The following is a 144179-nucleotide window of genomic DNA, read 5'->3' on the forward strand; positions in this document are numbered from 1 at the left end:
TGAGTTTGAACATGTCCTCTACAGATGGGCATTCCACTCAGTGGTAACCAAGGGCTCTCCCTCAGCCTGGATTTCATTCCTCTAAGGATTTCATGAGAAGCTGATAAAATACATGCCCCTTCTTGACTTGGCCGGTGAGAAGTACCTGACAGAAATCTCCTCAAGAGATGTCTTCTAGTGGGGACGGAGGCACCTGGCAGATAACCGCTAAAACCAGAAGAGATGTTAACTACTGATGGTGTATTGACTTTTTTTTTTTTTAATTGTTGGGCAGAATTTCAACACGAAGCGGAATGTGTGGACAATAAGCTGTTAAATCTTCTCTTTGAGATGCTGGAAAATTCCTTTTTATATGTGCCGAGGCCGAGATAAGTACAGATTTGGAAGATAGGAAACTGGTGACCGGGCTTATGGAGGAAAAGACAGGGGCGGGAGACCACGTCAACGTCTTCTTTCTAGTCAACAGCAGCAGAGCTGGGAGCCTGGCATCTTCCTCGTCTCTAGGTCTGGGTTTGGGACCCGGGTCCAGCCTCCACGCATGCGCAGCTCAAGGAGCGAGTCAGAGAGGGACTGGGTTACTTCCACGACTACCTTCTCAGGCTCCGCCCCTTCCTCAGAATCAGAGGGAGGAGCGTCGTGCGCGCTCGCGTCGGTGCGCGCCCTGAAGCCCGCCCCCAACCCCTGCCTCTGGCACACCTCTGCTCCGGACCCATTTCGGACGCGCGGCCGACGCGGCGCGCAGTCAGAGCCACGGGCACGAGCGCGTGCCTACGACAGCGCGGGCCAGCCCCGTCGCGAGGAGGCCCCGCCTTCCCGCCCCGCCCCCGCCGGCCTCAGGTCCTCTGGCTTCGCTCACGGCGCTGAGAATCCCGGCACCCGCGCGCTCTCTGTAAGCCATGGAGGTCCCCGGTAGCCTGTGCAAGAAAGTCAAACTGAGCAATAACGCGCAGAACTGGGTGAGTCGAAGCAGATGTGTGGAGGAGGCTCTGAGAGGCTCCTGCTGCAGATCCATTCGGAGCCGCTGCCCACTCCTGCATGCATCCTGCTTGGAGAATCGGGGATGGTACCCGAGGCCGCGGCGCCTTCCAGCAGGGACGGTGGGTGGTGCCGGGTGGCGTGGCGTGGCGTGGCGGGGGCGGGGGTCTCTGGCTGGGCTCTGCAGGCAGTCGGATCCACGGTCCGTGGGAAGAACGCCTGCTTCTTCAGCTCCACGGCTCGGATGAGACCTCGAGGACTATCTTTCGGGAGTGAGCTGGCGGCTGCTGAAACCTCCCGCGAGGGGAAGCTGCCCGCATCCCTTCCAGTGGCTTGAAGGTCTGCAGAGGAAGCGGAGGCAGGCGCCTTTGGTGCATTCCTGCTTTTTCTTGGCTCTGCCAGTGCAGTTAGCCCAGGTTTGGGTCCGTCTCCATGTCTTTCCATTTCTGACTTAAAACATGAAGGGAGAGTACCCAACAATGTGGCCATTCATGAGTTGAGACTGCCCTGAACTGAGGTTCTTTGTGACTCGGTGTTAAATTGGACTGTTTAACAAATAACATGGAAACTAAAATGTAGGGGGAAACTAATGGTTTATAACGTTTAGCAAGGACTGCCAGTTGGCTTTGATGGTGAGGTGTTCTGTCCTCAAAAGCTTGCTTCCTTCCTTAATTATTCTTGCTAAGAAACTGCCTTAAGCTAAGCTTTTGTAAGCGAGGTGGGAGTGGGGTGGGGGAAGTGGTGTCCAACTCTGGAGGCCGGAAAGGCCTTGGTTTTAAGTCTGGATGGAAAATTTTTTTCACAGTACAGCAAGATCATGAGGTTTAAATGCAGCCTTGTAAGTCATCATTACCCTTGGTGAATCGAAGAAGAAAAAAACCATTTCAGACAAGTGTTCATTTTAAGTCATTAATTTACCATTTCTGAGGTTACCAAGGATTCTCACCCAATTCCTTTCTCATTTTAAGTAACTTCACTGTTCCTTTAGGTGATGAGGAGGGAGAGGAGATAAAAGGTGAATTAGAACATTGAGAAGGAGCCCTGGACTACCAGTCTGGTCTCTGGTTCCAACTTTGCCATTTAGTAGTTGTTGATCCTGAGTGAAAACACTCGACTTCTTTAAACCTCAGCTGACTTAAAGATATAATAGCCTGTACTTCTTTAGACAGTTTTGAGGAGTAAAGAAGGTAATGATTTGGAAAGGTCAGTGATACCACTTCTATGCAATTGTTGATATTGCTCCTGTTACTCTGAGGTATTACCTGGTTAGGGACCTAGGGTTGGTTAAATTAAGAGTATTTACAGGTCATTTCAACTGCACCGTCTGTAACTCATTTACTGTTCCACTTGCCAAAAAGTGCATGTGCTTTGTAGAAGCCCTCAGAGACGATGAGAAATGAGGGAATCGGTGCTTGCCTTCCAGCTGGTCATGGCCTGGTTGGGTTGTAATTGGCGTTTGCTGGGTGATGAATATATCATTACAGGCCCAGTTATTTTATCACAATTTAGAGGAGAGATTAGTTTAGTCTGGATGTTTTGGAGAGGATTTATGGAAGAGAGGCCTTCCCTGGTGGCTCAGACGGTAATCCGCCTGCAATGAGAGAGACCTGGGTTGGGAAGATCTCTGGAGAAGGGAACAACTACCCTCTCCAGTATTCTGGCATCGAGAATTTCATGGACACAGGAGCCTGGCAGACTACAGTCCATGGGGTTGCAAAGAGTTGGACATGACTGAGCAACTTTCACTTTTGTGGAGAAGTGTGCTTAGGTTTTTGAGGTAGAGGGAAGTTGTATGAATAAGGCCTAGGAACAAAAATAATTTATATTATTTATTGTAATATTATGACTACTATAAATGATAATAATAATTGTTAGTTACTCCAGAAACAGTGAAGAGACCTGTTTATCTGTTCTGGAGGGCTTTTGTTAACTGAAGTTAAGATTGAATAAGCAGTCTGGGGCTAGGGTATATAGTTGTTAATGTTTGGCTGCTGAGTTGAGACTAGATCCTGTGGGAGATTTTTGATGAAGCTAGATTTTTTAATTTTAAGGGCCTTGTAAATCTTTTTTGCCCCAATAGGGAACACCCATCATCTTTGCCTCTCATATACATCAGCTGATAGCCACATGTATAGAGAATGCACACACCTTTCAAGTTCCCAACACGTGATGAAACTGGTATTCCAGAGGGACTGGTCTGCTGAAGAAAGTAGACGCTCTTAGAGCCCACATGTAGAAGTCCTGGCGAACAGACAGGGTTAGAGTGAGGTTTAAATGAATTAATAGATTTAAAGCATGCCTGTGCATCGGTTCAGGTATTTTTCTTGTTATTGCTTTTAAGTCATCCAGTCTTGAGGGTGCAACTGTAACTGGTCTAACGTGGTAGTGGGAAAGAATAGCTGCATTAACAGCTCTCTAGGAGGAGTTACGAGGGACCTGACTAGAGTTAGGGAATGAGAGGGAGAGGTGTTCAAAGATGCTTTAGCCCTGGGAGTTGGGGAGAGTAGTTGTGGCATGCAGGGAATTTGGAAAATAGATTGAGGATTGGAGTGACGGTGATGATAAACACTAAGGAAAGTTTACTGTTCGCTGGAGACAGTTTGACATTATTTGGTAAATTAACTTACTGATTTTTTGTAACATTTTTGAGGTGAGTATCATGAGAGACAGTGGTTTGAAGCAAGGATCCTGGAACTGACCGCCTGGGCTTGATCCTGGGTTTCACTGTTTACTCACTGTGTAACCTGTGGCTAGGCACTTACTTTCTGTGCCTCCACTTTGCTCATCTATAAAGTGGGAGTGATAGTCTCACAGGGATGTTGCGAAAATTAAAGGAGTTAATGTATGAAAAGTGCTTAGGACAGTGTCTGGCATATAGTGTTATGTGTCTGTCAGCCCTTATTGTTGCAGTTATCCTCTTTGCTCCAGTTGTTGTTCAGTCACTCAGTCGTGTCTGACTCTTTGCGACCCCATGGACTGCGGCACTCCACGCTTCCCTGTCCGTCACCATCTCCTGGAGTTTGCTCAGACTCATTGGTGTCCATTGACTCAGTGAAGCCATTCAACCATCTTATCCTCTGCCACCACCTTCTCCTTTTGCCTTCAATCGTTCCCAGCATCAGGGTCTTTTCCAATGAGTGGGCTCTTCGCATCAGGTGGCCAAAGTATTGGGGCTTCAGCATCAGTCCTTCCCATTAATATTCAGTGTTGATTTCCTTTAGGATTGACTGGTTTGATCTCCTTGCTGTGTCCAAAGGACCCTCAAGAGTTTTCTCCAACACCATAGTTCAAAAGCATCAATTCTTCAGTGCTCAGCCTTCTTTATGGTCCAACTCTCACATCTGTACATGACTCCTGGAAAAACCATAGCTTTGACCGTATGGACCTTTGTTGGCAAAGTCTCGTCTCTGCTTTTTATTTATTTATTTTTTTAGGGGGGTACTTATTACCAACGTTACTTTTATTTATTTATTTTTTCAGTTATTTCTTTTTTTTTCATTTATTTTTATTAGTTGGAGGCTAATTACTTTACAACATTGCAGTGGTTTTTGTCATACATTGAAATGAATTAGCCATGGATTTACATGTATTCCCCATCCCTGTCCCCCCTCCCACCTCCCTCTCTACCCAATCCCTCTGGGTCTTCCCAGTGCACCAGGCCCGAGCACTTGTCTCATGCATCCAACCTGGGCTGGTGATCTGTTTCACTCTAGATAATATACATGTTTCGATGCTGTTCTCTTGAAATATCCCACCCTCGCCTTCTCCCACAGAGTCCACAAGTCTGTTCTATACATCCGAGTCTCTTTTTCTGTTTTGCATATGGGGTTATCATTACCATCTTTCTAAATTCCATATATATGTGTTAGTATACTGTAATGGTCTTTATCTTTCTGGCTTACTTCACTCTGTATAATGGGCTCCAGTTTCATCCATCTCATGCTGTCTAGCTTTGTTATAGCTTTTCTTCCAAGAAGCAGATGTCTTTTAATTTCATGGCTGCAGTCACCATCTGCAGTGATTTTGGAGCCCAAGAAAATACCAGTTAGTGTCTCCATTTTATTGATGAAGAAGCTGAGGCACAGAGCTATCATAGAGGTTGTAAGAGGTGGGCCCAGTATTAAGCATGCTGCATGTAAGGGACAGACATTCTTAGTAGAGATAGTTTGTAGAACAAAGCTATGTGTGTGCTCAGTTGCTCCGTCTTGTCCAATTCTTTGTGACCCTGTGGACTGTAACCCTCCAAGCCCCTCTGTCCATGGGATTTTCCCGGAAAGAATACTGGAGCAGGTTGTCATTTCCTTCTCCAGGGGTCTTTCTGACCCAGGGATCGAACCTACATCTCCTGTGTCTCTTGCATTGCATGTGAATTCTTAATCACCCACTGGAGAAGCCTGTAGAACAAGGCTGTCTAATAGAAATAAAATGTGAGCCATATAACGTAATTTAAAATTTTCCAGAAGTCAAATTTTAAAAAAAAGTAAGAAGGAACAGATTGAAAAAAAATTTAATATTTATTTAACTCAGTATAGTTAAAATTGTTGTTGTTTAGTCTATTAGTCATGTCTGTCTCTTTTGCAGCCACATGGACTGTAACCTGCCAGGTTCCTCTGTCCATGGGATTTTCCTGGCAAGAATACTGGAGTGGGTTGACATTTCTTTCTCCAGGGAATCTTCCTGACCCAGGGATTGAATGTGCTTCTCCTTCATTGGCAGACAGGTTCTTTACCACTGAGCCATCGGGGAAGCCTATAGCTAAAGTACTGTCATCTCAGTATAAAAATGATTCAGTACTGTCATAGTCAATATAAAATTATTAAGAAATATGCATAAGTGTATATTTTACACTTAGCACACATCTCAGTTCAGACTAACCACATTTTAAAACCTCCATAGGAACATGTAGATAGCCGATAGGAAATAAAGATTTGCTGGTTAAATTTGAGTTAGAGAATTTAGAAAGAATTGCAGTATTTTCATGTACCTGCAAGAATAATAAAGAAAATCAAGAATGCAGAGGGCCCTGTTAGCCTCCTCTTATCTCAGTCTGACAAAACATTGGAGGTAATGAATATCATTCTCCATCTGTTTGAACCTTTCTCCGTTGGGACTGGTTTTCAGCCGCCTTTGGAAAATACTTCAAAGTGTGTGTGTGTTGGCCCTTGGTTCAGACCCAGATGTCACTCACCCATTTTGTAGACTCATGTTGGCCCAGATCCTTTGTTTGAGCCCGCTTTATGGTGGGGTTGGACACTTGCTACCCGCAGATTAATCTGAGATCTAGCACACTGTTCAGAAACACATTCAGTCCATTCTAGTTTGCCGTTCCAGTCCCCTTTCTCCTCCATATGTCCAGCGTCAGTTTTCTTTCTATACCTTACATTCTCAGGGTTTTACACAAGCTTTTCCTTCTGCCCTGATGCCTGTTGACCTTTATCACTTGTGGAAATCTTCAGAGCCTCAGACGCCTTTGCCACAACAGTGTGGCCCTCCCGTGTCCACACACTCTAGTGTGTAGGATGAATTGTTTCTGCACCTCCGTGTTACGTCGCACTCTGCTGTTACCATGTAATCATATTTCGTTACAGAGGTTTTGTGTGTACATTGAGCTGCTGCTGCTGTAACAGGATGGGGATAAAGGTTAGGGTGCAGAGTTAGCTAGGGTACTTCTGATATTAAAAAGCTTAGGTAATTTACTAGTAATTTAGCACAGCTTCAATAAGAGAGTAAGCTCCGTATGGGGTAGGATTAAAATTACAGTTTTGTCACTTACTACCTGTGTAATCTTGGGCATGCTACCTAACTCCTCTGTGTCTCAATGTCTTCAAATGTAACAATGTGGATGATAAAACATACCTTGTAGTGGAGCTAACAGTGCATACCTTGTAGGGTCGTAGCAAGGTTTAAATCAGTTAATATATTTAAAGCACTATAGCTGGTGCTTTAAATAGGCGTTCTTATTTATTTAAGGTGTTAAATTTAAGGCATTCTTATTTATTAAGTCATCAAATATTTAACACCTGGTTTGTATGTGCCTTTGTCCTAGGTGCTGGAGATGCAGTCATAAAAAGACAGAAAGGGCCCGGCTCTCATGGATATTGCATTCTACCTGGGAGAGAGTTAATAATGAAAAAGCAAATAAATGAATGAGATACTTTTCCCCTTTATCAGTTCTCCTTCTCTGAACAGTATGTCCCTCATACTGTTCAAAGCCTTTCATAGAAGGCTAACAGCTCATTCTGGATTTGAAGGAAGACTGAGGTGATACAAAAGTGAAACAAGCATGCAGAGGTGGAACAACATGGCATCTGACAAACCATATATTCCTCCTTCAGAGCGTGGACCTGGCTGAGGGCAGGGGCGGGTATTGAGCCGGAAGTTAGGGAGCCGCTGCTAGAAAAGTTGCCTAAAGGAGAAGGAAAGATAGACTTCTGCCACGAGTGTGCTCCATTGTTGACTGACCACAAGAACAGGAAGAATGGCAGGATCTAGATCTGCATTGTCCAATACGGTAGCCACTACTCACCTGTGGCAACTTGAATTTAGTTAAAATGAAAAATTCTGTGTTTCAAGTGCTATATTTCCATAGGAAGCTCATGGCCACTGTTTTGGACCATGCAGTATAGAACATTTTTATCATCTCAGAAAGTTCTGTTGGATAGGGCAGGTCTAGATAATGACTCTGGGATGGCTCTTGACATTTTTTTCCCTACTTATTTGTGTGTTTATGTATTTGTTTTTACTTTCTTCCTTGGGGAAGGAAATTTTGAGAGATGGTGGCAACTTTGGAATGATGGATTTGGGCAATTCTGTTCTTCTGGCTTAGCAGGCTACCCAGCTGTCAGTTAGCCTCCCCGAAACACCGTGACTTCTCTAAAGTTGGAATGTGAAATGAGCTTCCCCAGCTTAGCTCTGTTATATTGACCTTTAAGGAGTAGTTTTCTTCAGTGATTCTCAACCAGGTAAAGATTCGCCACCCCCTGGGGGTGTTTGGTAATATCTGGAGACATTTTTTGTTACATTTATGTGTCTGTGTGGTCAGGGTTGCTTCTGATGTGTTGGGCAGAGGCCAGAGATGCTGCTAAGAAAATCTTACAGTGCACAGAATAGCCCCCACAACAAAGAATTATCACTGGTGCCGTGGTCCAAAAGTCGTTAATGCTGAAGTTGAGAAACCCTATTCTGTGCTCTGAGTAAGAAACTTATATAACTCCGAAATGCAAAACTAGTCATTTAAAACAAAGTCCAGTTGATACCAGCATTTTTTTCATCCACCTGCCTGGATGTTACTGTCTTTTGCTCTGAGATGAGTCAGTTACCTGTAGCATAATGACAGCAAAACCGTAAAATCCACCACTGAATTGTTTTGAAACACATTACTGAGTAATTAGTTTACATGAAGAGGCTGTATCTTTTGTTTTTGTTTCTGCTTTTGGCAGTCACCTAAGTGGTAATTTTTTCTCTGAAATTTCCTTTCCCAAGGACACAGTTCTCTACTAAGTATCTTTTAACTGGATAAAAGTAGTGGAAATATCGGACACTATATAGAAATCCGGAGAAGGCAATGGCAACCCACTCCAGTACTCTTGCCTGGAAAATCCAATGGATGGAGGAGCCTGGTAGGCTGCAGTCCATGGGGTCGTGAAGAGTCAGACACGACTGAGCGACTTCACTTTCACTTTCATGCATTGGGAAGGAAATGGCAACCCACTCCAGTGTTCTTGCCTGGAGAATCCCAGGGATGGCGGAGCCTGGTGGGCTGCGGTCTATGGGGTCGCACAGAGTCGGACACAACTGAGCGACTTCACTTTCACTTTTCACTTTCATGCATTGGGAAGGAAATGGCAACCCACTCCAGTATTCTTGCCTGGAGAATCCCAGGGATGGCGGAGCCTGGTGGGCTGCGGTCTATGGGGTCGCACAGAGTCAGACACGACTGAAGTGACTTAGCAGCAGCAGCAAGGGCCATTGCATTAAAAAAATATCCATTAAGTCAATATTTAAATGTTCTTTAATCTGTAAAACAGAATAGTTGGCGAGCCGTAATGTACATGCAGAGTGCGTGCATGACAGTGATCAAATCAGCGTGCCAGTTTCTTAGCTCTGATTCAGGAGATCTGGGATATGACCAGAGATTCACTTTCTGACAAGCAGCCAGCTCACTGCCAGTTTTGCTGTGCACCATGCTTTGAGGCAGCAAGGTTTAAAGTGTAGTCTTTACAAGTTGTTTTCTTAACCTCCAGGAACGTCTGAGCTTCACTTTTGCTGTTTGTGTTTGGCTTGTTAATGTTCAAAAGATTAATTTCAGTCGTCAGTAACTGTGAACTAGAGCTTTTTCCTCATGGTACTCTTCAGTTTGCCCACGTGGTACTCTACCATCTCTCCAGTTTACTCACTGTAAATTTGGATGTAAAACAAACGTGCCTGTGACCATTTGAGGTGTTCCCTATTGAGGAATACACAGTTTGGCAGTCAGTTTAAGGTGGATGGTGGGATGTGTGATGGATGTTGAAGTCTAGAATTACTCTTGTTATTTGGTATATGCTTTGTGTCTTTGCAAATTCGACTTAAAAATGTAGAGATCTTCATAAAATCAGAATAAACTCACAGACCTTGAAATTCTCTAAATATCATCATGGGAGAAGTTAGTTTGTTCCTTCGGGAAGTAGATAGAATAACAAAGCATCCCATGTGGAAGTTGCTGCTTTGTTTTTGTTTTACTTGCTAAAATTCTTCTCCTGTGTCGTGGACTGTAGCTCTGCCAGGCCTCTCTGTCCATGGCAAATTAAGGGTCAACAAAGGGGCACAGGGCCACTTGTGTGGATGTTGAGGACAGCAGCAGCAGGTGTAGAAAATGTATGCCGCAAATATGGGAGGCCACCTGACTTTAGCCTGGTAATAGGACTGGTAATCATTTAGTTCTAGTCGAGTCGTTTAGTCCCAATCAGAGAAAGAGAAGGAGTTCTCTGGAAATGAATTGTCCCAGTTCTGCTGTTCTTAAAATTTGTGAATGTCAGTTGTCAGTTTATTTACAAGTTATACAGAGAACACAAATCACACTTTAAATGCCTTATATCTGACTTCTACTGAGCACAGACTAGGCTCAAGAAAAGAGGTTGGAGGCTGTGAAAAACACAAAGAATCTAACTCATAGTGCTTGACCAACTCTCCCAAGAAAGTAAAAACTATATTCAAAGAGACTCCTGAAAGTATAAAACAACAAATGAATCCTATGGGCAGTAAATGTTACAGTGACTCTCTGGCTGTACATGCGCCAAGCCAAATATTACTTCAAACCACCCATACTATTAGGAAAGAATAAGCCTGACTTTGCTGCTCTGTGGCTAGAAACTAGGCCATTGAAGACTCTGAGAACAGGAGTGGAGAGTTGGAAGGAAATAACTCACTCATGGCCCTTAGTCACTAATGTCAAGTTTTCCCAGCAGAATTATAGGCAGGATTTGGCTAGAGTGGGATGGAAAGGGAAGAGGCCCTAGGTTACATACAGAAATGGCCTTTAAAATTTTAGTGAAATTTAGGCATATAGCTACCGTCTTGCCATTGTAATAGATTTTAAAAATGTTCTTTGGTTTATTCTGAAAAACTTGGAATTATGAGATTGTGGCAAATGTTTTTGAAAGTTTCTTTTTTAATATGGAAAATATCAAACACCCATAAACAGTAAGCCTCCTTGTACCCAGACTGCCATTTTGGCTGCTAGAATTTTTTTAAACGTAGGTGGCAAGAGGCCTGGAGGGAGCATACTTTCCTAGTGATTAAAACAGTCTTATCCTATATCTTCTGTCAACCACATCCTCTGCAGTTTATAGCTTCTCAGTTTTTGTGTTTTTTTTTTTAACATTCTACTCAATTTAGAAAGGAAAGCAGAAGGTATTTTATGGTGCCAAAATGAAGTAAAATTCATTAGATACATGTTTCTTCTTGCCCTAAAGCAAAGTAACTTGGAAAAACATTCCCAAACCAAATGACCAAGTGGAACAGGTTTTGCAAGTATAGACAGTTAGCGTGTGTAGCACCCTCCTGGTCCCCCCATTCCTGTTGTGTCCCCTTTCAGCAGACTCAGCTTCTGTCTTCTCCCAGGCTGCCTGGCTGGGAGCTGAAACTGGACACTTCAGGAAAGAGGTGACATTGCTTGTCAAGAGATGCAGATGTCTGTGTCTGATACCCCGTGTTTTGTTTAAAATCCTGGAAATGCAGAACCGGAAAGTTATATCTGCCGCATCAGTTTAATGGAAATGAAATGGGAGACCCCTATTAGCATTCTTCGTGATTATCGGAAGTATATCCGTTAATGAAATGGTTAGTGGGGAAGGGGTCCTTTTGGCTCCTGAGAATCCCCCCAACTCCCAAAGGTAATGAGCAATAGACAGTAAGAGGCAGATGGACAGAGATACTTTCTCCTGCATACCCCGGCGATTGTGCAGGGAGAGGAGGAAAGATTCTGAACCTCAGGCACTTCTTTAGGCTAGCCAGTTTGAGATAAGAATACATCTGGAAGTTGAAGATCTCGATGGAAAAATAGTCCCTTTTCAAAGTCCATATGTGTATACCTGTGAGGGTGTTTGTTCCCCGTTTTGATGGCCTCTGGGTCAAGGTTGAATCCATCTCTGACTTTCATGCATCAGCCTGAGCCACTCATGTGGCTGTGGAAGCACACAGTCACAGCCACCGCTCTGGCTTTAAATGAATGATTGGTGCCTTCAGATGCCTTGTTCCAGCCGCCCAGCAGTCATTCTGGATCTCCCGTTACTTCTCTGCGCTTGCTGTTCCCAGTCTGGAAGGGGCTTCCCTCAGAGGTCCTCAGAGACCTTCAGTGCCTTATTCTGGCTGAAGCCTTCCCTGGCCACCCTGTCTAAACATCACCCTTCCTCTGATGCTTCTTCTCATTTTTGGCTTTATTTACATTCCCCTTCTGTTTGATGCTTATTTCTAACTTACAGAATTTCCAAAGTATTTATCTTGGTGTATTTTCTCTCCTCTGTTTTCCCAATGGGTTCTCAAACTTAAATTGGCATTGGAGTCACTTGAAGCCTTTAAAATGCAGATTGTTGGGCTTCATCCCAAAGTTTCTGACTTAGTTTGCCTGGGATCGGTTCTGATAATTTGCATTTCTGGCATTTCCCACACGTGCTTGCTCAGTCACTCAGTGGGGTCCGACTCTGTGATCCCATGGACTGTAGCCTGTCAGACTCCACTGTCCATGGAATTTTCCAGGCTAGAAGACTGGAGTGAGTTGCCATTTCCTCCTCCAGGGGATATTCCAGACCTTAGGATTGAACTTGTGTCTCCTGCCTTGGCAGTGGATTCTTTACCAGCATTTCCCAGGAGATGCCAAAGCTCCTGGTTAGGGACCAGGCTTTGAGAACTCCTGCCTTGGCAGGGAGGATTAGAAAGGCCTCAGGAGGACAGTGATTTTATTGGCATTTTCATCAGAACCTAGAAGAATATCAAGCATGTAGTGTGCATTCAGTAAATATCTTTGAATGAATGGTGAATAAAATTGTGTTGAAAAAGAAGAGCTATATGAAGAATCAGATGCAAACACCCAATTAAAAGACTGCTGACACTTATTTTATAAAGGCATAACTCGTTGGAAAGGCCCTATAATTATGTTTTTGCTCCATGGGAGGGCAAAATAGAACCTACATGATTCATATTTTCAATTTTAGAAAACAACTTTATTGAGATAAATTTGCCTACCATTCAGTTTACCCATTTAAAATATACGATTTGTAAATACACATTGTTTATTTAGTATATTTACAGAGTTGTGCAACCATCAGCACAGTCAATTTTAGAGCATTTTAATCACCCTGGAAAAGAATCCCGTTCCCATTAGAAGGCACTTAACATCCAGTTTGAGGCAGTCACTAATCTACTTTCTATCCCTCTAAATTTTCCTGTTCTGGATGGTTCACATATTAACAAATGGAATTGTGCAATATGTGGCTTTTGTTACCAGCGTCTTTCATTTAGTATAATGTTTTTGAGGTTTGTCCATATTATAGAATGTATTGGTACTTTATTCCTTTTTATTACCAAATAGTATTTCCTCATATGGATATGCCATACAATTTTTTAAAAAAGCATTTTGTTTAATTATTGTGGTGCACAGTTGGGTTGTTTGACCCATTGGCTTTTGTGAATCAACTGTTAGAGCATATGTGTACAAGTTTCGTGTGGACTTGTTTTCACTTCTTGCGAGTGTAAATCTAGGAGTGGGGGTCACTTGGTAATTATATTTAATGTTCTGTGGACCTGCTCTTTTCCAAAGTGGCTGTACGTTTCCATCAGCAAACATGTGGATTTCAGTTTGCCCGTATCTTCACTACCACTTGTTTTTGCCTGTCTTTTTAAAAATAATTTTATTTTACTCAGTTATTTTTGATTGTGCTGCATCTTCGCTGCTGTTTGGGCTTTTTCCTAGCTGTGGCGAACTGGGGCTGTTCTTCACTGCAGGGCGTGGGCTTCTCGTTGCAGTGATTTCTCTTGTTGCCGAGCACAGGCTCTAAGGCACACAGGCTGCAGTATTTGTGGCGCACAGGCTTCGTTCCTCTGCAGCATGTGGGATCTTCCTGGACCAGGGATCGAACATGTGACTCCTGCATTGGCAGGTGGATTCTTTACCACTGAGTCACCAGGGAAGCCCCCTTGCCTGTCTTTTTGATTATAACCATCCTACTGGGTGTGCAGTGGTATCTCATTGTGGTTTTGATTTTCATTTCTTGGATGGCTAATGTAGTCGAGCATCTTTTAATGTGCTTATTTGCCATTTGTATTTGTTCTTTGGAGAAATGTCTGTTTAGATCCTTTGAAGCCTATGTCATTTTATACCCTTTTTGTTTAAGAAGAAAAAAATTTCGGAGAACAACAGTTGCATTCCTTTTTTTTTTCGTTACCCATTTTGTGATACCTGCAGACATCCCTTCCATACCTCATTCAGGAATCTGCTCAGATGCCACCTACTCAAGAGGCTTTTCCTGATCATCCTGTTTAAAGAGGCACTCATCCCCTATCTCTCTTTCCAGTTTTACCCTGTTTTATTTTCAGAGAGCACTTGTCACTCTCTGATTTAATAATTAAGTTTTATTAGTCTGTCTCCCAGTGGAATGTTAGCTCAATGAGGGTAGGGGACCTGTTTTGTTCACTTGGTTTACAAGTATGGCCCCAGGAATCACTGGCTGAATGAATGATTAAATGAATGAATGAATGAGAAGACGGGGCTCTGGAGTCCACCATTCACAAGTTATGGGAACTGGGGCAGGTTTAACTTTTCTCAGGTTTAACACCTTAATCTGGAAAACCATAGTAGTAGGACTTTGTGCATCTTTGGGGAGCTGTGCAGACTAAATCAGTTGGTGTATGTAAAGAACTGGACACTATGCCAGGGTCTCTAAAGAAAGGAAAAGCTGTTAGTATTCATCTTTCTTCCTTGCTTTTGTCATGTTAAATAGGGCAGTTACTGTATGTTTGCAAGGAATATATGTTTACCTTTTAAGAGACTCAGGTAGACCAAAATTCTTTCTTTTTTCCCCCCTTTTTCCCAGGGGATGCAGAGAGCAACTAATGTCACCTATCAAGCCCACCATGTCAGCAGAAACAAGAGAGGACAAGTGGTGGGGACCAGAGGCGGCTTTCGTGGTTGTACAGTTTGGCTGACAGGTACGGTCCAGAGTTAACCAGTTTTTCTAAAGCAGTGTTTATTATAGACAGCCTTGACCTGGGAATAAGCATATTTCAATTTTGAGTCCTGTTGTATCTGGAGCATCATGCTAGAGCTACTCAATAATAACATGTTTTCTTTTGGTAATTCCTCTTGTTCTTTATAAAATTGCTGTTAAAGGGGAAAAATCAGAATGCATCTTAAAATCACTTTACATTCTGTTAACTTCTGCATGCAAATACAAACTGGATTCTGCCTTCAAGATGCTAATAATGTAGACCACATGAGGAGAAAGAATGAGTGGTGAAGAATTTCACATTTTCTATCACTCTTCTTTTGCTTTGGCCTCTGATTGATTTTTGTGTTGATTTTTCCAGAGTCTGTCTTGGAGACAGTAAATTGATCCAGGTTTTGGAGGTAGTTTTAAAAATGATGGATTTTTTCACTTCCAGGAGTTTGATTTAAAATTTTGATGCATCTTGCCAGTTTACCCATATTGGAGGACAGAGAGAATGAAGAGTGCTTACTGAATTGAGAAGGTATCTTGAGACTGAGTAACAAGGCAGGCAGTTCCATATAATCAATGGATCAGTTTATTATAGGGTAACCTACTCACTGGGTGGGATCTGGAAGCATTCGCAGCTGCACTCTGCACTGCCAAGGGCCCCCTGGGACAATTTGATAGTTAACATAGGGCATGGGAGTATGTGCGTGGACATAGGAAGTGCATTCTTAAGTCAATATTTATGAATGGGTAACTAGTCTTCTGGGTACCAGGAGTATGTTAGCTAAGGTCCTCATCATTGTTGGGGATTAACAGAACACAGATGCCTCCTGGACCTAATAATCTTTAAACAGTATCTATTAACTGCAAATTCTTGATGACAGAGAAGTGAAGTACAGGCCTGGGTAGGGTCAGTGGAAGGACAGGAGGAACTGTACTGGCCCAAGATGGCATCACTTATGCTAACAGCCACACAACCCGCTAAAATTTGGACCTGTTTATTTTCCTAATGTGGACAAGGGTCCATCTTCCAGTGTCTTGTCAACACAGATATTACTCATCCTTAAAATTTTTGCTGATTGCCAAAAAGCAGCATTCCCATTTTTTGTTTTTATAGATTAAAAGTTTCAGTTGTAGATAGGTGATATGTTTCTGTATGTGGCACTTTTGTGTTCTTCCCATTTCCTCATTCTTAACTTGAGATTGATGTTAAATTGTTATGTTTACATTGTCTAGACTTGTAATGGGCTTTCTAGGTGGTGCAGTGGTAAAGAATCTGGCTATCAGTGCAGGAGATGCAAGAGATGTGGGTTTGATCCCTGGGTTGGGAAGATCACCTGGAGAAGGAAATGGCTACCCACTCCAGTGTTCTTTCCTGGAGAATCCTATGGGCAGAGGGGCCTGGAGGGCTATAGTCTGTGCGGTCACAAAGAGTCAGACTCGACTGAGCATGCTTGTAACGTATTCTGTTCCAAATCTTAAATATACATAGTTGTTTGTATTTGAGTTCTGTAAGTAAATTAATTCACCCATACCACCTAATCATCAGTTCTTTTATTACAGCATGTCTGCTCATGAGCTGTTTCTTTGAGTCACGTTTCTATGGTCTATATTTTTGAAGTGGTTTTTGTAAGATGGTTTTCTGTTAGATCCTGCATTCCCTGAGTTGTTATGTTTGAGAATGTCTACCTGTCTTTTATGACCACTTGGTTGGGTAAAATATGTATTTGGTTCCTACTTTCTTTGTCTTAGAATTCTTAAAACATTACTCCATTTTCTTCTATTAAGTGTTGTGACTTTTTTCTGCTCCTTATGAGCTTTTCTTTTAACCTGCATTCATGAGGAATTATTACTTTTCCTATAATTTCTTTGAGAAGTTTTGCTTTTCTCATTTAGGCTCTTTGTTGTTGTTCAGTCGTTCAGTCATGTCTGACTGCGACCCCATGGACTGCAGCACAACAGGCTTCCCTGTCCTTCACTATCTCCTGGAGTTTGCTCAGACTCATCTCCATTGAGTCAGTGATGCCATCCAACCATCTCATCTTCTGTCGCCCCTTCTCCTCCTGCCCTCAGTCTTTCCCAGCATCATGGTCTTTTCCAATGAGTCAGTTCTTTGCATCAGGTGGCCGAAGTATTGGAGCTTCAGCTTCAGCATCAGGCCTTCCAGTGAATATTCAGGACTGATTTCCTTTAGGATGGGCTGGTTGGATCTCCTTACAGTTCAAGGGACCCTAAGAGTCTTCTCCAGCAGCACAGTTCAAAAGCATCAGTTCTTCGGGGCTCAGCCTTCTTTATTGTCCAGCTCTCACATCCGTACATGACTACTGGAAAAACCACAGCCTTGACTAGAGGACCTTTGCCAGCAAAGTCCTGTATCTGCCTTTTTAGGCTCTTTATCTTCCTGCAATTGGTTTTTGTATGTAGTGTGGGGGAGGGATCCATTTTCTTTTTTTTCCATGTAGATAATCAGTTTTCCCAAGATAATATATTGATGAGGGTATCCTTTTTCTCTCTGATCTGCTCTGCCAGCTGTCATAGATCAGGTTTCTACTTATGTGTGGGTTTCTGGGAACTTGCATGGATTCCACTGGTATACTTTACTTGTCTATTCCTCTCTTATTACCACGCTGTTTTAATTACTATATGTTTGTAAAAAAGCCCTGAAATTCAGTGGAGTAAGTCTTCTTACCTTCTTCATTGGAAATATCTTGAGGTTTTTTTTTTTTTTTGGCTCTTTGTAGTGTATGAATTTTGTAATCCGTTTAATCAATTCCCCCAAAATCTTGTTGAGATTTGGTCTGGGGTTACGTTGTATCTAAAGATCAATTTGGGGTGGATTGATCTTTAAAAAATTGAGTACTTCTTTTCTTGAACCTAGTATGTTCCCTTTATTTTACCACTAATGATGTTTATAAATTCTGTTTATCAGATTTTTTTTTTTGGTACTTACCTTCATTCAGGTCTAGGATGTAATCAATTTCAGAATTGTCTCTTTGAAAAGAAAATGTATTCCCCTGATGTGGGCAATATTCTATATACATTCACCAAACCAGGCTTGTTAATTGTGTGTTTTGGGTTTTTTTTGACAATATTGTTGGAGACAGAATTCATGACTTCTTTCTTTTTCTTTCATTTCGGTAGCTTAACCAGATCTGTCCAGATTTATACACCATTTTCTTGAAACACTTCTCAGATTATATTTCAGATCAGCTTTCTTTGTATCTTTATGTTGATTTGCATATTATTTTACCAGGGCCACTGTAACAAATTGCTGCAAACTGAGTGGCTTCAGACAACCAAAGTTTCCTCTCTCACAAGTTTTAGGAAGCGGCCAGAAGCCTGAAATCAGGGTGGCTTCCTTCTGTCAGCTCTGAGGGACAGTCTATTCCATCCCCTCTCCTGGTGTCTGGTGCATCTGGCGGTCCTCAGCATTCCTGGCTTGTAGGCGTGCCACTCCAGTGTCTGCTTTCGCCTTCACATGGCCTCATTGTAAAAACACCAGTCCCTGGATTTAGTGCCCATCCTCGTCCTGTGTGACCTCATTTTAGTTTAGGTCATTACATGCACAGAGACCCTGTTTAAAACAACAATAAGCAAAAGACAGAAAAACCCAGTCTCCCCAGCCTGTGTTCAATCATTGTTGATACGTAACAAGTTACCCAAAACCTAGTGGTGCAGAACAGCCGTTTTAATTCGCTCACCATTGTGTGGGTAAGGAGGTCAGGAGGACTCTGCTGGGCAGTTTGCCTCTGGATCTTGCTTGGTTGCAGTCTTGCTGGCTTGGGCTCCACTCGCGTAAAGCCACAGCTGGTCGGGTGGCCGCAGGAGCTCCACAGTAGGTGCTGCATGTCAGCCGGGATCTTAGCTGGCTAGGGTTGTCAGCTACAACACCTACTTCTCGTTTCTCCAGGATGTGGTCTCAGAGTATTTAACAGCTGATGCGTAGTTGCTAAGTCGAGTCTGACTCTTTCCGACCCTGTGGACTGTAGCCTGGCAGGCTCCTCTGTCCAGGGGATTCTCCAGATAAGAATACTGGAGTGGATGGCCATTTTTTTCTCCAGGGGAGCTTCTTGACCGAGGGATCAAACTGGAGCCTTCTGCAATGGCAGGTGGATTCTTTATAGCTGAGCCACCGGGGAAGCCCTGTGTAACAGCTGGCTTCTCTCCAATTAAATATCCAAAGAGAAGCTGAACAGCTTTTTCAGACCTGGTGTTGGAAGTCATGCATCATCATTTTCACTGTATTCTTTTGGTTATAGGTGAGTCTTAAGTCCAGCCCAGATTCAAGGGCTGGGAAATATAGTATACTCTGCCTGTGAATGGGACAGTGGCAATGTCCTGTTGTAAAAAAGCTTTTAGGCCATTGTTGGAAAATATACTACCTGCTGTGCTTCTTAATATACATTTTTAATGTAGAAAGCATCTAATGCTATATTGATCCTTTTAACATATCATTCATTTTAAAATTTATTTTTCAGTTTGCCTTCTATACTGACACGTCGAGAGTTTCAGTACATGAGGTTTCCGTATTTTATCTCGTCTCTCATAATTGTCTTAGTTGTGAATTCTGTAATAACATACTCCCTAAGATAGCACATGTTAGTGCATAAATATACTTTTTTCTTTTCCTTCACTTCTCATCATTTAGTGACTAAACATCATTAGTAGAGGAAGGTGAAATGAAGATATTCTTTTCTTTCTAGATTAATTATGTTATAAATTAGATTCTCAGTTACTTTTATCATGAGAGCCTTTGGGAAGTGTTGATCCTGGGATCTAGAGGTAACTTTCTAATATTTATTTCACTGACTTTTGTCTTTTCTTTTTCTCCCCTCACCAGAAGTAATTTGGGCATATAACTTTGTTTTAGAGTTGGCATGCAGTTTTAGAATAGTGGTAACAAGAGGACATGGTGAATATCTATACTCAACCAAATATAATATTCAGATTGGTTAAGCATTTCTGGCTCAGTGATTTCTGGGATGCCTTTGGATTTAGACAGGAATTACTAAAACATAAATGCTTATTATATTTAAATTATAGATGTTTTTCTAGCTAAGACATAGTAAAATCTTACAGAGAAATATTGGATAAGAATGTTACTAAGAGATTGCTTTGCATAATGAATATAATTAAGCCTGTGATTGTCTTTATTACTAAGTAATTATCCTCTCAATTTTCTATCTGAAATCTATGGACTGTTCACTTTTAGGCTTATCTGGAGCAGGAAAGACCACAGTAAGCATGGCTTTGGAGGAATACTTGGTTTGCCATGGTATTCCTTGCTACACTTTGGATGGTGACAACATTCGTCAAGGTCTCAATAAAAATCTTGGCTTTAGTCCTGAAGACAGGGAAGAGAACGTTCGACGCATCGCAGAAGTAGCTAAGCTGTTTGCAGATGCTGGCTTAGTATGCATCACAAGTTTTATATCACCTTATACTCAGGTATGTGGCTTTTGCACCATTGTGGTTCTGATTACGTATATTGAGAACATGGTGTCAGAAAAAGCAAATAATCGAAACATTGACATGTACTTTGAGGCTAAATCCAAATTAAAACAGTTAACCTACAGCATTTCTGTGCTGCAACTTTCTAAGTAAATTCATTTTTGAAAAGCATTGCTGTGACCCACTCATCCCCTGGCCCCTGTTATAACCAAAGTTGTTGACCAAGTCAATGGCCAAATTATTTCAAGTTTGACTTTTCAGTTCACAAAACCTATAATAAAGACTCAACATGCATTAAACACCAGGGAAAATGTTAGATTTCTTAACATGTGTCCTGTTGGGATTCTTTTGCTCACAATACCTGAGGCTCATCTTTCATCACATTTTTTCAGAGACCATAGCAGCACTGATTCACTTTTTTGTATTGCTTTGAGAAAAGTCATGTTGCTTTTCCTCACGAGAATTCCATTTCCCTCTGCCTAGAAGGCGTTCATCTCCTTCCTCCTAGCCTCACCTCAGCATCAGTTGACCCCTGTTCATGCTCTGAGTCTCAGATTGGGTATCTCCTCCTCTCAGACTTTGCTGGGTATCTGTCTTGATTGTCCTTGGTAGTGTGCCATGACACATTTTAAAGAAAGTTAATTAATCTTTGGCTGTGCTGGCTCTTCGTTGCTTTGTGCGGGCTTTCTCTGGTTGCAGTGAGCAGGGACTCCTTCATTGTGGGATGCAGGTTTCTCTTGTGGTGGCTTCTGTAGTCGGGGAGCTCAGGCTCTAGGTGGATGATGGGCTTCAGCAGTGCAGCACGTGGGCTCAGAAGTAGTGGCGAATGGGTTTTGGGGTGCATGCGTTTCACTAGGTGCGGCTTGTGGGCCCTAGAGCGTGGTCTTAGTAGTTTTGGCATACAGGCTTAGTTGCTTCTTGCCATGTGGATTCTTTCCGGACCAGGTATCAAACCTGTGTCTCCTACATTGGTAGATGGATTCTTATCCACGGTACCACCAGGGAGGTCACATTGTTTTATTATAAATACCAGTTTTTTGGTTGATGATGCTAGTAGCAGCCACAGCAGTAATAATAACAGTGATAATGGTAATAATGGCAGCTAGCACTACTGAACACTGACTGTGTACTGATAACAGTTGTAAAGTGCTGTCATATGAACTAGCTCCCTTAGTTTTCATCACTCAATAAGGAGGGTGGAGGTGAGGAAACAGAGATGTAAATCACCCAGGCTCACACGCTGCATGGAGAAGCAAGGATTTGCTCCCAAACTGTGCCACTGGGATCCATGCTCTTGCCCACTGTGCTTTGCTGCCTCTAAACCCTACTGGCTCCTTGAGGCTGGGGTTCCGTCTGATTTGTCTTTCTAATCTTGACGCTAAGCCCAGATCCGGGAGCACAGTAGATATTTAGAACACAGTAGATATTTGTTAAATGATAGCATAGCCTCTTAGGGAGCCCAGATATGTAAAAATAGGCGAGATATCTTAGTGGTTAAAGATAGCAGCTTTGAAGCCAGAAATAAGAGACTGAAATCTCGGCTTTCCCAGTTACTGTTAGGACCTTGGCCAATTTACTTAACCTTCGAAGCTCAGGTAATGCCTGCCTTGTAGGGTTGCTCCGTGTGTGTGTGTGCGTACATGTGTGTGTGTGTGTATGCGTGTGCCTGTGGGTGCTCAGTCGATCAGCTGTGTCTCTTTGTGGCCCCACCAGGCTCCTCTGCCCATGGAATTTTCCAGGCTAGAGTTGCTCTGAGGATTAGGTAAATCATGCATTGACTGCTCTCAGCACAGCCTGATGTGTAGTAAGTATTCAGTAGGTGTAATAAGTAATAGCACAATTCTATTATTGTGACATAAATCTGGAAAGGTTACTTAGACTTTTAAAAAAATTTGAGCTGTAAAGATTATAGATTAAGTGTGAGATTGAGTGTTAATCACAGAGATTCACTTAGTTGAACTGTGGCAGGAGTCGTAAAAGGTTCTTTGAGGACTAGCTACTTTTCATTTTCCTGAAGCATTGGGATCAGTGTCAATACATCAGCTTAAAGTATCGTAGATAATGAAATGTGTAAGAGAATGAGAGTTGTTAGATTTCCTCAATTCTTGGATAGAAATAGTTTTCACAGTGATATAATAATGGTGATATTCTTGCACCTTCTGGGAATCTTTGCAGTTCTTAGAAAAAGAAAAAGTCAGTGATACCTTTGGAGAGCTAGCAACTGAGACCTGGGTATCTAAAAGTATATGCTAATATGCTTTTTTTGGCTCTGTTGTTTCCATAGCATGTAACAAAACTTTTGTTGATCTCATGCCTAAAAGCACTGAGAATGGAAATGAGGTTTAGGTTATGCTTAGAGCATGTCAAAATCCGCAGTAATATTTGTACCAAGTCATATAGGATATGTGTATTCTTCTGTCACCCCTGAACTTGGGCATCTTGGTTGTAAAAATAAGCCTGATGATTCTTGTCCTTAAGGAGTTGGTAGGTGATCTGGTGGGAGCATAGAGATGTGATCTTAAGGCAAGCGATCGGGTACGTATATGAAAACTGCTGTGGAAGATCCAAAGAGGTGGTGCTGCTTGAGATGAGTCATGAAGGGTGACTCAGTGTACCAGTTCGACCGGAGGGAGGAAGCTATTTCAGACAGCAGAGATACTGCAGTAGTTACAACAGCATGGAAATGTGAGGGAATTACACCTGGGGGACTGCAGGTAGTTTGTTTTGGCTGTTCTGCAGGATAAACATGAGGAAAGATGAAGCTCGAGCCATTTGCAGCAGTCTCATGGCAAACTCCAGACTGCTGAAGACTTTGCCCCAGGGGTGGTGGAGAGCTGAGATTGTGCTGGGGAATGGTGTCTCTGGGTGTGTATTTTAGTGAGGTCACTGTAAAGCCTGGAATGAGAATGGTCTGGAGGTAGGAGACTAGTTAGGAGGCTTTTGGGGGTGAATTCAGGCACCGGCTGTGGGAATAGAAAAGATGGGGCATATATGAGAGCTCTTGAGCATGTAGCATCAATGGGATGTCGTGCCTGGATTGATTGCTGAATTTGGGGTGAACATGAAGGAGGGTGCTTTCTGAGGAGAAGATGGTCTGATTGAGTTAGAAGATGTAGAGTAGGAAGGGAGGAGAAGACTGTGTCATTTTAGATGGGTTAGGTTTGAAGTGTCAGTGGCGTGTCTAGGTGAAGATGACCACTGGGTTATTTGGAAATGTGTTCTGGAGCTCAGGAATGTTGTATAGAATTGAGATATTGTTTTGGAGGTCATTAACTCAATTAGTTGAAACCTTGATGAAGCTGAGAAATCAAAAGAGTATAGAGAATGAGAAGAGAGTGACAGGTGGGAACTTGGGAACACCTTCATTTGAAAGGACAGTTGTAATAGTAGGATCACCACTGAACTGCTATGCCAGAAACTAAGGTTATAAAGCTAGTGAAATTATTTCAGTACATTAGGATCTGTGACAGAGGTACATGGTGGGTACTTTCCCAGATGGCACAGTGGTAAAGAATCGACCTGCCAGTACAGGAGACGCAAGAGACGCGGGTTTGATCCCTGGGTCCGGAAGATCCCCTGGAGTTGGAAATGGCAACCTACTCCAGTTTTCTTGCCTGGAAGATCCCATGGACAGAGGAGCCTGGTGGGCTGCAGTCCATGGAGTCACAAAGAGTCAGACATGACTGAGTGACCGAGCGCTGAGAACTCAGAGGAAGCGAGGCCCTCAGCCAGCCTGGACATGTGGGGCAGGGTTCCTGAGGACTGAGCTTGGAGCTTATTCTGAGGGAGCACACTGCTCTAGCCGCAGGAGAGGGGTGAGTGTGTTTGCAGGGGATATGTCAAAGGCATAAGATCCAAGCAGCCTGGTAGAAAGATTGGTGTTAGTTATCGATAGAACGTCGGATGCAAGACTTGAGAATGTTGGCCCAGGTGAAGACCTGTCATGTCATTCTGAGATGCTTCGGTTTTACCCTGATGACTATGGGGGCGGTCTCTGAAGAGTTTAGTGACGTGGTTGAATTTGCAACATCTTATTTGCATCATCTTATCATCCTGGGTACAGTGTAGAGTGTGCCTTTGAGAAGATCAAAGCTGGAAGCCAACAGACTGATTAAAAGGGTGACTCACTTGTCGACAAGAGAAATAAGCTGGAACCAGGAGTTAGGCAAGAAGTGGGTTAGTGTAATGTCTGGAGGTAAAATCTGAAGGACTTTGTGACAAAATGCACAAGATGGAACGGCAAAGGAACCAGGAAAACTCTGGGGATTCCAGGTGAATAGTGTTATTATCCCTTGATTTGGGCAGGATGGGTGGGAAGGAGAGCCTGGGAGAAAAGAGAAGGAGTTTGGTTTTTGGACATGTTCAAGGTACATGGGGGATGTCCAGGAGGGTGTATTTAGGAGGAAGTTAGAAAAGGGTGTTTAATTTCAGAAACGGACAGAGTTCACGCTGGAGAGTTGGTGTGTATGTTGTAGTTTCCTCTGTGAAAGCAGTTGAGAAGAGTGCTCCAGGACTGTGTGGGGTGAGCAGTGGGCTCCTGATCAGGCGTGCGCAATACCAGTGCTGCAGTGAGGGGTGAAGTCGAAGGAGCAGCCTGCGTGGGATCCCCCAGGGAGTAGCATTATTGGGATATGTATGCTCAGTAGTGTGAAATGTGGGCAGAATGGCCTGGCAAGTGCCCACGATGATGGGGATTTTTGTATGATTTGTTTGTTCACCGGTTTTTAATAGAAAGTAGTGACTTTTACTTGTTTGTTGCCAGTGAAGAAAGAGACGGTTGAAGATTCCGGATGAAGCAGGACTCGTGGACTGAGCAAGTTTCATTAGAAGGAAGGGATTTTTTTTTTAAAAAAAACTTTTTATTTTGCATTGGGATATAGCCAATTAACAATGTTGTGACAGTTTCAGGGGAACAGCAGAGGGACTCAGCCATGCATACACATGTATCCATTCTCCCTCCAACTCCCCTCCCATCCAGGCCACCACACAACATTGAGCAGAATTCTATGTGCTATACAGTGGATCCTTGTCCGCTATCCGTTTTAATCATAGCAATGTGTCCATGTCCATCCCAAATCCCCCGACTATCCAGAAGGAGATTTTGTTTTTAAATGTATAACTTTAAAGGTTACTTTCCATTTACAGTTATTACAAAATATTGGCTCCATTCCCTGTGTTGTACAATGCATCCTTGAGCCTATCTTGTATCCAGTAGTTTGTATATCTCTCTCCCCAACCCCTGTGTTACCCCTTCCCTCCTCTCCCCATTGGGAATCACTGATTTTTTTTTTTCTCCGTGAGGTTGCTTCCTTTTTGTTATATTCACCAGTTTGTTGTATTTTTTAAGATTCCACGTGTAAGTGATACCATACCATATTAGTCTTTCTCTGTCAAGCTTGTTTCATCAGCATAATGCCCTCCAGGCCCATCCATGTTGTACCAGATGGCAAAACCTCATTCTTTTATATGGCTGAGTAGTATTCCATTGTAGAGTAGGGCATTTTGAATCTGTGAAAGCAGGAGTGGCAGGAGGGAATGAGGTCAAGGTGGGGGATGTAGGCATATTTATATGGCAGAGGGGAGATGGAGAACATTCATGTCTGGGGATTTTCTTTTTAAAGTTAGAGGTGTGGCCATTGGTAAGAGTGGAAGTAGGCTTGAGTGGAGGGACCGTGAGAATGATGGTAAATGACAACAAAAATGGTGGCGCCACCTTGAATATATAGAGTGAATGTGGAGCCTGACTTTGAGAACACACAGGGGCGTGAAGCCGTCAGGGAGGACTTGGTTTTAGTGAAGACCAGAAAGGAGAAGTAGTTCACTTAAAAGGGCGGAGTATTCCCGAAGACAGGGTGGAGAGATTTTAGGCTGGGCGCTGAAGTAGTTATCAGAGTTGGGGGTTAGGAGCCATGCAGAAAAATGAAGTTTGGGGCATGTTAGACATATGCAGTGGCTGCAGGGGTTTGTATGTGGTAAGAGAATAAACTAGCCTTGGTTCTGAATGGATTTCTGGTGAAGTTACTTTCAGGCCAGCACAGGCTCAGGTTGAGGGAGTTGTTGAGAGAGGCCTGATGGCATTTGCATTCGAGCCGAGCTTTGGCTCAAGTTCCTCATAAAGTTTAGGCGAAAGCATTTGTGGGGCATTTATTGTTCTCCCTCCTGGAACTTCCCAGTATATCCGATTTTCAGAATAGCAACTCTTTTAAAATTCTTAATGCAGAATGGGCTTGTTAACCTAATTTCTTGGGTTTTTATTTTCAGTTTATATTTTTAAAATACAAATTAAACCTTGACTAATACATTTTGCTCTAACTCAACCGAAAAGCTCTTTTCCTTGTCCTTGTTATTAATACAGTACCCTTGGTTCCTATGAGCATTTTTTGTTACGTTTCTGCGTGTGTCTTTTTTCTAAGGATCGAAACAATGCAAGGCAGATTCATGAGGGTGCAAGTTTACCTTTCTTCGAAGTATTTGTTGATGCTCCCCTGCATGTTTGTGAGCAGAGGGATGTCAAAGGACTCTACAAAAAAGCCCGGGCTGGAGAAATTAAAGGTAAGTAATATGCTTTTTTCCCAGTTTGTCTTTCCTTCAATATTTCATCTTAACCGTATCTGAGACTGATAATCTTTTCTAAGAGATGAAAGCATTCGAACAACCTGAAGCTCCTTGAGAAGAGTCAGTGGGTCTTACTACACAGTTGTATCTCTCAGGCCTAACCAGTAGTACCTGTTGGTAATAGTACTGTTTACACTCAGTATCACCCATCAGCTTGAAATCCTACCCACAAGACAAATTTTAGAAGACTTGGACTTTGGGGGCTGGTGGAAACCTATTTGGTGTAATTTGGTGCCTAGCACTTCTGTGGTCTTTGTTCTAGTGAAAATGTAAGAAATCCCGTAGTGAATGGGGAAAATGCCTAAATCATAAGCATCTTGAGAGCAAGGAAAATGTCTCATTCTTATGTATATCATGTATACATGTTGCTTAGAGTGATCTGGAATTCATTCTATGTATGATTGTTGTATTAGATTGAATTAACATATCAAAGTACACACAGCTTGTATTTTCAGTTTTATAGTCTTCTCCCCGACTTTCAACTCTGATGAAAATTTGGCATAGAGACATTTAGAACTTGTTCCTCTGTGGCCTTTGATACCAGTCATTCAGTTTATCTTTTAGACATCCTTTGACATTAGTCCTGGTCTGTTATTATTATTAACAGTAAGAGAGAGCATGCCAACATGAAAAAAGCATCAAAGATAGATATTTAGTTTACATTGTTTGGAATCAATTCATGCTGGTAACTTTTATTTGCCTTCCCAGCAGGGAATGTGATAACCTGGGGCTATCAGAAGCTCCCAGGAGCTCTATGAAGTATAGATTTTGGCACCAGCTTCTGACCCTGAAAAGGAAAGGGTGGAAGAGGAAGGAAAATGCTTGTTATGCTGGGCTCTTTTGTCTGGACCTGGGAACGCATGAGCAGTTGGGGCGGGTTCCACTGAATCTGGTGGTGAATTTGGTTCCCTGGGCAGGCTCGTGTCTAGTCTTGCCACCTTGGAAGCTCAGTTTCTTGACTCAAGGAGAACAGTCCTGGTGTGACTTTCTTGACTCAAGGAGAACAGTCCTGAATATGATGACAACAGGAAGGGAACCAGTTTATCCATTTAATTTCTCAGTCACTCTCTGGCTTACCTGGTAGCTCAGCTGGTAAAGAATCCATCTACAATGCAGGAGACCCCGATTCAATTCCTGGGTTGGGAAGATCCCCTGGAGAAGGGATAGGCCACCCACTCCAGTATTCATGGACTTCCCTGGTGGCTCAGATGGTAAAGAATCTGCCTGCAATGAAGGAGACCTGGGTTCGATCCCTGGGTTGGGAAGATACCTGGAGGAGGGCATGGCAACCCACTCCAGTATTCTTGCCTGGAAAATTCCATTGACAGAGGAGCCTGGAGGGCTACAGCCCATGGGGTTGCAAAGAGTCGGACACGACTGAGTGAATAGCACACAGCTCTCTCTGTTGACGATCAGTGTTCACTTCTGTTTGTTCGTCGTAGAGATTTGCAAAGAGAAGCTGAAGGATGTGTCCAGGATCCCGACGTCTGAATCTTTTACTTATTTTAACTATAGTTGGTTTTGTTGTTTTTGCAAGGATGGATTGGTGAGGGATTTGTCTGCCCACCTGGAATAAGCACCCTCTTTACCATTTTTTGTGTTATTAGAATTTAGCACAAAGCATGGCCTAAAAGTAGGAAGTTAAGAGATACCTGGAGTAGCAGCAGGCTTGGCCTTGGAGTACAAAATGAAGCAGGGCAAAGTCTAACAGAATTTTGCTAAGAGAACACAGTAGTCATAGCAAACACCTTCTTCCAGCAACACGAGATGACTGTACACATTAATACCACCACATGGTCAATATGAAAATCAGATTGATTATATTGATTATATTCTTTGTAGCTGAAGATGGAAAAGATCTATACAGACAGTAAAAATAAGACAGGGAGCTGACTGTGACTCAGATCATGAACTCCTTATTGCAAAATTCAGACTTAAATTGAAGAAAGTAGGGAAAACCACTGGACCATTCAGTGGAAGTGACAAATAGATTCAAGGGATTAGATCCGATAGACAGAGTTCCTGAAGAACTATGGACGGAGGTTCATGACATTATACAGGAAGCAGTGATCAAAACCATCCTAAAGAAAAAGAAATGCAGAAAGGCAAAATGGTTGTCTGAGGAGGCCTTACAAATAGCTGAGAAAAGAAGAGAAACGAAAGGCAGAGGAGGAAAGGAAAGATATACCCATCTGAATGTAAAGTTCCAGAGAACAGCAAGGAGAGATAAGAAAGCCTTTATAAGTGATCAGTGCAGAGAAATAGAGGAAAGCAATAGAAAGGGAAAGACTAGAGATCTCTTCCAGAAAATTAGAGATACCAAGGGAACATTTCATGCAGAGATGGGCACAGTAAAGGACAGAAACGGTATGGACCTAATAGAAGCAGAAGATATTAAGAAGAGGTGGCAAGAATAAACAGAAATGTACAAAAAAGATCATAATGACCTGGATAACCACGATGGTGTGATCACTCACCTAGAGCCAGACATCCTGTCGTGTGTAGTCAAGTGGGCCTTAGGAAGCATCACTATGAACAAAGCTAGTGGAAGTGATGGAATTCCAACTAAGCTATTTCAGATCCTAAAAGATGATGCTGTGAAAGTGCTACACTCAATATGCCAGCAAATATGGAAAACTGAGCAGTGACCACAAGACTGGAAAAGGTCAGTTTTCATTCCTATCCCAAAGAAGGGCGATGCCAAAGAATGTTCAAACTACTGCACAGTTGTCCTCATTTCACATGCTGGCAAAGTAATGCTCAAAGTTCTCCAAGCGAAGGTGGGAGAGCAGTTCAGGATGGGGAACACATATATACCCACGGCTGATTCATATCAATGTATGGCAGAAACCACTGTAATATAGTAAAGTAATTAGTCTCCAATTAAAAAATTAATTACTTTAAAAAAATCCTCCAAGTGAGGCTTCAATAGTATGTGAACCGAGAACTTCCAGATGTACAAGCTGGATTTAGAAAAGGCAGAGGAACCAGAGATCAAATTGCCAGCATCCATTGGATCATAGAAAAAGCTAGAGAATCCCAGAAAAAACATCTACTTCTGCTTCATTGACTATGCTAAAGCCTTGGACTGTGTGGATCACAGCAACCTGTGGAAAATTCTTCAAGAGATGGTAATACCAGACCACCTTACCTGCCTCCTGAGAAATCTGTATGCAGGTCAAGAAGCAACAGGTAGAACTGGACATGAAACAATGGTCTGGTTCCAGATTGGGAAAGGAGTACATCGAATGCTATATTGTCACCTTGCTTATTTAACTTATATACAGAGTGCATCATGCAAAATGCCGGGCTGGATGAAACACAAGCTAGAATTAAGAGTGCAGGGAGAAATATCAATAACCTCAGATATGCAGATGACACCATTCTTATGGAAGAAGGCAAAGAGGAATTAAAGAGCCTCTTGATGAACGTGAAAGAGGCGAGTGAAAAAGCTGGCTTAAAACTCAACATTCAGAAAACAAAGATCGTAGCATCCGGTCCCATTACTTCATGGCAAATAGATGGGGAAACAATGGAAACAGTGACAGACTTAGGTTTCTTGGGCTCCAGAATCACTGCAGACAGTGACTGCAGCCATGAAATTGAAAGACACTTGCTCCTTGGAAGAAAAGCAATGACAAACCTAGACAGCATAGTAAAAAGCAGAGATGTTACTTTGCCAACAAAAGTCTGTATAGTCAAAGCTATGGTTTTTCTACTAGTGGTGTGTGGATGTGAGAGCTGGACAGTAAAAAAGGCTGAGTGCCGAAGAATTGATTCGTTTGAACTGTGGGCTGGTGAACACTCTTGAGAGTCTCTTGGACCGCAAGGAGGTCAAACCAGTCATAAACTAAAGGAAATCAGCCCTGAATATACATTGGAAGAACTGAGGCTGAAGCTGAAGCTCCAGTCCTTTGGCTGCCTAATGTGCCTACTGATTGGAGAAGGTCCTGCTACTGGGAAAGGTTGAAGGCAGGAGAAGGGGACAACAGAGGATGAGATGGTTTGATGGCATCACCAACTTAATGGACATGAGTTTGAGCAAATACTGGGAGATGGTGAATGACAGGAAAGCCTAGTGTGCTGTAGTCCATGGGGTCACAAAAAGTCGGACATGACTGAGCGACTGAACAGCAACAAATGGCCCAAAGCATAATACTTAGTACATACACAGTAAATGCTTGTTGGATGGTATGGAAGGTGGAGTAGAAATCATGTGTTCAGCACATTGGTCTCCACTGTCTATTTGCAAAGTTTGTATTTGGTGATAGGGATGTAAAGTTGAATAATAAGACCAAAGCCAAAATACCTTAAGTCACTTGCAGTTTGCATTCTGTATCTGGGAGTATGTTTGTATTCAGTTTTCTACATGTTGCTTGTTTGCCAAGTATTTCTTAATTCCTCTGATTAGGCATTGATAAAACGTTCCTTAGATTAATGTATACCTGTGTGCATAAGTGTACCCACAGTTATTTATTTTAGGTTAGCCATGATACTAGAGTTCCTGACTGGGTAGTTTTTAGAAATCATTTATTCATTGTTAGAATGGTGCTTAGAGAGTTTCCTAGCAATGAGCCTTGATGGTAAACATTCAAGGACAGGTGGTATTACATCCATTCAGTGTACCTCAGGCTTTTATATGGCACTACTAAACTGTAAGTGTATGCCTATGTCAGATACTTTAATACCTAGATTATTTTCACGATTAATGCTTAAGTAGTTATAACCTACTTATATAAATGTTTTCCTCACAATGTACATTTATTATAATCACTGATGGGATAAATTAATTAGGAAGAAACTTCCTGGACTTTTAAAATGTTAAACCAAACCTCCTGACACAGTGATCTTCAAGCTTTGCTACACAGAAGAATCACGTAGGAGAACTTAAAAAATCTAGTGCCAAGGCTGAACCGCAGAATGATGAAATTCGAATCTCTTGAGGGTAAGACCTGGTGATTCCAAGTTGTAGCTACATTTGAGAATTAGAACTTATGAACTAGAGATTTAAATAACCAGATTTGTTTGTTCCCTACCTATGTTACTATGACTCACTAGTAATACTGTTGGAAGTATCAGTAATGCAAAAATTTCTTCTTAGGTGTAGGACTTAATGTGATATTTAGGAATATGAGATAGAAAAAGAATGAAATAGGTGGGTTGTAGACTTGTAGTGTTCATCTTAAGGCTCCTTTGATACCTATGCCTCTTTTTAAGAAAAAAAAAACTTTGAATTTTATATTGGAATATAGTCAGTGAACAATGTTGTGATAGTTTCAGGTGAATAGCAAAGGGCCTCAGCCATACATAATACATGTATCCATTCTTCCCCAAGCTCCCTTCCCATCGAGGCTGCCACATAACTTTGAGCAGAGTTCCCTGTGCTATACAGTAGGTCCTTTTGGTTATCCATTTTATTTATTTATTTTTTCCATTTATTTTTATTAGTTGGAGGCTAATTACTTTACATCATTGCAGTGGTTTTTGTCATACATTGAAATGAATTAGCCGTGGATTTACATGTATTCCCCATCCCGGTCCCCCCTCTGGTTATCCATTTTAAATACAGCATAGTGTACACGTCCATCCCAAACCCCCTAATTGTCCCTTCCCCTTATCCTTCTCTTGCAGTCATTAAGTTCGTTCTCTAATTCTGTGAGTCTCTTTCTGTTTTATAAGTTGGTTCATTTGATGCCTATGCCTCTTAATAGTAGTGATTTTAATTTCATATTTACCATTCTAACCCAGGAATTGATGTTTCAGGACAAACAGGCCCTGAATGACTTAGGTATGGAATAATGTGAAAGACAGGAATAGCGTACTTTAACTCAGCCAGCCCATTCTGTGGTAGCAACATGTATTCTTTCTCTTCTAGCAGTTACACAGTAGTGCATATATGATAGGGAAAATCTAAATAGTGGTTAATACCTAAATTGATTGCATTTGATTGTGGAACGCATTTGATGATATAACAGGATTCCTTACCTACGTTTTGCTTGAGCTAATAGTAGTTAGTCGATCTTGATTAACTTAATATGATCTTGACACTTAATGTGATTGCAGAAGAAGCCTGCAGGGCTTTAATTTGGCTGCAGATAATCCTGGTGAATATAATGGACAGATTGACTTGGCATCAGTTTTTGCACTGAGAGGAAAAAAAAAACCTCGATGAGGTTGGTTTTATGCCCAGGGCTTAGGCACTATCTCCTGTGTCCCTGTGGAGAAATTGGATGCTCTGAGTCACTTGGTATTTATTCCTGTTTTTTCATACAAGGTGCTTACTTAACAGAGAAAAGGAAAGGTGGTAGAAGTATTGTCTACCCTCATTATCTGACGATTCCAGATCTGCACATGTGCCTACTCACTCCCGTTTATTTGTAACCCCCACATCAGTGTACCCACAGTGCTTTGGCTTGTAAACACACACAGAGCAGCCACACTTCCGTCACCCAGAGCGCACACTCCCAGCTCAAGTTTGAACAAGGCCTTTGTGTGTCAGCTCTCATGCTGTGAGCGAGTGTCCTTTACGTGGCCTGTTTAGTGCCATGTCTTTTATTTTTTAGCTTTTTGTTTGTTAGCTTTTAATTTTTGTTGTTTGCTTTTTAAAATTGCACTCCTCTTCCCTGGCATAGTGCTGAAGTGTTATCTAGTTGTTTGAACTGCAGGAAGACTGACCTGCCTTGTGGAGATAACACGTGTTAGATAAGATTTGTTCAGACGTGAATTCTAGTGCTCCTAGCCATTATTTTGGTGTTAATGAATCAACTATATATACATATAAAGAAATACTCATAAAAAGTTATATATTAATTGGTTGATAAAAATTTGGTGACAAGAGGCTCACAGGAGCCCACCTGCATGTTTCTCCGTGGAGGCGTGGTTTAGTATTCACTACTTCCATGTTTCTCCATGGAGGCGTGGTTTAGTATTCACTACTTCCATATTTGTGGATTTATTGAACGTGATCACTGTGAATAACGAGGACCAACTGTTTATGTTCAGAGAAGGAACAAAAGTTTAATTAGAAATCTCCCCAGAAAGAAGTTTCAATGATATAACCCTGTAATCTAAAAGGGGGAGGGTAAAAATGAACTTCAGCATAGCAGAGACTTGCGCTGAAGAAAGAAACCTATTTTAATTTCCACCCTCTTTATCATCTGTTGCCTTTCATAGGTTTCACTGGGATTGACTCTGAGTATGAAAAACCAGAGGCCCCTGAATTAGTGCTGAAGACAGACTCTTGTGATGTAAATGACTGTGTACAGCAGGTGGTGGAGCTTCTACAGGAACGGGTAAGAGAATGTCAAAGAGCGAATTCCCAGAGAATGACTATGTCCATTTTATAACATTCCCTCTCCAAATAAAGGATGGTGGTAATATGGAGTAACATGTATATTTTAAGTTCTTTTTTCCTTCCAATTTTATTGAGACATAATTGATATACAGCATTGTATGTTTATAATGCACAGCATAATGATTTGACTTACATCATGAAGTGATTGTCACAGTAAGTTTAGTGAACATCCATCATCTCATATAGACACAAAATTAAAGAAATAGAAATACTTGTGTGAGTCAGTGTGTGTGTGTGTGTGATAACTCTTAGGATTTATTCTCTTAGGAACTTTAGTATATAACATACAGCAGGGCTAATGACTTAGGATTTGCTCTCTTAGGAACCTTAGTATATAGCATACAGCGGTGCTAATGGCACTTGTAATGTTGGACATGACATCCCCAGGACTCACTCACCCATCACAGGAGACTGTGCCTCTTGACTGCTTTCCTCCGGGTCCCTCTCCTCCCCACCCCTTCCTCTGGTAACTGCAAGTCTGATCTCTTTTTTGTGAGTTTGTTTGTATGTTTGTGTTTTTAAAGTATAATTGACCTAGAACCCTGGGTTGGTTTCTGTCACACAACAGAATGGTGTTTTTATACATTTCAAAATGATCACCCCAATAAATCTAGTTATTACATGTCACCACAAAAATATTACTTAGTTATTAGCTATGTTCCCCACATTGTATATTTCTCTTGGAGCTGTAAGTTTGTCCCTCTGAATCAACCTCACCTATTTCTTTCCTTCTCCCCAGTTCCCGTAAACACCTTTTTGTTCTCTGTGTCAATAACTCTGTCTCTGTTTTGTTAAGCTTGTTCATTTGTTTTTTTAGATTCCACATACAAGTGAAATCATACAGTGTTTATTTTTCTCTGTCTAACTTAATCATATCCTCTGGGTCATCCATACTGTCATAAGTGGCAAGATTCCATTCTCTTTTATGGCTCATATTTCACTGTATACATCTACCACAACTTTATCCATTCATCTATTAATGGGTACTTGGGGTGCATCCATATCTTGGATGTGTAAGTAATGTTACATAGGGGTGTGTATATTTTTTTAGTGTTTTTATTTTCTTTGGACAAATACCTAGGAGAGTTATTGCTGGATCATACAGTAGTCCTATTTTTAACTTTCTGAGGACTGTCCGTACTGTTTTCCATAGTGGCTACACTAATAGATATTCCACCAGTAGAGTATGAGGTTTCCCTTTTCTACACATTCTTGACAATACTTGTTACAACTTGTTGTGTTTTTGATAATAGCCATTCTGACAGGTGTGAGGTGATATCTCGTTAAGGTTTTGATTTGTATCTCCCTGATGGTCAGTGATGTTGAGCATTTTCTCATGTACCTGTTTATCAGTTGCCTGTCTTCTTTGTGAAAATGTCTGTTCAGCTTCTCAGAGCCTCTGCCCATTTTTTAATCTTTTTTTTTTTAATGTTATATGAGTTCTTTGTATATTTTGGATATTAACCTTATCAGATGTATCATTTGAAAAATATCTTCTCCCATTCAGTAGGTGACCTTTTTGTTTTGTTGTTAATTTCCTTTGCTGTGCAAATGCTTTTAGTTGTAGTCCCATATGTTTATTTTTGATGGTGTTTCCATTGCTGAGGAGACATAGCTAAAAAAAAATGTTATTAAGGCCAGAGAGCATACTGTGTGTGTGTTTTCTTGTAGAAGTTTTATGGTTTCAGGCCTTACATTTAAGACTTTAATCCATTTTGAATTTATTTTTTTATATGGTGTGAGAAAGTGGGCCAGTTTGATTCTTTTGCATGTAGCCATCCAGTTTTCCTAAAATTGTTTATTGAAGAGGCTCTCTTTTTCCTATTGTGTATTCTTGGCCCCCTTGTTGTAGATTAATTGCCCATATAAGTGTGGGTTCATTTCTGGGCTCTTTATTCTGTTTGTTTGATCTATGTGTCTGTTTTTGTACCTTAATTTTTTTTTATGACTAGCTTTATAGTGTAGTTTGAAATTTTTAGGGAGCATGATACCTTCAGCTTTGTTCTTCGTTCTCAAGATTATTTTGGCTGTTTTGAGTCATGTGTTTCCATACAAAATTTAAGATTATTTGTTCCACTATTGTAAAAAATGCCATTAGTAATTTGTTAGGGATTGTATTGAAGTTGTAGATTGCCTTGAGTAATGTGCTCATTTTAACTGTATTAATTCTTCCAGTCCATGGCCAAGGTATATCTTTCCATGTGTCATCTTCATTTTCTTTCATTAGTGTCTTATAGTTTTCTGATAACAAGTCTTTTACTTGCTTAGCTAGATGTATTCCTATCTTATTCTTTTTGATGTGATTGTAAATGGAATTGTCTTCTTAAGAGCTCTTTCTGATAGCTCATTGTTAGTGTATAGAAATCCAACAGATTTCTGTGTATTAATTTTGTAACCTGCGACTTTACTGAATTCGTTGATTAACTCTAGTAGTTTTTGGTTGTCTCTTGCAGATTCTCTATGATTTTCTGTGTTGAGTTTCCGTATTCTGTGGTTAGTCTTAACGTACTACCAGGTTTCTCCAGTGGTGAGCTGTTCCACCTTGTCCTTAGTGTGGGATCTGGCCTGCAGAGAGCTTTTCCCTGGTGTTTCTCCTTTACCTGCAGCTTTTAACATTCACCTGATGCCTGTACTAGTCTTCTTGCTCCTCTCTCAGCAGTAAACTACTGTGGCTTATTACCACACTTATTGCCACTCATTACCTACTGCTAGCTGGGCTCATCAGAGAAGGCAGTGGCACCCCGCTCCAGTACTCTTGCCTGGAAAATCCCATGGACGGAGGAGCCTGGTAGACTGCAGTCCATGGGGTCGCTACGAGTCGGACACGACTGAGTGACTTCACTTTCACTTTTCACTTTCATGCATTGGGGGATGAAATGGCAACCCACTCCAGTATTCCTGCCTGAAGAATCCCAAGGATGGGGGAGCCTGGTGTAGGGTTCCGTCTATGGGGTTGCAGAGAGCTGGACATGACTGAAGCGACGCAGCAGCAGCAGCTGGGCTCATGATGGGGAAGTGGTGATGGTTCCAGTTCTACTGAAGTTCCAGCTTCAGTCTTTTTCTTTTTTAATAAAGGAGGGGCAATATTTTTTAAATTAACTAACTTCTTTCTTTTAATTTTTTTGGCTTCGCTGGGTCTTCATTGCTTTGCATGGGCTCTCTTTAGTTGTGGCGAGCAGGGGCTGCTCTTCATTATGGTGCACGGGCTTCTCACTGCGGTTGCTTCTTTTGCTGCGGAGCGCAGGCTGTTGGCATACGGGCTCAGCAGCTCTGGCACACAGGCTTAGTTGCTCTGTGGCATGTGGAATCTTCCTAGAGCAGGGATGAAACATGTATCCGCTGCCTTGGCAGGCAGGTTCTTATCCACTCTCCCACCAGGGGAGTCCCAGCTTAGTCTTAAGCAGGACCTATGTCCTTAGGGCCTGCGGGGGTTCTTTCTCAATGTCTCTTCCTCTCCCTACATGGTTGCTAGCCTCTCTTTGAACCCGGGAGGTCTTGGAGGATGAGTCTTGTGCTCCTCACCTGTAGATCCCCGGTTTGCATCTTGGGCCAAGACAGTTTCTTCTGCCTCCTTTCGGTGGACGATACTTGGTTCTGTTGTTGCTATTGTTCAGTCGAGAAATTGTGTTCCAATCTTTGTGACCCCATGGACTAAAGCATGCCAGCCTCCTCCCAGAGTCTGCTCAAATTCATACCCATTGAATCAGTGATGCTATCTAACCATATCATCCTCTGCTGGCCCCTTCTCCTTTTGCCTTTAATCTTTCCCAGCATGAGGGTCTTTTCAGGTGAGTTGACTCTTTGCATCAGCTGACCAAAGTATTGGAGCTTCAGCTTCATTCAGCTTTAGTCCTTCCAGTGAATATTCAGGGTTGATCTCCTTTAAGATTGACTGGTTTGATCTCCTCACAGTCAAAGGGACTCTCAAGAGTCTTCTTTAGCACCGCAATTCAAAAGCATCAGTTCTTCAGTGCTCAGCTTTCTTTATGATCCAACTGTCATGTCTGTACATGACTACTTGCTTCTACAGGCCTCCCCCCAAATAGTGGACCCTGGGTGGAGTGAGAGGTCCTTGCCATCCCCCATCAGCTTAAGGCTTTTGTGTTGGATGCGACAGTGTTGCAGGGGGCAGGCAGAGCCTTGTTCCTGCACCACTGAGGGAGCTCACTCTCTGGTCCCCAGACCTGCTCCTCATCTTCCTTCTGCAAACCTGTTAAACGTCCGCTTAGGGTGAGTGCAGAACTCCTAGTATCTGGGTTCCCAGTGATAACAGCCTGCCACACAAGTCCACACTCAGCCATTAGAGTTTAAAAATTTTTAAAGCTGTTTTCTTCTTTCTGTCTTTACTACAGCCATCGCTTCTTCCAGCCTCTACTATAGGGAGATAATTCATGTGTTTTGACTCTTTTTGGTGGGTTTGGAAGCAGTTCATGTTACTGCGTTAGGACCTCAGCTCTGTGATGGGCTCGGGAAGGTTTGATTTTATAGATTAGCTGGTCTTTCTCCTTGTTAGATGGTGGTCCGTTGTGAAATCTGTTCTGTTTTCAGTGTACTGTCTATCCTTACTCTACTTTATGGGGTTGTTTATAGTTTTGTTATAAATTTGTATGAAATTAGTAAGGTGGAACTAGTGGTAAAAAACTTGCCTGTCAATTAAGAGATGCAGGTTCAGTCCCTGGGTGGGGGAAGATCCCCTGGAGATGGAAATGGCCACCCACTCCAGTATCCTTGTCTGGAGAATCCCATGGACAGAGGAACCGAGAGGGCTACAGATCGTGGGGTTGCAAAGAGTCGGACACGACTGAAGCAGCTTAGCGCACACGCACAATAAGTATTCTGTGTCATTTTCGTTGAGCTGTGTTTTCAATATTTTTTCTTTCTTTCTTTCTTTTTAAATTTACTTTTGGCTGTGCTGTGTCTTTATTGCTGTATGCAGGCTTTCTCTAGTTGCAGCAAGCTGGGGCTAGTCCTCATCACAGTGCATGATCTTCTCACTGCCTTGACTTCTCTTGGGGCGGTGTGCGGTCTTCAGCAGTTGGGGTCATGAGCTCAGTAGGCAAGGTGTGTGGGCTGCGTAGCTGTGGCACGGGGTCTTAGTTGCTCTGTGGCATGTGGGATCTTCCTGAACCAGGGATCGAACCCATGTCTCCTGTGTTGACAGGTGGACTCTTAACCACTGGAGCACCAGGGAAGTTCCTTCCTTTGTATTTTGATATAATTTTGTTTGTATGTTTTGTGTATTGAACCTGTATTTTCTTTTTTAACTTAAGACTTGTCATATCAATGTTAGAAAGTTACGTATGGTTCTATTTTCTGTTAGTTTGAATTATCTATTTTTTACATCTCATTAGTGATTCTTATGTGTTTTATGAAACTTCAGAAAAATGCACATAGATACTGTCGTAAAATTTTGGTTCATGACTTTCTGAGACCATTTTATGGGCTTTAGATAATTCCAGATAGTTCAGACACTTAAAAGGGATTAGTTACTTAATATGTGATGGCTACCCTCCTTCCTTTCTTTCTTTCCTTCAATTCCTAAACTCTTCTTGAAGGCCCTGCTCAGAATAGCATCATTTAGTATATAGAGGCTATTTTTTTGGTAGTAGTGGTCAGATGATTTTTTTTAAATTTATCTTGATAAAATTTCGTGACTCTTCTGTGAGTCTAAAAGTAGGACAGTTTTCTCATATAGCCTTCGTTAACTTCCTCTTAGGTTAATAACTTGCATAATCATAGATCGTTTCTCAGAACTGAAAAATTAACCTTGGTACTAAAGCACAAGCTTATTTGGATTTCATGTTTTTCTACTAATGTCCTTTCCTGTTCTTTGATTTTCAATCCAAGATTCTTCAGTGTACTGACTTATTTTTAACCATGGTTCTGTAAAGTGAAACTACAGGCTCACATGATGTCTGTTACACCCAGGATTTTGCTTCCCCCGCAACCCAGTGGTAAAAAATGCAGGATTGACTGTCACTATAATTTTAGGCTCACGCTACTCACTATTCCCTCAAGTGGTCACCGCACCTCCGGTTCTATATGCCTTTTATTCCATTTTATGTTGTTGGCAGAATCATCTTTCTAAAATGTAGTCTAATCCTTTCTGTCATTTACTCTAAAATGTGTATTGATTTTTCCCAGTGTTTATACGATTAAGGTGATTTGTGTTCAAGGTTCTCCATGGTTTGGTTTGAAGCTGCATTTTTTTCTTATGTCTTTCACTACAGTGTTTACCTATTTTTTCCCCCCTTTTATTGCTGCTGTTACTTGCCTTAGTCTCTGTGGCTGTAATTATTGCCTTGCTCCTAATTTGTTTGTTCCTAATTAATGATTGTACCTATTATTCTTCCTTTTATATGGTCTATGTTATGGTCTATTCTTCCTTTTATTAGTCTATATTATGCTTGCTAGACAGTCTCATAATTGGACGGTTTCATTTAAGGTTTTGAAAAAAGGAATAGATAAGGAACTAATGTCTAATAAATGCTTGTTGTAAGGGACATGTTTGTGGGGCTTTGTTTTTTAAAATATTTGCTTTGGTTGTTAGAACTGGGGGAAAGTGGTCTTTCTTCTGCTTTAGCTTCTAACCAGTTCTACCTTGAATTACTATAGTGGTTTCCCACTTGGTCTTTGCACTGAGTGTATATGTTGTCTAATTGTATTCACACAGTTAACCTATGAGTATTTCAGAGATCTGTGCTAACTTGCTCATGAATATATTGGATTCTGTATCTAGGACTCCAGGTGCATGAATTCCTAGAACTCATTTCCACGTGCCTCTGGCTTTTACTTTCAAGTGTCCTCATTACACCTCAAGTACAACATAAATAATTTTACAGCAGAAGGATATTCTGACAATATTCTAGTTTAAGACAGAAATTTTCTTTTGAAAAATTACTCATTTGGGTGTTGACAAAAGAAATGTAAACGCTTCCTTAATGCAGTTGCTTTTTCAGGTACCACCCTCTTTTGGGGAAAGATTTCAATTATGTGCTTTCCTCAGGAAATTATTTCACTTCACATTGAAAGTATGTATTTCTGCTTATATTGATTGATCCTGTAAATTAATTTAGCAAATACTTGGTGCTGTACATTCTAGGCACTGTTGCAAACCACTGTGGATGTGGCAGTGAATTGAACAGTACAGATTCCTGCCTCAGGAACCTTAATTTTTGGTCGTTTGTTGTTCAGTTGCTCAGTCATGTCTGATTCTTTGAGACCCCCATGGACTGCAGCACGCCAGGCTCCCCTGTCCTTCACCATCTCCCGGAGCTCGCTCAAACTCATGTCCATTAGTTGGTGATGCCACCTAGCGATCTTGTTTTCTGTCGTCCCCTTCTCCTCCTGCCTTTAATCTTTCTCATCATCAGGGTCGTTTCTAGTTAGTTGGCTCTTCACATCAGGTGGCCAAAGTATTGGAATATCAGCTTCAACATGAATTCTTCCAGTGAATGTTCAGGATTGATTTCCTTTAGGTTTGATCTCCTTGCAGTCCAAGGGATTCTCAAGAGTCTTCTCCAACACCACAGCTCAAAAGCACCAATTCTTCGATGTTCAGCATTTTTTATGGTCCAACTCTCACATCCAGCTGCTGGAAAAACCATAGCTTTGACTGTTGTTGGCAAAGTAATGTCTCTGGTTTTTAATATACTGTCTAGGTTTGTCTTTCTTCCGGGGAGCAAGCGTCTTTTAATTTCATGGGTGCAATCACTGTCCACAGTGATTTTGGAGCCCAAGAAAATAAAATCTGTCACTGTTTCCATTTTTTTCCCCATCTATTTGCCATGAAGTGATGGGACAGGATGCCATGATCTTCATTTTCTGAATGTTGGGTTTTAAGCCAGCTTTTTCACTCTCCTCTTTCACCTTCATCTACAGGCTCTTTAATTCCTCTTCACTTTCTGCCGTAAGGGTGGTGTCATCTGCATATCTGAAGTTATTGATATTTCTCCTTGCAGTCTTGATTCCAGCTTGTGCTTCTTCCAGCCCAGCGTTTCTCATGAGGTACTCTGCATATAAGTTAAATAAGCAGGGTGACAATACACAGCCTTGACGTACTCCTTTCCCAATTTGGAACCAGCCCATTGTTTCATGTCTAGTTCTACCTGTTGCTTCTTGGACTGCATACAGGTTTTTCAGGAGACAGGTAAGATGGTCCGTTATTCCCATCTCTTGAAGAATTTTCTACAGTTTGTTGTGATCCACACAGTCCAAGGAAATGGCTACCCACTCCAATATTCTTGCCTGGAGAATCCCGTGGACAGAGGAGCCTGTCAGGCTACAGTCTATGGGGTCTTAAGAGTTGGACATGATTTAGCTTATAAACCACCACCACACAGTCAAAGGCTTTAGCGTAGGCAATGGAGCAGAAGTAGATGTTTTTCTGGAATTCTCTAGCTTTATCTGTGATCCAAGGGATGTTGGCGATTTGCTCTCTGGTTCGTCTGGGTTTTCTAAATCCAGCTTGAACATCTAGAAGTTCTTGGTTTAGGTACTGTTGAAACCTAACTTGGAGAATTTTGAGTGTTACCTTGCTAGTATGTGAAATGAGTACAATTGTGTGGTAGTTTGAGCATTCTTTGGCATTGCCCTTCTTTGGGATTGGAATGAAAACGGACCTTTTCCAATCTTGTGGCCACTGCCGAGTTTTCCATATTTGCCGGCATACAGAGTATAGCACTTTAACAGCATCATCTTTTAGGATTTGAAATAGCTCAGCTAGAATTCCATCACCTCCACTAGCTTTGTTCCTTACAACCTTTACTTTTGGATATTTGGTTCTTACAGCTGTTATTTATAATTAGAAGCTAGAATGACTGTATAAATTCTTTTCTTTTATAAGATGAGATAGAATTTTTTAAAAAATTCAAGAAAGAAATTCACACATAGACATAACTACTTCTATTCTGATGTTTATTCTCTTTTGACTGACTTTCTCACAAAGTTGAATCTCAAATGAGCATTAGGGCACATGGGGGTATTCACCCCCTTGTGAATACCTGACATTCAGCTCAAAGTTGATGGTGATACAGGGAGTTTGCTTGCCTGCAGTACCCTGATCATGAGGTGACTTGCTATAATGTGCACTCTTTCTAACAAACTTTCTACATGGTGATCCAGGAGTAGCCAGTGCAGTTGAACTTCGTTGTCATCACAAAGACATTTCTTAGGGTTTCCAAAGGTGGGTTGTTGCTCAGTCGCTCAGTTGTGTTTGACTCTTTGTGACCCTATGTACTGTAGCACTCCAGGCTTCCCTGTCCCTTCACCATCTCCTGGAGCTTTCTCAAACTCATGTTCATTGAGTCTGTGATGCACTCCAACCATCTCATCCTCTGTCATCCCCTTCTCTTCCTGCCCTCAGTCTTTCTCAGCATCAGGACCTTTTCCAGTGAGTTAACTCTTTGCATCAGGTGACCAAATGTCACAAATATAGATTGGGAGTGGAAAACATGAATGTGTTGAATACAGTGGTATTTTAAAGCAGAGAATAGTAACCAAACCTCATAGGTTTATAGTGTGTGTGAGTGGGGATGTGAAGATTCATTAGTGGGTCTGTGTTGCCCAGCATTATGTGTAAGAATGTAATTGTGAGTGGAAGGGGATGGTGTGGATGGAGGTGGAAACCTGCAACAAGAGCCCCTGTGAGCTGGACTCTTACCGTGTGCAGAAGCCTTTGGTAGTCACTTCAGTAGCATTATTGCATTGAATTTGTAAAACTCTGAGAAGTAGTTGTAATTTTCCTCATTTTACTGATGAGAAAACAAATTCAGGAAGGTGAAGTTATTTGTCCCAAGATTGAGAAGTGCTGCCTCCCCTGGTGATGGGTGGACTTTTTTTCTATCTGCTGCTTGGTATTGGAGAGATTTAACAAAATGAATTCTACTAGGTATTGTTTCTGTAGCATTCTCTACTACCAACAAAAAATTAATCAGTCCATCTAAGAAAGAAATGGAAAATTTTTATTGGAGTTGAATGTGTGAAGTCACTTCAGTTGTGTTGACTCTTTGTGACCTCACGGACCGTAGCCTGTCAGGCTTTTCTGTCCATGGGATTTTCCAGGCAGGAATACTGGAGTAAGTTGCCATGCCCTTCTCCAGAGGATCTTCCCAACCCAGGGATCAAACCCAGGTCTCCTGTGTTGCAGGTGGATGCTTTATAATACAGACTTTTATTTTATCATTGCTAATATATGGAATTGATTTTCACTGAGAAAAAAAGTATTTTTAGGGTGCTCTACAATGGGTATTTTAGGATTAAGAGTATTTTGGTTCTGGCATCTCTGGATTGCCTTATTTCTCTTTTGATCTGCCTTATGTAGTAAAATTGGAATAGACAGTGTAGGCATTTATATATTTAATTTTTCAGTATTTTGTCAGAGCATCTTTATTTTCCCAATGTCCTTTGGTGCACACATTTTTATTTAAGAAGATAGAAGACACTGGACAATATTGAAGGTTTTTAAATTCATTGAAGTTTTTTCCTAACCCTTGGATGGTCACTAGATGGCCTGCTGGTATTGCATTTTCACTTGACGGGTTATGACTTAAGGAAGTAGGCTTCTTGCTGATGGTTTTAATCTAATGTGATATTTTAAATACTGTTTTTAAATCTACTAGGAACTCTAGATTTAGTAGTGCTATAAATTATTTAAAGGTTTGTCTTTTTATGAAATGGTGGTTTAGTGCTCTAAATGGATTTTATACTGTACATAAAACCAGACTTTGCAGCTCCGTTTTCAAGTGATGCCAGAATGTCATTTGGTGTTCATGCTTGGGATGCATGTAGTTTAGATAATAGAAATTTAATAGTTACATAAAAAAATGATTGAGCTCTAGTGTTCAAATCTGTTGAGCAGACTTGGCTTAAGAAAAAGTTCAGAATATACTTAAAGGAAAAATTTTAAATGTGAAGTCACTCTGTTTATTAACTTGTTCACAGTTAGGAAGATTAAAAAGAGAAGGGAAGGACTACTATTTCCAGATAGTGAATGTTCTACCAGTCAGTTTCCAGGAAAAAAACGAGCAATTGTCTCTGAACAAAGATGTGAATACAACACGTTAGGTCTTAGATTGTATTTAGTCAGTCAAATAACCAAAAAAGTTTTGTGTACCTATGTTACATATTAAATTTAAATTAATATTTGAATATTTTTAGACCTACCTCACTAATGGTAGCATGTAAATCGTTAGTCAGCCAGTTAGTCTCCAGTGGTGTCTGACTCTTTGCAACCCCATGGATTGTAACCTGCCAGGTTCCTCTGTCCATGGAATTTTCCAGGCAAGAATACTGGAGTGGGTTGCCATTTGCTTCTCCAGGGGATCTTCCCAACCCAGGGATCGAACCCAGGTCTCCTGTGTTGCAGGTGGATGCTTTACCACTGAGCCACTCGGGAGGCCCCTAGCAAATTGTTAACTAACCTCCTGTTCACGAGAACTCCTCGGAGCACCCCGTTTCCTCTTTACCCTTAAATGGTGACTGTGGAGCTATTAAGATCAGTTGTAAGGGTTTAGGTGTATAAACACCTGTTCCTGACCTGGCTTGTGATCTATTTTTGTTTTAAAGGACGCTTCCTGATATAAAGGGCTTTATATGTACAGGTTGCAGAAGAACACATTATTTTCTGATAGCTGTATCTCTGGGAATCCTAATGAATCCAAAATAAAATGACTAACTCATGTGGCAGAGACTTCATGTTCTGTTATCCAGATATCTTGTCTCACTTTGAGGTGGTTTTGATCTTTTTTGATGTTTAATCGTGGTTTTGGGAACTAAAAACATTTCGGTAGAATATGATAGAAACTGGCTGTGTTTTAAAACATTTTAAAAACATTTAAAAATGTTTTAAAACATTTTAAAAACAGTTTGTCTTCCTGATAGTTCTCTTCTCTCTACATGTTCAGGCTACAGAGAACTTGCTTCCTCCAAACATGTGTTCCATGTTCCTGTTGATCCCTGCTGTGTTTGTGTTAATTCCCAAAATACTTGCTTTATGTACCTTTTTGAAGAGAAAAACAGTGGCAACTTCTCAGACCTTTATTTTGCCATTGGTTAGTCATCAGAAGAATTTTATGTTTAAGTTATGAGGCTAAAATTCATCTTAAAATATTGCTGAGTGTGAATTTTGAAAAAGAATTTTGTGACATGCTTGTAATGAAAAAATTAATACTTAAATTTTAATAAAGTTTTAATGATAAACATTAAAATTTTATATAATTTAAAATTATTTTCTTGATAAAAGGAAAAAAAAATTGCCTTCTCTCTTGGAGTCTTAACCACTGGACCACCAGAGAAGTTCTAAATTCCCTCTTGAAAAGAAAGTGATTATAGGGGAATTCCCTGGCAATCCAGTGGTTAGGACTCAGAGCTTCCACTGCAGGGGTCCCAGGTTCCATCCCTGGTTGGGGAACTAAGATCCTGTAAGCCATGTGACGTGGCTGATAAAAAAAAAAAAAAAAAAGATCATAGCCTCTATGTTCATGCAGATAAAATGGCTTGTTACTAAAAATGCAATCATCCTAAAGCTATATGGCATTATTAGTATACAAAACACTAAAAAAATAATTTGGCCAGGCTTATAATATAGATACACTTTTTCATGTTCAAACAAGTTCTCTTGTATTTGCTCACCAACTGTACCTTTTGGTTTTTCACTTAGGGTGTGGTTGGCAGGAAATGGACATGATGTATAGAAACATGTGTTGATTCTCAGCTCTTACTTAGAACAAACTGTCCTTGGAGGAGGCAGATTCACATACTGGAGTGGATAGTCCAGTGTGGTATGTGATATAGAAGGGGATTCCAGGTCTGAGGCAAGGCACAGACAGACCCTGTGCTGGGGGCATCGCAGTGGGCAGTGGGCACTGCTGCTCCTCATTACTGTGTGTGGGCTGATGCTAATGATGTTGGCTGAGGAAGCCAGCTCAAAATGCCCTGTTGTATCCAACAGAGATCAAAAGATTTAGTCTGTTGCATGCACTCCTTTGACCCTCCAGGACTGTTGACAACCGTTAGTGGTAAAGCGGGGGTGAGGGTGGAGGAGAGTCGTCAATACCCATCATGAAAGAGGCATCCCATCCTTGCAAAGTAGTATAGGCTTCAGAGATGCCAAAGAAAGCTTTATGTAGAGTTGTTTGTATCAGTGAAACCCTTCTCTTCCCTGGAGTTGCTGTGTCATTTGTTTCCAGACTGTGGATTCTGTTTTTTAAACTTTTAAGGGATCCAGAGTGGTGAGAATGGAGGTGTTCGATTTATTTACAGTGATGGGGCTTGAGAAAGTTTGTTGAAAATCATTCACTTGTTATTAGTAGAAATGTTTAGGTGTAACTGAAATGTTGAATACTTTTTGTCTAGATCTTTATTAACACAGAAAGATCACATACTGAAACCCTGGGAATTGTAAATGTTTAATAAAATCATGAAAATAAACTCAGAACACTTTGTGTGACAACATGTTTCATAACTTAGTTTTATGGGAAAAACAGTAAAGGTTTTACTTTTATTAAAAAAATTCTTTAATTTATTTTTTTATTTGGAAGAGAACAGTGTTGGGACCTGAGTTGGAATCCCAGTTCCAACACTTATCAATTAACTATATGACCTTGGAAAAAATAACCTAATTTCTTTGGCTTCGATCCTCTCATCTGTGAAATGGGAAATAAAAATAGTACCTGTCTCAGAATTGTTTTGAGAATTCTATTAATAAATGTAGAGTGCTTAGAACAGTTCCTGGCATGTAGCAAACACACTGTAATTATTATTTATTGAGTATTTATCATGTGTTAAGCACACTGGAAGACAGTGTAGCAGGGATTTGGGGTAAGTTATTAACCTCTTCTGAGCCTCACTTTCCTCATCTGTAAAAGAAGGATAGCAACAGTTTCTTTTACTTTCACAGGTAGGATTGCATGAAAATTAAATGAATTAATGCATGTGACGCCCTTAAGGCATTGCTGTTTTTGTTGTTAGCATCCAGTAAATGTGAGCCCCCACAGATTACATACTTTAAGTCATTTTTCACACAGCCATGTAACTATATATATGTATATACATATACTCACACATACATGTATTATATACACACACACACACTCATACCCTTGTTGTTGTTAAACAGTTGAGAAAGAAACAAGTTGAGAAATGTAGATAACCTGTTCAAGATTGCAGAGTTAGAATTTGATCTCAGGTCTTAAGTAGCCAAATCAGAAATAAGTGACCTATAGACCTCTGTTGCTTTATTGGGTCTTATTGGTTTTGAAGATGATGTTCCTCTGATGGTTTTGCGATTCATATAAATATTTAATTTCAAGTGTGCTTTGTGAAGTTTTATCATATTCTTTCTCTCAAAAGCCTTAGTGAATGCCTGACTGTGTAACTTTTAATTTGAGGATTTGTTGTGGAAGACTTGAATTCTTTATTGTGCAAAAATGTGTTTCTCAAGGCACCTTTGCGAGCTTTACACATACTCAAGAAGTTAATTGAACATACAGGGTGCATGTGCAGTTCCCTTAATGCACGTTATATTGTTCTGGGAGATATGGATTCTGAATTTTTATTTTCTCGTTGATGGAGTAATAGACTTTGTGCAAACTGCTCAAAATACCAGTTGTTCTACAATACACTTATGGGTAAAGAACACTTGGAGGGAAATATACAAAAATGATGTTGATAATCATATATAAGGGTGATGGGTTTTTCTCATTTCCACATCTTCTTTACTACTATTTATTTAATTATTTATAAAATTATTATAATTTATTCTTTATAAAAATAAATAATTAACTTATTATTTCAAACAAATGTGTTAAAAATAACTCCTGGAGTTAGAAGTACAGAATGGACTACCTTAAGCTGTTTCTCTTGCTAGATTTTAAAAAGAGACTTTACCTTGTACTGTATTAATATCTATAAAGAGAAAATGGAAGCAGCTGGTGGAACCTGTCTCTCTTCCTTCACCATTATTCTTTGAGGCCCTCATGTAATGTTTACTGTTAGTAAACACAGTAAGTAGTCTTCTGTTGTGGGTACCTGCTGCAGGCTTAATTGCAGAAGGAGGTGTGGAAGGTTTAGGAAGCTCTCTGTGCTGTGCCAAGTTTGTGTTTAACACACACTTTCTGCTTTCCCCTGAGCAGTGGGATGCCCGAAGGACAAAGGGCCCCCAGAGAGCTGGCTGAACATGGTATGGTAGCAAGCAGTGCTCCTTTATTTATGTCTTCTAATTTTATTATTTCTTTTTTTTCTTTCTTCATATTTACTCTTCTCATTCATTCTTGAGTTTCTCTCGAGAAAGATCAGAGGCCTTGAATTTACTGGTAGGAGGAACTTGGTTTTGGTACATGACTTAGCCAGTGCTATTCCATCTTTATGGGCTTCCAAGGTGGCGCTAGTGGTAAGGAATCCGCCTGCCAGTGCAGGAGATGTGGATATGACCCCTGGGTCGGGAAGATCCCCTGGAGGAGGACATGGCAACCCACTCCAGTATTCTTGTCCAGAGAATCACTAGGACAGAGGAGCCTGGTGGGCTGCAGTCCATGGAGTCACAAAGAGTTGGATACAAATGAAGTGACTTAGCACACGTGTTCCATCTTTGAAGGAACAGAATATCAGAGAAATGGAGCAGAATAACTCTATAGATTCACAGGACCCATATGGGCCGCTTGAGTGGTAGCATTCAGGCTTTCATGAGGTCATCCAGCTTTGAGAAACATGTCTGACTCTGCTTTTTCCCTCTGCTGAAGATATTAATATAAGTTGAAGTTTCTTCCCAAACTTTTTCCTCAGGAAAAGTAGTAGGTAGTGTCTTTAAACACTTAGTTTTTCCATTAATATTTATTTTGAATTACCTTTTTTTGTTGTTATACATTTTAAAAAATAGACTTTATTTTTTAGAGGAGTTTCAGGTTCACAGCAAAACTTGAGTGGGAATTATAGAGAGTGAACTCCTAGGATTCCCCTCCCTGCCACATGTGGGTTATCCGGCTGTCCGCATCTCTCACCAGAGTGGTAGCTGAGCGACTGAACAACAACGTTGATGCATTGTTATCATCCATAGTTCATAGTTTACCTTAGGGCTGAACATTCTGTGGGTTATAACCACTGTGTAATGACATTTACACACCATTGTAGTATTACACAGAATAGCTTTACTGTCCTAGAAAGTCCCCTGTGTTCTTCCTATTCTTCCCTTCTCCCCTCCCCTCTAACCCTGGGCAGCCACTGATGTTTTTACTGTGTGCATAGTTTTGCCTTTTCAGGATGTCCTATAGTTGGAGCCATGCAGTATGTAACATTTTCCAATGGGTTTCTTTGATTTAATAACCTGCCTGTAAGTTTCCCTCATGTCTTTTCATGGTTTGATAGCTCATTTCTTCTTAGGGCTGAATAACTAATATTCCATCGTCTGGATGTGCTGCCATTTATTTGTTCATCTATTGAAGGACTTCTTGGTTGTTTTCATGGGCAGTCTTGAGCAAGGCTGCTGTGAAATCTGTGTGCAGGTGTTTGTGTGGACATAAGTTTTCAGCTCATTTGGGTAAATACCAGGGAGCACGACGACCCGGTTGCATGGCGAGAGCATGGTTCAGTTCAGTTCAGTTCACTTGTTCAGTCGTGCCTGACTCTTTGTGACCCCATGGACCGCAGCACGCCAGGCTTCCTTGTCCATCACCAACTCTCAGAGCTTGCTCAAAACAGATTGTCTTCTAAAGCACAGTATGCCATTGTGCATTCCCACCAGCAGTGAGTGAGAGTTCCTGTTGCTCTGCCTCCTTGTCAACATGTGCTCCGTGTTTGGGGTTTGGACCATTCTGATAAGTATATTCTAACAGGGTTATCTCACTGTGGTTTTGAATTCCATTTTTCTGATGATATATCATGTAGAGTATTGTTTCATATACTTATTTGTCATCTGTATAACTTCTTTGGTGAGGTGTCTGTTCAGGCCTCTGGCCCATTTTCTAATAGGGTTCTTTTCCTACTGTTGAGTTTTAAGAGCTCTCTCTCTGTTTTGGATAACAGTCCTTTTTCAGATACGCCTTTTGCAGAGATTTTTTCTCAGTCTATGGCTTGTCTTACCATTCTCTTGAGAATTAATGTATTTTAAATGAGACATTGCTTAGACATATATGAAAAACTTATCAGTGCCAGTTTTATATGCTTATGGAGATCACTTGATCGATTTGACTTTAAAAATTTAGAGTGATTAAACACATTTGATAATTATTCCTAGGAGTATGGCAGGTGTGAACAGGCCTCCTGAAGGTCACTTGATGAGCAGTGTCTGAGAGCAGTGTGTATGTTTGTGGTCATCACAAATAGATATTGTGGGATAAATGAGGAAAAGCTTTGTCCCAGTATGATATAAATGAGTGCTTGGAGTTTGAATAAAATTTCCAGCATGCACTGCATAAGATGTCAGAGAGTGCTCTTTTTCAAACTGCAGTGGTGGGAATAGAGCTGATGTGCTCTGGAGTACTGTGTTACATGACTAATAAGGTGGTGTTAGTCACACTGGTGATAAAGATCTATACGGAAGCTGGAATAAAATGGTTTCATAATATGTTACAGATAATGGTAATTATGTTTACGTGCTTTTTTTGTTTGCGTGTTTCTAAATGCTTTTAATCATCATTCCTTACTTGAGGTCACCTCTTTGCAGTTGCCTGATTTTGACATACATGGTACGCTGTGGGAATTTCTTTCGCACTCAGTAGTGGGAAATTACGTGTAATGATTTCGTGCATGTGGGATGTTATTTGCTTGGGAGTAGACCAACCGTCGTTAGGAAAATTGATTAAATCCCTCTCATATGTTTTTTTAAAGTCTCTTTTTGAAGCATTAATTTTCTTCATTAACATACCCTTTGGAGAACTCTAAATTGTTGGGTCAAACAGTTAATTTTGCTTTTGTTAATGTGTAGGATATTGTACCTGTGGATGCCTCTTATGAAGTGAAAGAGTTGTATGTGCCAGAAAATAAACTTCATTTGGCAAAAACAGATGCAGAAACACTGCCAGCGTTGAAAATTAATAAAGTAAGTGCTCTGTCCTTTTCTCATATCAAGTGCTTTAATCCTTTAGATAGTTGTTGGTCTGTAGAATTTGTGATTTTATTGATGTGTTTGAGGGCATGAGTGTTGCTGGTGGTGGTGGTCATAGTTGTATATATCACCATTTCCAGGGGTGGGAAATATGTTTAACTTATAAAACCATATTCCCAAATTGCCATGGCTTTTGATTTTGTTTTACTCAAAATATTTATTTTGAAATACCAAAGAATAGAGGTTATATAGGATTTTAGGTTTATCAGAAGAAATGGTTTCTAAAAAGTAAAAAACCTTTAATAATTTAATAATTAAAATGAACTTTTTTTTTCCTTAAACATGTTTCCTAATCCCTTGCCAAGACCCTTTTCTTCTATTGTGAGGAATAATTCTGTTGTGTATTGTAGCTCTAATAATATCATTAAGTGTTTTTCCCAATAAGAAACTGCTTAAACTAGATATGACAGTGGAGACTGTAATTTATCACTTTCAAATCTTAGAGAATTTTAAATTGTATCATTCAGATATACTTTAAAAATAGGTTAGAAATAAGAACTTAAACTACGAATAGAATTTCCCAGCCTTTCTTCTAGTGTAGTAAAAGTCCCAGACACCCAGGGAGATGCCACATCTGAGAGTAAGGAGAAAGAGAAAAGGAGGCTGAGGCTGGAGAAAGACTGCAAAGACTTACTCAAATTCCTGATAGGAGTACATTGTCTAGGTGGTTTGTGTGATTGGGTTTTTAACCAGAAGCTAAGACATGTTGCAGGGAGCAAGGAGAAGGATGAGTTGGGGAGCAGAGTCACTCAAAGCTGACTTTACTGAGGAGCAACAGATTTTGTCCTAACAGACTTTGTGTCAATTGAATACACACACACACACACACACACACACACACACACACACACGGAGAGAGAGAAGAAAGAAACTGAGAATGAATGAATCTGAATCGTCAGACTCTGTAACCCAAAAAGATGGTAGCTTTTTCAAATGTGAGCCTTTTTTTCAATACAGTGGTTTGTTCTTTGCGTAGCAGTATGAAAAATCATTAATTAAAAAAACATAGGCTACATCATGTAATGTTTTAGCTCAGGTTGCCACAACAGAAACCGTAGCCTGGATGGCATAAACAACAGACATTTCTTTTCTCACGGGTCTATAAGAAAGAAAGGCCAAGACCTCGGTGCTGGCTGACTTGGTCCCAGACAAGGCCCCCTTCCTGACCTGCTGTCAGACGCCTTCTCACCGTGTGCTCAGGGTGAGAGTCGAGCTCTGGTGTCTCTTTCTTCCCTTATGAGGGCACCAGACTATTAGATTAGGACCCAGCCTTATGACCTCATTTAAGCTTTATCACCTCCTTAGGGCCCTACCTCCAGTTCACATTGGGGGCTTCAGCATATTTGGGGGAATATAAACATTCAGTTTATAGTAGATACCATCTAGAATTAGATTCCAGTAGAGACAAATAGGGGTCATGTCAGAGGTTTAGGAAAAATGAATAAGAGGAGAATTTGAAAATGAAACAGTTTGGTGCATGAATATCATTTTTCTCCTGTGAATTGAAGGAGGGGTATACTTTGCCCATATTTGATTTTTCAGTGGAACATGCTGGCCAGCATACTTTGGGAATACATGGTAAGCCACATCTTACTACACACCTCTTGGTCAGGTGCTTTATCTTTTCTCTTTTGAGAATCATGGCTATATATATACATATATATACCAAATTAAAAGTGAGCACATACAGCTTACGTTGTTGTTGTTTTGTCACTAAGTCGTGTCTGACTGTTTTGCGACCCCATGGACTGTAGCCCTCCAAGCTCCTCTGTCCATGGGATTTCCCAGGCAAGAATACTAGAGTGGGTTGCCGTTTTCTTCTCCAGGGGATCTTCCCAACCCAAGGATTGAACTCGCATCTCCTGAAATGCAGGTGGATTCTTTACCACTGAGCCACCGGGGAAGCCCCCCCCCCCCCCCCACCAGTTTACATTAATTCATCATTAATTTATCAATTCTTTAATATTCTGATTGGATACACTAGAAATCTTAAAGTTCAAGAAATAATACAGTGTTTGTAAAATGAATGCCATTGGTGAGGGACACTTTTGGTAAGTATTTTTATCTAAAGTTTGTTTTAGCTTGGAACACTGGTTGTCAGAGTGTAGTTGCTAGAACATTATTGTTAACATTTTCTGGGTACCTGTTAAAAATAGTGCTCAGGCCTGGTGCACTGGGAAGACCCAGAGGAATCGGGTGGAGAGAGAGGTGGGAGGGGGGATCGGGATGGGGAATATTGTAAATCCATGGCTGATTCATGTCAATGTATGACAAAAACCACTACAATATTGTAAAGTAATTAGCCTCCAACTAATAAAAATAAATGAAAAAAAATACAAATCTTTGTCCCCCATAACAAACCAGCTAAATTAGAAACTGGTGTGGAGCCGTCTTCACTTAACAAGTCTTCCAGAGGTTTCTTACATGTATTAAAGTTTGAGGAGTGCTGGTTTAGGAGATGCTATTCTTATTAGAAATGTTATTTAAATTTATTAAGGAAAATGTGTATTTTCTTAGTGCCCTTGTTGTTTATTAGATTTGTATAACCTTATTCATTCTTGAGAAGTTTGTTACCGTTACTTTCAAAATGAAACTGCAGAAAACCATTGCTGCTTCTGTTCGTGAGTGCGTGAGACAGAACACTGTTCTTTACTGTCTCCTTCACAGGTGGATATGCAGTGGGTGCAGGTTTTGGCAGAAGGCTGGGCAACCCCACTGAATGGCTTTATGAGAGAGAGGGAATACTTGCAGTGTCTTCATTTCGATTGCCTTCTGGATGGTAAGACTTTGGACATTTAGGTGCATTGAGTGTGGAAAAGAAGGCCCGTACTTGCAGGGATTGGTCAGTGTTTAGAGAAAGTACTGGTAACGTCTTAATTGGAGATAGCACTTTAAGACTAAATTATATCAGTACTGAATATTTTAAGTATATCCTGAGATCGTCTTTCCAGTTTTATTTTTTCTGATTGTGATTTATTATGAGGGGGAAGGACAACCTGGGGGTCAGGGCTGAAAATGGATTTAAAAAATGAATGTAGTTTTCCCTATTCCGTATCTACCTGATCACGGTAGAAAGCCTTTTCCGAAAGTGTTCAGTTCAGTTCAGTCGCTCAGTCTTGTCCGACTCCTTGCGACCCCATGAATTGCAGCATGCCAGGCCTCCCTGTCCATCATCAGCTCCCGGAGTTCACACAAACACATGTCCATCGAGTCAGTGATGCCATCCAGCCATCTCATCCTCTGTTGTCCCCTTCTCCTGCCCCCAATCCCTCCCAGCATCAGGGTCTTTTCCAGTGAGTCAACTCTTCGCGTGAGGTGGCCAAAGTACTGGAGTTTCAGCTTCAGCATCAGTCCTTCCAGTGAACACCCAGGACTGATCTCCTTTAGGATGGACTGGCTGGATCTCCTTGCAGTCCAAGGGACTCTCAAGAGTCTTCTCCAACACCACAGTTCAAAAGCATTAATTCTTCGGCGCTCAGCTTTCTTTATAGTCCACTCTCACATCCATACTTGACCACTGGAAAAACCATAGCCTTGACTAGACGGACCTTTGTTGGCAAAGTAATGTCTCTGCTTTTTAATATGCTGTCTAGATTGGTCATAACTTTCCTTCCAAGGAGTAAGCATCTTTTAATTTCATGGCTGCAGTCACCATCTGCCATGATTTTGGAGCCCCCAAAAATAAAGTCAGCCACTATTTCCACTGTTTCTGCGTCTTAATTGCCATGAAGTGATGGGACCAGATGCCATGATCTTAGTTTTCTGAATGTTTAGCTTTAAGCCAACTTTTTCACTCTCCTTCTTTCACTTTCATCAAGAGGCTCTTTAATTCTTCTTCACTTTCTGCCATAAGGGTGGTATCATCTGCATATCTGAGGTTATTGATATTTCTCCCAACAATCTTGATTCCAGCTTGTGCTTCCTCCAGCCCAGTGTTTCTCATGATGTACTCTGCATATAAGTTTAATAAGCAGGGTGACAATATACAGCCTTGACGTACTCCTTTTCTTATTTGGAACCAGTCTATTGTTCCATGTCCAGTTCTAATTGTTGCTTCCTGACCTGCATATAGGTTTCTCAAGAGGCAGGTCAGGTAGTCTGGTATTCCCATCTCTTTCAGAATTTTCCACAGTTTATTATGATTCACACAGTCAAAGGCTTTGGCATAGTCAATAAAGCGGAAATAGATGTTTTTCTGGAACTCTTTGATCTCTGGTTCCTCTGCCTTTTCTAAAACCAGCTTGAACATCTGGAAGTTCATGGTTCACATATTGCTGAAGCCTGGCTTGGAGTATTTTGAGCATTACTTTTCTAGCATGTGAGATGAGTGCAATTGTGTAATAGTTTGAGCATTCTTTGGCATTGCCTTTCTTAGGGATTGGAAATGAAAACTGACCTTTTCCAGTCCTGTGGCCATTGCCGAGTTTTCCGTATTTGCTGGCATATTGAATGCAGCACTTTCACAGCATCATCTTTCAAGATTTGAAATGTGTACATAGTCACTGAATTGTGCTGTACTGAAGCCCATGCTCGCTTATAGCCAGGTGTTCTAACAAGGAATCAGGGTGTCCAAGTTTAGAAATCTTGAAATAGGTGGTTGAAAGGATGGTTCTTCTTATTTTAAAACACTGAAGCAATTGCCAAAGAAATCTATATTTAGGATATTGTCATTACATTCTAGCTACCTTAAACTTTGTGTACTGTTGGTAGCATTAATTTACTACAGTAAAGGAGATATTACTAAATTGTAAAGAACTCTAGTGCCATATGATCTGGCAATTCCACTTCTGGTTATTTATCTGAAGAAAACAAAAACACTAACCACCAAAGATATATGTACCCATATGTTCACGGCAGCATTATTGATGATCAATGAGACGTGGAATCAACCCAAATACCCATCAGTCGGTGAATGGATAAAGAAGATACACACGCACACACACACACACACACACACACACACACACACACACACAGAGGAATATTACTCAGCTGTAAAAAAAGAAAGAACTTTGCCATTTGTTGCAACATGGATGGACCTGGAGGTTATTATGTTGAAGTGAAATAACTTGAACTGAGAAAGACAAATTTCCAAGTGATTTCACTCATGTGAAATTTAAAATACAAAAGAACAAACAAAACAGAAATAGACTCATAGATACAGAGAAGAAACTCATGGTTGCTAGAAGGGAAGGGGGTGGGAGTAGGCTAAGGTGAAGGGGATTAAGGGTTGTTAACTTCCAGCTATAAAATAAATAAGTCACAGGCATATACTAATTAGCATAAATATAATACTGTAATAACTTTATATGGTAACAAATGATTACTAGACTTATGGTGATCATTTCATAATGATTTAAATATTGAATTTAAATATTTAAATGTTGTATTTAAATGTTGGATCACAGTGTTGTACATATGAAGCTAACATAATATTGTATGTCAGCTACAATACTTCCATTTAAAAAGAAGTCATAGAACCCTACAAAATTGCAACCATATTCTTCTGTGTTATGACTTCTTTTGACTGAGGAAGTAAAATAGATACCAGAAAATGTAATTCCTAATCCTTGTTCTCAAGAAACTTTATCACAAGAACATAAGGATTGAATTTTATTTTTTTATTTTCTTCTTTGGAAATAATGGTAAAAGTTACTGTGGACTGTCTCCTTAGTAATGATTCAGTCTTGGATGTTGTAAAAATCTGTCTATTAATTTTCCATTTTGAACTCTACCTTGTGGTGGTAATTTTAAAATAGTTAAGCAGTTATCACTGATTTTGTTAACATCTTTTGCCCCAAGAAGGCATGCCATGATTTTTTTTTTAAAAAAAGGTTTCTCTTTGATATGTAAATAATACCCACATACGAATCTGAGAATGCATTTTATTTTCCTAACCTGTACATGATCAGTGGTAAAGGAAGAAAACATTTCTAGCGCTTGAACGGTTGGGAACCGAGAATGGCCTTCAGTCTCACCAGCAGCGTATTACGGTGTAAATGGAGACACTGATTAGTTACTGCCTTTGTTTCTTCACCAGCGACAGATGACAGGAGTTCCATTCTGATCAAAAACTAAAAAAGCATTTTGAACGTTTTTGTCTTCCTTTCTCAAGGATCTAGACTGAGGTCTAGCAAGTGTCTTCAAGTAACTTGCCACTCAAAATGTAGTTATCAACAAGGGTTCGTATTTGTCCTGAAAGGGCCCTGAAGCACAATTCCTAATCTTACTCGTACATTTTTGGTGATTTAGGTTTAACCAGCTGCTCTTCCTTGTTATATCTGTGATTCTTCCCCCTAAAGACAGTTTCATGAGTGGTTATGAAGAGTATTGCTACAAACAATTGATGTTCTTAATTTTTGCTTTTTTTTTTTTTTTTTAAATTCTGGATTTGTTGCTTGTTCTCTCCGATTTTCTGTGCCAGGTGCCAATACAACATTTCACTGGAGTAGTAAGCCTTTTATTGTTTGGAGAGTGTGTGCTGAAGTGTGAAAGGTAGATACGAGACCTGTTGAGTAACGTAAGCTGTGCGCTTTATCTTCTTTTGTGCCCTGCAGGGGGTGTCATTAACCTGTCAGTACCTATAGTCCTGACGGCTACTCAGGAAGACAAAGAGAGGCTGGATGGCTGCACGGCATTTGCTCTGATGTATGAGGGCCGCCGGGTGGCCATTCTTCGCAATCCAGAGTTTTTTGAGCACAGGAAGGAGGAGCGCTGTGCCCGGCAGTGGGGAACAACATGCAAGAACCACCCCTATATCAAGGTCCTGAGTAAACCTTGCCGCGTTTTGTCTTGATTTACCAATAATGCTTGTGCTGAAATGTGAGGCATTACCTGTATAGGAACCATTCTGCCATAGGAACCATTAATATTTTGAGGAATCAAGGCTCGAACTTATATTCGTGTGATAAGCATGCAGGCTTGTCATTTTGGTGCAGACAAATTCCAGCAAATATTGTTTAAACACCTCCTGTACACCAGCCCTGAGCTAGGTGCCAGAGCTGGGAACATAGGGCTGAGGTGCATGGCAGGCACAGTCCTTCTGTGCTTGGTATGTGCTATCTGGTGGTAGAGCAGATACTGATCTTGTATTTACAGGTCGGATGTGAGGGCAGGATGCTATGGGAGCCCACAGCAGGGTGATTTTATCTAAGCTAGACTTTTAATTGAACATTGTGTTTCTGGTATGCAAACAGTGAAATTATAGTCTCCTCAAAGGGCCTCATATTATTTCATGTATTGTATGTGAAATATTATCACTGAAGTCACATTTCTGCCCTTTGTTTTAAAGTAGACTTTGAACTGTAAAAGGAGCTAAGTGAGGGAGTTCCCCGGCAGTCCCATGGTTTGGACTCGGCGCTTTCACTGCTGGGCCTGGGTTCCATCCCTGATCAGGGAACAAAGATCCTACAAGCTTTATGGTGCAGCCAAAAAAAAAAAAAAGGCCTAAGTGAAATTTTTAGCTCTGTATATCTAGAAAATTTATATAGTGTCTGTTTAAATCATGGGAGTGTGCTAAATTTTATTTCATTATCTTCTGTAGGACAAAAAAGAGCAATTAAGTTTTAAAAATGGGCAGATGTGGGACTTTGCTGGCAGTCCAGTGTTTAAGGTGCCACACTTCCACTCCAGGGGGCGCAGGTTCAGTCTGATCGTTGGTAGGGGAGCTAAGTCGTTGGTAGGGGACCTGAGGTATGTTATACTGACTCCTTTGTCCTTAAATGCTATTCACTCTACTCCCTGGACAAGCCCTGTTTGTTTTCTCTGTAACATTTATCACTGGCTGGTATTCCTCTGGTTTCTCCTGTCTTTTCTCATCATCATTACTTTAATTGCTCAAAAGTTTAGGATTGGAAAACACCAAGAGGGCAGAGTGACCCATTTTTCTGTTAATCCACATGCAGCAACAATTAAAAGAATGTTTTTGTTACTTAAAAAGTTACAATTATTCATTTAGAGTTTGTCTGCATTTCATATGCAGATATGATAGCTGTATCACAAATCCTTTGTGAATTATAAAATGTATTCTAATTCTACAGCATCTCTCATTCCCAGTTCAATTGATGAGCCAAACAGATTTACCGTTAACCTTAAAGCAAGTGATGTCACTCAGTCGTGTCCGACTCTTTGTGACCCCATGGACTGTAGCCTACCAGGTTCCTTCATCCATGGGATTTTTCAGGCAAGAATACTGGAGTGGGTTGCCATTTCCTTCTCCAACCATTAACCTTAAGATGAGCATAATTTATAGGTATATATAACTTGTGTGAGAGAAATGTTCTTACTTACTTCGATCTTGATTCCTGTTTAAAAAGTTATTTTCTTTCTCTTGCCATTAGATGGTTATGGAACAAGGAGATTGGCTGATTGGAGGAGATCTTCAGGTCTTGGACCGAATTTATTGGAATGATGGTCTTGATCAGTATCGTTTTACTCCTACTGAGCTAAAGCAGAAGTTTAAAGATATGAATGCAGGTAAGACATGGATCCGATTATCTCACATGGGACTACTTGGAGTCTCTGCTTGATGGGGAAGTTCATAAGGATTTTTTCCAATACTTACTAAAATGTAAGACAGATTGAGGAGTAAAGATAAGGGTAGTTAGCAATGGAATATGTAAGGAAAGTTATTATAATCAGTCTGAATCCCATTCACTCCCATTCTGCAGAAAACAATAGAACAGCAATAACATATTCACTGTTCATTCATCAAGTGTTCGTTGTTCACATGTTGTATGTGCTGGAGTGCCAAGTGCTGAGCATTCATAAGTAAACAGGAGTTTATGGTGTATTAGAGAGAGACAGTCAAAAAATAATAGAAAAAGTTAATTGAAGAGTAGGTTAATAGTGATTTCAGATTTCTGAATAAGGATGAGGTGGAGCTATGGAGGTAGAGAGTCTGTAGGAACTCTTCTTTATAATGCTGCCTTGGAAAGTATCCCAGGACAGGGATTTTTATATTAGACATCTGTGATTAGCAGGTCTTTTACACAAAGGTAGGTAAATGATGTGTTTATACTGGTGCACCCACAGGTGCCACAGCGTTTGCTATAGATTTTGGGAAGCTTTTTTAAGGTCTGAAGAATTTGGAGCCTCTTATAATCATACTACTTATGAATTCTCACTCCAGAAATGGTTAAACCCTAAGCTGGGGGACTGCTTTTTTAACTTTTAACTTCTGTGTAGAAATTGAGGAGATAGCTCTATTTTAGTTTGCTGATATTTGATATGACATGAAATGGATCAGGAACTGGAGATGTGATCTGGGCACGTCCCTTCAGATCTCCACGGGCCTCAGCAGCCTGCCTCATTCATTCACATTTCCTGCTTAGACACCTCAGGGTATTTGATAGTGTAGGATCACATGTCTGCTTCTGAATTTTATTCCTCACCTCTGAATTTGAAGCGCATGTTTGGCCTAAGCCTCTTGTGCAGGGATTTCTCTGTGACACTCGCTGCTTGCTCGTATAGCAGCTTGTTTTCTTCTTGTTTGCTGACATGTTTTGGGCACAGTCGTAGGGACTGCATCATGATTGCTCTAAGTCAGTGATGCTGCCTCATTCCCTTTTGTCAGCGTGTGACTTAAAGGTCCATGGGTAAGTCTGTTTTGGCCTTTGAAGTGTAAGGAAGAGGGGCTTCTGGGAAAGGTTTTCCTTTCTAAAGAGAATCAGGCTTAGGACAGAAAGTTACCTTTTTCCATCCTTCCTTTTCCTCTTGCTTCGGATGTGGTCATGTAAGGGTTCAGTGTTTGGAGCTCTGGCAGCCATTTTGTAACTATGAGAATGCATGAGAATCGTATACTGTTTGAGTTTCTGATCAACCCTCGAGTCCTCTATCTCCACATTTCTTACTCAAAGACCTAATGCATGTTTGAGTTATAGAAGACACTTCTAGTTGAGTCTTATCTTGTTTGCGACCAGAAGCATCTGATAATTTAACATGTATAGACCTCTTTTTTTTCTGATAAACAGGAACATGTTTAACTGAGGACTTGCTGAGACCTGCTCATTAATTTTTTTTTCCAAAATAATTTATATCAGGAGCTCATGTTAATAAATAATTTTTGGCACTGTTGAAGGGTCTTATCATGAAATTATCATTCATAATCAGAGACTTTATGTTACATCTGTTTTGCATTCTTCCTTGTGGGGCCAAACATTTTAAATCATTTAGATAATTTGTTGCATAATGAGAGATTGCAACTTTTGTTTAAAGTAGCTGGGAGCCAATTATTAGCCTTAAATCAAGCAAAAAGGATGGTGGGGTGTTATTTTGTTTACTTTTCCATTTTAGACTAAAGCAAATAAACAACAGATTGAGTCCCTTCCTTTATAGTTCTTATTCACTCTTTCTGGAAGCCAGTAACAAGTCATCTACTTGTGTGTACAAACCATAATTCAAGGGAGAGAAAAGAGGAAATTCTTTTTTTTTCTTTTACTTGGATTCCTTTTTAACCTCCTCCTCCTCCTCCCCCCTTCATCGTAGTAGAAGAACTCTGATTACCCTGTTGTGGGCTATTGTCTTGTGCACATTGATATGGTCAGTTTTGGTGTTTCTAAACCATTCTGTAGCTGGAGGGATTGGGAAATCACTGATACCCACATCAGTGACTGCAGGGTGTCATGGTTCCAGGTGGCAGGTTCTTTGAACCACTGATGATTGACCAGTATCCTGGAAAGAATGAATTTCACGTAAGCCAATGAAGAACCAAGTTAGCGTTTGTTATACACAGTGGAGTCCTGCTAGGTTACAAAGGGAAACATTGACATAATTTCTTTCAAGCTAGTGTGTGCTAGCACAGTGCTGAATAAATCTGAAAAAGCCTTGTAGAGCTTGTTGAACCAGACCATGTTTTATTTTTATTTATTTATTTTTTTTGAACCAGGCCATATTTTAAATAAATTGATAGAAACAGAAATATATCTTAGGCAAAGTTGGGAATGACAGATACATGAGGAAGCTGAGGCGGAGGCAGATCGTCTGCCTCTGAAGGTGCTGCCACGAGGCAAGGAGCAGGAGATGCTACGATCTGAGGTTGGGTGGCGGAGCCTCTGTCAGCCGGGTCAGGGGACGCTCAGATGACGCTGTGAGCATTGTCTGACAAAGTGAGTATTTAAAGATGGGTGGTCAAGGTTGGGGAGCTGCCAGGAAATGACGAGGCATCTGGGGACTAGCAATTTGGGGTAGTATTACCGTTCCTGACATTGTTTCTTAAGTGGGGTAAGAGAAGGCTGGTGCTGCGGGGAGGGGCGGCGGGCAGGAGATGGTTGTCGGGGGTGTGGGCACGGCTGTGGTCACCATGCTGGGGCAGGATGCTACTGGGCACGTGTTTTCTCCTCCGTCCTCTGCTCGCCTGTTGGTGTCTGCCTTGGGGAGGTAGGAGGTAGGAGTACAGCCCTCCCCCTGCCCCTGGACACACGTGTACACGCACACACGTGCACACGCACACACGTGCACACGCACACACATGTGCACACACGTGTACACACACGTGCACACACACAGGAGGCATGGCCTAGAGGGGAAGGTGAATGCAGAGTAGACAGTGCAGAGTCTGTTTGGCAAAAAGCTTTATATTCGTTACTTTTCACGTTAATTTGAAAGCACTTTTAGTCTTAAGAGAGAAAACAACTTGTGGCCATGTTTTGTGTATGGGAGTCCCTGTTTGTGAAAAATTCTAGTCTATTCATATTTACTCAAGTGGCCTATCTTTGTCTTGTGGATTTTTTTTATTCCCTCATGAGCAGTTTAAGTAAAAGAAAAACTGGTGATTTATGACTGGCCTGAGGGAGGAGGGGGATCAAACTCGTTTTTTTGTTGTTGTTTCCAACTCTCTTAAAAAATCTCCCACAAAAATAAACATAGTGTGCCCTCACCTTTCCACCCTCCCCCTCCAGCTGTGGCACTATTGTCAGGACTCTCTTGTTCAGCTGCTACATTAATTTGAGGAAACTCAGAAATGCCTGTACTTACAGTTTTGGGGTAAAATGGCAGATAATAGAGCTTGCCTAGGACTGGAAGAGAAGACTGATTTAATTAGTGCTGTATGTAGGACAGTTTTCAGAGAAGTTGAAAGGAAGGAAGCAGGAAGATGTTGTAATTCGGGGTTTAGTGGTTGGGATGCAGTCCAGGACTCTGCCTGTGGGCTGGGCAGCGAAGCGCAGTTCTGAGAAATCTGGGGGAAAGAGTTCGTTGCACTCCCCTGCTGACCAGTCCATTCGCTGCTCACAGCGGCTCTGCTGGGAACCTGCTGCCATCCCTGGGCCCTTTTGCTGAGAAACTGTAGTGCAGGGGCCCAGCCTAGGTGTTTTCAACATGCCGCCTTGTGTTCCAGGGCTGTGATGCTCGGTCAGGCAGCCTGTGTCCTGCCTGTATCCAGGGGGTCGGGGTCCGCCCTCCTTCCACCACCAGAAAGCACTCCTGGTGCCACCCTTCCCCATCACATGTCCGTGCATCCTCAGAAGAACCTTCCCCACTGTCTTCTTCCCCTTCCACCTGCTGCAGGGAAGGGATCAGACTACTTAACATGATGTGTTGGCTCTTGGATGGTATTGAATGCAGAGGAGAGGGAGAGAAGCTGTACTGTGGGATTCTTCCTTACTTAGGCATGAAATATAGAAGCCTGGGGAGCTCGGCCCGCTTTTGGTTTGAAATATGCGGGTTATGGTGAAGGTGGAGGAACTGAGGGGGTGGGAGCAGTAATGAGCAATATCTATTGAAATGTTTTGAGTAATAAGTCTCTGTAACTGATGAGTTGGAGGGTCAGGACTTAGAGATGCAGCTAACAGAAGCCATCTGTATGCACATGGTAATTGAATCCAGGCAGAGGGGTAAGTTTCCTGAATGAGTCTGTAAAGAAAGAATGTCATAGGACCCAGAAGTGAACCTTATGGTTCTGAGAGGACTACAAGATGTCAGAAACAGGTGATTAGACTAAAATGGGCCAAGCAGAGTCTAAAATGTCATACTCATTTGATCACATCTGTGTAAAAATGTATGCATAAGGAGAAAAACTAGGAGACTCTGCAAAAAACCAAAAGCAATTATATTAAGATCATGCATTTCGGTTGTTTTTTTTCTCTCCAAATTTTCTTCAGTATTTCATTTGTATGTATGTGTTAGTCATTTGTGTCTGACTCTTTGTGACCCCATGGACTGTAGCCTGCCAGGCTCCTCTGTTCATGAAATTCTCCAGGCAAGAATACTGGAGTGGGTAACCATTCCCTCTTCTAGGGGATCTTTCTGACCCAGGGATTGAACCCAGGTCTCCCATGTTGTGAAGGTAGCACCTGTCTTCACTGTTGCCACGTTGTTAGGATATGTGACCCCCTCTCACAGTGTGTAGGCTGTGATCAGTCACAGGAGCCTGACTGTATGCTGGGGGAGGAATAGATTGAGTGAGCAGAGGCGATGGAAGGCTGGAGGATGGTTTATTTTATATGGAAAATGTGGGGCACATGTTTCTCTGCAGCAGCCTTCTGGTTTTGCTGTCTCCCACTCCACCCCCTGACTCTCACCCACATCAGCCCTGCACAGTCTACTAGGCCAGTTCTCTGTGAAATATGGCTGATAAATGCACAGCCTCTGTTTGGAGTGCAGTATCCTTCCTAACCTCTGTTTCAGAATGCTACATGATATCATGTGCTAGGCTTCCTGTCCATCTTTGACAAAATGGATGATTCATGTCCTCAGACACATCTGCCTTCTTGCTTCCACACTTTTGATCTCACCAGGTGGCTTGGCTACAGTGCTTTTACTTCTGTCACCCAAATTTCATTTGTCTTTGAGAGGTCAGTAAATTACAGCCTGCAGGCCAGATCTGGCCTCGTGCTGGTTCTTGTAAATAAAGTTTTATTGGGAAATATCCACACTCACTTGTTTATGCATCATCTGTGACTGTTTCTGCACTATTTGTGCAGGGGTGAGTAGTTGCAGCAGAAACCCTATAGCCTGAAAAGCATAAAATGATTCATTCCAGCTCTTGAAGGAAAAAGTTTGCTTTTCCTCGGCAGCTTCACAGTGTACTTTCTATACGTCAAAATAATAGAATTCCTGGTCCTTTCCCAGAAATGAAGGCAGAGGACTAGAAAGAGATGGAAATCATAGTATTCTTGCCTGGAGAATACCAGGAACAGAGGATCCTGGCAGGCTACAGTCTATGGGGTCACAGAGAGTTGGACGTGACTCAGCAACTAACACATGCATGCACAGGCATCCCAGGAATGAGGACAGAGGGCTAGAAAGAAGTGGAAATCATAAAGTGTTAATAGTAAGTTTCAGTCATTTTGTAGGTAATGTCCCATTTTCAAACACAGTTGAAACTCTGATCTTTGGTAAAGCATTCAGTCTTAAACTAAGCCCTAAGGAGTTATAAGTGAAAAGATAAATATTTTATACCAGTTATGGTGTGACAATAGGGAATGCATTGTCCTTTAGGAAATGGGGATGAGAATGTGAAAAATTATTGAAAGTTGCTATAAGTATCAGTGGGCTGAGGTCCATAGTAGCCCATTATTCTTTTTCCATCCTTGATGGAAAATTGATGGAGGAAAATTTAATAGTGATGCATGTTGGGTTATGTTAGTTGGGACAATACCTTGGGAGTGTAAGCTTCCAATGGATCAGTTACTCCTGTTACATTGTTCATCCATGTAAGTTCTCTAGTGGAGAAACCAGATGGTAGGGATGAAAATGCAGTCTGCAGCTACAGACAGTAAAGCCATTTGGATAATTCATTGATAAATAGTTATAAGGGATTGAAAAGACTGGAAGTTTAGGAAAAGCCTGGTAATACTGGGAAGGAAAAAATGGGCAGACCAAATGATCACTGCATTTCTGAATGAACCTGATAATAAGGAAATAATTCTACCCGGAAGAAATTTTGGCAGTAAAATCCTTTATATGCTGCTAATGTAAACTTTTAAGAAGTCATTCATCTTAACTTTATCTGTTAAATGTCCATGTGGAGCTAGATTAATTCTTTTTGGAAAGGAAGCCTAGGTAGGTGAATTATTAGAACCTGTGAAATATGTGTATTTGAGACAGAATTTATTTTTTATATTTCCTTTTGCACATCCTGTCATATAAATAATCTTGCTAAATGGCGCTCTTACAGAATGAGATTTGCCCTGCCTGAAGTCTAGGAATGTGGTCATCACACACCTGAGATGTATTACCCAGGGGTCCTGTTCATGGTTAGGCACCTGTTCTTCATTAAGGACATCGAAGGCTGCGTGTCCCAGCGCAGAGCTAATGCACCTTGGTCTTTAACACTCACTGAAGTGTTCGTCCTGGAGTAGACCTGGAGCCACCAGTAGAACAGTGGGTTCAGTTTTCCTGCCAGGAACTTTTAGATGTGGTGCTTTTCTGTTTGCTTTTTAAAGAATGAATTGTCTTAAGGAACTTAGATTTATTAAGTGACTGCAGTGTGCATCTCACCGTGCTGGGTACTGTATATTATCTTCATAACAGTAACTTTAGTATCACCCCACTAGGAAGATATCAGAAGTGAAATTAAGACCTTAAAGACCACAGTCCATGGTTAAAAACTAGTAGACTTGTGATTTGAAACTAAATATCCTGTTCCAAAACAATGCTTCTTCTGTGTGTATCTTTACTCCTAAAAATTTTCAAATATATGCTACTTATATTTGTAAGTAGATACATTAGGCTTCCTTGGTGGCTCAGATGGTAAGAATCTGAAGTAACGCTTTAAAGCAACACTTTACTTTAAAGTAAACACTTTTTTTTTAACACTTTGATTAGACAAGTGTTCAGGGCTGGTGGCTGGGAAGACCCAGAGGGATGGGGTGGAAAGGGAGTGGGGAGGGGGGATCAGGATGGGGAACACATGTAAATCCATGGTTGATTCATGTCAATGTATGGCAAAAACCACTACAATATTGTAAAGTAATTAGCCTCCAACTAATAAAAATAAATGAAAAAAAAATAATAAAGAAAAAACTGAAAAAAAAGTAAACACTTTAACACTTTAAAGTAACACTTTGCTTTACTTTTGTAACAGTATGAATGAGTCCCCATTTACCTCCAGGCCAAATTCACTTCTACCAACTCTTACTAATCTTGTTTCACTTGTGCTGCTGCCTACCCCACTGTATTCCTGCATGTTATTCTGAAGCACATCTCGGACCTCATGTCATTTCCATCTAAATATTTCAGAAAGTATTTAAGAGTTAGGACTTTAAAAATATAGCCATGATATCACTATTGCACCTAAATAATAATAGTTTATTAATACTATCAAATAGACTTCCCCAGCGGCTCAGCAGTAAAGAATCTGCCTGCAATGCAGGAGGTGCAGGAGACTCAGGTTTGATCCCTGGGTCGGTTAGATCTCCTGGAGGAGGGCATGGCAACCCGCTCCAGTATTCTTGCCTGGAAAATCCCATGGACAGAGGAGCCTGGTGGGCTAAAGCCTGTGGGGTCACACAGAGTCGGACACAACTGGGTGAATGAGCACACACACAATACTATCAAATATCTAGTCAGTGATCATATTTCTGATAATTTCATAGTAGTCACATTTCTTGTTTTTATAGTTTGAATTAGGATCTAAGTAAAATTCACACATTGTAATCAGTTCATATGTTTCCCATCATAATTTTTTACTTGGTTTTTTTAACCTTTTGTTTTGAAATAATTTTTAAAATCTACAGAAAAATTATAATAGTACCAAGAGCTCCTATATATTGTACCCAGATCCCATAATTGACATTATGTTTATTTGCCTTTTCATTCTCACTTTCTTTGAAAGTTGCAGACACAATGCCCCATTACTCCTTAGTTATTTCCACATGTATTTCCTGAAAGTAAGGACAGTCTCCTGCCTAACCTCTGTGCTCATCAAACACAGAAAAATACACTGATATGAGACAGTGTAATCTGTGTCCTGCCCTCACATCACGCCATCGTTCTGGTTAGTTCTTTATCAGAGAACCGACAATGACAGCGGAAATCTTCTCTTTGCCACCTTTCATTCCGCTTCAGGATACCAGTCGTGTCTTTAGTCTGCCTCATTAAGAGCAGTCACTTACTCTGTCGTGTCTTTCACAGACTCGGCATCTCTGAAGAGTACCTGCTCTTTACTTTCTCGACTGTCTCTCAGTTTTGGTTTATCTGCTGTTTCCTCATGATTAGGTTCTGGTTACACCTTTTCTCAGGAATCCCATAGGAAGCAAGGCCGAATCATTGGCACATCGTATTTTGTGGCTCACAATTTTGATTTGTCCTCTTACAGATGAGTTCAACTTTTTAAAAGTTAACTTTTTGCATTAAAGGTCATCTTTACCAGGTTTTTCCCACTGTAAAGTTAACAAGTTATTTTGTACATACTAACAAGTATTTTGGGGGAGAGATTTTGAGACTCAGTGAATATCCCATTGTTATCAAATTTTTATCTGTTAGTTTTAGCATGCTGCAAATACGGTGATTTTTCTGATTCTGTCATTCTGGTTACTTTTATTAGTTGACTTTCTATACTGTGAGTTAGAGTTTCCACTTCTTCACTGGTTTTTCATTTATTTTATTCTGTCTGGGCTCATAGGCTGCTCTCTTACTCAGTGGTTTTCAAACCATTAGTTATGATTTACTTTGCTGTTTAGCTTGTCCTTCGTTGGCTTCTGGGGCTGTGTCCCTTGACATGTCCTGCTTGCTGTATCCTTTGACGTGTCCTCATCCTCTCTGAGCACTTCCTTCTTTATGGTACAAAAGACGATCCGTCTCATGTTATACTTTCCATGCCTGCCCCAGAATTGGTTGTTTCTGCCGAGGAACCCTGGTTTATTTAAATAGGGGGTAGTATTTAGGTTACAAAACTTGGGCTTTAGTTTTTGCTCTTTGCCACTGGGTAGTCACTGCTTGTAGGACCTTTCAGTGGTCAGAATCATGTGTACTCACACAAATTCATATCTATCCCTGAATACGTCTATCCATACAGCTGAAAACCATGAGGCAGGTCATCCTGATATTTTCAACCCTAATCCAATACCATGTGGTCTTTCCTAGCCTTTCTTCTTTTGGGTATTTCTGCCTTTCCGCTCCTGCAGTCAGAGTCCTGGCGTCCATTATCATCAATGAATTTACTTACTCGCTGTCCTTCCATGTGTATATGCAGTCTCCCGGTCAGACGAGCCGGCTCCTCAGCCCTGGCCCCTCGACCCCACTCAGGCAGGCATCTCCTTGGCCCGGGTGCTGCAGGCTTGTGCTGGCCCAGACTGCTCTTGGTCTCTTTCCTCCCTGTGGTCCAAGCCACAGCTACTTGCCCCCAGCCTCCCCATCAGTGCAGTAATGTATCTGCCCAGGAGTAGGATTCCTGAGTGCTTAGTAAGTGTCTCTGTTATTCTTCAAGGCTGTTTACAGAGAATGGGTAAAGGGAAGGGGAGAGAGGGGAGAGAACTAAATCTACTGATGAGATCGAGGCCAGAATCAGAGTTCAGGTTAAATGGAACAGTGATAGTGCGTGCGTTCAGGAGACATTCTTTGTTGTTTTTTGGAAAGACTGGAGTATGATAATTAGGAAGTAAGATTCATTCTTGGTCTTGGACAAGGGGAGTTCAATATAATGGCAATGGGATGTTTTGAAATCTTTTGATATCTATAATTTGGAGTGTTTTCAGAAGGACAGAAAAACTGTGATATCACCTCTCCTCCTGTTTCCTTAAAGCAGGATAATTTTAGATAAGTAGGTAAGTAGAGTCGTCCAGTTGTGTCTGACTCTTTGCGATCCCATGGACAGTAGCCTACCATGCCCCTCTGTCCATGGGATTCTCCAGGCAAGAGTACTGGAGTGGATTGCCATTTCCTTCTCCAGGGGATCTTCCCGACCCAGGGATCAAACCCGGGTCTCCAGCATTGCAGGCAGATGCTTTACCATCTGAGCCACCAGGGAAGCCCATTAACTTTAGATACTCACATATTTGTATCAAGACTTCTTTTTTGTACCTTATGTCCTGCTATTTCTTTGGTGTAAACCCACCTTGTTCATTTATAAAAGGTAACTTGAGAACTTTATAGCATAGTGATGATGCTCTCAATCTTGGAATGTCACAGAATGTGTCCCCAAAAATCTCCTGGTCAAGTAGGTGCCATCGTTTTCTTTCTGTGCCTTTTGTTGCTGTGATAGAAGAGGGTTAGAATTGAGAATAGACTGGGGATATTCTACAATTCAGCTTAAAATTGTTAGGGAAGGGGAAGATGTTCTTCTCTGAGTCTAGATTAGGTTGACATTGCATGATGATTTATCAGATACTATAAGGGCAGCAAACACAGAGCTCCTCTTACTGGGTTGTTACTGTGTTCTGTAAAATTACTCTATGACCCCAAGGAGCCATGCCTTCTGAGAAAGGTCTCCTGATAGCAAGAGCCCCATGTAGGAGTGAAGCCAGGGTTGTAAGCAGAAGATACGTAGTTAACCACTTTAATTTATTCAGCACTTTTCAACATTTAAGTAATAGCAATGGTCCTTGTAAGGGATATTGTTGTTGCATGGCTCAGATGATAAAGAATCTACCTGTATTCCGGAAGACCTGGGTTCGGTCCCTGGGTTGGGAAGATCCCCTGGAGGAGGGCATAGCAACCCACTCCTGGGGGTGGAGAATCCCATGGACAGAGGAGCCTGGCGGGCTACAGTTCACAGGGTCATGAAGAGTCAGACATGACTGAGTGACTTAGCACACAAACTATAATCCAAAATCTAGACCTGGCATCACAAAACAACTGGATAGCGTTCCAATCAATTAGAGTAATCGGTATAAATGAGCTTATTTAGATTGTAAGTAAATTTTCTAACCCCCTACATTTCTCTGTCTTTCTTTAATAAAGGACTATCTTAGATCTGATGACGGGATTGACCTGATGGGTTATTAAGGCATAGACCGAGAATTTATATGCATTGCAGACTGTTGAATTGAGATGGGTTCGAGCCAGACAGTCTTGATTTTCATCCTCAGATTGCCCGTGAATGCAGGAAGTAATTGTTATAAGTCCATTACTATTATGTGACACAGCCTCAGGCTTGTAAGATTTGTGAAGTAATAATTACTGTATCAGCTTGCCTTGAAGTAAGTGGTCAGAGCAGTACCTGCTTTCCCCCAGTTTCTGATTCTGTGCATGCAGGTTTGCTTAATCCTGAGCATCAGGCTTCAAGAAGAATTGCTTATCTTTTGGAAGGCAGCATTAGAAATGTGCTGTTCTTAACGCTGAAATTCTCTTTCAGATGCTGTCTTTGCCTTTCAACTACGCAACCCAGTGCACAATGGCCACGCTCTATTGATGCAGGACACCCACAGGCAGCTTCTGGAGAGGGGCTACCGGCGCCCCGTCCTGCTCCTTCACCCCCTTGGTGGCTGGACAAAGGATGACGATGTCCCTCTGATGTGGCGGATGAAGCAGCACGCTGCAGTGCTGGAGGAAGGAGTCCTGAATCCTGAGACCACGGTGGTGGCCATCTTCCCGTCTCCCATGATGTATGCTGGACCGACTGAGGTAGATAGCTTTTAAGATTTGCTCTGCAGCAGTGTTGAAACCACTCTTACTAATGCAGCAGGTAGCCAGAGCAGGCTTATCTTAGGATGTTTCCCCTGATCACAGATCTGTTCTGAGCATGAGGCTGGAGTACTCACCTGCCCTGTTGGGGATGCGCTCTAGAGGTGGCCCCCAGGAGGCAGTCTTGTTAGGACTAGGAAGGCAGGGAGGGGTTCTCTTGCTCTTATTGTGGTTTGTGGTCCCAGTTGTGAAGGAGGGAAAATTTCCTGCAGACGAAGGGCTGGGTAGCCTTGAGCCTGTGTGACACAGGCTCTTGTCTGGCCCTCGCTACACAGGTCTGACAGCATGCATCTTATTCCTTTGACAAAGTTCTAAGTCACTCTTCCCAGGGGATAGAATCAGTCTGATTTTTGCTTCTGGTATTTGAGTGGGAAGGAAAGGATGGTATCTTTAAAGAAAACATTCTTCATCTGTTCTCTATTGAAGGACTAATAGAGTCAGGAAATAAAATTGCTTCTTGATTTTGGGTGGAGTAGAGTTCTAGAGTTCTACTTAGCAGTCAAAAGGAAAGTTTTGAGATCTTTTTATAACCATATATAAGGGAGAAGACTTAGGTTTTTGCTTCAAGGTAGAGATGGGTTTCAAAAAAAATATTTGAATAAATGGATAAATCAGTGAATGTCCTGAAAAACAGTGTGTGAAAAATTCCTAGCCAGCTTCTTGTTGAGAGTTTAAGATAAAGAATGGAATGCACATTATTTTTGCACTCTTTTTTGTTCCCACCTTGAAGGGAGATGAATTTACTTACTAGATATATTTGGGAGGCAAACCCTTTTAGAAGGAAAAGAACAATTTAGTTGTAGATACTCTGTGATAGTTTCCTTAAAAAAATGTTTTTTAAAGGAAATAAAAGATGTTTGGCTGTTCCTTGGGATCAAGCCTAAAAATTTTTTATTGGAGCTTAGGTGTGGGGTTGTATATTCTTTATCTAAGATATACTGACAGAAAATTACAGTAACAGCAGGCTAAAAGTTTACAGGGTATTTGATTCTTCTCTTGGATCAGCCTGAATAATATATTAGAAGACATGAGGTAGAATTCCTCATAATCTTCTCTCTTTGTTGGTATGAAATATTCATAAGAATTGGGTGCTGAAAGCCATTTTATTTTCCCAGAGACCACCGTGTCTTAAGTTCTTACATCTTTTTTTCTCTATTTGTTAATATTTTATTTATGTTTTTTGCATCCATATTTTTTAAGATATTATTTATTTTTATAGTTTATTTTCAACTGGAGGATAATTGCCTTACAATACTGTGTTGGTTTCTGCTATACATCAACATGTATCAGTCGCGGTACATGCACTTCCCCCCCCTCCTGAGTTATTTTGGAAATGAAGTCACAGTTTTGTCCCAGTAGTTTCTCAACTTCTTTTTTGGTGCTCTCTTCATCACCATCATTTTAAGGGAATCATTTGGAATGAAGTTCTTCAGAATTAACCAGGTGAGCGGCTTTCAATGTGGGAATGATGCAGATGAATTTAGGGGTCAGGGCTGAGTTTATCAGTAACTTCATTCAAGAGCCAGTGAGGAAGATGAAAGAATTTATCTTGGCCTATGAGGACATATTTTGTCCCATTTGTGTTTCTGATTCCTGTCTGAAAGGGAAGGTATGACATTTTATTACCTAAATAAACTAAAAACTGCTTTCGAGAAGGCGGCAGCGAGGGGATAGACAAATAATAAAAACAGAAGAGAGACCACCACACAAGGTCAAACATGCTGTCGTGTCTGCATTTAAGGGGTTTTTAAGGCCTGTCATTTCAGAGCCAGGTGTGTCTCTTGAGGAAAATTCAGAGATCAAGGGCCTAAAGGTGCCCTTGGGTGCCTGCATTTTGGCTTTCCTCAGAGTCTTCCTTCTTCCAAGGCAAAGCTGACGAGCTGCGCTGGCTGCTGCAAGCCCTCCCCCAGCCTCCGGTTTGACTCCTGTTGTTACACCCAAGAGCATGGTCTGGTTAAAACAGTGTAGGTTCTTGGACCATCCTTGGCCTGGTTTGCCACCTAATCTTAGGTTCGACTTCTCTGAGCTATGATTTTAGTGCACAGAAAAGGGTCATTTAAGGCACGCACGGGGAGGTGGGACTAAATACTCTTTAAGGTTCTGTCTCATTCTCCTTATTTTCTTACTTATTTGCTTTTAACTTCATATCGAACTATAATATACATCGGAGAAAGTATACATTTCCCAGGTATACAATTAAATGAATTTTTCCCATTTGAATGGTTGTGTGACCAGCACCCAGACAGGTGAAGAGACTGTTACCAGCACCCTTGCCGATCTGCATCCTGCCCTCTCCTATCCACCCCGTCCTCCCTGCAGTAGTCATCACCGTCCTCGCTTCTCACAGCGTAGATGCGATGAGCTGGTTGGAAACTCTGGGAAGCAGACCGAGATGAGCATTCTGGAGGGGTGTGAGGGACAGCTCTTGGAAGCAGCACTTGTGGAAGAAGGAGAAAGGCAGCGAGCAGAGTTGGGCTGGAGGAGAAGCTGAGCTGCAGTTCGGTCTTAGTGGAAGCCTGAGCTGATCCTGTGTGGGCTTCTGGAAAGGCCCTTCAAAGATGCTTTCAGTTGCACAAAAAATAGTCACTTAAACCTCTGTGTTGACCGCTGTGTTAAACCGCTGGGTTGGCTGCCCAGGGAGGGGGCCTGCCTTTGACCGCTGCTGCTGCTTTCTGCGGGGGCAGTTTCTAAAGAGGGCTGACGGCCTGCTGGCTATGTGCTGGCAGCACTCCTCAAAGTGGGGAGGCAACCCTGCTTCCCCTGGGGAACCTGGGCATTGCATCTTGGCACCGAGTCCAGCCTTTCCTCTTGCTTTTGTAGCTGAGATCATACTGTGCATACTCTGGCATTTGGCTGCTTTTCCCTTTGCGTACATTGGTGAGACTCGCCTTCCTGTGGTGTGTAGTTTGTTGTACTTGGTCACTCTGTACCGTGGAGTATCCTAGCCTGTGACTGCACCCAGTACTGCTGATGGGCGTCCCAGTTTCCAGTTGTTTGCTATGAAGAATAGCACTGGCATGAAGATTTTAGTGCATGACTTTTCATGGGCATTTCTGTTGGTTGAATACCTAGAATTCCAGATATTCTAGGGGTGAGCCTTTGTTCAGCTGTAGTAGATGTTGCCAACCAATTTTCTAATGTGGTTGTACCATTTTATTGATACATTCTCATCCACAGTGTATTTCTTCAGCTAAACTTGGTTACTTTTTTCATTTGAGCCCTTTTGGTCCTCTGGCTCTATGTAACCAAGTGTCCTGTATATACTTTTATTATTTCTTAACCAACCTCTAAAATGTTTTCATCGAACCAGTTTCACTGAAGAGGAAATGGAGAAGTAAATGGATTGTATGTATATACCATGATTGAGAATATAAGAATAGCCTATTTTTATTGAGCTCTTCCGGCAGACAAATGTTCCAAGTGCTTTACATGTATCAGCTAACTTCATCCTTAGAACGACACTAAGAGCAGGTAGATTATTATTATTCTCAGTTCAGAGATGAGGAAACTGAGGTGGAGGGGTTAACATTACTTGTTCCAGATCATTCCAGAGCCATGGGCTCTAACTGCCACAGAATGTTTTTCTTTTATCTTACCAGGTAAAATTAAAATACGTGGCCACAGATTTTTAGAAAACAGACTGGAAATAAATTCTTAAAATATCCTGTAGGAGTTCCAAAACAGTGAATTAGGATGGCCTTGGCTGACATTTATTAGAGGTAGAATCTTTAGTACAGAGCCTTTCAAACTTATCTTTCATTTGTCACAAACCAGAATTGTGTGTTGTGATCATCTTTGTTTAATCTGTGCATGCATGCTCATTCGCTTCAATTGTGTCTGACTCTTTGACCCATGGGCTGGAGCTGTCCAGGCTCCTCTGTCCGTGGGATTCTCTAGGCAAGAATACTGGAGTGGGTTGCCATGCCCCCCTCCAGGGGATCTTCCTGACTCAGGGCGCAAACCCACCTCTCTTTTGTCTCCTGCCTTGACAGGCGGGTTCTTTACCACTAGTGCTACTTGCGAAGCCCTTGTTTAATCTATATTCTTAACTCTTTTTTTTTTTTTGGACACACCGCGTAACATGCTGGATCTTAGCTCCCAACCAGTGATCAAACCTGTGCCCCTTGCATTGGAAGTGTGGAGCCTAACCACTGGGCCGCCAGGAAATTCCCTTACTCTGTGTTCTTCTGATAACCTGCCTCATTGTTGTTCAGTCGCTGAGTTGTGTCAGACTCGTCTCAGCTCCATGCACTGCAGCCGTCCAGGTTTCCCTGTCCTTCACTGTCACCTGGAGTTTAATCAAACTCATGTCCATTGGGTCGGTGGTGCCATCCAGTCATCTCGTCCTGCCTCATGGTCGTCGTCACATCTGCCTATTTTTTTTAACTGTTGTTGTGAGAAGTAAATAGAATAAATATAAATCAGTAACACATTGCCTAGCTTGTGACAATACATGGTAATTAATATCAACTGCCTTAAAAAATAGTAACAAACTGTTGCTGCAAGTTCTTAACATCCCTGGGATTCTGTCCCTGCATCAGGGGAGCTGCATACATCTCAAGGCTGCTCATCCATCTGTGTCAAGTTGTAGAGTTTTGATTATGGCAGAGAGCCTGGGATGACCAACTTCCTAGCAGACTCCACGTCAGAGCATGGATCCTCTGATTTGGAATATCGTTTGCTGTTTGATAGTATAATATAAAGCTCAAATAAAGAATATGAAGGCAAATGAAAATAACCATTTCTTGAATGTCTATATATGTGTCTATCATATAAACAGATTCTTTGTGCATGTTGTATAACCTCATCCCCACAACAGCTCAGTGAGATAGCTGTTACTTCCATTTTACAGCTGAGGTTACTGAAGCTCAGAGAGACCAAGTAATGTAACTGTGGTCTGTACAAGAAAACTGAAGCTGGACAGTAATTAAAGCAGTAAAAACAGATTTTTACTCAGGAACTATTGCAACATGGGGAAAAGAGAACTAATGGGCTCAGTTGAATACATCATGGTCAAGTGGGGATTTATAGCCAAGGAGCAGAGTGGTGGTCAGTGGCTGGAAAATTACTAGGAGGAAACATCAGAAACAACGGGCGTGGGATGGTTCTGGTTAAATTGACCTAACGGGCTCCTTGCTAAAGGCAGGACAGCCTGTTTACATATCACTTGGAGGTGGTAGGGATGAAGAATTTGATCATGTATGGAGGATGGAGGGACGGCAGTGTGACTTAGCAAGATTTTTGCCACAATTGGTAGTGCAAGTCCTACAAGATGGATTCTGAAGGTCGGGGCATAGAGAACTTGGAGGAACCTGATGAAAGTTAGGTCAAGGAGCGAATCTTGGTCATATCTTACAACCAGCAAGACTCGCAACTGGACCTGAAGCTTGAGCTTTTCTGACTCCAAAGCCTGTGTCTTCTTTTCATTAGGCTCCTTGCTGCCTGGATCCCTGTGAGGGGCCGTGGCAGTTGGTAGGAGGGCAAAGAGGTTAAAGATGTCCTGTGCCTACACAGAGCTCCCAGGTTTCCTAAAGGGAACAAAGGCATATTAGAGCAGTTTCTGCCTGTAAATCTCTGGAGTGTCAGTTTCATGCTAAGAGCTGTGGCTCTTGTCAGAGAGCCCCTCATCTGGTACCCAAGCAATTTTTAACTTCTGAACTTTTACAGAATGAACTTAAGAAATTCTGATAAACACCTCCATATTTTAAACTATTAAATATTTTAATGTTTATGACCTGGCAGGATTTAAACCGTTATATTGAGTGGCTTTTGAAAACTATCCATTTCTTTTTCTCAAGTGCCTCACTTGTGTGCTTGACTTATTTGGCTTATTCACAGCCTCAAATGAAGAATTTTTTTATAGTTAAAAAAAAACACAACACTCATTTTTGTAGCTTTTCCAGTGACATCAGGACAAAGTCTGCCAGTGATGCTCATTTGCCAACTAATAATAATAAAATAAAAACAATGACTCTTCCTTTAATCATTTTCTGTAGGTCATTTAGAAGGCATTGGTACCAGATTTGTTTCTCCAGCACAAATGCTTCTCAGAATGATGAGCAGCTGTTAGCCTATTTGGTTATCAACAGGATGTCCCTGATTTTCCAGTCTGTAGAAGAGTTGATTGCTTGATTCCTAAATTCCATTTTAGGAGTTGGGTAGGTGGGGGCAGGGCAGCATGTGGTGGGAGAGCTTCTTCTCTAATGTTAAAAAGTTGTCCCATCTTACTAAATGCTGTAATCCATTTATATAAAGGACAAATAATGCTTTTTAAGACGTGTTACATTAACGTGCTGAAAGTAAGATATATCTTGAAATGTAGATGTGTGTAGTAAGTTTTCTCCCGGTCTTTAAGGCATTTGAATGAAAGTTACCGGTTGAATTCCGGAGAAAATGCATCATCATAAGCTGCCATGAAAGTTATCGGTGCAGTTAGTAAATGTCTCGTTAGTAGCAACTGATTGTATTTAATTGAGCAAATGCTCTTAATCAGGGACAGTAGGAACATACTGCCACATGATGCAGTATGTTTGTTTAATTAGTCCATGCTTTACACTGATATCTGGAGCAGTAAATAGGATGTCTATTAGGGTTTAAACCCTGTTCCTCCCCATAAACACTTGCAAGCCTTTAACAACTAAAGGGACAGCTCTTAGGATCTGAGCCTAATTTTAGGAGCCATAAACCCCCAAGTTTTATTTATAACCTTTGACTGTCTTTGAGCTCTGATCATTTTGTCTTCTGGTCATTTATCTTATTAATGTTTCTGGAATAGTGCAACACAAATTCACAATCTCTTATCTGAAGTACTTGGGGTCATGTATTACTTAATCCTGCTTATGGGCCTGGGGCATAAAACACATTAGTATTTCTTAACAAAGTGAACGTTTTTTTCACATTAATTGGGATCAGCAAAGGCTACAGATAAACTTTGTCAGTTTTGATCAGGTTTTGCTAATGTTAGTTTAAAAAAATGGTTTTTGGATTTCAGATGGTTACCATGAGATTACTTAATGACATCCATTTGGTAGTATGTATGTGTATTACATCATCATGTTGAATACTTTAAACTTACATAATGTTGTATGTCAATTACATCTTGTTAAAGCTGGAAAACAATGAGCTTCAGATTTTTGGGTAGGCACTTGTGGATCTTTATCACAAAAACATTTAGAGTCTGTTGATTTATTTTAAAAATAATTTTGGGCTTCCCTGGTGGCACAATGGTAAGGAATCCACCTGCCAATGCAGGAGTCACGGGTTCCATCCCTGGAGAAGGAAATGGCAACCCACTCCAGTATTCTTGCCTGGAAAATCCCATGGACAGGGGAGCCTGGCAGGCTACAGCCCATGAGATCTCTGAGTCAGGCACGACTGACTGACTGAGCAGCAGCATCTGTTTTATATGTTTTTAGCTTATATGTATCTTGAAAAGTGAAATCACTAATTTAATTCGGAGACATTAGATTTTATAGGTGTGTTAGATGCTTTTCACAGGGAAGGAGGAATATACCCTGTTTTCCTCCTTACTTTTCCTTAGACTTCCAGCTCAGAATCTGTTTTTGTCTGTTTCTTACTCTGGCAACATGAAGATCAAATATTGTCTTTTAGTGTGGCCTTTCACTTTCCCCTGCAGTTGTAATCTATGCTGTTTCTTCCCTAAATGTAGTAGTAGCTTGTATTTTCTTTCCTGCTCTGAGTCCTATCTTGGAGGGCATGACACAGTTTAAGTAGCTGCATGTGAATAGGTATGCATGGACTTTGGCATTGGAGAGACCCAATTTCAAATACTCCTCTTAGTTGTTCATTTTGCAACTTTGAATGTGTATTGAAAGTTTTCTTATTTGTAAAACAGAAACATTGACTATCTTATTGATTTACTCTAAACATTAAATGAAATATTCATAAAACACGTTGTTTTCATATTAGGAAGAACTTAATAACTAGTGCCTGTTTTTTTCTTCACTCTCCCCTGTGAAGGAACTCATGAAATGTTTTCCAGTGACATACCATCATGTTGCCTTCCTGTGGTTCCTTAAAATAATAATCAGTGAGGGGGTGGAGAGACAGAAAAGAGTCAAAGACTTTTGGCGTTTACCAAAAACAAATTTTGGGGTCCCTGGGCTTGGGAGGACAAAGGGGGAGGAGGACTGTGGATTTGCTCTCTCTCCCATGACCCTTTTCACACCTGCCAGTAGCCTGGGCTCAACCAGGGCAAAGTAATTTACAAAAATAGTTTGTTGCTGATGGTTCTGAACAAATCCTTCTCTTACATTTGAGTTATGTTATTTTGAACCCTGAGAGAACTGAGATTTATCCTTGAAGATAAAGGAAATGTTTGGGCAAGTTTGTATTTTGTATATCAGGCCTCATTTCTTGATGTTCAGAATGAAGGGTTTGGATTCCACAATCTAAACATTCCTTTTCAACTCTTAAAATTGTGTGATAGGAGTAATTATAAGGTGTGTCTAATTCTCTTCTACAAGTTGGAGAATGGAATGTGTAAGTAGATCTCATAATTTTCACATTGCAAATCAGAAATATGACTCTCACGATGACTGAATATTGTTCCATGTCTGTGCAGAGCTGATGGGAATTGGTAGAAGTGCTTAGAATGTGTAGTTGTGCAGAGACTGGAAATGATGAGTACCCAGGATCTACATGATGGGAGGGATAAACCTTGTCTTTCATTTGCCTCTCTAGGCTTTCCCAGTCAACATGAAGAGTTTAAAATGGTTCTTGCCATTGGGAAATCAAGAGGCAGACCATTAAGATCTGGGAATATCAAGAAAATAGGTTAATACTAAAGTGTTGTGATAATGCATAACCAAGATGTGGAGGTATTTTAACGTGACATTCAAGAGATGAATGAAAATACGGATGTTTTTACCCGACAAAAATAGTTAATTGGTTTGACTTTAAAGAATTTTTGCAGCATTAAGACAAGTACATTTTTGACAATTTGGAAAAAAGAAAATTTGCATTACAAAACCAGCTTCTGTGTCTGAAGTTCTTTCACAAATCAGTTGAATATATGAATTTGGCTTTTTGATGTGGTTACTTTAAGAGACTTCATTACAGTTAAAGAAAATTTTGATGTGAAATGCATGAAGAAATAGGTGATTTAAGTAGGGACTTAAATAACTGTTCTGTTTGTTATCTTCAGTATTTTTAATTAAACAAAATTGAAAATATTATATGCTTAATCTGCCAGATTTCTAGGACAGTGGAATTATTCCACTGTGGGGTAGGAAGAAGATGATATAGTACTAGTGGTGTTATATGTCATGTGGTATAGTCCAGATTTGTAGTTTTATGATGTAATTTTAAATTTGAAGAATAAGTTATTTTTCTCTCAGAAGCCACTGAATATTGTTCACCAAAAGTTTTGGTAGGTTTAAGAGAGGTAGATACAGTATAGTACAGTTCAGTCGCTCAGTCGTGTCCAACTCTTTGCGACCCTATGGACCACAGCACGCCAGGCCTCCCTGTCCGTCACCAACTCCTGGAGTTTACTCAAACTCATTCATTGAGTCGGTGAAGCCATCCAACCATCTCATCCTCTGTCATCCTCTTCTCCTCCTGCCCTCAATCTTTCCCAGCATCAGGGTCTTTTCAAATGAGTCAAATCTTTGCATCAGGTGGCCAAATTATTAGTGTTTCAGCTTCATCATCAGTCCCTCCAATGAATGCCCAGGACTGATCTCCTTTAGGATGGACTGGTTGGATCTCCTTGCAGTCCAAGGGACTCTCAAGAGTCTTCTCCAACACCACAGTTCAAAAGCATCAATTCTTCTGTGCTCAGCTTTCTTTATAGTCCCAACTCTCACATCCATACATGACTACTGGAAAAACCATAGCCTTGACTAGGCAGACCTTTGTTGGCAAAGTAATGTCTCTGCTTTTTAATATGCATTCTAGGTTGATCATAACTTTCCTTCCAAGGAGTAAGCGTCTTTTAATTTCATGGCTGCAATCACCATCTGCAGTGATTTTGGAGCCCCCCAAAATAAAGTCTGTAACTGTTTCCACTGTTTCTGCATCTAATTGCCATGAAGTGATGGGACCAGATGCCATGATCTTAGTTTTCTGAATGTTGAGCTTTAAGCCAACTTTTTCACTCTCCTCTTTCACTTTCATCAAGAGGTTCTTTAGTTCTTCACTTTCTGCCATACAGGTGGTGTCATCTGCATATCTGAGGTTATTGATATTTCTCCCAGCACTCTTGATCTGGCTTGTGCTTCCTCCAGCCCAGTGTTTCTCATGATGTACTCTGCATATAAGTTAAGTAAGCAGGCTGACAATATACAGCCCTGACGTACTCCTTTTCCTATTTGGAACCAGTCTGTTGTTCCATGTCCAGTTCTAACTGTTGCTTCCTGACTTGCATACAGATTTCTCAAGAGGCAGGTCAGGTGGTCTAGTATTCCCATCTCTTTCAGAATTTTCCACAGTTTATTGTGATCCACACAGTCAAAGGCTTTGGCATAGTCAATAAAGCAGAAGTAGATGTTTTGCTGGAACTCTCTTGGTTTCTCAGTGAACCAGCAGATGTTGGCAATTTGATCTCTGGTTCCTCTGGCTTTTCTAAAACCAGCTTGAACATCTGGAAGTCCATGGTTCACATATTGTTGAAGCCTGGCTTGGAGAATTTTGAGCATCACTTTTCTAGCGTGTGAGATGAGTGTAATTGTGCAGTAGTTTGAGCATTCTTTGGCATTGCCTTTCTTTGGGATTAAAATGAAAACTGACTTTTCCAGTCCTGTGACCATTGCTGAGTTTTCCAAATTTGCTGGCATATTGAGCGCAGCACTTTCACAGCATCATCTTTTAGGATTTGTGATAGCTCAACTGGAATTCCATCACCTCCATTAGCTTTGTTCATAGTGATGCTTCCTCAGGATCACTTGACTTCACATTCTAGGATGTCTGGCTCTAGGTAAGTGATCACACCATTCATGATTATCTGCATCATGAAGATCTTTTTTGTCTAGTTCTTCTGTGTATTCCTACCACCTCTTCTTAATATCTTCTGCTTCTGTTAGGTCCATACCATTTCTGTCCTTTATTTTGCCCATCTTTGTATGAAATGTTCCCTTGGTATCTGATTTTCTTGAAGAGATCTCTAGTCTTTCCCATTCTATTGTTTTCCTCTGTTTCTTTGCACTGATCACTGATGAAGGCTTTCTTATCTCTCCTTGTTATTCTTTGGAACTTTGCATTCAAATGAGTATATCTTTCCTTTTCTCCTTTGTTTTTCACTTCTCTTCTTTTCACAGCCATTTGTAAGGCCTCCTCAGACAGCCATTTTGCTTTTTTGCATTTCTTTTTCTTGGGGATGGTCTTGATTCCTGTCTCCTGTACAATGTCACGAACCTCCCTCCATAGTTCATCAGGCACTCTGTCAGATCTTGTCCCTTAAATCTATTTCTTTCTTCCACTGTATAATCATAAAGGTTTTGATTTAGGTCATACCTGCTTGGTTGAGTGGTTTTCCCTACTTTCTTCAATTTAAGTCTGTATTTGGCAATAAAGAGATCATGATCTGAGCCACAGTCAGCTCCCGGTCTTGTTTTTGCTGACTCTATAGAGTTTCTCCATCTTTGGCTGCAAAGAATATAATCAATCTGATTTTGGTAGATGATAGATAACTATTTTCTAATGGAGTCAGGGAGCAAATGAGACTTTTATGTTTATAAAAAGGGGCATGGATTAAACATCATATTGTGATGATTCAAGAACTATTCTAATTCTAAAGTGTTTACATTGTAACTATTCTGTGTATGGAGATAAGTAATTTGGGTTCCTATATGTCACTGATTTTTGGTTTGTTAGTTGCACAATATCTTAATCTGTGATGGATGGCAGGGAGAACCATTACAGGATTTGCATAGATCAATCTTATTTGAGAACTGATTATAATTTGAATTGTGAATACTCCCCTTTTAGCACTATTGGGTAGCAAAACTTAATTCTTACTTGTATTGCTTACATTGTGGAAGTAAGTTATGTAGAGCCAAAAAACATTAGCTGCAAATATGTACTTGGGGAGGAAATTCTGAAACAAATGCTGATTTTTTTCAATGACAGTTGCTGATGGTGAGTTGTTGTTGTTCTCCCATCCTTTAGATTTGATTTGATTTACAATATTGTGTTAGTTTCGGGTGTCCAGCTTCAGATTCTCTTCCGTTATAGGTTATTATAATCATTATCATAATAATTCATTATCAGATAATGAATATAGTAACAATACAGAATATGCTGTACTGCTCTACAGTAAATGTGTTTATTTTATATACAGTCATGTGTATCTGTTAATCCCATAGTCCTAGTTTATTCCCCTCTCCCCTTCCCCTCTGGTAACCATAACTTTGTTTTCTATGTCTGTGAGTCTCTTTCTGTTTTCTAAGTAAGTTCATTTGTACCAATATTTTAAGATTCCACATCTGGGTGATATCTTATAAATGCCTTTCTCTGATTTACTGCAGTTAGTATGATAATCTCTGGATACATTCATGTTGTAAATGTCAGGATTTCGTTCTTTCTTGTGGCTGAGTAGTATTCCATTTCATAAATACACCTGTTGAGCTAAGAAGGCAGAGATTGGGTTTCAGGGCTGCTGAAGCAACAAGACTTGCAGCACAGAACTAAGGCAGGGCTTCTCTGGTGGCTCAGCTAGTAAAGAATCTGCCTGCAATGCAGGAGACCTGCGTTCAGTCCCTGGGTCAGGAAGATCCCCTGGAGAAGGAAATGGCAACCCACTCCAGTATTTCTGCTTGGAGAATTCTGTGGACAGAGGAGCCTGGTGGGCTACAGTCCATGGGGTCACAAAGGGTCAGACACAACTGAGTGACTTAACGCTTTCACTTTCAGGGCAACAGAAGATGTGAGGGTGTTCCCAAGGTTTCTTGGACTGCATTTGTGCAGGGCAAGACTGTGAGGCCTGGTATAGAGTGGCTACAGTAAGTTTGAGAGTGGATTGAAGGTACTAGAGGTTATTCACTGTTGAAAGATGACATTCCAGCATAGCTAAAGTAGAGAAATTTTGTTATCATCTTAGGTATGCAACTGAGACACCAGAAACACATGCTTTTGGAAAATAGGCCACACTGTACAGAAAGCATGATATCAGTTTGTTTACAGCCAGGAAGTGGGAAATCACACAGAATTGGACAGGGGAAGTTTAAAGAATTATTAAACTTTAGTAGAGAAGTAACTAAAAAATGCAGAGTGAACTCTAAAGGGTACCCTAGGGCTGAGGGAGATTACCAAAGGAAGGGTAGATTTGGAAAAGGGATCCTCTTCCCAAGACTGGGCTTCAGATCTCATTGGAAAAGGTATGGTTTCATCCCACTGGATGGTGAAGTTGAGTGGACTCTCTGGACCACACTGGTTCACAGATGCCAGATAACAGAAAACTACCCTGTCTCTGGTTCACAGGTTAAAGACTGGTAAGCTCAGTGGGGGTCAGGGCATTCATTGGGAGCTGGCTTGCTGCCAGATTGGTACACAGTATGGGATACCCATGTTGCAATTAATGCAGGAAGCAACCCTCTGAGGCCCAGTTGAGCACAGCGGGATACATGAGTAAGCAGGAGTCAGGGAGCTGCTGGTGGCAGGCTTGGAGTGCACTGGAGTTTGCATTAGGAGGACTGTAGCGAGGTGATCACTGGACTCAGGCTAGGGCTTTGAGGTTGTTGAAGAAGTGTGCACTTTGGGTTTGCTGCTGGACCCCTGTGCCACCAAATAGCCCCATATTCAGGTACCACTACACATCCTTCTACAGTGTCCCTCTAATGCCCTCTGCTGATTTAACATTGTGTTCACTGTGGAGAAATGCTTAGTTTTCAGTCCATTTTCTCAGCAAATACTAAGGGTGAATTTGGAGTTGAAAGGCAGTAGGTTGGTAATTGGTCCAAAAAACTGGACTGAACCTGCCCAATAGAGCTTAAAATTGAACCTCAAAAAGATAAGAAGAGGTACCAGTAAATTACCTGCCTGCTGGAATCAGGCTCTTAACATTCTAAAGGAAAATAGCATTATTCAGGCTCCTTAAAACCAATCATTCACAAGTCCAGCATACAGCAACAAATTATTGGAAATAAGCAAGCAACTGTGACTTATAATCCAGAATAAAAACTTTCACTAGAAGCGTGCCTTTAGATGATGCTGATGTTGGAAATAGCCAATAAACATGTTGAAGCTTCTTAAACAAAAATATTGTCTTATGGGTGAGGACTCTCAGAAAAGTGGAAGCTGAAAAAAATCAAGTGGAAAACCAAGGGGTAAAAAAGTGTGGTATCTGAAACAGAAACATTTATTGGATAAACTTAAAAGCTGACTGGAGTTGGCAGAAGAGAAAGGTCAGTGAGTTTTTAAAAAGTCAGTAGGAATTTTTTGAAAAAGGAAAATAAATGGGAGAAAAGAAGCAAAGCCTCAGTAGCTTGTGGACAACCTCAAGCCATCTAACATGTGTATAAGTGAAGTTCTGAAAGAAGAGAGAGAGAATGTGGCACAAAAAGTTTTGGAAAAAAAGTGGTTGAATGTTTTTTGCCATTGGTGGAAAACATCAGCCTACAAATTCAAGCAGCCCAGTAAATATAAGAAAGGATAAATCCAAAGAAAACCACAGTTAGGCACAGAGTAGCCAACCTGCTGAAAATTTATGATAGAGAGGAACCTTAAAAGCAGAGAGATGGGGAGAGGAAGAGGGCAGAGTAGGGGAGTAATAAGAGTGGTGGCTGGCTTCTCAAGAGCATTATGAGCTAGAAGCAGTGGAGTAGCATTTTTAAGAGAGAAAAAAACGTAGAAACATGTCTGTTAATCTAGAATTCTATAGCCAAGCAAAAATAAAGATGAAGTGAAGACATTTCAGGTAAGTGACTGTTGAAAGTTTTATTAATGAAGAAAAAACGTTTTTCAGGAATCCTCTAGACAACTTCCCAAGAGACTGTTATTTGCTCAGGCGCCCATGCTGTATTGCTGGGAAAGCAAGGACATAGCCTCTTCGTCCTTTAGGGGGAGGTTTCTGTCATCAAGGAATAGGGAGATCAGGACAAAGAGAAATCAGTTGTTGTGGAGGCAAGGAGCAGTGTTTGCCACATGTGAATTAAATTACTCTTATAATCAGAAAAAAATGACAAAGCTATTTGGTCTTTGCTACACAGATGAAAGTAAAGCAGAAAATAAGTCATTTGTTGTTACATTGGCCATTTACAGATTCTTATAAGGGTTCATAGAAAACTTTTAGGCATCATCTTCTAGTCCTTCTTCAGTATGCATTCAGTTTCCTGATAATCATGCTAGCCAGTGGTATAAAAAGGTAAAGAATACATCTTGACCTAGTCTGCCGGATAGACAGACAGCTCTTTCTGGGTTTTAACAACCATTTTCTGGGCAGCGTGTCATTTTCTTCAGAGACGAAAGGGATTTTCTTTAGAAATTCTGGTCAGGAAGCAATTAATTCAACTGTGATTGTCAGGAAATACTTCACAGAGTAATAGTAATAGTGGCAGTAATAACAGCTTTTCTTTATTGAAGGCCAGGTAGTATCCTGAGTACTTTCAAAACTTCCAACAATCTTATGCATTAAGTGTTATCATTCTCATTTTTATAAATTAGGAAACTGAGGCTTGTATAAAGAAATTGCTTAAGATCCTTCCATCAGTGAGGGGCAAAGCTAGGATTCAAATCTAGGATAGCCTGATTTGAAAGCCTATGTTCTTAACCAGATACCAGTGGCCATGGCTAACTTGCATTCTCTTCATTAAAACATATTACCTGTTCAGTAGGTTATAAGTTGACTCACATTAGGCTTTCTTGGAAGAATGACATTGATTTGCTTACTCATGGCTGTTAAAAATCATAGAGTTTTCTCATAAGGGAACCATTCATTAAAATATACATTGAAACCATTTAGGTCACCTGCAGGAGAAAGCTGACTCCATGTTTGTTGTGTTTACATTTAATTTACTCATATAACTTCTAAAGAAGTCAGAGAAGCAATTACATTTTCTGACAGTTTTATAAGGCAGAGTTAAAACTGGCCCATGTCACCAGCATGCTTTTGAAATATGTTCCTGGTTTATTGACCAGTTGGCACTTGAATGATTCAGGCATCCAGACATAAATATATAATGAGCAAAGTAACTTCACCTAAGTTCAGAAAACTTAGATTGCCCTTTAATTTAACTCTGTAAGCAGTAGCTATTTTTCATGAGGCAGAAAAGATTTTACATTTAAGTGGAGTTGCAGAGTACTTAATTGATGATTTGATTCTGACTGACCGCTTGATGCAAATTGAGTCTGAACAAGTGGAATTCTTCTGTGTGTCTGCTGCGAAGGGGCAGAGGGAGATGAGCAGATATTTCATGAAGAGCTGAATCTGGGGTGGATGGAGGAAGAGGTGGTGCATGTGGAGAACAAAGGTCTTCTAGCTTCATGCTTTGCCATCTGGTGCAAACAGAACTACTGCAGCTCACTGAAAGCAGAAGTAATACTGTAGTGGAAAAAGAGGTAGTTATGGGGCCTTGGGGTCCTTTCTCTTTAGCTGGCTCATGAGGAAAGCAAACTAGGCTAGTGCTCAGGAGGCTTTTTAATGACCCACGTCTGGAAGTGGCACGCATCACTTTGGCTTTCATTTCTTCTGTCAGAACTCAATTGTAGGGAGACTGAGAATTGTATTAAACTGTGTTTAGGAAGAAAGATAGTACACAGTATCTAGAAACACAAATCTATGCAAAGCTAAGCAAGCAGAAAACAAATTAAGGCAATTATTAACTCTAGGAAAAACAGTTGTACAAGGAGAGGAGTAAAATAAAGATGATAACAGCCAACATTTATTGTGTACTTACTCTGTGCCAGGTACTATTCTAAGTCCTCAGTTTTTTCACATGTTAATTTTATTAAAAATTCTATCCAGTAAATACGATTGTAATCCCCATTTTACGGATAAATGGTCATTTCACCAAAGTATTGATACCACAGTGTTTATTGAATAAATGGGATAGGGAATGAAGATAGTGGAGTAAGAGCCAAATATCTTCTTTTATAGTAGGAAATAATAATGTGGAAATAATGCCTGTATTATAATTTTGAACATAACAAATTTGAACTGTGCGGGTCCACTTATATGCAGGTTTTTATCCAGTAAATATGTACAGTACTACATGATTTGTGCTTGATTGACTCCATGGATGCAGAACCTTGAATACAGTGGGCTGACTCTGGGACTTGAGCATCCACACATACTGAGGGATGACAGTATATAATATCTAAAATTAACAGTCAAGTTACAACTGTATGCACATACTGTTTAGAAATATAGAGGTCAATATCAGTAGAAACAACTAGAAAAGTTGAAAATCCTCTGGGTGACCTGTTCAAATACAGGGTATGGACTTGCCTTCATATTCTTGCACTTTATGAACTATGTTGATATAAAAATAAAGTACTTGTTAGAAGAGATGCTATCAAGAGAGATGAAATGATATGAAGTGGTCATCATTTATATGGCTATTCACATAGAACTGAGATGGTTTTGTAAATCACTAAATAATGGAGCCATACACTGCGAGGGAACTAAGGCCAAATGTGTGGACCTGGGTTTGTCCTACAGTCTGTTGGCCGAGTCATTAACCTTTGAGGATTTGCTTCCTTCTTGTTTTAATGAGAATGATGCTCTCTTCCAGTTACTCTAGCTTCTAGATTTCTATAGTTCTAGGTGTTAGACCAAGTAATTTTTGTTTTTAAACAGTAAGTCAATGTGACGGTATAGGCTACGGAGCTACCTTTGAAAGCAGCTGGCCATTAAGTCACAGCCAACACCTTGTTTTATGCTTCCCAGCTCCATATACATATATACTTGTAGATTTTTTTGGAAGGGGAGGGGTTGCCAGGTTTTTTTTTTCCCCCCTGGCTTCCCAAGATGATGATTTTAATTTGTTGACATTTCCTACTGATAGATACTGTTATGTAAGAAGTGTATGCATTTATTATCCACTTCCTACTTCTAACCGGTGGTCATGAAATCATGGTTATCTAATGTGACCATTTCTATCCTAGGTCCAGTGGCATTGCAGAGCACGGATGGTTGCCGGAGCCAACTTCTACATTGTTGGACGAGACCCTGCTGGCATGCCCCATCCAGAAACAGGGAAGGATCTTTATGAGCCGACTCATGGCGCCAAGGTGCTGACCATGGCCCCGGGCCTGATCACCTTGGAGATCGTTCCCTTTCGAGTTGCCGCTTATAACAAGAAAAAGAAGCGGATGGACTACTATGACTCTGAGCAGTAAGCTTTACATTCTGTGCATAAATCTGTAAAACACCGTGTGTTCTGAGCTGCTCCTAGGGTTTTAATGTATTGCCTCATCTTTACAACAGCTTACCAATGGCAGGCTTTGTTGTACCAATTTCAGAGACGGGCAAACCAAAGAAACTAATTTCTCAATACTTTAGGAGTTAGAAGTAGAAATAAAAATTGAATCTGGTTTCATGGTTCATAATCTTAGGAATTTTGTTGGAAAGTGTTTAAGGCAGTGATGACATTTCTGTCTGCCTTATACAAGTAGTCCAAGGACTCAGCGATGATTTTGCTAGTAAGCACAAGGGACCAATGTAATAAGAGAGTTTGACTAATATTTGTGCAGTCATTGTGTGAGAGGCACTGTCCTCATTGCAGTATAGGTATTAAGTTAATACTTGTAATTAATGCCCTATACTAATCCTGTGAAGTAGGTGCAGTTATCCCCATCTTGTAGATTGGTAGTAAGATGAGGCATACGAAGTTCAAATACTTTTGTAATGTGACAGATACAGTGAATTGGCAGCTCACTGGGTATGCTGACCACTAAGAGTGCAACTTCATTCTTTAAAGATCTTAGAAGGGGCAAAAATGAACAACTTTTTTGTGCAAATTACTGATAATATTGAACATGTATCTATCTTCTTTTGACTGGCAAAATTTTATTAGTTGCTATCTATAGATAATATCCATACAGACATACCTCAAGATAGTGTGGGTTCAGTTCCAAACCGCTGAAATTAAAGTGAGTAATCCCAATAAAGCAAGTCACATAAAATTTTTTTGTTTCCTAGTACAGATAAAAGTTATGTTTACATATACTATAGTATGTTAAGCACACAGTAACAGTGTTTCTAAAAAAGCAATTTACACACCTTAATTTAAAAAACTTTATTGATAAAAATGTTAACCATTTTCTGAGCCTTCAGTGAGTTGTGATGTTTTTGCTGGGGGAGGGTCTTACCTGGATGTTGATGGCTGCTGACTGATTAGGGTGGTGGTTGCTGAAGGTTGGGCTGTGGTATTACCTTAAAATAAGACAACAGTGAAGTTTGCCACATCCATTAACTTTTTCACTAATGAGCTCTCCGTAATACACAATGCTGTTTAATAGAGCTTCTTTCAAAATCGGACTCAGTCCTTGCAAACCCTGCTGCTGTTTTATCAGCTTAAGTTTATGAAATATTCTAAATTCTTTGTTGTCGTTTAAAACTCTGTACAACATCTTACCAGGAGTAGATTCCATCTCAAGTAACCACTTTCTTTGCTTATTAGAAGCAAGTCTTTAGCCATTTAAGTTTTATTGTGAGATTGAAGCAATTCAGTCAAATCTTCACACTCCACTTCTAATTCTAGTTCTCTTGCTATTTCTACCACATCTGCATTTCTTTCCTCCACTGAAGCCTCGAACCCCTCAGGTCACCCATGAGGTTTGGAATTCAGTTCAGTTCAGTTGCTCAGTCGTGTCCGACTCTATTGCGACCCCATGAAGTGCAGCATGCCAGGCCTCCCTGTCCATCACCAACTCCCGGAATCCACCCAAACCCATGTCCATCGAATCGGTGATGCCACCCAACCATCTCATCCTCTGTTGTCCCCTTCTCCTCCTGCCCCCAATCCCTCCCAGCATCAGGGTCTTTTCCAATGAGTCAGATCTTTGCATCAGGTGGCCAAAGTATTGGAGTTTCAGCTTCATCATCAGCCCTTCCAATGAACACCCAGGACTGATCTCCTTTAGGATGGACTGGTTGGATCTCCTTGCAGTCCAAGGGACTCTCAAGAGTCTTCTCCAACACCACAGTTCAAAAGCATCAATTCTTCGGTGCTCAGCTTTCTTTATAGTCCAACTCTCACATCTGTACATGACTACTGGAAAAACCATAGCCTTGACTAGGCAGACCTTTGTTGGTTTAGTAATGTCTCTGCTTTTTAATATGCTTTCTAGATTGGTCATAACTTTCCTTCCAAGGAGTAAGCGTCGTTTAATTTCATGGCTGCAATCACCATCTGCAGTGATTTTGGAGCCCCCAAAAATAAGTCAGCCACTGTTTCCACTGTTTCCCCATCTATTTGCCACGAAGTGATTGGACCAGATGCCATGATCTTAGTTTTCTTAATGTTAAGCTTTAAGCCAACTTTTTCACTCTCCTCTTTCACTTTCATCTCTTAGAGTCTCTTTAGTTCTTCACTTTCTGCCATAAGGGTGGTGTCATCTGCATATCTGAGGTTATTGATATTTCTCCTGGCAATCTTTATTCCAGCTTGTGCTTCCTCCAGCCCAGCGTTTCTCATGATGTACTCTGCATATAAGTTAAATAAGCAGGGTGACAATATACAGCCTTGAGGTACTCCTTTTCCTATTTGGAACCAGTCTGTTGTTCCATGTCCAGTTCTAACTGTTGCTTCCTGACCTGCATACAGGTTTCTCAAGAGGCAGGTCAGGTGGTCTGGTATTCTCATCTCTTTCAGAATTTTCCACAGTTTATTGTGATCCACACAGTCAAAGGCTTTGGCATAGTCAATAAAGCAAAAACAGATGTTTTTCTGGAACTCTCTTGCTTTTTCAGTGATCCAGCTGATATTGGCAATTTGGTCTCTGGTTCCTCTGGCTTTTCTAAAACCAGCTTGAACATATGGAAGTTCACGGTTCACATATTGCTGAAGCCTGGCTTGGAGAATTTTAAGCATTACTTTACTAGCGTGTGAGATGAGTGCAATTGTGCAATAGTTTGAGCATTCTTTGGCATTACCTTTCTTTGGGATTGGAATGAAAACTGACTTTTCCAGTCCTGTGGCCACTGCTGAGTTTTCCAAATTTGCTGGCATGTTGAGTGCAGCACTTTCACAGCATCATCTTTCAGGATTTGAAATAGCTCAGCTGGAATTCCATCACCTCCACCAGCTTTGTTTGTAGTGATGCTTCCTAAGACCCACTTGATTTCACATTCCAGGATGTCTGGCTCTAGGTGAGTGATCACACCATTGTGGTTATCTGGGTCATGAAAATCTTTTTTGTCTAGTTCTTCTGTGTTTGGAATTAGCTTCCAAACTCCTGTGAATGCTGGTATTTTGACCTCTCCCCAGGAATCACAGATATTCTTAATGGCATCTAGAATAGGGAATCTTTTTTAGAAGGTTTTCAATTGACTTTGCCCAGATTCATCAGAGGAATTGCTATCTGTGGCAACTATAGCTTTATAAAATATATTTCTTAAATAAGAAAACTTGAAAGTGGAAATTAGTCCTTTATCCACAACATTAGCAGGCGTGAAAATAACATTAAATTCGTTGCACACCTCCATCAGAGCTCTTGGGTGACCAAGTGCATTGTCAGTGAGCAATGCCAATATTGTGAAAAGTATCTTTTCTTCTTGAGCAGAAGTTCTTAACAATAGGCTTAAGATACTCTATAAAACCATGTTGTAAACAGATGTGCTGTCGTTCAGACTTTGTTGTTCCATTTATACAGCACAGGCAGAGTAGATTTAGCATCTTTCTTAAAGACACTAGGATTTTTGGAATGGTCAATGAACATTGACTTCAATTTAAAGTCATCAGCTGCAGTAACCTCTAACAAGAGTCAGCCTGTCCTTTGAAGCTTTGAAGCTAGGCATTGGCTTCTCCTCTCTAGCTATGAATGGCATCATCTTCCAAGAGAAGGCTGTTTCATCTCCATGGAAAATCTGTTGTTTAGTGTGAAAGTGTTAGTTGTTCAGTTGCCCCTGACTCTTTGTGACTCCATGGACTGGAGCACACCAGGCTCCTCTGTCCGTGAAATTCTACAGGCAAGAATACTGGAGTGTGTTTGCCATTCCCTTCTTTAGGGGCTCTCCAGGGATTGAACCCAGGTCTCCTGCATTGCAGACAGATTCTTTGCCATCTAAGCCACCAGGGAAGCCCATTGTTTAGTGTAGCCACCTTCATTAATGATCTTAGCTAGATCTTCTGGATAACTTGCTGCAGCTTCTATATCAGCACTTGCTGCTTCACCTTGTATTTTATGTTATGGAGATGACTTCTTTCCTTAAACCTTATGAACCAACCTCTGCATGAGACTTTTTTTTTTAAACTTCCTCGCCTCTCTTAGTATTCACAGAATTGAAGAGAGTTGGGGCCTTACTCTGAATTAGGCTTTGGCTGAAAGGATTATTGTAGCTGGTTTGATCATCTATCCAGACCACTAATACTTTCTCCATATGAGCAATAAGGCTTGTTTGGCTTGCTTGTCATTCATGTGTTCGATGGAGTAACACTTTTAATTTACTTCAATAACTCTTTCTTTGCATTTACAACTTGGCTGCTTGGCACAAGAGGCCTAGCCCATCTCAGTTTTCAACATGCCTTCCTCGCTAGTAAAGCGTAATCATTTCTAGCTTTTGACAAGTGAGAGACATGTGCAGTTTTGACTTGAAAACTTAAGAGGCATTGTAGGTTATTAGTTGACCTGGTTTCAATATTGCTGTGTCTCAGGGAATAGGGAGGCCTGCGAAGAGGGAGAGAGACGGGGGAATGGCTAGTTAGTGGAGCAGTCAGAACACATACATTTATTAAGTTCACCATCATTATATGGGCATGGTTCTGGGGCTCTAAAACAATTACAGTAGTAACCTCCAAGATCACAGATCATCAAATATAATAATAATGAAAATGTGTGTGTGTGTGTGTGTGAGTCGCTTAGTTGTGTCCGACTCTTGGTGACCCCATGGACTGTAGCCCCCCAGGCTCCTCTGTTCATGGGATTCTCCAGGCAAGAATACTGGAGTGGGTTGCCATTTCCTTCTCCGATTTTAAGAAATAGGTAATCCAAAGAGGTAGAACCGATTGCAAAATACAGGACTTTAAGAAAAATAATAAACATTAAATATTTCATAGAATTTTGAGATGGAATAGACCTTAGATATCCTTTAGACAAGCCATTAGTTTTATCAATAGAGAAACTGAATAAATTTGCAAAGATTGCATTAATTAAGTCTTCTTCTCAACTAAACACTGTTTCTCTAGCCCTCTATTTTTCTTATTATTTATTTAGATCCCAATTAGAAAATTTTAAGTTTATTTTTATTTTAACATCTTGTTTAATTTGATCTAAAGACTTTTCAGGTCTTTTAATTGCTGATTCTGTCATACTTGCTATATGCTAATTAAATTTTTAGTAACATGACCTTCAAGGTTATTATTCAAGTCTGTAATAGAATTATTAAACTAGACTTCATAGAGGACAGAACTCACTAGTAACCTTATGATGTACAATTCAGCTTCTGTTAAACATAGTATTATTCAATTAAATACAAATCCTCAAAATTATATTAGTATCCATCTCCCATTTTTATCATGTCTACAAAGATGATTTAGTTTGCTAGGTTGAGTCTCTGATTTCGGGGGAGTGATAACAGTGATAGATTAAATATTTCTTTAAATTATTATTATTGTAGGATTGGATTCTTTAAGCTCAGAAAACAAAACTATTGAATGTGTCTAGGGATTGCTGTCTTATAATTTCTTTTCCTTGATTTTAATTCTGTTACTAGTGTTGATCCTACACACGCAAATTCAGGTCTCTTTTCTGTCCTCCCTCTCTTCATTCTGCCAAAATGATGTTTTTTTTCTTCTAAGATTTTTTTATACTTTCCCTTCACTGACCAGTTTCTTTCTGTTCAGAATTGGATCTAGAACAGCTTCCCCTAGAAGTGTCTCTGTTTTGTTATGCTAGAGTCAGAATAGCAAAAAAGCACAGACTTTGAAGCCCAAGGGAATGGAATCACATTCTTGCCCCACCACCCCTGTAACTGTGTGACCTCAGGTAAATCACTTTCCTCTTTCTGCCCTACTTTCCTCAGCTTCAGAATGGGGAATAGTGATCATGCTGTATGCATGTATCTTCATAGAGTGGTTGAGGACCAAATTAGTTCATATATGTCATTTGCAAGCAATGTTACCTGGAACCTAGTAAGTACTAGAAATGTGTATATTGTTATCATATATATAATGTATATATAATGAAAAAGTACGAACAATTGTGAGGATTATCAAAATGTGACACACAGACACAAAATGAGCAAGCACTGTTGGAAAAATGGTGCCAATAGACTTTCTCAAGGCATGGTTACCACACACCTTCAACTTGTGAAAGATACAGTGAAGTGAAGTGCAGTAAATGAGGGAAGCCTGTAGGCAGTACACCCTGTAAGTTTAGAGTGGCCGTGTGAGGCTCTAGAAGCAGAAGTTAGGAGTGCTAGCCCCATGCTTGAATGACTTGAGATTCCTGTGTCATCTCTGGCCTTGTTTCCTTATCTCCAGAATGGTGGCAGTGGATGAACTGATTTCCTTCTAGCTCAAAATCTGTAGTTCTTTCCAGAATCTGTAGCTCCTAGCTATTTTCCGTTAGTAGGAGCTTCATGTTTTGTTGATTAATACTTACTTCATGCAAATTGTACCTGCTTATTTAGTACTCTAGCTTTTTTAGTATAAATTACACTTCAGGTTGAGCAAGTGGTTGCCTCTTAGTTTCTGTGAGGATTGGTTCCAGGACCCCTGCACAGATACCAAAGTCTTCAGATGCTCAAGTCTCTTATATAAAATGATGTAGTATTTGTATATGGCTTACACACATCCTCCTGTTCACTTTAAAATACCTCTAGATTATTTTTAATACCTAATACAACATAAATGCTATGTAAATATGATATAAATGCTACATAAATTACATATATTGTTGCCTTCTCATGATAAATTTTTGTTTTTGCAGTGTCAGTTGTTATCTGTCTTGTTTCATTTTGTATTTTGTTTATTTGGATCCTTTCTCCTTTCCTCTTCATGAGCTTGGCCAGAGGTTTATTGATTTTGTTTACCCTTTCAGAAAACCCACTCTTGGTTTTACAAGTTACATTTTGGGGACTTTCTGGAATTCTCTTCTCACCCTCTGAATGTTTTCAGTCAGAGGTTGTTTGAATCCTTATATGTAGAAACCAAGGATATGGAGGGCCAACTCTATTTTTTAATTTTTGTTTTCTCAGTTCATCTCTACTAATGGGTGCTGACTGAAACTTAAGTCTTATAACTTCTCATCTGAAAGAACTCATCCTTTTTTCCATGATACTGTACAGTTGACTCTGTGTTCAGGAATAATGCTGATCCTAACCATGTAACCTCATTTAGTGTGGCCTGTTTTGTAATGGTTCAGACAAGAAGGAAAAAGAAATTTAAAAAAAAAATTCTTTTGTTTCTGAAAGGGACATAAATTCTGATGTCATTTAATAAAATAAGTTACCTGCAAAAATAAATACTATTGATAACAGTGGGACTTGAGGGATTTGTTGGCTTCTCATTTAATGACAAATAATTCTGGAGAAAATGCACAATCTTAGATGATAGCTGACTTTTCTGAGTAATGGACTCTAGAAAATCACAGGAAAACCCCACGAGTCAACGAACAGAAAAGGCTTATTGTGTAACTGATTTGGGGAAATGTGAAAGCATTTGTGACTGTGCTCAACGGCCTTGGTGTGGGATTCAAGGCAAGACCCAGTCTAGACCATTATTTTTTTTTTAAACAACTTATTTATGTATTTTAATTGGAGGAAAATTACAATATGTTGATATATTTTTTTGCCATGTATCAACATGAATCAGCCACAGGTATACATGTGTCTCCCTCATCCTTAACCTCCCCTCCCTCACCCTTCCCCACCCTACCCCTCTGGGTTGTTCCAGAGCATGGGCTTTGGGTGCCCTGCTAGACCATTATTTTCTGAAGATCTGAGTTGTGGCCCAGGTTATAGTATACTGCAGAACCTCACCATGAGAAGAATTTGCAATAAACCAGAAATGTACCATTTTTACCCTTGTACAAAATTAGGGTTTGCCAATAACTGGAAATTGTTCTAAATCATGGTGTGTTTTGTTTTGGCTTAAAAATAGATATATGTGTCTCTGTGTGTATTTATATATGTATATGTATGCATATGTATATATATTTGTATACATGCATACACACATACTACAATTTCACAGTCTGAAAAAAAGTGAAGCTATAAAAGCAATGTGATGAGTCTTAAAGGATCTTTTTCTACCAAAGAGATGCTTTAGAAGGTTAAAGAAAATTTTTTTAAAGAAAAAGCAATTAGAGTAAACTTTGAACTATGTTACTATATAGGTGATTGAAGTGAAAAATATAAATTAAATATTAAGGAAAACAAAAAAGCTTCAAATATGTCTTTTTGTGGTTCAAAACATGTAGGGTCACCATCAGAGATTTTAATTTTCTTAATCTGGAGAGGATTACCTATTGGCAATTCTTTTGAAAGCTCCTCCTGACATTGGGAACCCCCACTGAGGGTAGGCTTGGTTTCCTACAAATCGATAGAATGTATAATGCTAGGGGTGGAATGCTGGGCAGGGCAATCCTTCACTTCTCACCCAGCATGCAGTTTATTTGTGTGGTTTATGTACAAATGTTATGAGTGAAACCTCCTTCTGAAAGTAACAGTTAGTCACTTACAGAGTTAGAGGTGAGAAGTAGAATTGTTCTGCACGTGGCCAACTATTTAAAACTTAGATGAGTTTGCATTTTGATGAGTTAAGGGAGCAAAACTAGAGTTGAGCTTTTACACTTCTTGTGCGGATGTGTTTTGTTACTGTGGTTTCCTTGCATGATCAGTTGATTTAATCACACACAGGACCATAGAGTCCATCTGTATGTAGTTGAATGATGTGCTGGGAAGCCCTTGATAACTTTCATGTTTTGTTAAGTCTGTGTAATATTGCTTTAAGTCTCTCTTTTAATCATTCAAAAGCTAAATAATTACATCAGTTCTCATAAGATTTTCCAGTGATGAATTCTATATTAGTTGCATGACTGGCTCACTTTCTTTGAATTTTTTTTGAGTTACTAAATCTTAATAAATTGTAACTTGGGAAGCTTTAAAACTGCCTTAGTTTTCTAATTTTTTATATTCCTGTTCAAGTGTAATTAAGTTGATGGGAATATGTTGGAAAGTGATTAAAATTTTGTGGAAAGGCGATAGTCTTTGATGTAGTGAGAAAACATAGTTATGAATTATGCAGATATGAGGTTGTCTTATGTTTGATTAATGGATATTATTCAATGCCAGCTTTTATGTAATTAATGATTTTATAGCTTTGATTTGACTAAATACCAGTGTAAGACAAGGCTTAGGGATTAAAAAAAAAACTTCATGAAGATTACAGGCGAGATATTATTGATAAGAATTATGATAAAAATCATCTGTTTATACTTAGGAAGTGAAGTAGGTTCATATTAGCTGTAATAATAACTCAAGGAAATTTAGTTTTAGGACTATAAGATTAAAGCCCATTCTTTCAGCTATTACAAACTTTTAGAGATAATTCAGCTATTTGCAATTTTTTTCCCCTTTAGCAATAATTCTTCTTTGTATTTGGATAGATTAATGCAAATTTTTTGGTTCATATTTTTGAAATAGCAACTCACCCAAAAGAGAGTGCATGTGAGTCAGAGTACCTGGTGGAAATGGGTCAATGAGGGAACAGGTAGACATAAATGTTTGCTTTTGGTTATTTCCATGTTATCAGTAGAGTATTTCTTTCATATTTTTAATTCTGAAGTATACCTTAAATCATGTACTACTACTACTTACTGTCTTTTTTTTTTTTTTTAAAGCACTTTACTTCTAGACATCCTTCAAGGTTTTTCTCATGTATTCTTCACTCTTTTATATACTTTCCACAGGAGAGCTCACCTGCTCTAGTGGTTTCTGGGTGGTGACACTCAAAGCTATTCCTCAGTGTTTCCAAGTTGCTAATTATGTTAACTTTCTGTTGCCCTGTAACAAATTAACACAAATTTAGTGGCTTAAAACATTACCCATTTATAACCTCACAGTTCCTTAGGTCAGAAGCCTGGGGTGGCTAAGCCAGACTCTCTGGCCCGCCTGGGCTCTTATCTGAAGGCTCTGAAGAATCAACTTCCAAGATGCCCTTGTTGGAAAAATTAAGTTCCTTATGGTTACAGGACTGAGGGTCCCCGTCTTCTTACTGGTTAACAGGGGGGTTGTTCTCTGCAGCTCAGAGCCACTTTGCGCTTTTCCTTGTGAGCCTCTGGATCTCAGTGTTAGACCCTCCCTCAGGTCAAATCCCTGAGGCTCAAATCTGAGTACTGTGTCATCTGAGAACAGTCTTCCCTTTTAGAGGGCTTGAGTGGTTAGGCCTCTAATTAATTAGTTAGGCCCACTCACATAGTTTCACTGTTTTAGGTCAATTGATTAGTAACTTCAATTGCTTCTGCAAAATTCCTTTTGCCATATAAGGACATTATCATGGTAGTGATACCTTCATGGGGTGAAGGTCATGAAGGCCATCTTAGAATCCTGTCTGCACACTAATGGGCATTTCTGCTTAGATTTCATCATGTTATTTAAAATGTCCAGAAGCAGCTTTACCTTTCCCTTCATATATCTCCAAATCCTAAATTCCTTAGTTAGTTCTTGTTCTCATTATGTAGAATCTTGAAGTCCTTTATTCTTTCACCTCACTGTTTACGCCTTGTCATCTTGACCCCTGAAATATTTCTTGGGTGAATTCTGTTCTTTCTTGCTGTGTAGTCTTTGCCACACATAAAGATTTCTGTTAAAGTACTGGGGAACTGTCTGCCGTTAATTCGTAAAATGTTTTTATTGATTTTCACGTTTCTTGTGAAAACTTGTGGAAGTCTGACAGTAATTGCATGAATTTGCCAATGAGTCTTGTCCTGTGCTTGCAGATTTTTCACATACTTTATGGCAAAAGTTTTATTTTTTTATTGCATAGATAATAATTATTAGATAATAATAAATATTATATTTATTGCATAGGGGGTTATTGCATAATCATTAACAGATAAGGTCTCATTTAAAATCTTACTATACCTTTGAATCATAATTAATGGCAGTACTATATATATTTTTGAAAGTCAAGTTATATATTTTATAGATGCTGTATTTTGTTTTAAAGTCAACATTTACATTGAAATTAGGATAAACTTTCCAAATTTGCTATTCTTTTATTTATTAACTATATATTGATCTTTACTACATATATGCCCTTGTTAAGTGTGGGCAGTGTGGTTGGAAACAAGCTTGATTTGTTGCCTTAATAGATACAGGACTTACATTCTGGAGAAGACAGACGACAAACCATTAATGACACAGTTAACTAAGGGTCGCATGTGCTTTGCAGAAGACTTGTGGCAAGCTCAGCTAACACTTATCTGACCAAGTCTAGGTTATCAGGGATGGGTTCCTGGAGTAGGTGACATTTAGGCTGAGTTCCAGAAGATGAATAGGCATTCATACCCTTGATAAAGAAGGAGGTAATAGACTATGCCAAAGCCTTTGACTATGTGGATCACAATAAACTGGAAAATTCTGAAAGAGATGGGAATACCAGGCCACCTGACCTGCCTCTTGAGAAACCTGTATGCAGGTCAGGAAGCAACAGTTAGAACTGGACATGGAACAACAGACTGGTTCCAAATAGGAAAAGGAGTATGTCAAGGCTGTATACTGTCACCCTGCTTGTTTAACTTATATGCAGAGTACATCATGAGAAACGCTGGGCTGGAGGAAGCACAAGCTGGAATAAAGATAGCCGAGAGAAATATCAATAACCTCAGACATGCAGATGACACCACCCTTATGGCAGAAAGTGAAGAAGAACTAAAGAGCCTCTAAGAGATGAAAGTGAAAGAGGAGAGTGAAAAAGTTGGCTTAAAGCTCAACATTCAGAAAACTAAGATCATGGCATCTGGTCCCATCACTTCATGGCAAATAGATGGGGAAACAGTGGAAACAGTGGCTTACTTTATTTTTGGGGGCTCCAAAATCACTTCAGATAGTGACTGCAGCCATGAAATTAAAAGATGCTTACTCCTTGGAAGGAAAGTTATGATCAACCTAGACAGCATATTAAAAAGCAGAGACATTACTTTGCCAACAAAGGTCCGTCTAGTCAAGGCTATGGTTTTTCCAGTGGTCATGTATGAATGTGAGAGTTGGACTATAAAGAAAGCTGAGCACCGAAGAATTGATGCTTTTGAACTGTGGTGTTGGAGAAGACTCTTGAGAGTTCCTTGGACTGCAAGGAGATCCAACCAGTCCATCTTAAAGCAGATCAGTCCTGGGTGTTCATTGGAAGGACTGATGATGAAGCTGAAACTCCAATACTTTGGCCACCTGATGTGAAGAGTTGACTCATTGGAAAAGACCCTGATGCTGGGAGGGATTGGGGGCTGGAGGAGAAGGGGACGACAGAGGATGATATGGCTGGATGGCATCACTGACTCAATGGACATGAGTTTGGGTGGACTCCAGGAGTTCGTGATGGACAGGGAGGCTTGGCGTGCTGCAGTCCATGGGGTCGCAAAGAATCGAACAGGACTGAGCGGCTGAACTGAACTAAACTGAATAGCATTCTGGACAAAGAGATAAGCACTTGCAAAGGTGCTGAGGTGAGAAGACCAAGAGGGCTTGGGAAGAAGGGCAGGGTGGATAGGAAAAGGGAGTGAAAGGAGCAGGATGAGATGGGGACTAGATAAAGCAGTTCTTTGAAAGGTACAAACTGGAATAGATTTTTAAAAGATAGTGTTGTTACAGTGTACCTTAGATACTGGGAAGGTCAAGTTTTTGGTAATTAGGTAAATTGGATTATACTGACTGATTCTCCTAAGAGATTAACTAAAAATTCTGGATAAAGGAAAATGTTTTCAGAAAAGTATTATGGCACTGAAAAGATGATAAGAACTGTAAGGGTAAACTATTAAGTGAAAGTTAGAACTTCTGTTAACTTAATTGTTGAAGTTGCTTTTGCCCTGATGAACCTAGCTGACTTGAGTGTTGATTTCCATCGTCCTGACCAGGGTGGGGAGTCAGACAGGAGACACTCCCATTAAGCTGGTGCTCCCTCCTACCTTAGGTGTTTAGAGAGAGCCGGAAGTGAACCCCACTCGTTCCTCTTCCCTGAGCTTTAGGCTCAGAAGCTCAGACCTGCTCAAATGGGCCAAACTCAGATTACCTTGTTGTTGTTGCTGTTGTTTAGGTACTTAGTCTTGTGTGACTCTTTTGTAACGTGAACTGTGGCCCGCCAGGTTCCTCTGTCCCTGGGATTTCCCAGGCAAGAATACTGGAGTGGGTTGCCATTTCCTCCAGGGGGTCAGGTATCAAAGCCCTGTCTCCTTCATTGGCAAGTGGGTTCTTTATCACTCAACCACCAGGGAAGCCCTCATATTGCCTGGATTATATCAGAAAAAATCAACAACCCCAAAACCCTCAAGCCGTGAAATCAGTTTTTGGTGGTTCTTAACTGGGCATGCCTCTTAAATATTCAGCAGAAGCAAATGTATACTCTCACTGGATTGTTACTTCCTTGTCTTCAACCTCAACTTAGTCCCAAAAATAATTATACAGGCTTCATAGACAGTTTTAAGTCAAAAATGATAAAACATACAAGGGAACAGCACCAACAAAAGAAAAAAAAAAGGAAACTGCCTTCAGCACAAGCAGGTTTGCAAAGACTTCATATACCAGAATTATCAGACGTGAATTACAGAGTAACTATACTTGCAGTGTTTATTAAACACAGACACGTTTGGGACTACTACTTGGCACTTGAAAGTATAGACATGACCTAGCAGTATAGAAGAGAGAACTGGGAGGGAGGTCAGTGTGGAGGTGTGCTCTGGTGCAGGCAACAGTTAATGAGATGATGGTTTGGGCAGCTTGCAACGTGGAGACTGGAAGAAAGACAAGTAGGCATTCCCTGGAAATTTCTTATTTGACTGAATATCTGATAGGAGCTGTGCTCTAGCTTTTATTTAAAGAGTTTTGAGGGGAGGAAAACAAGATGAATTAAGATTTTGGTAAATTAGTTTGAGATAATTAAATTTTTCATGTATTTCGATTGGTCTTTGGTTTGGAAATAAAAAGTTATTGAATTTGTCACATATGATGCCAACCAATGCTTTTTGGTTCCTGGAAAGAAAGCCATAAACAGCTAATTATCTGATTTTAAATAAATTATTTGTATTTGAAGAGAATTCTTAGTGTGTTGAGGTACACTGTATTATGTATGAGTTTCTTTCGGGTTGGATGAAAGTTAATTAGCTCCCAAAGAGTTAATTAGATTCACTTATAAGTTACCACCCTCATCTTCAATTCTGTCAGAGAAGTTTCTCTTTGTGTCTCTGATTGCTTATCATCTAATTAGCATTTTTTTTAAACAGCCAATTGAATTGAATATGAACTTTGGAAAGATAAATGCGAAGGGCCCCCCTCTGACCCCAGCCTCTTGTCTTTCTGAACAACTTGTGCCGGTGGCTCCGCTGGTCGCATATGTGAGAGACAGCAGATGGTTGTAAAGATTTAAAATCTTGAGCACACGGCCATGAGTTGTACTTCGGAGTCGGTCAAGATGCTGGCCACATGTAGTGAGTGGTCGTACGTGGGACAAGATGCTGCGCCCCAGGCTCCCACACAGTCTGATGGCTGCTGTGCCTTTTCCATCCCTGAGTCCTAAAACCTCTTCCCCTTCGGTTGTTTTTTAGGTTGTGTGTTTTATTGTTTTTTGGGGGAGAGAGAGAGAGACAGAGAGAGAGAGAGAGAGTGTGTGTGTGTGTGTGTGTGTGTGTGTGTGTGTGTGTGTTTTAGAGGAGGCATTCTTTCAGCTGTGGATTGTAAGAATCTGTGACCAAGTGGTTTTGAAAAGGGAAAAAAACCAGACCTGCGTTTCTTTTTTCAGGTGCACGGATGTCCGTTACCGAGTATAGCCAGACGGGCTAACTGGAATTGCTTTGCAGTGAAAGCCTATGCTGTACTTGCTTGCTCCATCGTGTCTGACTCTCTGCGACCCCAGGGACTGCAGCCCGCCAGGCTCCTCTGTCCACAGGGGATTCTGCAGATAGGAATACTTGAGTGGATTGCCTCGCCCTCCTCCAGGGGCTCTTCCCTACCCAGGGATCAAACCCAGGTCTCCTGCATTGCGGGCAGATTCTTTACCAGCTGAGCTATGAGGGAAGCACAGTGAAAGCCTTAGGTCCTTTGTTTAGTAGCCTGACCTGCTTCTGGCAGATTCCCGATTACTCACAGGTAGGGTTTATAGCTAGTTTTTAGGTCATTCCCGGAAGAGCTCAGTTTTTACTTGGTTTATTTTTTCCTGTGGAAAGCTATCCATCCAAAGCTGTGATTGTGAAAACTGTGGTTAGATTACAGATAGTGACTCTTGTGTAAGTCCTTGCATCTGACTTCTGATAAAAAAAAAAAAAAACCAATCCTCATGTGATGGATAGAAGTACAAGTATGAAGCAGGGGGAAATAAATGTGTTTTCCGGAGCCAGGGTGGAGTGGAACCACCAGCTTGTGGAAGCAGAAACTCCCATTTCATGTGATGAAGAAATGCTTGTGGCATGCAGGGCAGATGGAGTGTGAAATAGGGTCAGGAAAAGAGGTACCCAGGGACTGTGGTTTTAAAGTGCAATTTCAGAAGGAATGCAAGCTGACTTCTGGATTTCAGACTCTTTGGCATTCTGAGGAAAGAAAGGACTTTAATTGGTCTGGCTTTTTTCCTTTAATCACAAAGTCAGGACAGAGTCATTCTGCAAGCTGCTCCCTCATTTTCTTTCTCATTGCCCATCAGGAACAGGCACTTTCTACCCAGACAGAGGGTTTCCTTTTTTGAAATCAAAAGTTTAAATTGACATGGCCAGAAAGATCTAGGGTCATAATTTTCCTTAATGAGGCTTACAGAAGGAATTGTTAAGTGAACCTCCTAAGGAGCAGAAACGTTCAAGCAACTTTTGTCAAATGATTGTTAGCCAAACTAATCAGTTGTACATTGGGTTGGAATGAGTGTTTTTGGACACAGTTGGAGAGATCTGGAACCCTGCAGGCCCTTGACTTCCTTTCCAGGTGCTGCTTTGCTAAGCCTGGAGGGATAACCTCTCTGGCTTGGAGATAAAGTCACTTAACTGCATTGATGGATCTTATGATCAGTTCCTACCACACAGGTTCTGGGTTCCTCTCAGGAGATGATCTTACATCTTTATTGAGAAGGTTGAGACCATCTTGCATTAACCACCTCATCTCTTGCTAACTATAGATCATCACTTATTTCTTTTCTTCATTCTCACTCTCAGAACTTCTTTCTCTTTGTTCATCCCAGACTTTATCTTCTCCAGCTTTCATTTCTTAGCTGTTTCTCTCTCCTGGCTTTCATTCTCCTCCCTTTTCTCATTCTTGCCACTTATTTTCTTCTGCCTACATACATGGTAAGACCTCTCCTTTCCTTTAAAAAAAAAAATCTTTTCTCCACTCTGTATCTCTGCTGCTTTATCACTTCATCTCTTTCCTTCATCATCCACTTGGTTGTTCAGTTGCTCAGTTGTGTCTGAATCTTTATCCCATGGGTTGCAGCACACCAGGTTTCCCTGTCCTTCACTGTCTTCTGGAGTTTGCTCAAACTCATGTCCACTGAGTCAGTGACGCCACTGAAACCACTGATTGAAGAGAATTTAAATTTTGATTCATTTATCCAATGGATTTTCCTCTGTCGTGGTCATCTTCCTTAGCCCCTCTGTGGCCTTAACAGAAATTTTACTTTTTTCATGAATCATCACTTACATTTTTTACTGTTCTTCAGTATACTCTATAACGACTATGTAACTGTACTCAGGGATGTACGTAGTTTACTTAAACCTTCAACTGTCATCATTTACAACATAAAACAACTTTAAATAACTATGCATAACGTTTGCAGACCTCTCCAATTATTTCCTTTACATCAGTTCAGTTCAGTTCAGTCTCTCAGTTGTGTCCGACTCTTTGCGACCCCATGAATCGCAGCACGCCAGGCCTCCCTGTCCATCACAAACTCTGGAGTTTACTCAAACTCATGCCCATCGAGTCGGTGATGCCATCCAGCCATCTCATCCTCTGTCGTCCCCTTCTCCTCCTGCCCCCAATCCCTCCCAGCATCAGGGTCTTTTCCAATGAATGAACTATTCGCATGAGGTGGCCAAAGTATTGGAGTTTCAGCTTCATCATCAGTCCTTCCAATAAACACCCAGGACTGATCTGCTTAAGGATGGACTGGTTGGATCTCCTTGCAGTCCAAGGGACTCTCAAGAGTCTTCTCCAACACCACAGTTCAAAAGCATCAATTTTTCGGATAGATCCTTAGAAATCTAATTATTAGTTAAAACATACTTGGCATACCTGTAGAAGCAAGGACCACTTGACAGTTTATGATTTCACTTGATTTCCAAGTTAACTCCGCAAATAGCAAAGTGGGGAAGGAACAAATGTACAGCCACTGATGAGGAGTAAACAGGGCTTATGATCTGGTGAGTTGAATGACCTAGAACTCTCTCTGGGTTCTTATCTGCTTCCTAGTCAGACCCCTTGTTTGAGGGAAAAGGTTGAAATTACCAGTAGACCCTGTGTGTCTTAGCCATAGGTGCTCTGTACTTAATGGGCTAAGGGCTTTTGTGTGTTTTGAAGGTATGAAGCTGAAAAGAACTAACACTGCCTTTGTGTAATACCTTATCCATGGAATAGTATTAATCATTGATACTTGTTTATTATTTTTCAAGTTCCAATTTTTCTCTTACTGTTCCAAAATACATTTAGCCTTTCAGATTAAGACTGTCTAAAAATTTTTCAACAGGTGCTAGTTAAATTAGATGTTTTTCCAAAAAAAAAATTCCTATTTCTAAATTTTTAGTTGCCAAGAACTGGGGAGGAGGGAAGGAAATGTGTATGGTTATAAAAGGGCTTCCCTCGTAGCTCAGTCGGTAAAGAATCTGCCTGCAATGCAGGAGACCAGGTTCAAGTCCTGGGTCGGGAAGATCCCCTGGAGAAGGAAATGGCAGCCCACTCCAGTATTCTTGCCTGGGATATCCCAAGGACAGTGGAGCCTGGCAGAGTACAGTCCGTGGGGTCACAAGCGTCGGACGTGACTTAGCGACTAAACCAACAATAAAGGGGAAATCCAAGCAATCATCGTTTTATTTTGTGATTTTTGATAGTCTGATGTTTCTTGCTCTGTGACAAACCTGAAATCAGGTTGATATTTATAAGTATTACATTTCATCTAGATCTTTTTCATTAAGCTTCTCTACCATGAACAGAAGACACAAACTTTTTTTAAAATTTCACTATTTACAAAGTTTTTTAAAATGTGAAATAATTTTCTTTTTTCTCTCCCTTTCAGCCATGAAGACTTTGAATTTATTTCAGGAACACGAATGCGAAAACTTGCCCGAGAAGGCCAGAAACCTCCTGAAGGTTTCATGGCTCCCAAGGCCTGGGATGTGCTGGTGGAGTACTATAAATCTTTGGAGAAGGCTTAAGCTGTTCACCCAGGCCCTTCACCTTTGACACCACACTGGGCAACAAGAGGGGACCACGTAGTTACTGTTGGCATTTCTTTGTGGTGGTGTCTGTCCAGACATGCATCCCCCAAACAGACCCTCTTCCTTAAGTGTTAACAGCATCGTTTAGTCTGCCTTATGAGTTCTGTTCTGAACTAGTGTAACACACTCCTGGTTTTAATGTATCTTTTCCAACTTTTTGTAGTTATATTCCTACAGTCCAGTTTTAAAACCTTGTCTTTTTTATTATATTTATGCTTCTGTCTTATCATTTTTTCAAGCTTGTATATCAGTTGTAACCAATAGTATACACATTGAATCTCACTTTTCATGTCTTGATAAAAGAAAAAAAGATCCACTAAACAATAAACTTGGCTAGGTCTTATTTTGGGAATTTTACAAGACATCTGTAGAAATTAGATTTTTTTTTTCCTACAGTGAAAATATAAACTGCTTTCTTCCTTCCCCTCAGCTATTGATCTCTTAACTGTTATGATCTAAAGTATATTAATATCTATGTAAACTCTGAATGAACTTTCTTGATTCAATAAAATTAAACTTTTTGGCTTCTTATTTATGTGATTTTTTAAAAATATTGTTATGTCTACACATACTTACCCTTTGTGTGAAAAAGTTTCTGGTGGAGAAAGGAATCTAACAATTAGTAGAATCAAATAATCAGTTCCAAGTACTGTTTCATAGTGAGTTTTTAAGTGGGAAAATAATGATGCATTCTCAATCCATCCAAAACCTCAGCCTCTTTTCCCAAATATCTCTCTAATATTCTTAAATAACTCAGATGGTGGTACTCGTAGTAGACACATGATGGAGGGATGTTAGGGTTTGCCAGTCAGTTTGTCTGGAGTGGGGGACAACATATCAAGTTTGCTTTTGTAGAATATCCTGAATACTTGAGTCATGGTTTCATGGTGGCAGTGATGGAGTCAAGATTCTGGGGGCAGTGAGTATGCAGTGGTGATGGCACCCATGGTATTGGGATCTCCTGGGCAGTATTATCCTATCTCAAATATTCCAGTGGAATGATCTTGGCTGAGTCCTCTGCCTCTAACTTCTCATTCCTGATCATTTTCTAAGCCTTATTCTCTTGCCTTTTCCATCAGTTCTGTAAAATACCCAGCAGTTTTCCTATATATTCCTTTGGTGCTTAAATTATCTGGAGTTTCTGTTTACCAAGAGCCCTGGTCATAACAGGTGGCAAGTGAAAAAAAAAATGTGTCTTTCACATTAAAATCTTGATAGTGCTAAATTGAAGCTGAATTTTGCTGTTAACATTTTTTTTTTAAAGGTTTATTGCTTTATTTTATTTCTGACTGTGCTGGGTCTTCATTGCTGTGCATGGGCCTTCTCTAGTTGGGGTGAGCGGGGGCTCCTTGGAGTTGCAGTGCTGAAGCTTCTCATTGTGGTGGCCTCTCTTGTGGAGCAGGGGCTCTAGAATGTATGAGCTTCAGTAGTTACGGCGCGCGGGCTCAGTGGTTGAGGCTTGCGGCTCTCTAGGCACTCGGGCTTCGTTTCTCTGCAGCATGTGGGATCAAACCCATGTCCCCTGCATTGGCAGGAGGATACCTCACCACTGTACTGCCAGGGAAACCCTACTGTTAACATATTTTAAAAGTGTAAATATAGAGGAAGGAATTTTAGTTCTTGGCATTCAGAACACTTACCCTTTTAAAATTACAAAAGTATACTCGTAAAATCAAGATGAGAACATGAAGAACAGAAACCAATGGCATTAAGGTAAAATGTAGTTGAAAAAGCAGCTTTGTGTTTTATTGTTGTTCCTGAGTTAGTCGTGTTCTATCATATAATTGTCATTCCTGTGTTCGTCCCATTGTGGAATTTGCCCTCATCTCCCCCAGAGAGGCACATGATGAAAACGTGATTCTAGGACCCAGTGTTCTTGGAATTGGCCAGCCACCTGTGTGTTCTGGAAGGATGGAGAAGAAAATAAAAGTACCCAGTGATTTCTACAAGTCCACAGGTCAGTATGTGTGTCTTTAAGCTACAGTTATGATATATGTAGAAATTTTATTTTTTCCTTTCCAGTTCATAAAAATGAGCCCAAACCAGTCTTTTAAAGCTTCAGCCCTTACACCAAGCCTCTCCTGCCAAGTGGTCTTGGAAATCTCAATGCCATTTTTATCTATCCATCAGCTGGAAAAGTGAATGGAAAAATAATTATTTTTTTTCCTTGAAGGAAGTAAAAGAAAGTGCAGTCATCTTGGCAGAAGTATAATGTTTTAAATCTGTCAATTCTCTATTCCACTCTGATAATCAAGACCATGGATTTGCATTTCATTTCCATCCAAGAGGAAAACAATTATGTGCATCTCTTGGAAGTTAGCATTTGAATGCTTTATCAGGAAAAATTCAGAAGTCATGCTTTCCACATATGGTATATTTTTATTAGCACATATGTATCTAGGGCTGAGTTGGCTCATGAAGTAAGGAAGTATTTGCCCACTGGGCTTCCTCTATGTGTGGGCTATATTACTTAGAGGGTCTGTAAGCTTTGTATTTCTGTGGATTCCATTTCCTCCTCCACACAGTCTTGTCCTGGATATAACTATATGTAAGTTGTGCCAAACACATTCTGTCCACCTAACTCAGTCAGTCTTTCTGGTCTGAGGTAAAAGCTGGGCTTCCTAAAGGTAAGTACTTGAGGACTATAATTGAGTAGGGGTGTGTTGAGATTGGAACATTTTTTTCCTAATTTCCCATTTTACCAGATTCTTAGGAAAATGGCACCAGAGTTTAAGGCCTAGATTCAAGGAGCTGAAATTGGAAACAGGGAAAATCTCATCATGGACCTTTATCTCCCAGACCTGCAGCAGCACTGAGCATCTGTAATGACCTGCCTTTGTTAAAAAATCATGGTTACCTGAAAAGGGAAGGTGGGGGGGGGGGAGGGAATAAATTGGGGATCGGGAATTAACAGATACACATTACTATAGGGAACTGTATTCAATGTCTTATAACCTATGACAGAAAAGAATCTGGGAAAAGTCCATATAGATATATACATGTGTATATAACTGAATCACCTGGCTGTACACCTGAATCACTGTGAGAGTTGGACTATACAGAAAGCTGAGCGCTGAAGAATTGATGCTTTTGAACAGTGGTGTTGGAGAAGACTCTTGAGAGTCCCTTGGACTGCAAGGAGATCCAGCCAGTCCATCCTAAAGGAGATCAGTCCTGGGTGTTCATTGGAAGGACTGATGCTGAAGCTGAAACCCCAATACTTTGGCCACCTGATGCACAGAACTGAGTTGTTTGAAAAGACCCTGATACTGGGAAAGATTGAAGGCAGGAGGAGAAGGGGACAACAGAGGATGAGATGGTTGGATGGCATCACTGACTCAATGGACATGAGTTTGAGTAAACTCCGGGAGTTGGCAATGGACAGGGAGGCCTGGCATGCTGCCACCCGTGGGGCCGCAAACAGTTGAACAAGACTGAGCAACTGAACTGAAATATTGTAAATCTACTATACGTCAATTTATAACATAAAACATGTCCACTGAAATGAATTAGAACACTGACTTGCTCTCTGCTTTGTTTCCAACAGCCCTAACTTGTCCTCTTTAAGTTTTCTATCTGAGCGTATAACCACGTCTCTTGGTTATAGAGAAAGTATACAAGAGAAAGTATCTGTTAAAAAGTAAACTGGAGCCTTGCTTCACAGTTGGATCCTCAAGAAAAAAGCCGAATGAAGGAGAGAGAGAGTTCTGTCTGACCTGTGACTGGTTCACCCCTTGACTGCCCAGAGTCTGCCCTGAATGACTTTGAACCTCAGAATGTGGCTAGTGCTATTTTGTGTGATGTAGAGGCACATCTGTATATTCTACTTAGGTTTGCAGTTGTAGCAAATTTGACTTTTGATAAGTTGTGGGCAATTCCAGTGGGCGATACACTTGGGCTATGCAGCCATTAAGAGAGTTTTGAGTGAAAGACAAGTTAAAACTTCAAAGTTATTTAGGAGATGTACAGACTTAAGCAGAGACACAAGTTTAAAAGAAACTAGTTTTGTGGTTAAGAATTCAAGCTCTGTGGAGAACAGTGGGGAAGTTCCTTAAAAAGCTAAAAAAAATAGAGCTACCAGTGGGCTTCCCTGGTGGCTCAGATGGTAAAGAGTCCACCTGCAATGTGAAAGACCTGGGTTTGATCCCTGGGTCAGGAAGATCCCCTGGAGGAGGGCATGACAACCCACTCCAGTATTCTTGCCTGGAGAATCCCATGGACAGAGGAGCCTGGTGGGCTACAGTCCATGGAGTTGCAAAGAGTCGGACACGACTGAATGACTAAGCACACAGGACGTATGACCCAGCAATCCCACTGCTGGACATTTATCTGGAGAAAACCATAATTCGAAAGGCATGCACCCTGATGTATACGGCAGCACTATTTACAATAACCAGGATATGGAAGCAACCTAAATGTCCATTGATAAAGGAATGGATAAAGAAAGATGTGATACTCATATAAAATGGAATATCACTCAGCCATAAGGAGTGAAGTAGTGCCATTTGCAGAGACATGGATAGATAGAGAATGTCAGAGTGAAGTAAGTCAGAGAAAAATGTCATGTAATACTGCTTATATGTGAAATCTAGAAAAATGGCAGAGGTGAACTTATTTTCAAAGCAGAAATGCAGTCACAGATGTAGAGAACAAACTTAGAGTTGCAGAGGAGGGTGGGGTGAATTAGGAGACGTGCTGACATATACACGCTACTGTGTATATGTAACAAGTGAGAACCTACTGCCCAGCGCAGGGAACTCTACTGGCTGCTCGGTGGCGACCTCAATGGGAAGGAAATTTTTAAAAGGACTGTACAAGCACTGCTCTTTGTTATTCTTTAATGGTGTTTGCTGGCCAAGCAACACAATGATAGCAATATTTATGAGGCTAGACCTTGTAATCTTTGCTTTGTAATACCATTCTCTAGACCACTGGGCAAAGTGACTAAATATACTATGTTAGATACAAATCTAAAGACAGTCAAAACACAGTATCCCTGTTTTAGCCACACTTTCCCATCACTTTTCCCATGTGTTCAGCTTCTCCTATGTTTCCTAGATTAAGAAAACAAGTATATTTTTGCACAGAGAAAAATCAGAAAAATACATTTGCTTAAAGTAAGCATAGACCAATCCTATGAAAAACTGATAGTACATTGGGAAAGCATCATCCAGAGAAAGATCAAGATTAGGTCAGTTAATTAATTAATAAAGATCAGTTTATTCTCAATATAGAAGATCTGCTTTAATTAACTTGGTCATTACTTAACATTAAAGCTGCATTTTACAAGTGTTAACATTTTCATTTAAAAGTTCAGTTTATTGATATGTCTGATAAAGCATAAAATCTTAAATATATTTAACTTTTAGAATTGAGCTATAAGTGGTGTTTCATGTACTAGAGAATGTTTTACACCTTCTGTAGATATAACAAGAATAAAGGTATTAGGAATATGAAGTACAAGATTGTATGCCATTTTCCAGATAAATTCCCAGGAATTTTTTTTCTCCTATTTGTATAGTCAGAAGATCTCATAGCTAAGAGTAGGATGATGAATAAATAACAAAATTTAAGTATATCTTGAGTAAATAATAAAAATCATAATAGTTGCTAACATTTGCTAAGTGCTTACTCTTTTATTTGCCAGACACTGTGCTAAGTCCTTTACATGTTAAGAAAGGAGAAGAAAATTTTTTCAAAGAATTAAAAATTAACAGTATAGTAAAGTTTTGTTAGAGAAATTGACATTAAAAGTTAACTTTGATAAAGAGATCGAGTATAAGATAAATGTGCAAAAACAAAACCACATAAATGTGAATAAAAATCTCTGTATTAACAATAATTGACTACAAATGAAAATGTCTGATGGAGAGGTCATCAAGAGGACATGACTGCCAGATGACCTGCGAGCTGGATGCGGAAAATCAGAGATGCCTCGCCTCTATTCATCCTTGGAATGTGCATTCTCCTTACCATTCCCACAGCCAGAGCCATTTCAAGGATGCAGCCTTGAGAGGGAATGTGTTGAGACCATCTGGACAGTACTGAACAGTACCCTGTTAAGGATGCTGACAAGATTCTAATGGGAGGCTGCGGAGCTGTGCTCATTGCACAGCCTTTGGGGACAAGCCTCCCAAGTTAAGTCCTGTTGCTTAGTAGGACTGGGCCTAGTAATCGGGAGTGGCTGCCTCACTCCTCTTTCCCCACCCTCTATGTTCAGGAGTTGTTTTTACATTTCACCTGGGAAATTCCTGAGTTTGTGAACCAACGATGTCCCAATAATGACAGTCAAACAACCTGTAAAATACTTAGGAACAAAATTAAGAAGAAAAGAAACAGGGACTACTTGAGTAAAACTGTGTAATTTTATGAAAAGTCATAAAAACAGGATCTAAAAAAGTGGAACCGTTCACCATGGTCCTAGGTGAAAAAATATAAAAATGTCAGTCTTCCAGAATTTATGGTTTTAAGGCAATTAAAACCTCAATGAATTTTTTAGGGAGGGGAATTAGAATTTTATCAGTTCATTAGGAATAACAAATACCAAAAAGGCAAGATAATTGTAAGAGGTGAGAGGAGACAACTTACCTACTGACTCAAAGACTCAGGAAAAGTGTTGGGAGTTGTTTTAAGCCACTGAGTTTTGGGGTGCTTTGTTATACAGCAATAACTGATTAAGACAGGCCTTACAGCTCATGTATCCTAACCCAGTTGTATTCACCTGAGGACAGGGCTGGGGAAATTTGAGTTATGGTAAATGAAAAAAAAAAAAAAAAAGCAAACTGGAGTAGGACCTAGAAGCTTTATGATTAGAAGAATAAATGATAGAATCAATTAAAATAGTAGCAAGATAGAAAACAGAACTAGACAATGTGTATATATATATGTACATATATATATATATATATATATATATGACTGTTCAGTTACAGAGCTAAAAAATAGAATATATCCTTGGTAAAATAAATAGATAAGCATAGGAGTTGGCAAACTATGGTCTGGCTTGCTGCCTTTTTTGTAAACAAAGTTATTTTGGAGCATAGCTACACACAGATAAGTATTCTCTGTGGTTGCTTTTGTGCCCTAGTAGCAGAGCTGACGGAGAAGGCAATGGCACCCCACTCCAGTACTCTTGCCTGGAAAATCCCATGGATGGAGGAGCATGGTGGGCTGCAGTGCATGGGGTCGCTAAGAGTCAGACACGACTGAGCGACTTCACTTTCACTTTTCACTTTCATGCATCGGAGAAGGAATGGCAACCCACTCCAGTGTTCTCGCCTGGAAAATCCCAGGGATGGGAGCCTGGTGGGCTGCCGTCTATGGGGTCGCACAGAGTTGAACATGACTGAAGCGACTTAGCAGCAGCAGCAGAGCTGAGTAGAGACAGAGACCCTATAGCCTGAAAAGCTGAAAATGCTTATCATCTGGCCCTTTACAGGAAGAAACTGCCGAGCACTGCTCCAGGCTGATAACTACTCCTATAGCATGGCATTCCCATGGCAGAGTTCCTACTAACAGGAGAGGAAAGGCTCAGGGAAGGGAGAAATATACTCAATATTTAGTCAGTGTATCTCACCCTTCTATTCCCTTCTTCTCGTTGGATGGGAATGAGATGGCAACGGGGAGAGACTCAGATCCTCAGCAGATGTAACCTTGTGAGGTCAGAGTGGTACGTGCTCAACTGCCTCCTATCGTGGAAGTGAGATTGGAAGCTTAATGACAGTAACATGTCCAAATAATTTGATTCAGTGTCAGGCATGCTGTCTGACTCGATTTGGAGCTATATCCATTGAATTGTTTACTGAATAGGACAGTTTTTAGCATTATGTTGATGCAACAGCATTTCATATACAATGTGTAAGTCCTTAACCAACAGGGTCCTACTCTATAGCACAGGGAACTCCGTTCAATGTTATCTGGCAGTCTGGGTGGGAGGGGAGTTTGGGGGAGGATGGATACATGTGTATGTACGGCTGAGTCCATTTGCTATCCACCTGAAACTGTCACATTTTTAATTGGCTATATGCATGCTAATTCGCTTGCCATGTCTGACTCTTTGCAACCCTATGGACTGTAGCCTGCCAGGCTCCTCTGTCCATGGGGATCCTTTAGGCAAGAAGACTGAAGTGGGTTGCCATACCCTCCTGCAGGGAATCTTCCAGACCTGGGGATCAAGCCCACATCTCTTATGTCTCCTGCATTTTTGACAGGCGGGCTCTTTACCACTGGCACATAAAAAAGTTTTTTAAAAAAATCAACACTAAATTAAAAAGCCAAAAATAATGAATCTGTCACGTGAGTGTATGTTCCTCGGCTCTGTCTCGTCACAACAAAAATTTGGAGTGACGGACATTAAAGCCCCTTGGCGGGTCACAGCTCTCAGAGGACAGACCGTGTTACAGCTCTTAAATAAATCAGTGTTACAGCTCTGTTTATTTAGATAATAGCAGGAAAATCCATCTTTGAGGCATGAGGGCACGTTGATCCAAAGACGCGAAGAGAAGATCGCCCCATCGTGCGGGGGAGAGAGAGCGAAGGGCAGAAGAGGGCTTTGCCTCCTGTTTTTATATGTTTCTCTGTCCCTGGGCCTGTCTTATGTAAATCTGGCCAGCCAGGAGTGTTGTTTGTTTTACCTGAGGTTCTCATTCCGGTCCTCGGACCTTCCTTTGTTCTATTTTTGCGGGCTTTCCCTTCCAGGTCTTTTAGCCACCGCCATTTTGGACTCTTTTTTTCCCTATTCTAACTACCTAACAAATCCAAATAACTGTTTTAAAAGTATATACAAGGCAAAAAAATAAAAACAAATACAAATTTTATGCAGCAGTGGTTTCAATAGTAGTTCACTTTTATGCATTCAGTGATTGTCTAAGCAATTACAGATTCAAAATGATTGGTGACAGAACATCAGGTTTATCAGCAGAAACACCAAATACGTAATGCTGACAGATCATCATTTATGTGTTCAGGGCATATAAGCTAAGAGTCCTCTGAGAACGTTCACCTTTGCATTTCCTGACTTCCATGTTTAAACTTGTATCCTGTGCATTGTGTTAACATTTTTCTTTGCACTTAGCTTCCTTTTAAAAAATGAGAACAAAAGGAAAAATTTAATATCCCAATCCCTAAGGACAGTCACCGTATACCACATAATAGCTGCTTTGAGGGACTTAAGTTTTTTATATTTTTAAATCTTTGATCATAGGGAAGATATATGGTTCCTTTTATTCATATCTCTAATGGATTAAAAGTATTGTGCTCAAAATTTGCATAAAAGTTTTTCTTTTACTGCCAGAAATAAATGAAAGAGAATAAAGGACCTCAATCAAGAAAATAAAATGTAATATAGCTTAGAGACAAACTTGGATACTCAGTTTTAAGTGATTAAAATATATGAATTTAAAAGGCCGTCTTTTTAGAAAAGGAACTGGGGTGATGACATTGTCCACCATGATAAACGCTGAAAGAGGGCACAGGTGATAGGGTAAAAGCAAGGGACTTTGGGGTATTATAGTAAGTGAGATTTTTAAAAATATGAAAGTACTTTTCCAGACCTTTCCATATAATAGATATTCAGCATATGTTTGCTTCCTCCCCTTTCGAGGGAGATACTGTGTGTTTCCCGTACTCTCTTGTAGCTATCATTGGCCATGGGACCAATTTGGGCCAAGGAGACATAAGAGGGATTTTGTTCAGGTTGACCCCTGGGTTGGGAAGATCCCCTGGAGAAGGGAAAGTCTACCCACTCCAGTATTCTGGCCTGGAGAATTTCATGGACTGTAGAGTACATGGGGGTCACAAAGAGTCAGATATGACTGAGTGACTTTCACTTTCTTTTGCATTTCTTAGAAAAGAGGTGACACATGATATTTCTTTTTTTTCTGTCTGGTAGGCAGACCTCAGAATGCTTTCTTGGCAAGCTCTGTAATGAGATATGGTATTTATCTCATTGTATCTCATTGTATGAGATATGGTATTTATCTCATTGTAAAATCCCATGGTATTTAGCAATTTCTGTTGTATTTGAACAAAGTTTGTATGTTTGTTTAAAAGTTATGTTTTGATTTGTATCTGCATTCCAATTAAAGACTTTGATAAGCTTTGGACTTGATTATCAGCTCTGGAAAGTGAGGTTTATGGAGAAGTTATTGTCAAGAACCACTTAGGAAAGCCCTGATCCCTTGAACATTTTGAGAAATATGTTGAGAATTTGCAGCTAGGGACAGAGGTGGATCAAGGATGGTCCTCACCTGAACTCGGGCTTTGGTAAGTTCTTCCTCCTTTGCTAAAAGGTTGAAACTTATCTGCTCTCCCATAAATAATTCTCAAGGATTCCTGAAACACTAACAGCCCATGTAATCTTTTTAAGGAACAGAGCAAGACTACAACTGAAACAGGACATTTTTTAATGTGTTTTTTTTTTTTTTTTTGATCCTAGATTACATTTTGCAGTTTGCTTGGTTCAAGACTGCATCCAGAAAATGACGAACACCCTCTAGATAGCCCAGGCTCCTTGAAAGCCTTATCATCAGTTCAATGGGATTTTAACTTTTCAGAAGGAAAAGTTAACAGGGATATGAAGTACTTCTAGACATCTCTAGATTTCTCCAAAGTCAGCCCTGCCTTAGAAGACCCTCCAAACTAGGGAAATAAGCTGATGCAACCTACAAGGTGTAAAATTTCCTGTTGTCCTTTCAGCTGAGGTTTCAGGAACTTGGGGCTTCCCTGGTGGCTCAGATGGTAAAGAATGTGCCTGCAATACCAGAGACCTGGGTTCGATCCCTGGGTCAGAAAGATCCCCTGGAGAAGAGAAAGGCAGCTCACTCCAGTATTCTTGCCTGGAAAATTCCACGGACAGAGAAGCCTGGTGGGCTACAGTCCATGGAGCCACAAAGAGTCAGACATGACTGAGTGACTAACACTTCTGGAAACTCAATACAGACATTTTTCTCTTTAGAGTCAAGCCGTCCTCACATTCTCTCTGTATTTCCACCTCTCTTTCTTCATGGCAATCCTGCTACACTAGAGAGGTTTTTAATATGAGGAAAAAGAACACTTCAGTCTCAGAGATGCTTAGCATCAAAGTCCTCTAGGCAAGCTCTTCAACGTTTACAGTTTTGGCTTTTTTTTTTTTTTTAAGTTTTCTTAATGCTCTGAGGAACACAAGGCAGTTCTCCCACACCTCCTATGGTCTGAGCATCCCCTCCGCTTGAGAGACATCTCACTGCTGCTTTGGCGGCCAATAATCCCTTGTGAAAGGTTCCCACCCTCCTCCACTCCTGAAGTCATCACAGGACAGGGTTATGAAAGGACTTGATTATGGGACACAATTATAGGAGAGTCTCAGACTCTGTCCAAGCAAGTGACTTTTTATGATAATCAGGGCTTCCTGTTCCTGGAACTTACTTAAAAATGAAATCAATTAAAAAAAGTGTTAGAGAAAATCTTCTTCGCAAAAAAATAGGAATAAAATATAACCAGTGGAAAACTACAAAAATGGGAAAATTTCCAGCTACACTAGATTTTTAAAAATTGCTTCCTAAAGGTTTTAGTATTTTCTTTTTCTTTACAATTTTTTTCTTCGGAGTTTTATTGAGATATAATTGACAATCAGAACTGTGTAAATTTAAGGTATACAGCATAATGATTTGACTTTCATCATGAAATGATTCCCATAGTATGTTTAGTGAACAGCATCATCTCATATAGATATAAAAGAAGTAGAAAAAGATGGTTTTTTTCTTGTGCTGAGAACTCAGAATTTACTCTTAACAGCTTTCATCTATAACTTACGGTGGTGTTAATTATATTTATCAGGTTGTATATGATATCCTTAGTACTTACTTTACAACTGTAAGTTTGCACTTTTTGACCACGTTCGTCCATTCCCACTCTTCCCTAATCCCTGCCTCTGGTAACCACAAGTCTGATCTCTTTTTCTATGAATTTTTTTTTTAAGTGTAAATGCCCTACAACACTGTATTAGTTTCTGTTACACAACATACTGATTTGATGTTTCTATACATTTCAAGATGATCAACACAAGTCTAGTTTCCATCTGCTACCATACAAAGATATTATATAATTACTGACTGTATTCCCACACTGTACATTTTATCCCCATTATTAGATTTCTTGTTAATGCAAATTAAAATGTCTTGTTTTATTCTGGCTAGGATGCAGTGAAATGAGTTGTGAGGTGTGAGAGCCTGGGGGAGTTTTGATGCCTCCAAGACCTGTAACTGGGCCCTTGAGTGTTCAGGAGAGCATTGTTCTGCCCTACCTCCAGCACTTGGAGGATTACTGATGTCCTTTTGTTCCTTTAATTTTGTCTGTGCTGGGTGGGTCTTTGTTGCTGCCTGGGCTTTTCTCTAGCTGTGCAAAGTGAGGGCTGCCATCTAGCTGCATGCGTGGGCTGCTCATTGCAGTGGCTTCTCTTGTTGTGGAGCTCGGGCCCTAAGGCGTGAGCTTCAGTAGTTGCGGCTCCTGGGCTCTTGAGAAGAGGCTCAGGTGTTATGGCCCACAGGTGCAGCATGCAGGATCCTCCGGGAGCGGGGATGGAACCTGTGTCTCCTGCATTGGCAGGCAGATTTTTTTTTTTTTTTGGCCACTGAACCACCAGGGAAGCCTGCTGATGTAATTAATGAGCAGAAGTTCATGCGTGAGGAGGGGTGAAGTTGACTGCAGTAAGAAGGAAGCATTTACATTGGCCCCAACAGGATCAGCCAGGAATATGACTTGAAGCAAGCAGGGTTTCAGGTAAATAATTGGCCATGGTGTGCTGAGCGGAGAGGAGAACTGCAGAGGATTCACTGAACGAGGTCATATTTTTTCAGAGGGAATGGTGAGGAGGGGCCCACCGTAGATGTTAAGAGAAGCGACGGGGAAGGGAGGGCACCTTTGCCATCTTCCCAAATAGATCCTGGCGCTCAGAACTCTGACCTGGTCTCTGGTGACCACATAGGCTTTAATGTCTTTGGTTCACTAGCGGGTGAGCTTGTGACAATAGAAGCTCAAATTTACTTCTGTTGTGACAGCTCCACATACCAGATGTGTCTGCTTTTAGGGTCTGTGTCTCAGGAAAGCCTTTGGGGGTCTTTCTTCTCCCTCTTCCTGGTGGCCTCTCCCTAACGGCTCCAGGGGGACCTTCCCGTTACAGGACACGCCTTCTGTATACTAAGAACACCTGTGATGCTACCAATTCACCATTGAATTTCTAGATTGTTTCTTGGAAAACTGCAGATGTCTTTTCCTAATCAGAATTTCAGGATGTAGGAGAAAGAGTCCTGAGGAAATAATGCCTATTAAGGTAAGATTTAGGTAAGATTAAGGTAAGATTTACTGTGGGTTCCAACGTACTAGCCATTGGGTGAAGGGTTTGACCTACATGAACTCCTCTATCTTCACGACTCTACGGGGCATGGGAGGGGCTGCCTCACAGGCATCTCGGCAAGGGGCAGGGGCCGAGTTCTGGCGGGTGCAGGTCTGCCGCATGCTTACCAGCCTGTGCTCAGGCTCCTGACTACCAGCCGCGGCCGCTCTGCCCACGCCTGGGGCCGCCATCTTAAGTCAGTGGGGTTCACGGCATTTCTGCAGGACCACCACAGAGCTGAAGAGTGGGGCTCCCCTGTTGTCAGAGGGTCTCTGGTCTGGAGTTCCCGGTGAGCAGCACCCCGAGAGCAAGTGAAACTAGACCACGCCAGGGGAAAAGAAAGGTTTAGACTTTATTATCCAGATTTTTTTTTTTTTTCCTCCTGGGAGTTGTTAATGGGCTCTGCCTGTGACAGGTGTATTTAATCGCTTTCTGCTCATGAAAAACCATTAAAGTTGGTGTTAAATTTTTCATATAAAACTATGTTCTGAGGACCATTAATAAAAATTTAAATTTATTTAAAAATATAGATTATATTTTCTTCAATTTTAATTTTCTGTTTTTATTTTTCATAACTAGGACTGATTACAGTGGACACATGTGTAAGAATAAAATCACATACATTAAGTTGGCTATTATTATAAAAATAAAAAACAGTAAGTGTTGGTGAGGATGCAGAAAGATTGCAAGCTTAGTGCACTGCTTTTGGGAGTGCAAAGTGGTGCAACAGCTACAGAAAATAGTATGGTGGTTTCTCAAAAAAGTTAAACGTATACAGCCATAAGATCCAGCACTCAGCTTTTAGTTATACACCCAAAAGAATTAAAAATAGAGACTCAGATATTTGGGCACCAGTGTTGGGAATTCTGCCCAGAAAGGGAAACATAGCCTTGAGCTTAATGACTTATAAATTTGTATAATTTGCTAGGATTTCAAAACTTTTTTTTTCTACTTTTGTTTCCCAATCTTAAAAGATAGAATAATATAAATTTTCTTACTATATAATCAGGATAAGCAATGCTAACTGCTATAAAATAATATCTAGATCTCAATGGCTTAATACAAATATAGTTTTTTTTTCTCATGCCTATCACAGTCTTTAGGTAGATGTAGATCATTCCATTTTCTGACATGGTTACTTTCAATCTACGGCTTCCTTGATCACCGTGGAAGAACAGTGAGCAGATACAATCCTGCAAGGGCTTCAGGACCAGGCTTTGAAAATGGCCTTTATCTCGTGCTCTCTTCATTCCATTGATCAGGATTGGTCACGTGACTGCAAGCCAACTGTGTGGAACTCTGAGAAATGTATCTTCTTGAATTCTCAGGAAGCATTAAAGGAATTATTGAGCATTTAGCTAGTCTCTGTCACAATTAAAATTTTTTCTTGATTTTTTTCCCCCAAAAGATTTAAGCTATACTATGAAGATTCAGATGAGAAAACATGATAACATAACACTTGAATGAGGACAATTAGAAAATGAAAGTGAGATATTTTGTATTAAGCATTTATGTTTTATGAGCTTGAAACCCTTTCCTTACATATCATGCATCCATGATTGCTGTTCCTTTCCTCATTGTGACAGCTCAGAATTCATACACCAAAGCAATTTTGACTGTGCCTGAGTCAAGCAAGACATCCAAATGGAAATTGTTTGTTTAATTAGCCTCATCCACATGACTTATTTTTGCTCTTGATGTAAGCGTAAGAAGTTCCTACAGTCTGATATCACCTTCCCCACTCTATAAAAAACAGAAGCATAGAAAACTTACCTAAGATTGTCATGTGAGCAATTGTCATAATGCTTACATTCCCAAGACAGATGGAGAATGGGTCTGGGAGGGCTCCCTTAGCAAAGCTGTGTTCATGGATCCTGAATTTGAGCTCATGAACGATGTCCTTGACTGTGTGTCATGCTTGGTAATGGTTAGAAAGCTTATTTCAATATGGAGTTGTTGTTGTCTAGTTGCTAAGTCATGTCCAACTCTTTTGTGACCTCATGGACTGTAGCCTGCCAGGCTCCTCTGTCCATGGGATTTTCCAGGCAAGCATACTGGAGTAGGTTTCCATTTCCTTGTCCAAGTGATCTTCTGATGCAGGGATCAAACCTGCCTCTCCTGCTTGGCAGGCAGATTTGCCACCACTGAACCACCTGTGTGTGTGTGTGTGTGTGTGTGTGTGTGTGTGTATGCTAAGTCGCTTCAGTCACGACCGACTCTTTTTGACCCCATGGGCTGTAGCCTGCCAGGCTCCTCTGTCCGTGGAATCTCTAGGCAAGAATACTGGAGTGGGTTGCTATGCCCTTCTCCAGGGGATCTTCCCAACCCAGGAATCAAACTTACCTCTCTTATGTCTCCTGAATTGGCAGGCAGGTTCTTTACCACTAGCGCCACCTGGGAAGCCCTATTTCAATATGACTCTGTGAGAGACATGGCTTCCCTGGTGGCTCAAATAGTAAAGAATCTGCGTGTAAGGCAAGAGACTTGCATTCAATCCCTGGGTTGGGAAGATCCCCTGGAGGAGGATATAGTAACCAATGGCAGTATTCTTGCCTGGAAAATTCCAAGGACAGAGGAGCCTGGCAGGCTACAGTCCATGGGGTCACAAAGAGTCTGATACAACTGAGAGACTAACACACACTGAGTCAAATGCTCTATTTCTCTGATAAGGGTCAAGGGCAAGTGTGATACCGGGAAAGTTATTTTATGTCTCTGACCCTTTCAGCATTTTCTTGCCTATAAAACAAGGATCTCACAGAGATTTGGGGTTTGGTAAGGTTAAAATATTTGAAAGCAGCTAACTCAAATTTCCTGGCACATAGTAAGGGTTTCATAAATTTCATTCTGAATTTTATTGTCATTGTCCTGTATTTTTTAGTCAGAGCTGCATCTCCATCTGATGTGGCACTTGAGCAGATGAGAAGGACATAGACCATGGTGCAGAGAGAACAAACATCAGGTTAAGTACTACAACCTGGCCCTCTGACTCTGCGCTGTAGCAGACGGTAATCAGCTTGTTCTGTAACTTGTGAGATTTATAGCCAAGTTTGAATTCAGTTTTTTAGTCTTGTGGAGTTGAAAGAGGAAAGAATGATAGGCTGAGGGGCAACATAAATAGACTTATAGTCATAATCCAGTGACTATGTCTGGCGATATGGAGGTAGGATGAGAGAATATGGCCAAACACGTTTGAATGAATGAAGACCTGGCCCAGTGTGATGTGCTGGGAGCTTCCTGGCAAGCGCGGCATGAAGTGTGTCAGGGTCCTGAGGGTCTCTTCTGTTCTCTAGGTATCTCAGATCCATTTGCCAGGGAAGATCTGAGCAAGAGAGGTTGCTCTCATGCCTGGAGCTGTCTTATCAGCTCTGTATTACTCTATTTCCATTTTCATCCATCTGCGTCCAGGACTAGGTACTGGGAAGAAGTAACTGCAAAGAAAACCTTCAGTTTCTCTTGTATTCAGTATACAGGGGCAGCACGGATTTATCACTGGCCAATCATTTCACCTTTCTGGGTGTGGGAAGGGAAGGATAAAGTCTGTTTTGAAAACTTCACAATGGACAAGAAGTGGTGCTGGTTCTACTGTCATTGTCCTTTGCTGTGGGATTTTGGTGATGCTTGAGGAAGAAAAATGTTTGTTCTAAGCACTTCTTTTTGCTTAGTTATGCTGTGTTTATTTTTTTAAATAAATTTTTAAAATTTTTTATTTTTTATTTATTTATTTTTACAAGTAACATTTGCTGAAAAAGTATTACTATTTTATTTATTTTTTAAAAATGTATTTATTTCAATGCACTGGGTCTTAGTTGTGGCACATGGGATCTAGTTCCCAGGGATTGAACCTGCATTGGGAGCGTGGAGTCTTAGACACTGGACTTCCAGGAATGTCCCTTTTCCAGCTGTTTAGATACTTTATACTAGCCTGCTGCTGTCTAGAGTTCCTGTTCATGTAGGCAATACAAAACCAGGGGTATATGGATAGACTTCATGGATTTTATTAAATAAATAGAAAAAAAAGAAAAACCCCTGCACATATGTGTGCATATGCTTTTTTCTGGCTTTCAGCAGATTCTCAAAGGCATCAACATCTTCCCCCAAAATGCTGAGAATCACTGGTTAACATATCTGCCTGGTAAATCTGAATCTCATATTGGATATTGCTGCTATATTTTTTACAGAAGATTTAGAGAAGTATTTTTGAAGAGAAGAAGTTGCTGTTATTCTTATTTGTAACTAATTGTGTTTGTGTAACCCTACATATATGTATAGTATAATTTAATTTCAGAACTTTGAATTAAGAAGAATGGGTTCAAATTCTGGCACTCCTGCTTCCTGATTGTGTGACTTAGGCCAAGTTACTTAAGCTCTGTGTGTGTATTTCTTTAGCTGACCAAGGAATGCTAATCCTTCTTTATAAGATTCCTAAGAGGCTTTGAAGAAGTATGACATTTAAGCCTCTAAAATGTTGTATAGTTAAATATAAATTTATCTTATTAAGTCATGGTTGTGTAAAAGGTCTCTCCAAACACAAAGAAGAAATCAGCTATAACCTACTATCCGAACTTGCTTTTATCATTTTACCATGTCTTTCAAGTCTTATTTCCATGGATAGAATTTTTTTTTTAAATATAGTATACTACATTTATAATTAGATCAGATCATTTATAAACACAATTTAAGCCATTTGCCTTTTTGTTGGATTTTAAGTTATATTACTTTCCAAAGTAGTAATAATTTTTTTTCAGTGAATATCATGAAAAAGACATTTTAAAGAGATTAGGTCTATAAAGTAGATTTCCAAAGATGGAATTCGAGGGCCAGAAAGTACTTGTCTTGTCTTAAAAGGCTCTTGAAATATAACTGACTCACAAATTACATATTTTTCTAACTTTATGTTATGCAATAAAATGTATTTATGGAAAAGTGCATATTCCCATAAACAGTTTATTTCTCATCTATTTATTGCAAAGCAAATACTGGTTTACTTATATTGTTCAGAAATACCCTTCACACCCTTCTCAATCATCATTTCTTACTTTCTCCACCAAGGAAAACACAGTCTTTTGGGGAAGTTGTTTCTTTGTTTTTATTTATAGTTTTATCATTGAAGCATACATCTCTAAATATCAAAGCTTGGTTTTGCCTGCTTTTAAAACTTGATATATATGCTGTCATGCAGTTTGCATTCTTTGTCTGGAGTTTAATGTTTGTGAGAGTCAGTCTTATTGTTACATACAACTGATAAATTGTTCATTTTCTCTGCCATAAAGTCTCCCAATCTAGGTAATAATTATAAGCTGTGATCTGCCCTCATCACATTACAGCATCTGAAAGGATTTTATATTCTTATATTTCTTTATACAGAAAGGAAAGAAACAAGCATTGGAACATCTACCTTAGTTTAGACATCACAAATCTGAATATTTTTGGAAGAAGAAAGCGAACATGTTTGTGTGTGTTTCAGTATTTATATGTGAAATGTTCGATAAGAGAAATAACTAACATATAACATATGAAAGATAATTTGTGTTCTAAATCATTGCTCCTTAGCTTGAAAATGCAAGTCATACAGGTGTGTGTGCGTGTTTGCTTACATATGAAAACTACTTTGTTCCCATGGACAGAAAAAAAAATTTCTTTCAGAGAATAGATTGTCAGCTCCCCTCTTTTCTCTTAAAAAAATTTAAATATATATATATTTATTTTTATTTATTTCTTTTTTTTATTTTTTATTTTTATTTTTATTTTTAATTAGAGGATAATTATAATACTGTGATGGTTTCTACCATATAGCAACATGAATTGGCCGTAGGTATACATATGTCCCCTCCGTCTTGAACCTCCTGCCCACCTTCCTCTCCATCCATCCCTCTAGGTTGTTACAGAGCACTGGCTTTGCATTCCCTACCTCATACAGCAAACTCTCTCTGGCTATATATGTTATATATGGTAATGTATATGTTCCAACTGTCAGCCTCCTTTTAAAGTGTGGTGAATGTTTCTATATTTAGAAAGCAATGTTGATAGAACAAGTAGAGGTTTACTTTGCATTGTTACAAACTTCGACTAATAGCTGTAATCTTTCCTCACCAAGAACAGAGATAATAGAAGATAGGATTTTTAATAAAATCCACTGAATTGTATATACTTGATTTAAAAAGAAACACAAAACTTTCACTTTTATAAAGTGCAGAGATTTTGAAGCAGAAGCCTTCTTTATCCTCTACAAGTCTTAAATAGTTTCATCTTTATGTACTGATCCACTTAAAAATAGACACGATCTTTAGCTCAAATGCTTGCAAATAGAGATGTGATGGATTTTAGGAAATTGCAGCACTTCCCCCATTCTCTTTTATCTGTGAGAAAGGATTTTTTTGAACTTTTGATAACATCAAGGTCTAAATTAGGAGTGTCCTTAAACAGAGTCTCAGCAACTTGGAGTACTTTTCCATGCTCAGAGCTCACAAAAGTGAACTTCTTTACTCACAGAGGTGAATATACAAAGGTCTTGTGGACCCTGCACTGGGCACTTCACCCACTTCTGTAAAGTTGCCTTAATGGATGTCCCACTTCGTGCGTCCAGTTCTGATTCCACGGGGAGACGAGTCAGGGCTTTATGTTAATTACCTGTATTTAACAATCCACACAATCTTAGTACAGAGTGATCACTCAGTAATATGTGGAAGTTGTTCTAGGCTACTGAATCCCAGCAGCTGGTATGTGTACAAACAGTATTTGTTACAGCCTCCACAAACTTCGCCAGAAGTTTGGCAACATCACAAAGACCTTCCTGCCACCAAAAGGCTTTCTTGCCACTGCAGTGATTGCTGACCTGGAGGGGGAACTGAGCAATTTTCTTACTTTGTTACTCCATCCATGCTCATGATTTCAGTGGAATTAAGTCCCAAGATGAGGGAGCAATGAAAGCTTCCTGATGTCCAGGGTGTAAGAAAGGAAGTGGATACTTTTTCTTTTAAGATAGAGTGATCAGTGCCTTACTGCCACCTAAGTTACTGGAATATAATTACACGTAACCTTTTTTTTAAAAAATTTATTTATTATATTTGGCTATGCCAGATCTTAGTTGCAGCACTCAGGATCTTCAATCTTTGGTATGGCATGTGGGAATCTTTAGTTGCAAAATGTGGAATCTTTAGCTGCAGCATGTGAACTCTTAGTTGAGGCAAGTGGGATCTAGTTCCCTGATGGAGGATCAAACCCAGGCCCCCTGCAATTGGAGTATGGAGTCTTAGCCACTGGGCCACCAGGGAAGTCCCCACACATGGCCTTCTTAATATCAGAAATGCACTTCTGAAACTCAGATGTTCTGTGCAACAAATGCTGGCTTTCAGCTCATTCTCCATTACTTTAAATATAAGTATGATAGACCAACTCCCTCACCACCAATTTCCTTACATGCAACCAAAACAGTTATTATGCATGTAACTGAAATACATTAGTAATAATTATAAAATCTTACAATATTGCTTCCTGATCCCCACATAGTAAAAATAGTGGCTATAAATAGTGTTTTGCATGCTGTAACACATTGCATTTCCTCTCTGTTAGCACTCCTCAGCTTTTAAAAAAGTCTGCATAGAGTGACATATTAGCAACTGCATTTGAAATTGTAGAATTTTCCTATACATCATGCCATTTTGTTTAATATGTTGTAATGAGTATGATGGTTAATTTTATCTGTCAGCTTCACTGGACTAAACATGATTTCTGGGCGTGTCTGTAAATGTGTTTCTGAAAGAGATTAACATTTGAATTGGTAGACTGAATAAAGATGATCACTGCACCAATGCAAGTAGGCATCATCTAATCTGATAACCTCAGCTGAACAGAAAGGCAGAGGAAAGGTGAATTTGCTCTGTTTGAGCTGAAACATTCATCTTCTCCTGCCCTCTGACATCAACATTGCTGATTCTCTGGCCTTTGGACTTGAGGTTGTTGTTTGTCGCTCAGTCATTTCCGAGCAACATGAGACCTCATGGACTGTAGCCCGCCAGGTGCGTCTGTTTGTGAGATTTCCCAGGCAAGAATACTCTGGACTTTGGATTTGAACTAGGGCTTATACCATCAGTTCCCTGATTCTCAAGTCTTTAGACTTGGTCTTATACCACTGTCTTCCCTGGTTATCAGGCCTTCATACTCAGACTGAATACCACCAGACTTCCTGGGTCTCCAGTTTGCAGACAGCAGATCATGGGACTTCCTGGTTTTCATAATCATGTGAGCCAATTCTGCTAATAAATCTCCTCTTATATATATATATCTGTATATATCTGCTATTGAGTCCAGACTTGAACAGCTTGCCACACAACAGGCCAATAAGTTGGAAGATGAGTTATTGGGGTAAGGAAAGTCAGCCAACTGAGAAGATGGCAGACTAGTGTCTTACAGAATGATCCTACCCCAGTTAGAATTTAGACTATGTGTGTGCTCGGGTGCTTAGCTGTGTTTGACTCTTTGTGGTCCCATGGATGGTAGCCTGCCAGGCTCCTCTGTCCATGGGATTTTCCAGGCAACAATACTGGAATAGGTTGCCGTTTCCTCCTCCAGGGGATCTTCCTGACCCAGGGGTATAGCCTGTGTTTCCTGCATTGCATCAGATTATTTACCACTGAGCCACCTGGGGATATGTTTTATAATTAAAGTGGGAGGGTGGCGGCGGTGTGTGGTTGCTTGTTGCAAACTTCTTGGTGTTAGAATCCTTTGTTCTTGAGTAGGTTAGGTCATGATATTCCTGGAACAAATATCCTCTGTTCTGCAACTTTTAAAAAATTTATTCCTATCTGAATGGAAGAGTAATTTTTCACTGCATTGTACACATCTATATTTGTCTCACATATTTTTTATACATTCATCTGTTGATGGACCTTCAGGTTGTATTCATGTGTTGGCTAATGTAAATAGTGCTGTTATCAACATCAGGGTGCATGTATCTTTTTGAATTAGAGTTTTCATCTGTCCTGGATATATGATGGATCATATGGTAACTCTATTTTTAGTTTCTTAAGGAATCTCTGGATTTCTCTGGTAGCTCAGCTGGTAAAGAATCCACCTGCAATGCGGGAGACCTGGATGTGATCCCTGGGTTGGGAAGATCCCCTGGAAGAGGGCATGGAAACCCACTCCAGTATTCTTGCTTGGAGAGTCCTCATGGACAGAGGGGTTTGGTGGGCTACAGTCCATGGGGTCACAAAGAATCGGACACAACAGAGAGGCTAAGCGCAACATGGTGCAAGGAATATCCAGACTGTTTTTCATAGTGGCTGCACCAATTGACATTCCCACAAGCAGTGTAAGAGAGTTCTTTTCTTGCCACACCCTTTCCAGTAATTATTATTTGTAGAGAGTTTGATGATGTCTATTCTGATCAGAGTGAGGTGATATCTTATTGTAGTTTTGATTTACATTCTCTAATAATGAGTGATGCTGAGTGTGTTTTTACTTGCCTGTTGGCCATCAGTATGTCTTCTTTGGAAAAATGTCTATTTAGGTGTTCTGCCCATTTTTTAATGAGTTGTTTATTTTTTTGTTGTTGAGCTATATGAGCTGTTTGTATAATTTGGAAATTAAGCCCTTATCAGTCACTTCATTTGCAAATATTTTCTCCCAGTCCATAGGCTGTCTCTTTGTTTTGCTGATGATTTCCTTTGCTATGCAAAAACTTATAAGTTTGATTAGGCCCCATTTGTTTATTTTTGCTTTTATTTCTTATGCTTTGGGAGATTGGACACAGTAAAAGTTTTAAAATCTATAAAACTTATCCCATAATGGACTGTGATAATTCTTTCTGTGTGTCAGCTTGGAGTGTGCTTTTGATGAGATCAACACTGAAATCAGTGAATTTGGAGTAAGCAGATTGTCCTCCATAATGTAGATGGGCCTCATCCAATCAGTCATAGCCCTGAATAGAACAAAGAGACAAGTCTCCCCAACCAAGAGCGAATTCTCCATAGACTGCCTTTGGACCTTACCTGCATCATTGGCTCTAGTAGGTCTCTAGCTTGCCAGCCCACACTACATATTTAAACTTGTCAGTTTCCATAGTTGCATGAGCCAATTACTTATAATAAATCTCTTTATATATACATCCTATTGGTTCTGTTTTTCTGACTAATACGTGTGTGTGTGTTAAGTCATGTCAGTTGTGTCTGACTCTTTGTGACCCCCAAGGACTGTAGCCCACCAGGCTCCTCGGTCCATTGGATTCTCTAGGCAAGAACACTGGAGTGGGTTGCCATGCCTTCCTTGACTAATACATAGACCCATACAAAACTAAGGGCTCAAATATGGGAGTTATTTGAGGTTAGCATCTACATGTCTGTGACATAAATCTGCCAGCTAATATCAACAAATACTCATCAGTTTGAGTACAAAATAACATTAAGCAAGAATAAATTCCACAAGTTCATAAACCATTAAATTAACACTAAGATGAGTTACAATAGATCTCCTTCCACTTAAGGAGAATTTTTTTTCAGATTACAACAGACAATAATATTTTCCATAAGGTGAGAGATCTGAATGACTCTGTAGTTTTTAAGAATGGATACTTTTAAAACAGAAGAAATTCGCATTTCTTTATAAACTGCTGAACTCACTGGGGCTGAAGAGTGTCATAGTATCTTTGTAACTTCAGCAGCTGATGACAAGGCCTATTGCATAGATTCCATCTCCTATATTTTTCAAAAATTAATAAAAGAAGATCTATGGGATCTAGAAGATCTAGTGGAGGGCTTCCCTAGTAGCTCAGATGATAAAGCATCTGCCTGCAATTCAGGAAACCCGGGTCTGATGCCTGGGTTGGGAAAATCTCCTGGAGAAGGAAATAGCAATGCATTCCAGTATTCTTGCCTGGAGAATTTCATGGACAGAGGAACCTGGCAGGCTATAGTCCATGGGTTGCAGAGAGTCAGACACGACTGAGCGACTAACGCACACAGGGGGAGTGAAGACCAATGATGTATGATAGACCTTGAATTTCATTTTATCTGCAGTAGATATAGCCGCCTACCAAGTGAAAGCCTGGCTCTTCGAGTCAAAATTATGTTCCCCAGGAATGGGACTGCTGTAGTAAAATGTATATTTGCAAAGAGTGGAATGGTGGGGGAGTTCTGAATTATGGAAGGTTGGCATTATAGAATTATACAATAAATGATTTTTTTTTTGCCTTTAAGATTGAAAATGAAAGTGAAAATCGCTCAGCTGTGTTGAACTCTTTGCAATCCCATGGACTATACAGTCCATGGAATTCTCTAGGCCAGAATACTGGAGTGGGTAGCTTTTCCCTTCTTCAGCATATCTCCCCAACCCAGGGATCAAACCCAGGTCTCCCGCATTGCAGGCAGATTCTTTACCAGCTGAGCCACAAGGGAAGCCCACCTTCAAGATTAGTTAGGAAGAATTCCCAGCTCTTGTTTCTGTCACATATGAAGCTCCCTCCCAGTAGATGGTGATGGGAATGGAACTCAGGAAACTGAGTCTGTGTCTGTGGTCCCTTTGCTCCTGCTAGACTAGTAAAGACTCTGCCTGGTTGTACACAGCGGGGGAGCAATGCCCCTTCATCTACAACAGTGCTCCTTAATCCTCATCAGAGCCGCCCTTGAATGGGGCCATTAACCTTTCTTCCCCCCTGTACCTTCTGACTTGCTAGTTTTCCCCATATCAAACATCCTATGGGAAATAAGGAAGATACTAAGAAATTATTTTTTTTACTTAGGGATCAGCTGTACCTCAAAAATAGAAGTTCAGTGAAGAGAGAACCAAGCCTGGACCTTATTGACGGCCCCTATGCTACACAAGGCTGTATAGATTTAGGCATTTAAAAGAAGACTGACTTTGTGACCTCTTTCTTTCTCTCCTTCTCTCTCCCTCTCTTGCTTTCTCACTTTCTCATCCCTTTTCCTCTTTCTACAAACTTGTGAGGCAGGAGATAGATGAGCCCTGGGCTGGAACCTTCTCCTTGTGGCCAGATACTCCAAAATAAAGATAATGGCAGGAGCAAGGAGAAGCTGAGTCATGCTCAGATAAAAGATACAGACATATTTCTTTATTCTTGAGGTCAAGGAAACCTCCCAAACTACACGTGAGCAGAAATTTCCTCGGGGATCAAAGAAGGGAGGGGCACCAGACCATAATATGTTCTGTCAACTCGCCAGAAACACGTGCCCTGCAGTCCTTGGCTAAAAGACGTGTGAGCCACACAGAGGAGGGCCCTTGTTTTGTTGTGGTTTTTCAGTGTCTGACTCTTTGTGACCCCACGGGCTGCAGCACACCAGGCCTCCCTGTCCCTCACCATCACCCAGAGTTCACCCAAGTTCATGTCTATTGAATCGGTGAAGCTATCCAACCATCTCGTCCTTCAGTCTTTCCCAGCATCGGGGTCTTTCCCAATGAGTCGGCTGTTTCTGTCAGGTGGACAAAGTATTGGAGGCGGACCCTGAATCAGACCAAATATCTCTTCAGAGCAAGGCAAAGCAAGATGGTTGGTCAGAGGAAACATGGAAGAAGTGCCCCCAATGGAAGTGATTTAAACTACTCGAAAGAGGTGCAACTCTGGGCTTGCCTGTGTGTCTATCTGCCCATACTCCTTTCCTTCTAATACACACTTCACTTGTTTCACTACTTTCCATTGCTTTGCTGAAATTCCTTTCTCCGAAGCAGATGAGCCACGGCCTTGTCAGTTGGCTGTGGCCCTAGCGATCTAATGGCTAGGATTCTCACGGTCTAGGCTCAATCCCTGAGATTCTGCTTCAAGCCACCACAGGCTGCAGCCACCCTAGAGCCACCTGAAATCACATATAGCTTCAGCCCTTACATCTGATACATTTTCTTTCCTCTGGGAAACTTCTTCCAGTCTTCACAAGGTTTTGCAAACTCCTGTGTCTTTGGTTTTGGGTAGAAGCTCACGGATACTTTCCTTTGGTTCACATTGGCCGATTTGAAAGAGAAGAGGAAGAACCAGGAGACATGAGTAAAGGGGGCCCTGGACTAAGCCCCCTGCTTTGAAAGACTCTGTTTATTGCAAATATAGACACACACACAAAGTAGATTATTAAGGAATGAATGCATCTCTGTCCCTTGAATTTGGAGCTCACTGTAATTACAGCATGACCTAGGGCCAGTGAAAAGCTTCTCTGCATCTCTTGCTCTCTGTCCTCTGAACAAGAGAGACAGGATTACATGCTACGTGGGTGGTGCTATTATCATGTTCAGTGATACAAAGTACTTTAGCTTGCAGGAAGGATTTGAATGGCCGAAACACTTAGGTAAAAGAAAAGAGTAGTAAACTCATCAAACTCTTCCTCCTCAAAATTAGCCATTGAGATAGCATAAAGGCAAAACTCCTTGCATGATGAAGTGTGGGTTTCCCAACAGTGCTGAGAATCCATTTTCCCTCCTTATGCTTCAGTTTGTGGATCTAGAGATGCTTATAAATTAGCAAGATATTTCCAACAGTTTGCACATTGTTGCTTAAGATAACTTTTCAACAGTATAATCGCTATCAATCACATTTTATGTATGTAAGTCTAGATGTAATATATGGGCAATTTCACAGAACACCATCATCAGACAAGGTCAGTCTGTGATCATGGAGCAAGATGAAAACAGGACCACTTGAGAATCATGTTCTGAGTACAAGAGCATTTCCAAACCAAAATAGGACCAAGCCTCCCTCTCTCCTAGTATTTATGAGACTACTACTTCTTTATGTATGGATACAACTTAATTTTAACTCTCTTCTTATTTTCCAGATAAGAATTACTAAAATCCCCAAACACAAAATTACATCTGTTTCCTGACAGCACCCAATCCTAGGCAATATCCTACTTCTCTAAACAGTACTCAAAATTACTTAACCAGCCCAAATCCTGTAAGTCCCTTCTCATACCTTCTTAATAAGAAAGCCCGTATTTCCTATGATGAATGTTATAATCAATAATCCCAACACACTATAGAGGCCTTCTTGATGGTCTTTGATTGGAGGGCTTTGCCGGTACTCTTTTTCTGGTTGTTCTGTTGCTAAGTCGTGTCCTACTCTTTGCGACCTATGAATTGCAGCTTGCCAGGCTTCCCTGTCCTTCACCATCTCTGAGTTTCTCAAACTCATGTCCATTGAGTCAATGATGCCAGCCAACCATCTCATCCTCTGCTTCCTTCTTCCCCTCCTGCTCTCAATCTTTCCCAGCATCAAGGTCTTTTTCAATGAGTTGGCTCTTTGCATCAGGTGACCAAAGTATTGGAGCTTCAGCTTCAGCATCCGTCCTTCCAATGAATATTCAAGGTTGATTTCCTTTCTGGTTGACTTGTTTGATCTCCTTGCAGTCCAAGGGACCCTCAAGAGTCTTCTCCAGCATCGCTGTTTGAAAGCATCAGTTGTTCAGTGCTCAGCCATTTTTATGACCAAACTCTCACATCCATACATAACTTATGGAAAAACCATAGCTTTGACTAGATGGACCTTTGTCAGCAAAATAATGTCTCTGCTTTTTAGTACCCTTTCTAGGCCTGTCATAACTTTTCTTCCAAGGGGTACTGTCATTCTAGGTCCTACAAATATTAAGGAAGGTCCTACCTCGAATGTGGGTTCTGATTCCAGTACAGCTTCCCCAGCAACTGGAGTTGTCACTACTCCCTCACTAGTTACCAAGGGCCAAACATATCTCTAAGATCATGACGAACCCCTCCACACACAGCATTGGAAAGGAAATTCCTCAGAGTAATTTCAACCCTGTTCCTTGTGAAATGATAAAACTGGTGTTATTTATTTATCCTTGGAAGAATTTAGTAAATATTTATTGAATATTTACTAAGCACCAGTTATGTGCTAGAAACTATAGTTGCTGAGGACATAGCAGTGAATAAATGATAAAAATCCCTGTGCTAATGTCACTTATATATTTTAACAGAATGTCTATATTGATGTAAATGGCTCTTTCTTATTTAGGGTGGGTTACACCAACTAGATGAGAAACCTTTTGATGACCAGTCTTAACTTCTGTCTAACCAGTTCTCCCTCCCTTCTGTGCCCTACCCCCTTATTTAAGATGGGGGAATAAGATTTAAGTTTCAAAGCATACACGATTGTGGGCTAATTCTCTGAATGTTAGTCTGTTTTGGTAATTTAGAGTTATTTGTTATCAGCAACATGTATTTGTACACAAACAAATTATTCAGTTTATAAAATTGGTTTCAAATGAAATGTGCTCACTTTCATCTCTGTCATCTTGCTAACATTACTTAAGGAAATCAGATCTTTCTATTGTAGTTAGAAAAGTTAACCTTAATTCTAGCACTGCTGAGGTTATCACAAAACCTAAAATAATGAAGTCCAATTTAATTTAATGCCACAAATTTGCACTGAATACCCTCTGCGGGAAAGGACCTTTCTTTTGTATCTTTCTTTTAGAGAGGTTAAAATGCTTTGCAAATGTTAGTGGACATTTTCAAGATAATGCTTAGATCTGATCGCAATAAATTTGTAGCATACTGTATATATCTATACATAGCTTACTATATGTATAAAGCAGCATTTTTAGTAATGACTCATATGTAATAGTGTCTGCAATTGCAATGTGGTTTCCATTATAACTTTAGTCCTCATCTGCTAGTAACTTTCTCCAAATTTAATCTTTTGGGTTGAAATTTTCCATGCCTGGTTTAAGCTCAAAGCTATTAAAAAAATTTTTTTTTTTTAAGTTGCAGGGCAATTCCTTTGGCTATCATATATACCTCTTCTAATTTCAATGTAGGCAAGAAAAAAAAAAAGCAAAAAGGAAAGATTTGAGTGCTATGGGTATGGCATTTATATGTTCAGCTAGAACCATAAAAAGGCCTTTATAGCCTAGACCTAAGATCATTTCACTCAGCTCATTTCCTAAAAAAAATTGGAGGGGATTCGCTGATCTCTGGCATGCGTTTGTCACTGCAGGACTTTCTTCCACATGGTAACAGTGGCTAAAAAGATTCTTAGAGATTTGATTCCCTTGGCATTTAAATATGTAAGCTTAGCTGATAATTGTGATGCATTATCACTGATGCATGCATGCTTAGTCATTTCTGACTCTTTGTGGCCTCATGGACTATATAGCCTGGCAGGCTCCTCTGTCCATGGGATTATCCAGACAAGAATACTGAAACGGGTTGCCGTTTCCTCCTCCAGGGGACCTTCCTGACCCAGGGATCAAACAAGTGTCTCCTGCCTTGCAGGTGGATTCTTTCCCTGCTGAACCATCAGGGAATACAATTGTTTGCTTCTGAGGCCCTTGGGATGGGAATTCAGGCCTCCATTGTGTCTTTTCCCTCTGTTCCACATAACAAATATGTTATTTAGGAAATTAAAAATGATTTCTCATGAGAAACTATGAAGGATTATAGCCTTTTAAGGTGTTTATAGTGAAAAAGATATCTGTTTGGTTTCAGTTCTGGTAGTTGCATTGCCAAACTTGGAAATGTTCTGCAGACATTATTTAAATGTAGCTATAAGTTCACCCCCCGCCTTCATCCAAAAATAAGTATGTGACCCTCACAGAGGTCTTTGGTGGTTGAGGCTTATTGGTATATGAGGATTAATAGCATTCTTGAGGAAAGAAAAAAATGAAGGGGAGCACAGGTAGGAATTCCTTTTGGGTCCACACGAAAGAAAATGAAATACCCTGAAATCTCATTCTCGTGTGTCTTGAATCTTCACCTTATACTTTATTTAAACTTTATTCTTATCTTAAATGTTGTTAGAAAGTCATCACTTTTGAAATTGTGTAACTTGATCTTTACCTAAAATAACATCCAGTGGCCCCAAAGGCATTTAAAAAGATGACATCTTACGTATTCTCTTTCTGAAGACATACCCCTGTGTGCATATTTGCATAATTTCTTTACGTGCCTAAACTGTCTATTCTCTCTCTGAGGCTCTCCCATGTAGACATATACATCCGTGTAGATTCAGAATTTTCCACAAGGAACAAAGGGAATCTTATAATGAAAAACAACATTTTTTTATGGATTCATGCCAAGGTACCGGATCCTTGTTCTTTTCTAGTTGATTTATCTTAATGATTCTCTGTCAGGCACAAGCCTTTATGAATTCTGCATAATGTCCTATTCAATTATGGCTGCATGCTTGCCTCAGCTTTGCAAGGCTAAGCTTGAGATGATCTTTTTTCCTCTAAGAATCTACCCATATTCAGGGACAAAATGAGACCAGTTACTGCTGGAGAAATGTGATTAACAAAACTGTTTTTTTTTTTTTTTTTTAAAGACTCATGTTTACAAAAATGAAACCTGGACAAGTTTTACCAACTTTGTTTTATATTTGAAGTTATCTTTTCATTTCTTTCCTCAGTTCAGTTAGATACAGGTCTTAGAACTATGATTTGAATTAGTTTTAAGTGTAAATAGAATGTATTGTCAAAATATTTCTTCTTAGCTTTTTTCCTTCTGTGCGGAAGCATGGATAGAGCTCTGTCTTGTTCGGTAATAGTGCTATCTGGGGCTTCCCAGGTGGCGCTAGTGGTAAAGAACCCACCTGCCAATGCAGGAGATGTAAGAGATGTGGGTTTGATACCTGGTTGGGAAGATCCCTGCAGGAGGGCATGGAAACTCACTCCAATATTCTTGCCTGAAGAATCTCATGGACAGAGAAGCCTGGTGGGTTTTGTCCACTGGGTCACAAAGAGTTGGACATGACTGAAGTGACTTAGCATGTAGTGCTATCTGATTAAATTTCTGTGAAAATAGACATGTTCTATAATCTGCTCTATGCTTCAGTATGGTAACCATTGGTCACTTGTGGCTGTTGAACATTGGAAATGTGCCTAGTGTGATTGAGAAACTGAATTTTAAATATTAATGAAGTTTGATTTATTCAAGTATAAATTATTCCTGTGGTTAGGGCCTACTCTTATAACACATGTCCATATAACTTAGTTCTTGAAAATCACACTGAGCTTTTCTCAAAATGCTGTTCCTGTAACAAACCACCCCAAACTTGAAGCTGTATAGTAACCATTAGTTATAACCTATCATGATTCAGTGGGTTGACTACTCAGTGGGACAGTTCTCACTCACGGTTCCTCATGTGGGTTCAGTCAGATGTGAATGAGGCTGGAGTCATTTGAAGGTTCAACTGGACTAATGTCCAGTATAGCTCCCCACTCTATGCCTGGGTGCCTGGAATGGTTTGGAATGGCTGGAGTCTGCTCAGGCCTCTTTCTCTCCATGGAACTGCTCCAAGTGACAAGCGTGGGTCTTCCTGAGCAAGGTAGTCTCGGGACATTGAACTCATTATACAGGGTCCGGCGTCCCCCAGAGTAGTGTTTGAAGAGACAGGAAGTAGGTGCTGCCATGTTCTTCCAGCATGGAAACTGGCCCACAATTACCTTTTCTATGATCTATTGGTCAGAGCAATCCCAGAGCCTGCCAAGGTTTAAGAGTTGTTATCCTAGATCCCACCTCTGGATGGGAAGGAGGTAAAAAATTGTGGCTGTTTTTAGTTCTTCACAGCTATTTTGTAAAGTGGCAAATTCTCCCAAGCTCAAACAGCAGTAAATGTGAAGACAGATGCATCTATTTTCCTTCTCTACCTGACCAATAATATACTTTCAATAGTCTATGTTGAGGCCAAGAAATGACAAGAACAAAGAATGTGTGCTTTTGATGATGTCTAAACTGAACTGGGAATCTCAGATAAGAGGAAGAAACTTTGTGATTTTATCTATCTATCTATCTATTATCTAATCTATCTGTGCCAGGTCTTAGTTGTGGCATGCAAGGTCTTGTAGCATGGGGCATTTTCTTAGTTCTGGCATGTGGGATCTAGTTCTGACCAGGGATCAAACCCAGGTCTCCTGCATTGGGAGTGTGGAGTCTTAGCCCCTGGACCACCTGGGAAGTCTTGAAACTTAGTGATTTTGCTTTAACTCAGGACTCAACTTCATGAGAGGAGCAAACACCATCAGCTTAGGTAGTTTTTATGGTTCTAAAATGACTGTGAACATCAAATTCTGGCTAAAAGTCCTTTCCAAACTTCATGCATGTAAGTACTGTTTTTAATCTGCACCTATGTAATGATTGTTTTAATTTTTTGCTTTGTTATTGCAGCTTCAGTGGCTAAGGTTGTCTATTTATTAAATTTTTTTTTTTTTTTTTGGCTACATTCAGCATCTTTTCTTAAAAAAGATTAATAATCTCAAAGTAACAAACACATTGCTTCTCTGGATAAACTTGGTCTATCTTTGGATTTCTCATGCTGCTCTATAAATATGTTTGCTCATTTGATTTGTGATTCATTATGCATTCAAAAATGTGTCTTCAGTTTAATATCAACTTGAAAACATGTGCATGGATATCCTGTTGTCAGCCAGCTTCCACCTGTCTTGTCCAAGAATATTATGTTCAGGTGAACATTGCCTCTCTCCTTAAAAGTTGACTGTATTCCAGGACTGCTGTTAGTAATTTCACCTTGCCATTCAGCATTAATCAATAATGTTCACATGACACTATGTGATGACCTGGGTCTACGTGTCTGAGTTATCAGCAATCTAGGCGGTCAGCAATCACACACACTCACTCAGCTCCAGCCACACCAAAGACTTGCAAGTGACTTAAACTTAAATCCTCTTTGCTACTTAGGGCTTTTTCCCCGTGTACACAGTCCTTCTTCGAGTAACACTCTTCTCCCTACCCTTCTAACTAACTCCAACACTTCTGTCCCTGGTAAGTCTTAGTTGAAATATCACTTTCTCCAGGATATCATCTTCTCTGGCTCCATGGACTAGATTAGACCCACCTGTTACACACACCTTTTTCTTTGTCACACTTAGTACACTCACGCCATTGATCTGCTTTTGTTTTCTCCTAGAAGCTCTTGCAGGTAGAGATCATGTCTAACTTATTCACCATCCTATCCTCAGAACATAATACAGTACCTGGACCAGAGTAATAATTACTGAAAAGTTGACTAAATTCCACATAAAAGAAACATCTCAGGTAAAAACCTATTGTTGAGCATGACTCTTCAATAAGAAATTATAATGCAAGTAACTATCAACCTGAAACAACTCTGTAGAAGAGATTTCATTTTTATCAAAAGGCTTATCATGGTCCCTGTCTTTGAGTTCCATGCTTGTAATAAGGAGTAATCTTTGAAATATAGTTTAATAAATTCACAGTGGTGACACTGCCTGAGATATTTTTAGATCATCTTAGTTAACCAGGTACAAAGAAGGTCATTAGTCAAAAGTGACAGAGAAATGAATTCTTCTTTTGTAGGAAGGTTTGATCCTCATTTCACTTTGTTGGACTTTGCTATGTGCACGCTGTGCCTGGCCAGCCCCAGATTTACATGAAAGGGCCTCATCAGCTTTTAAAAAACCATATGGTAAAAACATCTACACATATTTCTTCAGATACCTTCAGGCATTGCTAAGCAGCTGGTATTAATGAATAAGAAGAGCCAGTGAAATCATTGTATGTTGTTGCTAGGAGGGAACAGTTTATAGCCAGGAGAACTACAGACTGCTAGGCAAGAACACACAGGAATAGAGGGATGTGTGATTTCTGCATCTCATCTATATTTGGCGACGTGAACTGCTTAAGGCAATACAGTGCTGGGCTGATTAGCAAGTATTAATTCTATTCCTACTGATGGTGGTCCTGGGAACTAATACCTTTGATACTTATCAGAAGTATTTCAGAGGCAGTGTCTCTAACTGCAGCCACCAGGGTAGTATTAAGAGACACCCCGGTTCAACAACAAAAACATTCTGTAAGACTGTTCCTCTAGATTTTCCATCTTTTCTTACAGTAAACATATTTCCTCCCACTATATACATTAAAATTTTTATGATGTTGAGACACGGTTCCTACTATAACCTTTTAAGAGACCCAATTCCTACCATAACCCAGATGTAGGAATTAGCCCCCTGTCTGCATGGGATCCTTTCCAGCTTCAAACACACTTTGATGCAAAACCCCATCCTTTCACCAGGTTCCACAAAAAAATCCAAGTGTAGTTTTTGGTAGTTTTCATATTTTTGTGTATTTCCTTTTGCAACCACCATATTAGTAGACTAAAGTGTTTCCTCCAGAGCCCTTCCTCCAGCTCCATCTTCTCCTTCATCCTTTGCCTAGGCTCTGCCCAGTCCCTCCAACTCTTTTCCTCCTCTGTATTATTCAAAGCATGGTCCTTTTTTTAGCAGGAAACCCAGCTGACTTTGACCCACTAAGCTTAAAAAAAGTTTTTATAGCAAATATTGTTGACCAACAACAGCATGATAAAATTTTCACTAATCTGTATGCTCGAGTATGTTCAAG

The 144179-nt window shown here is 40.4% G+C and overlaps 1 protein-coding gene across 4 annotated transcripts; it reads left to right on the forward strand.

Moving 5' to 3' along the window:
* Nucleotides 1-713: 713 nt before the first annotated feature.
* On the forward strand, nt 714-110014 carry PAPSS1 (3'-phosphoadenosine 5'-phosphosulfate synthase 1). Of its 4 annotated transcripts, none has more exons than XM_070452245.1 (12): nt 714-956; nt 14544-14658; nt 19876-20111; nt 26528-26666; nt 33903-34021; nt 52001-52114; nt 54848-54959; nt 58738-58943; nt 60520-60655; nt 72414-72682; nt 90806-91035; nt 109282-110014. In XM_070452245.1, the coding sequence occupies exons 1-12, from the start codon at nt 897-899 to the stop codon at nt 109418-109420; spliced, it is 1875 nt and encodes a 624-aa protein (XP_070308346.1). In that variant the 5' UTR covers nt 714-896; the 3' UTR covers nt 109421-110014. The 4 variants fall into 4 exon arrangements, with proteins under 4 accessions (XP_070308346.1, XP_070308349.1, XP_070308348.1 ...); XM_070452247.1 differs by lacking the exon at nt 714-956 and adding an exon at nt 1075-1097; XM_070452246.1 differs by lacking the exon at nt 714-956 and adding an exon at nt 1372-1391.
* Nucleotides 110015-144179: the final 34165 nt, after the last annotated feature.

This window comes from Odocoileus virginianus, chromosome 21, assembly GCF_023699985.2.
Source record: "Odocoileus virginianus isolate 20LAN1187 ecotype Illinois chromosome 21, Ovbor_1.2, whole genome shotgun sequence".
NCBI classification, from domain to species: Eukaryota; Metazoa; Chordata; class Mammalia; order Artiodactyla; family Cervidae; genus Odocoileus; species Odocoileus virginianus.

Bases quoted from the DNA above. Each gene is read 5' to 3' on its own strand.
- PAPSS1 (XM_070452245.1), top strand. From the start codon at position 897: ATGGAGGTCCCCGGTAGCCTGTGCAAGAAAGTCAAACTGAGCAATAAC. The intron at 20,112-26,527 runs GTATGTGGCTTT...CTTTTTTCTAAG, and splicing joins TTATATCACCTTATACTCAG to GATCGAAACAATGCAAGGCA. The intron at 52,115-54,847 runs GTAAGTGCTCTG...TCTCCTTCACAG, and splicing joins CAGCGTTGAAAATTAATAAA to GTGGATATGCAGTGGGTGCA.